This window comes from Haemaphysalis longicornis, unplaced genomic scaffold (genome assembly GCF_048455015.1).
Source record: "Haemaphysalis longicornis isolate Haplotype H1 unplaced genomic scaffold, Haemaphysalis longicornis Haplotype H1 scaffold_4, whole genome shotgun sequence".
In the NCBI taxonomy this organism is placed as follows: Eukaryota; Metazoa; Arthropoda; class Arachnida; order Ixodida; family Ixodidae; genus Haemaphysalis; species Haemaphysalis longicornis.
In genome coordinates, this window is record NW_027526361.1 from 156,401,352 (window position 1) to 156,537,987 (window position 136,636).

At 47.8% G+C, this 136,636-nt stretch overlaps 1 protein-coding gene across 1 annotated transcript; it reads left to right on the top strand.

The window, feature by feature from the left end:
* The first annotated feature begins 20,006 nt into the window (after positions 1 to 20,006).
* Positions 20,007 to 117,022, top strand: LOC144180061 (phospholipid-transporting ATPase ABCA3-like). The gene is made up of 13 exons (XM_077708468.1): positions 20,007 to 20,105; positions 20,183 to 20,339; positions 37,448 to 37,527; positions 52,172 to 52,321; positions 62,638 to 63,049; positions 65,519 to 65,719; positions 82,321 to 82,499; positions 89,019 to 89,144; positions 93,455 to 93,572; positions 103,695 to 103,843; positions 106,339 to 106,488; positions 113,872 to 114,082; positions 116,766 to 117,022. Exons 1-13 carry the CDS (start codon positions 20,007 to 20,009, stop codon positions 117,020 to 117,022), a joined length of 2,289 nt encoding a protein of 762 aa, XP_077564594.1.
* Positions 117,023 to 136,636: the final 19,614 nt, after the last annotated feature.

A 136,636-nucleotide genomic window follows, 5' to 3' on the forward strand; every position in this document is an offset into this window, starting at 1 on the left:
CTGAACCTGCGTCCACCGGCGATGTCCGCGCACGTGGAGATGGGCGCGCGCAGCCTGGCCGCTGACATGGCACATACCCACGTGGGGGATTGGCCAGGAATCTCCTCGTCTTCCTTGGCAACGGGGGGAGATGGGCGCGCGCTGCCTGGCCGCTGACATGGCACATACCCACGTGGGAGATTGGCCAAGAATCGGGCGTGAGAAGGGCTAATGCACCTGCTTAAAGGAGTACTGACACGAATTTCAAAGCTGAGATCCGCTCTAGCAATCAAGTACAACGACAACACAAATAGGTGTCTATGAAAAAATGCATCTTTCTTTCTTTGTAGTTGTGTGTGTGTGTGTGATCTCTCTTTCGCGAACATTACCGAACCGCGAAAATTCAACTCGTGCATTCGCACTTCCACATTCTTCCCCTCGGGGAAATGCGGGGAATTTTTCGCCTGCCCTCGGGAACGATGAGCTGCCTCGCCGGCTGCCTTAGTAGCTTGTCTTTGTCGTAAAGGAGCACTTCACTGATGATCATTCCTCCCTTTCCCGCTCCGCCGTTTTTCCTGGCGCTTTGAAAAGTCTCGTCGCTTCGTTGCAGCCTACGGAATTCATCTGACACCCTACTTTCGCCCGCCTGTTCTCCTCGTGCATTATTCTCTGTGCCCGGACTGCAGCCCCTTTTCGCGCCTACTGGGAAACTGCAAGCCGGAGCGTTCCAGTTTCATCTCCGGCAGCCCCTACCTCGCGCCCCGCCAGCTCGACCTCCACGCGCGCGGTCGCTTCCTCCTCCTCCTCCACCGTTACAAGCCTTTTCATGTCGCACTCATTTCTTCGACTCCCACGCTTCTCGGGAAAGCAAGCAATCTGTTCGTGAAACGAGCTTGTCAGCGCGCAGAGCACTGGCACTGTCTCTCTTATCGCGGCGATCACGCCCGGCACCACTGGAAACTTTGCGCTCACAACTCTCCCCAAAGACGGAAACTAGGCCAATGGTTCCATGCGGTTTAACGAACTCCGCGGGAACGGCGCTCTCGCAGAGGACCGTTAGTTCTGCCCCGTGTCGAGAATCGCGTCAATCTGGCTTTTCAAACCGTCCAAAGTGACTGGCTGTAGCTCACTGTGCGCGCCCTTGAGATCCTCTGTCGCCACCTGCGCCGACAAGCAGTTGTTACCGTTGCTCGGAGCCTGGCTTGGCTGCTTTTTTGTACCATGTGGGCAGCTGGCCTTATGGTGACCGAGTGCTCCGCACGCCAAAAACCCCCGTGGCGCCCGATTTCAACGAAATGTTTCCGGCACCCTGCTTCGGCGGTTCTTTAGCCATTTGTCTTGCCGCACATAGGGGAACAGGGCATCCTTTCCTTCAGCTTTCTTGGATGTGCAGCCTTTCCCCTCCGCTTCCTTAAATGTTTGCAAACGGGACGACAAAGCGGAAGCTTTATCCCATTTGTTCCCTTCCTGCATGGTGATGTAGCGCAGTGCGCCTTCGAAGAGGTTTTTTTTTTTACCTGATCTACTACTAGTAGCTCACCCAGCTCAGCGAATGCATTCACCCCTCTCGCGTCCGGGTAGAAATTGAGGTAGCTCTGAATACGCATGGCAGACGGTCGCCACCCTTCTGTTCCTCTTTTCGTCGTCGTAAGAAACCGCCTGGGGTACTCCTCTGCTGAAAGCTTAAGCTCTTGGTGCACTGTTTCCTTAGGCGTCTCATGAGCTTTGTGTTCCGATGGTGTGATGCGCGTCCACAAAAAATGCACTTTCAAATATTACTGGGAGACAATTTGTCCCCACAATTCCCGTGGTACCGCACACGCTTCCAATATGTTCTCGAAGGACTCAAACCACACAGAAACTTTTGCCTCGGTAGGAAATTTTGGTAGCGCTCCCCCCAGCAGCTTCGAAAAATCACGGAGATCCGCGTGTGCGTCTTATCTTGGCGGCGTAAGCCAACTATCTCTCGCGCATGTTCCGGAAATTCCTTTGGCTTTTTTGACCTCGAACTCAAGTTCGAGAGCTTTACAACGCTGGGACGCCAGCCTTAGCTCTAGCTGCCCCTTCGACATCTCAAGGTCAGATGAACCTCCCCCCTGCTCTCGCTCTACATCCCCGCTCATCATTGAAAGCCTACACTTGTCAGGGTTCAAATGTCCTAAACGCGTGTTCATGAAACACCAAGACTCAATGCGGACAGCAGTGCTCGCACCTGCGTGACAGAAAAAGGGGACTCACCTTCGGATGCGTAGACGCCCGTCGCTTCTCCGTCTTTTTCCCGACGGCTGATATACTGCTGCTCGTCGCTGCACTCTCCGTGCCCCGTCTTCGGTGTCAGTGGTCGCTCCTCCGATGCACTGCTACCCCAGCGGTCCCTCCGATGACAAGTCAGCGATTCCGTCGATCCTGCTGGTCCCCGAAGGCTGTTTCGAGCTCTCCGTCCGTTGTCTGCCCGGGCTCTCGGAAGACGAGGCCTTGCAGATGTGGTTGCAGATGCGGCTCTTACGTGTTCTTCAGTTGTAGCCCTCATTGTCGCCATGCCACGCATATTGTGCCGACTGCGCCAATAAAGGTTGCTCCATTGTTTCTTGCTTCGATGCGCCGGTGTTGTGGTGTGAGGAAGCCTTACGCTTGTCTGCGTTGTTGCCTGTTGGTGTGTCAGTGATGATACGACGACGATCTTTGGTGCAGAGTTTTCAAACTGTATATTTAAGCCAAGTATATGTACACGATATTTACAGACTGAAGTTGACAGGGTAAGAAATAAAGTGGGGTTCCTGATCAGTTAAGACTCGGTGCACGCGGCACCTCCGTCAGAGACGGACCCTGACCTAAGACACCGCCAGGTGGTGAGACCCTCCATAGCCAAACCTGGCTAGCTCGGCAATAGGCCAACCGTGCATAGCACTTTGAAAACCTGAAGATCCAACCCCAAGATCTCGTGTCTCGTGGTTTTAATTTGTCAGTTAGTCTCCACTCCCGATACGCAGTCCAATCAGCATCCCCTGGCGATCTGGTTGGTCGGGTTACCGCGTCCGGGCTTGAAGTGCGGTGGGCAACGCCCCCGCAGCCCTGAAACATTGGTCACCTTCTCTCACCAACCAAAAAAAAGAATATCAAAAGCAAATGAAACAGCTACAACAAACATTCAGAAACCCGCGCAAATACGTGCAAGCCCTAGGGACAAGCTTCTAGGAACGCTGCCTGTGCCACCTGTTCCCACGTTGCTGGTCAAAGATTGGACAGCCACTCCACACCAGCTGGTACCCATAACCATCCATCTTAAGCAAAAGCGGCGCGCCCCCGAGAGTGTCCGCCCTTGACAGGCGATGCCTGGTAATTGGACTGCGCACCAGAATCAACGCGTAGAGAAAACAGGAAACGGCGGCCGCCGCGGGCGTCGCCTCTCCCGAATCCAACCCAAGCCGCTACACGAACACCCTCGCATGCCCTCACACCACGCGTTGACGGTGGAACAAAGGGAGCACTATCCCCTTAAATCGACCTCTGTTTAACCGCGGTTGACAGCTCCAAGCTTCCAGGTCTCCAGCGGCACGCCGGACCGAAAGGTGTTGCAACCGGCCATTCCGGTAAACGAAAACGCAGTGGGCCCACAGCCAGCTGCTGCCAAGCTCCCTGAATGCTTTCAAGCCGCCGTACTACCAGCGTTTTGCTACAGCTGCACCACGCGCGTTACTAACACAGCGCCGAAGCCGCTGCGGGCCGAGACTATGTGTCCCTCACTTTGCTCTTAACAAGTTCGCCGCTATAAAGTCATTCATTCACAATTCAGGAACTGCCGCCCCCTCCGCGTTCGACACATCCTGCGTCGCGGGCGCCTGGAACCCTTAAAGTGCACGAACGTGTGGTCCTTAACAGAAGATCTCAATGAGCTGACGCTGATGTGTTGCCTGTCGTCCAAAAGGTCGTAGACTCACTTGCTCTCCTAACTGAGGGCCGTTTTTTTTATGCTTCCCTTTACAAGGTCTTATCAGCTGTACGTCCTCTTCATCGTCATTCACTTTAGTTTGATTCACTATCTTCTCAATAATATCTCCGGCCATGCTGTCTTCTTGGATACCAGAAATCTTAAACCCTGGTAACTCTTTTTCATCTCTTCAACCGTCAGTTCCCACATTTCAATATCCTAATTTATGTTTGTTCAAGTTTCTGAAGTGCGTTTTGGATGTCGACGAGAAAACCACTCCTCAAATTGGCGTCACTCAGACCCGCGCGAGAGAGTGTATTTTGCAGACAATGCTTTTTGTACTTCGGCTGGCTTATGGTTCTCTGAAGTGATGAGTAGAGCTTCCCTTGGCAGGTCTGATTTTGGTAGGATGAGAGTTCGTGTTTTTTTGCTCCGTCTGTGAGTACGGCATTGAAGCATCTCTCACTCCTCACGGAACAACTGAATAAAAAGCCTCATTCAGCCCCTCAGAGTACTTCACCGTTGAGTTGGGTGTTATCGTTTTATTTATTTATTAAGAGTGCCCCTAAAGGCCCTCTAGGCGAGGGTATTACATGGGGGGAAGGGGGCAATACAACATTATACAAAAATACTGACAAAAATGCAAGACCCAATATAACCAGTAGTTAGCTGCAACGAAGGGAAGAAACAATAAATACACCCTTCATCCATACCGCCTTGCACAGTCGTTAAACCAGATAAATTGGGAAGGAAAATAGCTCGCAAGACGTCAAGAATTTGCTTGACACTTTTTCGTCCATAATATTGGCTGAAAAATAAAATATAACAACGTGAAAACATAGAAGAGAGAACATAACAATTGGCAGCGTATGCAGAAATAGCCTGCGGCAAGATCAATAAAAATGTGGGCAAGCTACTACTACAATTTGTGCAATAGGTAAAAACTACCAAAAAAATTCTAGTTAGTGACCATAGTGTGCAAGAGCTGCAAGAATTTATTGGAATCTTTTTCGATGGCAACATGTGCTGGTAAGTAATTTCACTCAACAATGGGGCACGGTATGAATGATAGTGCGATACGAAGAGAATGTCATTGTGGGCGTTTAACTTTACTCAGGTGATGGCGTTGTGTAAAAAGAGCAGAGGGGCTATCAAAAAAAACTTTCACACAGTGATGGGTGGTTATAAAGCTTGCAAAAAAGCGATAAACGAGCATGTTTCCGGCGAAGGGCCAAATTAACTATTTCAGCAGAGTTTTTGAAGTTAGTGATGCTGGAAAAGGAAGAATAATCAGAGTAAATAAACGAATCAGCACGGTTTTGCACGGATTAAATATTTGATACGATGTCGGCTTAATGAGGGTCCCAAATGGCGCTAGAATACTCTATTTTAAGGCGAATTTAAGTGGCGAAAGCAGCCTTTTTTAACTGTGATTGAGCCTGTTTTAACTTACGTTTTAGCAACCCAAGAGAATGATTAGTGCTTGCAAGAGTAAGTTCGACGTGATGCTGCCATGTTAGATCCTGCTGAAAGGGAAGGCCAAGGTACTTGTAAGAAGATATGAACTCAAGTGGCGCATTATTGAAGGAGGTAATAAGAGGGAATACGGCTAGTAGAGTTAGTAAACGACAAAAATTTTAGAAAAGTTAAGGGACATAAGCCAGGTTTAACACAAAAAATAATTTTGTCCATACCAGATTGCAAGGTTGAACTGTCCGACCCAGAGGAAATGATACGCTATATTACGCAGTCATCTGCAAACCGTCTAACTTGAGAAGATAGAGTTGGGAAGATCATTAACGAAGACAAGGAAAAGGAGAGGACAAAGGACGCTTCCCTCGGGGACAACAGAAGTTACCGGAACACAGGAAGAATTTACATTCGTATCGAAGGTGAATGGAGACCTGGAGGGTAGGACAGGTTTAATCCATCTAAGAACGTCTGGGTTAAGATTAAGTTGTACTAGTTTTAGAAAAAATCTGTGGTGAGGAACGCGATCGAAGGTTTAGTGAAATCCAGTAAAACCGCGTCGCCATCCGTGGATTTTGAAGATCGTAAACACAACCGGGAAGTTGGGTGACGCAGTAGTAACCCTTACGAAATCCGTGCTGACAATTAGAAATGATGCCATTTTTTTCAGATAGTTTGGCTTGGCTGTGTATAACATGCTCCATGAGTGTACAGATAGTATTAGTTAGGGAAATGGGCCTGTGAGTCAGCGGAGAGAAGCAGTCACTGGATTTGAAGACAGGGATAACCTTATCTCTTAGAGAGTCTTGAGGTACAGTTCTACTAGACAACGATTGTAGATACAGAGCGTTTAATACGAAACTGATGCTCATGACATGGCTGTAAGGATTTTATTATTAAGGCCAATATTGTCGGGTGTTGCAGAAATTTTCAGTTTCTGCAGAAGGCACAAAATACCGGCTTCACTGATAGTAATCTGTGGCATTGTTGTAGTGTATCAACAATTTAAAATGGGAGTTGATGAAACATCCTCTCTTGTAAAAACACCTTAAAATAATATTCATTGGAAAAGGAAGATCCACCAACAGGCGTGATTGTCTCGCCTAGGGGGCGGACACCAGAACGCCTGCTTAAAAAATCCTGATTCAGCAGCTCAGTGCATCCGGAGTCAGGGTCTGAAGCACCGTTGTTATCGTTTAAGCTGATGTCTGGATTACGTTTAGGGTTTACAACGCTCCAGAACCTGCTGGGGTTAATTGCAAAGATTGATGATAAATCATTACTACAAAATGACGGCGGGTAGATTTTAGTAGTGATTGATACTCTTTGTCACATATTTTTTATGTAGTCTAAGAGTGCAAATTATTATTTTTGGAGGCCTGCTGATATAAAGCTTTCTTTACTGTTCAAACGTCGGAGCTGCTGCGGAAACCAAGGAAATGTGCTTCGACTTCTCATAGTTAGTACGGGTATAAAATTGTCAGTTAGACCAAGAAGTTGATCTTGAAGGTGCGAGCGCTCATAATACAGGGACGAAAGTAAAAAAAATAAAGACGACACGGCGCTTTCTACTGTTCTTTCTACTTTCGTAACTGTATTGTGAGCGCTTCCACCTTCAAGATGAACAGCTACCAACTAGCCCAACTGTCCGTTCTACTGCAAGAAGTTGACTTTTTAACAGCAGCCAGTTTTCTTTAATCGTACTTTGAAGATGCCCATCAATGAATTGCTCATAGAAAGAAGATTGTCACGTGAACGGATGGTGGGGTGGTCTTTACCAGCTCGGAGCAATGGACACAGGGGAGCCGTTGACGTGTTTAACAACCTACATTTAATGCACACACACAAAACAACCCTCAGGCAAAGCACTCAATATTCAAACTACACACAAAGGATAAACACTCGAACCTCTACAATCTTAAAATACAACTTACATGCAAACTCCTAACTTAACAGCTCAATATACAATTCAAATCAAAACTCAAAAGTATCTACAATAAAGTTCTGCACAATTCGTCCCACTCAACTTACTCTATCACCCTCTAGGTGATCTCTCTAAACCACAACTCCCTTTTTGTGTCCTATGACTGCGTCCGTATTGGACTGGCCTACCCCGGTCGTCGGCGCTGACGTGTCGTACCCTTGCGTCGCCGTGACTCGGTGGTAGCCTTCCTTGTCTCGCTTCTTCGGTGCCGGCGTTCGATGCGCGTGGTCACTCCTTGGATGGCGTGGGCTCCGCGCATCCTCACTTCTTTCCTGTGTGGCTACCACCTGGCAGCCGCTCTCGCTGGAGGTCCTTGATTCCAGCGTTCGACGCGCGTGGTCATCCCTTCGGCGGCGTGCTTCCTCGGTGGCTACCCCCTGGTAGCCGCTGCCGTTGGAGGTTCCAGGTAGGCTCGGCCCGAACGTAGCCTTTCGGTGCCGTCGAGACGAACGTCGACGGAGCATGGACGTTGGCCGCTGGTGCCCGACCAATGCCGCTGGGGCCACGAAGACACAGGTTCGTGGTGCACCTACGATGACGGTGCCGATGCGCAGTCGGCCCGCTCCCGCCCAGACTCGGATGGCGTGGTCGCTCCCCCCTGGCTCGTTCGTTGAAGCGCACGTGCTCCGGCCGCCTCCTGGTTTCTTCGGTTCCTTGCCTGCCGTTGTCTTGCCTATTCTTTCTCTTTGTGCGCCCCGCTTTTATACCCTCTGGGTTCTCCCGTAGCGCACTCTCATTGGCTCTTCACCTCTTCTATGCCCTTATGCAACCATCTTGCCACTTGTCCCATGCGCGGCCTTCCCTGATTGGCCGACCAGTGCGCTGCCACCTTTGCCCATAATTCATCGGTGCGTGGGCGCTGGCTCTTGCTGATTGGCGCGCTCCTAGCGCGCACTTCAAATGGCCGTTCCTTAGTTCTTTTTCCTTGTTTTCCGGTGTTTACATGCATCCCCTCTCGGGGGGGGGGGGGGGGGGGGGGGCGGGTGCCCTGACACATGACAATTACCCTCGCTTTAAGAGTTTTTTTTTTTTCAAAAAACTGCTTCATGATATCCTCCGAGGTCCTCTTGTTCTACAATTGGTGCTCACTTCTCATGAGTCCACTGTTTACAACCACTGATTACTTCCCACAACACACTTCACCTCGCCTTCACTTTTTGCACACTTCTGTGTAGTTCTCTTGTACAAAACACACAGACATGGTTCGCACAACGTTCCCGTTTTATCGTCAATGCGTCAATTTCTCAACCCCCGACATACTCATACTCTTCCCTTACATATCACTGCAATCAAGCACTTCAATAATTTCTTATTCGACAACACTATTTCTCAATCTGCACCAAATGTTTTTCCTCCTGACACTCCTCAATTCATTCTTTGCCACTACTAGTTCTACATCGTCAGTTCCTACACTTGCACTAACCTGCTCATACAGTCTGCTCTACCAGCACCACAATCAAATACTTCAATAAATCTCACATTGGACACTACTACGTTTCAATCCTAACTTCGTCACTGACTCATTCATATCTCTATTAATACTTCGACACCAATCTTGCCCTTTCACTATACTACAAATTTATGCTGTTACTATACACAACTTATTCATAACCACTATAGGTCCTATTCCTTTCCAAGTCAACTCCGTGTTTTCCATCAAGTTTACCTTCATCTATACCTTCTATACCTTCATCTTCCTTCATCTTCACCTTCTTACCTTCATCTTCACCTTCTTCCGCCTGAACCACTCAGCAACTTTCGCTACACAATCAGATCGGCTATGACAACCGACTTTGGTCACACCACTCGCGTGCCGGTCGCGCGAAGCCTGGCCTAATGGTTGCCTTGGGCACCCAAGCCTGGCGAGTTCAACTCCAACCGTGCTGCAGAGCGCGTTTCTTTGACGCCTTCCAGCTCGCAAGGCTGTTGGCGCGTCACATCTCCGTCGAGAGCTATCCTTCTCGTGCTCACTCTTCGTATTCATATAGCTTACTCTTATCTTGGTCTTTCTTCTACTCCTCTTTCTAGCTTCACCTGGCATCCGGGCCATTGTTCCCATTAGCCTCACTTTCTTGGTATGGCTACGCTGACGCAGTCCAGCCCGCCTGCGCCTCACGCACTCTTCCTCCCATTTCTCCGAAAGCTTCCTGTAGGATTCATGCTCTTTCTCGCTGATGTCAGTGCGAGATTGCTTACTGGGGGCTCGCACACTCTTCTTGTCTGCGCCAACTTTCTCCTGCACTACAACCCTGCCTGGCTCCTTTTTCCGCGTGCTTTGGTCGACTTCCAAGCTTTCGGTTTCAGAGATTGGTCACGCTTGTTCGGGAAACTCGGCACCTGGCTCTGCACCGTCGACCTCTGTAACAAGCTCAAACCCTGCTTGGACGACTTGACTGTCTAAAGATTCTGCGGGGCCCTTTTCAGCGACAATGGTAGCATCCGTACCAATGGACGTTTCTGACGGCACACAGCTAAATCCGTCTTGCCATCCGCCATTCGTACCAGTTCCCGGAGTGGCAGGTACCTCGGACTCAACTAGTGATCTTTGAGACACCTTTAAATCAAATGAGTCAAAGGCGCCAGGAGTATATAACCGGCCTCTGCCTGGTGATTTCTCAGCGCGTTAATTTCCTCTCGGAAGGCATGCAACGGTGCACAACTCGAGTTGTTTACCTGCTCGCACTTGGAACGCGTCTCCTCCCTCCACGGCGGTATTTTGCGCGAGCCCTTCTTTTATTTTTTCATTGATTTCCTCGCCGTGTGCCAAGCGCGTACTTTCAACGCCACGTGCTTTTTGGCCGGGCGTAGTTTCAAAGAGCTCATCTCTTGGAGTCTGTCCTGCGATTCTGCCATATCTTGCCCGTTCACCTCCTCGCGCTTCAAACACGCCTTTCTCCTTAGCGGTCTGTCTGATGGAACCATCCTTTTCTTTTTGTTCGTTTTTACTGGCTGCCTCATGGTGTTCTGCGACCTGCGTTCTATCAAGTGCACGTGCTCCTTCGCCATCACTGATCTGCGTGCTTTCTTTCTCACGTGCCTCGTGGAGGTCAGCGACCCACCTGCCTTCAGTCTCACGTGCGGCGCGTTCACCGATCTTTTCGCGTTCCTTTTCCGCAAGGCGCCGTGTGAATTCCGCATACTCTCGTTCCAACTCTAAAGTTTTAATTTTCAATTCTCCTTTTTCAGCTTCCAACCTTCTTTCCTCCGCCTCAAGCCTTTCCCTTGCTTTTCGCGATTCTTCTATCTTTGCATCTAATCTCTCGTGCACGTTACGGTTCTCTTCATCGTCCAATTTGAGAAACTGCTGTTTCTTCAAACCTCGCGTCTGAACGAACATCAACAACTTTCCAAAATCCATTCTCGAAACTGGTAAGACACGTGACTGGGCCCGATTGAAATATCCCGTATAAGGACAAATCAATCCTGGCAGGCTCGCCAATTATTTGTCACGTGAACGGATGGTGGGGTGGTCTTTACCAGCTCGGAGCAATGGACACAGGGGAGCCGTTGACGTGTTTAACAACTTACATTTATTGCACACAAAAAAACCCTCAGGCAAAGCACTCAATATTTAAACTACACACAAACGATAAACACTCGAACCTCTACAACCCCAAAATACATCTCACATGCATACCCCTCACTTAACAGCTCAATATACAATTCAAATCAAAACGCAAAGTCTCTACAATAAAGTTCTGCACAATTCGTCCCACTCAACTTATTCTATCACCCTCTAGGTGATCTCTCTAAACCAGAACTCCCTAGTTGTGTCTTATGACTGCGTCCGTATTGGACTGGCCTACCCCGGTCGTCGGCGCTGACGTGTCGCGCCCTTGCGTGGCCGTGACTCGGTGGTAGCCTTCCTCGTCTCGCTTCTCCGGTGCCGGCGTTCGATGCGCGTGGTCACTCCTTCAACTGCGTGGGCTCCGCGCGTCCTCACTCCTTTCCTGTGTGGCTACCCCCTGGTAGCCGCTCTCGCTGGAGGTCCTTGATGCCGGCATTCGACGCGCACGGTCATCCCTTCGGCGGTGTGCTTCCTCGGTGGCTACCCCCTGGTAGCCGCTGCCGCTGGACGTTCCAGGCAGGCTCGGCCCGAACGTGCCTTTCGGGGCCGTCGATACGAACGTCGATGGAGCGTGGACGTTGGCCGCTGGTGCCCGACCGATGCCGCTGGGGCCACGAAGACACAGGTTCGTGGTGCACCTAGGATGACGGTGCCAATGCGAAGTCGGCCCGCTCCCGCCTAGGCTCGGATGGCGTGGTCGATGGCGTGATCGATGGCCTGGCCCCGTCCCCCTAGCTCGTTCGTTGAAGCGCACGTGCTCCGGCCGCCTCCTGGTTTCTTCGGTTCTTTGCCTCTTGTTGTCTTGCCTCTTCTTCTTCTTTCTCGTTGTGCGCCCCGCTTTTATACCCTCTGGGATCTCCCGTGGCGCACTCTCATTGCCTCTTCGCCTCTTCTATGCCCTTATAGGGCCATCTCGCCACTTGTCCCATGTGAGGCCTTCCCTGATTGGCCGACCAGTGCGCTGCCATCTTTGCCCACAATTCCTCGGTGCGTCGGCGCTGGCGCTTGCTGATTGGCGCGCTCCTGGCGCGCACTTCAAATGGCCGTTCCTTTGTTCTTTTTCCTCGTTTTCCGGGGTTTACATGCATTCCCTCTCGGGGGGGTGCCCTGACACATGACAAAGATAATGCTAAGTTCATACCATCATAGTTGCCTTGGTTTTAGCACCTTATAGTTTTGTTAGTCGACATTATTTCTACCACTGCGCAGATCACGTTTCCAGTAGTAATGACATGATCGGAAACACCATTAAAAGATTTTATTTTTGAGCGAGCATCGGGCTCGTTCGTCAAATTAAAATCAAGAATATTAGAAGGTGTTGCCGAGCAGCGTTGAGAGAAGTTGATAAGAAGAGTTAGAGAAAACTCTAGACAAGTCTGCAAAAAAGTGTCGGCCTCTGTATCATTGTGTGAAACGGTTAGATCCCACCAGATATAGCAGGAAAATTGAAATCACTAAAAATGAGGAGTGTGACATTAGAAAAACGGGTTTAAATATCGCTTATAACACGGAAAAATTCGCTCGGGAACAAGGAGCCCATATAAGGAGGACGGTAAAAGACGGCAATATTACCATCATTAACAGGGGACTTGAAGGAAACAAACACGCATTCAAGAAAAGTGCATATTGCGATAGGGGTCACAACAAGATTGCCTTTGATGGCAATGAGTACGCCTCCGCCCCTTCGGTGGCGCCGATCGCAGCGACAGAAGTTATATTATGATGCGCAATCATAAATATTTTTGTCACTGACAGTGTCATTGAGCCAAGTCTCAGTTAATATTACAAATAGTGCTGATGAAGAATCGATAAGTGGAGAAAGGGGGCGGTTTTGGAAAGGGCACTTGAAATGTTTGTGAGCAAGAATGGAAGAGGTTGGGCAACGGAACGTGTTACACGTGGCAAAGAACCATTAGTAACTGCAGGGAGGAAACGACGTCATTCCGTGGTGTCCCTTACGGGGGAAACCATCACGGGTGCATTATCACTAGCATTTATTCTAACAGCACAATCATTAAGTGCCCCACATGTTAACATGAATATTTTCTAAAAGCTTAGTAAAAACCATGCGGCAGCGGTCTCCCTCTTTAGCTACGGCTTTCTTGAATCCAGCCGGCGTGATTTATCCCGAAGGGGCAGGGAATAATCACGCGTGATGCTGAATTTTTTGTGTTTTGTTTGGATCCTTTGTTTTCAAGCGTTTTGATTTTTCTATCATTAAAGATTTTGGCTATGATAGGTCTCTTTTTGTCTTGTGCGAAACGGCCAAGTCGGCGAGCTCAGGCTACTGAATCAACTCTACGCGCAACTTTGACGAGCAAAAGTCTTAACAACTCGTTCGGTTGTATGCCATGCTTCAGATGGTTCCTCATCGTCAAAACCAAAGAAAAGAATATTGGAGCGCCTAGATAGATTCTCTATGTCGTCTATTTTATGCTGTAAGGTAGAAAAATGTGTTTCATGGACTGTTGGGGTTGCGCCACTAGCATCAGTTCGCATGTTAGATTCAATAGTCGTTACCCGAGTTTTAAGCTGCTCCACATCGTTTCAAATGGCGATATGTTGGAGTAAGATCTTATTTACGCATTCGAGGAGTGTAGCGTAGCTGTGTTCTAGACGTGCGTCAAATCCGATGTTTAGTTTTTCTTCTTTGGGTTTGGTAATTGGTCCAGGGTTTTTCTAGAAGTCACCATCAAGTAACAAAAGGCCACTGAGGTACGACGCTGTTCTCCGAAAAACATGCAAGCACTCCGACAAAGAACTTCACAACGCCGGGAACGGCAGAACAACAATAAATCTATCATCGCTACGGAAACAAGGCGTTGCATATCTTGCACGAACCTGCACGAATATCAGTAGATGATTCATGGATCCGTCCGACGTGGTCCCACCGTGCCCCTGAGCCTTTTGTCGATGTAGCCGGCTTTATCCTCGAGCTACGGTAGCGCCTCTATCCCACTCCGCGCCGACAGTGTTACCATGCCACGTGGAAAAAGCTTGATCATGATGCCATGCCCAGATCCCGGCAGGAGCTCTGCGTTTGGAGCATTCCAGGGTGGTTCCTGATTGACGATAGTGAGTAGCGTGACCTGTACGAATAAGAGTAGAGGGTTGCCGCCACAAGGAAAATAGGCTTCAGTATGCAAGTATATTAGGAAATGGTTTCCGAAAGAGGTTTTAGTTTGTGGTTGTCACCACACTCTGCCAACAGTTCTAGTGTGGCCTTCTTTGCCTTGTCGTCCCTCTCTATGATCCTTGACATCAGCATTCGTTGTTCTTTGTTTTTACAGCACTCTGCATCAACGGAGGAAAGTCCTCTTCAGAAACCCTACTGAAGCTCATTTTTGCTTCGTCTTTTTTCCTTGCTTCGGCATATTTTTGTCTTGTGCAGTTGTCGTAAACAGAGCCCCTTTCGGGGGAGTTACTCCATTGTCGGTGAAGTACCTGTGGTGTGCTCACATCTGTAGTGAAGTGGCAATCAGCACCGGTCTCTGTCATCACTTGTGTTGTCATCTCGAACTTTCTGTTTTCTTTTCTCTGATGTCAGTACGTTTTTTCATATTTTTCGTACTTTTCTTGCTTTTCTTCATTTTCTTTGTACTCTTCATTTCCTTACTAAGTTCCGGTACATTGTTGGGTACGATTTCGGTGATTCCAGTTTCTCCTCCGTTTCCCCCTTTATATTATTTCTTTTTGGTGGATAAACCTGCTTTCAAGGACTGGCAATTGCGTGTCACCACCCCGCGTCACTCCATCTTAGTCACCCTCCTGATTATATCAATGGATCAGTAACTTTTTGATCGATCTTGCGCTGGATTTCGTGCACCGCTTTTCCAAAGAATCCCTTTTGTTGGACGCCCCATTGGCCGCCGAACCAAGCTCGAGAAGAATCTGTACACGCTGAAGTGGCTGTCTGCTGTTGCGCACTGTGGGCGAGATCGATTGTGCGCAGCAATTCGCCCAAAGTTGATGTCGGGCAGCGCAGCGAGAAACCGGATACCATTTCTCGGGGGAAGGAATAAAGACGGCGCGAACTAACCGTCGCCACTCTTCACCGCAATTCGCCGGGTTAGCGGGGTTGCCCCACGTTTAATGAAAAAAGATAGGCTGGTCTGTTTGTGCAGGAGGTTGGATCTTCTGTACCAAGATGTCATGAAGTGCCGGATACCTTTGGACACGTGTAGTGATGATTTTGAGCGTGATAAACATAGGCATTAATTCACAAACTCTTGAAAAAAAGCAGCAAATGTGGAGTGCTTCAAATGAAAGTGTTTGGGCTCGTTTGTTCATACTAATACAAAAACAGCTCTCAATACGGGAGACAAAGAAAAAGGCCACACATACATAGTGCTGTTTGCCCTATCTGCCTGTTGCCTCTTTTTTGTGTCCCATCTTGAGCGCGGTTTTTGTATGGAGTGCTTCCACACTGCTCATCCCACTGGCGGCTGAGCAGTCAATTGCTGCACTGCCAGTTGCTGTCTCAGTAACGCGCTAACCTTCGCAACCCTTTTTTTCGCAGGCAAGCAACACTTATCCGCACGCAGCCAGGGCCATGTCCTTGTGCAGGAACACGTACCTTGTGGTCAAGCGCCGGCTGTACTTGCAGACAGTGCGTCGGCACCCGTTCTTCTTTGCCGCAGAGGTTCTGTTCGTGCTGACTTCCTTCGGCTTCGTGCTCATGTATGACCACGTCGACCCGAGAACGTGAAGAAGCTCAACAGGGACCAGAACGTGACACCAGTTAAGGAGGAACCGAAATTTTCTACCGCTCCTCACACTACAAGGATTGTTGTGTACGGCCCGAACAGCTCCTACACCAGGCAGCTCATAAAAGAGATTGATGGTAATGGCCCACTTTACTGTTCCTACACATTTAGGTGTCACAGAAAAGGTCTGTTCTGTCTGCTTTAATATTCACAGCCCAAAAAGTAGACAACTGACCTAGTAAATGGCCGCAAACAAGCGTTGAAATAGGCGTTTTTGGGGTCCTTTACACTGTCCGCCGTCTGTGTTTTCGGTCTGTGAGAATTATGGAGTACCAACTGACAGGGACCATCACTCTCTCTTGCGCCTTTAGGAAGAAGTGAAATATCAAGCGGAGTGATCGATGTGCGTGCATGTGCCTGTGCGCGATACACAGGCGAGAAATCTGTAGCCCCAGCCGAATAGCTGTAGGGAACAAGTACAAAACCAGAGAACAAGATGCCTATTTCTGTGGTAATGAGTACAAAAATAAAACGGACCTGTCCCCATTATTCGCGCTATACGGAAGAGCAATAGCGCTTACATACAAACAGTATGCTCCTATATTTCTATAATGAGAGTCGTTTTCTCTTTCGGTAACTTTCCAACAAATTCTGTCCATAGCGCTGGTGAAGTTGACGTGACTCAGTAAATGTGATAATCGGGAAAAGTGACAAAAAATTATGCATGCTCTGAGAAATTTGTACCCCCTGGGAAGAATAGTTATCTACCGCGCCGTTCTACCCAAGTATTCGTGCATTTTTATAGAACCCTTCAGGCGCCCATGCAATGTCTTCATCGGCAGTGAATGACCGATTAGCAGAATTGTCTCAGATTTCTTGCCGCTGGCGAACTACATTTCTAAAAAAACCAGGAAACGTGCGCAACTCAAGATCTGCACGTGATTGGACAGCAAAGCCAAGCAAGAGCACAAAAAAAAAACACTGTTGTCTGGGACAATGGCCAAAAGTGCACGATAAAAAACTCATGCTTGTTGTTCTTTGCAGTTTAGCATACGTCCCAGGCATTTTTTTAATTAAACGTGTGAGAAATACATTTGCGCCCTGGTCGAGAAACAAGGGGCTGACCGTCATAAAGTACGCGCGTAATCTGCTGGAACGACCGAAGAGTGGCGGTTTAAATGTTACGCGTTGTAAAGGCGACAGATAGTTATCAACTATATGTGCCGCCTCTATACGTTCAATGTTTATGAAGTTGGTTGAGAAGCCAACGACTAGTACATTTATTCTCGACAGTTCCCCAAAAACACAAGCAACAGCTAAGCTCTGTAGCCATACTCTTTCAGGAGCTGCCAACGTATAGACAGCGGACAGGAATTCGTAGTTGTCTAACACAATATGGTGGGCAAACTACTTATGAAAAGGTGTCAAACTCAGAGTTTTGCTACGCATTGTTATTGAATTTATTACGCTTTGACACTGTCAAAGCTAGAGTGGAGATCATTTATGCGATCATTTTTCTCCCGTTAACTTAGGTCATCTGACAGCTGAATGTATCTCTGAATTGTTATACCTCAATGGTGAACTAGATCTGACAAGTGAATGGAAGCTGGCGCAATCGTGCTCACGTTTGTGGGAATCTCAAGGATAAATATTTGACAGCAACTCCTCTCGATTTAGTTTAACGAAGCTGGTGCCGGAAGTTTCTCCTGCCGTTCAAGCACAACTTTAAGGGCTCTGTGTAGCGTAAACGCAGGTGTCGGCGGCGCTTCAAACATGAGGGAAAATTTATATGGCGCCGCCTTGCGGGGCTCACTGAAGCTCCCGAATTGGTAAGGAACTGCCCCAACATGTTTCGTGCGAGCGAAGGGGCCGCTAAGGTTTCACTCCTACAGGGAGAAGCTCGATTAATTTAACGCGCCTACGCTTAACAGGCGATGAGGCACGCCGTAGTCAATGGCTCTGGTAGAATTCGGACCACCGGGGTATCTCTAACGATTGTCGAAACCTCGAACGCACGGGAGTTTTAGCTTTATGTCTCTATCAAAACAGCCGCCTCCGCGGCTGCGAAGAAACCGCGTCCTTGGGCACAGTAGCGCGATCAATACCACTGCGGCACAGAAAGTAACATCCTGCGAGATCTGTATTAAAGAATTCTTTGTGCCGCCACTACATAGTGCGCAGTAGGCCGCTTTTGCAGTTTTAAAGGCGTTGTGAAGGCAAAACACAGCTTGGTTAGGTTTCATAAACTGGCTTGTGGTAACTTACCGAGTTTTATTTTAGCCACGAAAAATGTTGTTTAACTGAGAAAACGCAGGAAATATTAAAAGAAAACTTTCCAAAAGGAGCGACAGGTCACTTCCTCCCTGTGTAGTACGTCACATGGGCCAGAGAAACAAATTATACCAGCGTGTTAACCGCAACTGATCCTTGGTGACACGATCGAGCAAGAGTACAGACCCTTTTCAATCTCCCGTTCATGTTTCTTGGCAATGGATCCGTTCGGGGCTCGTTAATCGCAAAAGAGTTCTGGTACTTCATCGAGCGACAGCCAGAAAGTGGCAGAGGAGTAGGCACTTCTGCAACTGTTCCCCCAAATATTTCCTTTTTTTGTTCGAAGTTTGTATAAAACTATTATCATTGTCATAAGCACAAAGCCGTCTTTTGTCTGAAGCAAACGCATTTTGTCTTACGGAATTTTTGAGGTGAAGGCCTTATATCACAGCACACGCGGAAAGAGACTGTTCTCGCCGTAGTTCTAATGTTCTGTTGTGGAAGTGGAGTGACAAAAGAAAATATTTAAACATAGCCTTCCAAAACCGGTAGTAAAACGTTCTGGCCAGTACCGCCATGCCGCAAGATTGGGTCGGCCCCTTTTCCCGAATCTTACGTACCCCACAAATGAGAAACTTTTCGGATGTTCATGGCAAGCCACCTGTTAGGTTTCACTCGTAAGACATGCTATCAAGAGCACAAAAGTTAGAGATACACAGTTGCACATGCATGATCTACACTAATCGGAGACAAAACACACGAAGAACATGAAATGAGACGTCCGCAGCGCTGACTTCAATATGAATGGGTAATAACATAAAAATGGTTATAAATGAGCAAAACATCGCCACTGAAATGAAGAAAACAACAAACGAAACGCAGCATTTGCTTAATTCTTTAGCCGCTCCCGTCGTGCGACCACACGTGCTTCGTTTACATCTCCTTTGCGGTAAGACAGAGAGAAGCTACACTAATAGAATCGCTACCTGAACGTACAATCTTCTGTGCTTTAATTACTTCCTATTTCGCCTGATTCGACCTCCTGCCAAAAACGTATCGAAGAATTGCACGTGCCCCATTGGTTACTGTGTAGGTGCACAGGGCGGCATCTCTATCGCTGATCACAAAGGAGATTGCATACTTGAACGAAGCACGTGTGGGTGCCCAGCGACACCGACGCATGGATTAATGGCACTGCGCTATATACTCGTACTTTTCTGTAATATATCTTTCGGACTTTTTAACGTGTACACATGGGTTTCCCTGTAACTATACATTCAGATGGAAGTCAGCGCTGTGCATGTACCCTTTTTTGTTCTCGTGGGCTTTTTTCTCTTTCGGTAGGCAGCGCCTAATTACAAACCCAAAATCGCCGTTATGCTCAACGATTGCGGGTTAACGGACCTGTATTACGGCCATTCTCCATGTAAAATCCCTTTGTGCAGCTTTTTTTAGGCTCATCGCAGTTCTTTTAAAAGTGATTAATCCGAAGTTATTGAGCCGAATTCAATGATTATTCGCCCAGCTACTACTTTAAAAAGCTTGCCGTGTGCATACTTTCAAGGTAATAACTCTGCTTTAACACGTTACAAGGCCATCGAAACTATCCAATTAAGATGTATGAAGAGTAACTACGGAAGACGGTTTACACAAATAGTCTTTATAGTTCTGAAATACGTTTTTACCATGTATAAATTTAAGCAGATACCTTGGTTCGTGTGAAGTATTGCATTTGCGCTATGGTTTTACAAGGTTCCTGCGCTGCTTATTTTTGAGCTGGAGAGCTTGAGATGGGTGCTCGTAATTGGGCCAATGGTTAGCGAGCCATTGTAATGAACGAGTGCTTGTGATGCTTTAGGCTTCTATTGATAGGATGAAAAACCATAGGGCCAACGTTTAAGAGCGTAAACATGACAGTCCCATTAACGTTCTGCACTGCAAGGGTTCGTGGAGAATTTTAAAAGACCCCAAGACTTGGAAGGTTGAACAGCAAGCGCAGTTATATCCTGTTTTTTCTATAGCGTGGAATGTCAACACAAACTTCTACATGCAGATCAACGGCCGTATTCATCCACCAAAACATTCATTGCGGGGCCCACCATGGAGGAAGTCGCCGAGGTGTGCCACCAGATGCTTCGTGAAGCACAGGACAAGTTCTATTCCACCGAACTTATCTGTGTCTATTTCTCGGGACAAAAGGTGAGATACCGCTCGGTCGGCTATCCGGAAACATCGGAGAACCGAACAGATGTCCCTGTTTACAACTCTCCACCCAGGCCGATAATGCCAGCCTGTCCTACACCCTCGCCTATAACGTGCCTCGAAAGGTTTTTTTCCCGACCGAGGCCCACTTGGACGTCGTTTCGTATCTCGCCAAGTACCGTGACGACTCAGCTGAAGCGAGTGCCTACAGTGTCCAGCTAGGAGTGATCGGTAAGCGGGATAGGAGCATACTATAGACTAAAGATGTTCGCAGTTAGGAAGTCTGAGTGTCGACGGTTTTTCGCAAGCTTGTTCCAAGCGTGATGTTCGTTAGGCTAAAAAGCACCCTTTATAAGTACCACTGGCGCTATGTGCAACGCTTGCGAAGTGCGAGAAAGGATATTTTTCCCGCGCTCGTTTTGAGCGTTGTGAACGAGCACGCCCAGCGCTCACGCTTAGCACCCGGGACTGGCGACCTTCCTAAAGCATAGTGGAGGTGAAAAAGATGATTTGTACTCAACTTGATGCGGAATTCTCCAGTTGTGTGTAAAACGCCTGCCTGAGCACCGGAAATATATTAAAAGGAAAGCCGAAAAGGGCAATGTTTGCAGTCTCGTGTTAATGGGTTTGGTGGCTGCTCCATGCTACCCAGCGCATAAATACGACCTAAATAAATACAGCACAAATAAACAAATAAAAACCATTTTAAGAAAGCATTCTGACACGCGTCCTACGCACACCCGGAGAATGCCGCATTAAGTAAGTTTGAAACCCCTATTTCACATTCCCTAAGCGCAAACAAGTTGGGCATTTACGGTTCAGCAAGGTTCACGTGTGATTGCGGCCTTATCTCTTCTTTACATACGGCCCGAACTTAGCAGATTTACCAGAATAAAGGGTTTACCATTGCCTCCTAACTTCGGTTAAGGTAAAACCAAGTGCCGTTGAAGTCGATGCAACGCATACATTCATAAAGCATTTTGCAAGTGCACCGAGCGGAGACTATGGTTTTAAGCCTTTGATGTGCATTTTTACGTCGCCACTACACATATGTTTGTCATGAAATTGCGAGGAAGTCTGTAAACAATGCTGCGAAGGTACAAATTTTGAATACGACCTGAGGGACAACGCAGAATAAGAAATTTTGACGAATTTTCAATTTGAGGGAACGATTTTATTAGAACAGCTTCTATGAATGTTACCTTGTGCAGAAATCCGAGAAAAAAAACAAGATGACTAAAAAAGGCTCCCAATAAACTATTCATGACACTTTAAGCAGCACGTAAACTCTGCTATACCCTTTAATTTAAACAAAGTGTACGTTTCTGAACAAATCGCTCGGCATTTTTCGCGCTTATGGCATTTTGGTTTTTTTTCTTTATTGCAATATTTCAGTACAAAACAAACACAATCAAACAAAAAACTGCAATGATAAAACTGCTGGTCATCATCTTGCCAGCTAAAAAACCAATAAAATTGTTTGAGGTTGGTCAGTGTTTCCATCACAGGAACCCACTCTGGAGGCTGAGGCTGAGCCCTCCACACTTCAATATTCATACGCATCGAATCACCGAAATATTCTCTTGACCATTTAGCGTCAACGTTCCTATGGCGTATGGCCATGCGGGATTTCCAAATCGCATGTAGGGCCAAGACCATCACGCGGTCGTAAGGTAGTTCGTCACTCTCAATCGGTAAAAACCTAATGCCGTGAGCGTCCAGGGGGAAATCATTTTTGGGGGTCCGCTGAAGCACGTCCCAAAGACGACCCCGTCCCAGCAGTCCAAAAACACGTGTTCTACAGTCTCGGGTTTTCTGAACGGGTAGCAGTCCACCCCACCCGGCAAAAACCTTCCCTTTTCCTCCTGGCACGTTTTCACATCAAGTACGCCCGAGTAAAGTTTAAAGAAAAACATATTAACCCATGGGCCACTCGCCATACGTATCACACGCTTAAGCACATCCTGTCCTGGCCCTACACGGTACAACGATCAATACAATGGAACAGGAAGTACCGAATCAACGAGGTCATTATACAATCTTTTACGCGTCACACTAGATAAGTACTCTAGTGTGAAGCGTACACGCAAAAACATGGTGGCGTGTACCACCTCACGGAAGTAGCCTTTCGTTGCGCCAAAAGAAAAAGAAGCTGACGTTACAACAAAATCAGGAAGCGCTATGGCCAACTTCACCTGACACACAGTGCGCAAAAAGGGGTCCTTCACATCCCAAAGAAACAAAAAACGGGTTACCTCTTGACGCAAAAACAGATACGATGATGACAGGCCACGAAGACGCACGCGCCGAAACAGGTTCATACGGCTGGTTCTCTCCCATGACGACTCCCAAATCAACACAGCAAAAACTCGGTGCAAGGCCTGTACATGTGCCCGCGAAAAATGCAACACCTGTAGAACGTACCACAGTTTGCTAATTAAAAACACATTACACACTGAGGCCCTCGCAAATATTGAAAGTCCGCTACCCTTTCATTTCTCGGCCTTTTCGCGCAATTCGACTGTTTGACTGCGCCAATAAGGGTCCGTGTCTACATAGTTCTCGAGAGGCACTCCCAAGTACTTCACCGGTGTCATCTGCCAGCTGATACACCCGAAAACACTAGGCGTACTGTCCCACTGGCCATGCCAGAAGCCTAGATATTTCTGCCAATTAAGACCACTGGCATTGTACTTACAAAAAATTTTCAAGGTGTTTACAGCAATGCTCATGCTTCTATCAACAAAAAAGAGAGCAATGTCGTCAGCGTAGGCTAACACCCGCACATTGCACGACTGAAGTTTAAACCCTTTCACGTCTTCGCTCCTGATTACACTTAAACAAAAGGCTTTAATGTACAAAGAAAAAAGCAACGGAGACAATGGGCAACCCTGAAGAACGGCACGTTGAACAGGAACGAGTGCGGCGATCGTTTTGTAATAACAAGCCTAGTAGAACACCCAGTGTACACCATGCGCACACCATTAAGAATAACAGAACCAACATTCACGTGTTCCAACATATTTAACAAAAGTTCGTGCGACACCTGATCGAAGGCTTTAGCCATGTCTACCTGGAGCATTGCCAAAGTCCCTTGCATGGCGTCACAACACTCGAGAACACTTCGGGCAGTATGAAAATTTGTAACTATCGACCGCCCTTTGATCCCGCACGTTTGATGTGGCCCTACCACGTCCTTAATGGCAGTCTGTAAGCGGCTAGCCAATATTTTCCTTGAAACCTTATAGTCGACATTTGTAAGACTAATAGGACGATACCCAGGGATCTGCCTGAGTTTCGCAACCTCCTCCGATTTCGGTGTAAACAGTGTGCGACACGAGAAAAGAAGGTGACAGCACACCTTTGTGGTACGCCTCAGAGTAAACTTTACATAAAACCGGGCTTATGTCACCCTTAAACGCCTTGTAGAAAGCGGCGCTCAGGCCATCAGGGCGCGGCGTCTTCCCTAGGCTCAACTCGTCGATAGCGCCGCGTATCTCTTCTACTGTAATATCTCTTTCGAGAAGCGCCTTAACTTCGTCGTCTAAGCACGGTAACAAAGACGTAAACTCTTCTCTAAACTTGACGGCATCGACAGGATGACAAGAAAACAAATTTTTATAAAACTCACAAAAACAACGCTCTATATTAGCCTGGTCACTATAAACCACACCTTAGGCTTCAATTACCACTATCGCGTTTCTGCGAGCATACTTTTTTTCCGCGCTGAACGCTCTTTTAGTCGGCGCTTCCCCGTGCAAAAAACGTTCAGCTCTTGCACGCACAAGCGCACCCTCATACTTCTCTTTATCTATTACTTCGAGCTGCGCTTTTAATCCTCTAATGTCATCCTTCAACGCCCCGGGCGATTCACAATCTTCCTTAACGTAAACGTCAAGGCTACTTCGTAACCAGGCTTCTCTTTGCTTCTCGTCGTATTTGATTGCTAATGATCTTTCAATGGCCCTTAACTTAACTTCTTGTTTGAAGAACTCCGAATTGAGCCTAAATTAACGTTCCCTTCTTCACCGAAAAACGTCCGTGCGCATGCGTTAACGGTCTCAGTGAAATGTTCATCCTGCAGCAGCTTGTTATTAAGCTTCCAAAGCCCACAACAGAACGCGTTGTCTGGTTTCGCAATTCTTCCAACGGTTACCGTCACAATGCAGTGATCGCTGAAGGAAACGGAGGAGACTCGGTAGCTATCACACTCCGGCAGAATCTCTGAGGAAACATACACTCTGTCGAGACGCGCATGACTGCTGCCCTGGAAGTGTGTATAGCGAACGGTACCGCGACTGCGAAGGCTATCGCCCACATCTTCCAGCGCAAATTAAACGACGATATCAGTTAAAACTATCGTACTCGCATCGCTGAACCTTGTCGAGCTACTTTTGTCTTGCGCGGAACATACGCAATTAAAGTCGCCAAGTAAAATAAAAAGCCTCTCCGTAACGCAAAACCCGCGAACATCCTCAAAAAAACCTTTCCTTTCCACTGCATTGTGGGCGCGTACACGCAGATCAAGCGCCATTCGTTTGACGATAAAACAAAATCGCACACAACAAAACGCCCACTCTCGGACGTAGTCACGGTCTCTACAGTTGCCCCCAAACCCCTTCGTACCAACAGGGCAACGCCCGCAGACATCCCGACCGCGTGAGCAACGCACACGTCATACCTCGACGCAAACGGGCGCACCATACGATCTGTCTGCTCCTCTCTCTCAACCTTCGTTTCTTGTATCGCCACTATATCCAGGTCCTGTTCGGTCAATAAACGCTACAACGTATTCTGCCGTCTCCTGTCAGCAAGCCCCCTGATGTTAAGCGTGGCAATACGGATTGGCGTGTTTAAATACACCAGGTTAAGAGAGAAAACAAACAGACCCCAACACATTTACGCTGGCACATTTGAAAAAGAACCACAAAAAACGAAATACCGTAAAACGACTAAAACACCCCGCGCAAGAAAATAACGGATCCAATTTGAGCCCGTTGAGAGAGCTTCACTTGACGCTCGTACATACAAAACACCCCAAACCTCCGCCCTGGCACGAAGGAAGAACTCTGACATCCAGCACACCCCCTCAAAAAACACGCGCAATGACCGCAACCAAAACCCTTCGACAACCGACACAGAACCACAAACCCACGTAATACAACTAACGAGCTTAAGCCCATCACTACAACACGACCTGCACTTTCTTTACTTTTCAACGACACACAAAGACAATTTAAAAATAATTTTAGCAGTCCGAAAGCGGAGGCAAGGATGGCGTTCTTACGAATTCTTTGTTGCCGTGGGTCCTCTGTCCTAGGGCGTGTTAAGCTACTGCTTGAAGCTCAAGCGCCGCGACGTAGGTCCCACACTCACCGACCCCACCGCTACGGAGCCGCCCCCCCCCACCTCCGCGTTGCCCGACATTGTGTTAATGCGGGCGCTTGGCCACAGACTGGTCCTAGTCGCCAGTGTTCAAGTCGACGCCCTGTTGGGGGGAGGTAGTTTCCAACGCCGGAAACTGACCCGCCACGCTCACCGGGCTCTCACCATCGCCGTCGTACGTCAGCTGGTCTCCTTCGTTGGCCCTTTGCGCAGGTAGCACTACGACGGCGACTGACTCCTTCACCTCAGCGCTCTTTTCAGGCGGCGCGTCCTCCGTCACCGGGTCTCCGCCGCCCCCTGCTGTAGCCGCGTCCGCCTCCTCCTCGTCCATGATGTTCTCCCTTCGGTCCACATCCCTCACCGGTCCGGCCACCTTCGCGTACGTCCGCATTCAATCGTTGGCTTCATGACCGAAGCGGCGGCAGAGAGTGCAGCGCGGCACCTTGCAGTCGCGCCTCATGTGCCCCGTGCCACAGCAGCGAAGGCATTGCGGGGCCCTGCCTGGCACGACAACGAGCGCCTGCTCACCTGCGACACGGAGCTGGTGGGGCATGTCCTCAGACCTCACGCCCGCGTTGAGCTTGAGGATCACGGACCGCGTCGTCCAGCCCTTGTCATGGACACCTCGTACACGCCAGCGCTCCCGTGAAACGTCGCTGACCCTCCCGTAGGGAGCCAGCGCAACTCGAACGTCCTCCTCGGTCACGTTGTGAAGCCGCCAGTGGAGCTTCAGCCGCAGGTCCTGATTGACAGGGTCGATGACGAGGCAGTGTCGACATTTGACGTGAAGCTCCTTTTTTTCGAAGATCTTTTTGACGCCTTGCTCCGACTTGAACGTCACCGCCCATACATGACTCATTTCAAACGCCCCCAGGGCAAGCACCTGAGGGAGCAATTCCAGCCGAGCCAAAGTATCGCGGAATTCTTCAACGTGATACGGGAGGGCACGCATGTCACCGTGCAAAAAAACGGTATTAAAAATGATACGTCCTGTAGGCAATATCGGCAACGAAACTTGGATAACTATCGTCCTGAGCAAACGTCCTGTTTCCGCGGCCAACATTGGCCGCATTAACCGCTCCTGAGGAGCCCTGCATCCTGCGTCCGTTCACTGCGGTGGCCGGAAGGAGAATCCGCCAATGGAATTTCGTCGATGCCGTCACTTGGAACTGCTACATGAACGTATTCTAGCAACTGCCGAACAAAAATAGATATAAAACGCCCTTCGCGTACAAACACACACACATGCACATGCACGCACACGCACACGCACGCACAAGTGCACGTGCGCACAACGTTTTTTCCAGCGACATGCCCAGTTGCAGCTTTACGATTTTTGTGGGTTCGCCCGCCTACCAGTTGCTTCACGTCGCCCCATACAGTGCACAACGGCAAAAAGCCCGAACTTCAGCCGCTATGTGTTGCGCAAACGCGGACATTTTATCGTCGCCTTGACGCGGAAGTTAGGAAGATTGCGAAACAGTTTTCAATGCTTCATGATGGGCGCGTCGGCTGCGTACATTTACGGTACGCAATATTTTTCCTCATTTTTCCTCATCCTGTCTAGGACGGAAACAGCAGGCGGCGCCATCACAGGCGGTGTTGCGCCTCCTCCCCAGAGAATGGCCACCGACGCAAACTGCGAGTGCGGCAGCGAAATTTACCGCGAATCAGTTAAAAATGCCGAGCGCAAGACCTGACGCCGAAAGACAGGAATGACTCAGAGCCGATACAACAAGAAACGCACTCTTTCCGTGTTTCTCCTCATCTTTCCCGGTCGACCGAATGACCCGTGTCGAACAGACGCTACATAGATGACTGGGCCCGACACTGATGCGAATTTCTGAGGTTAAGAAATATCTACCCAGTACACTAAAAAAGTCGTTGTTCGGTAAATAGTTCGGTATTAATTTGCTTACCTGGATATCTACGGGGGCCGTGCGTGAGAGTGTGCTGCCCACTGCAAGAAGACCATCCTGTCGGAAAGATGGAGTGCACACTGAAGAGCATCTTGACGCGTTAGAAATTACGGCAGTCATAGTCGGAGCTCTCGCAACTGCAGTGCGGCGCACCACGCGCACCAGTCGATGTCACATTAATCATAACTGTATTTTTCCCCACCACGTTTGCACCACAAGAAAACTAGCTTGGACTCCGCACTGTACACACCTGAATGGCAGGCAGGCACGACTCAGCAAGTGCCTTCTTCCGCCAATGTCTCCAACGGCCCCAGCTCCGTTTTGCTGCCAAAATCACTTAAGCAAGCGCCACCATTCAATGCCCTCACATGAAAAAAAAATCTACAGCAGCATGCATCAACACATCGCCTGGCACCCTCGGCAATATGTATCGAGGTGTGTATATGCGTGATGAAAGAGGTGCACGATCGGTGGTGCGGGATTTTCGTTATCGTGAGTTTTGCAGTTTGCAGGCAAGCAATCCTGCATCATGCCCAATAAAGCGATGTGGGTTGGGTGGACCCGCTTCACCACTGCGTGAAAGTAAACGACTATATTGAGTGACGTGGGGCTCAAAACGAAGTTTACGAATCCGATTAGCGTATTTCACGCGTACTACCCGTGAACAATTTTCACAGCGAAGCATTTGTCATGTGTCAAGGTCGCCCCATTAGAGGGGATGTATCAAAACCTCAGAAAAAAAGGAAAAAATAAACAAAGAACCGGAATAGTGAAGTGCGCGCCAGAAGCGCAAAAATCAGCGGACGCCAGTGCCGAAACCACAAGGCATCATGGGCAAAAATGGCAGTGCACTGGTCATCCAATCAGACAACGCCACGCAGGAGACCAGAGGCGTGATGGCCATATATGGACATTGGAAAGGCAAGGAACCAATGAGAGTGCGCCACGAGATTGTCCGGAGGGCATAAAAGCGGGCCGCACAAGGAGAAGAGGGGAGGCAAGACACTGTTAAGCAAAAAACCAGGAGGTGTAGGAGCACGTGAGATTCAAGGAACGACCCGGGGGGACGCGGCCAAGCTACCTAATATGCCTACCAAGCCTGAGCAGGAGTGGACCAACTTCACATTGGCAGCGGCATCCTAGGCGCACCACAAGCATGTGTCTTCTTGGCCCCAGCGGCGGCGGTCGGGCACCTGCGGCGAACGTCCACGCTCCGTCGACCTTCATCTCGACGGCCCCAAAGCACTACGTTCGTGCCGAGCCTACCTGATACCTGCAAGGGCAGAGGCTACAATTGAGTAGCCACCGAGGAAACAATTCGGCACGCGAGAAGCCCACACCGTCCAAGGAGTGACCGTGAGCATCGAACGCCAGCACCGAAGCGAGACAATGGCGGCTACCACCGAGTCGCGGCCACGCAAGGCTGCCACACGTGAGCGCCGACGACCGGGGCAGGCCAGTCCATCAGGGACGCAGTCTTAGGACACAACTAGGGAGCTGTGGCGTTAGAGAGATCACCTAGAAGGTGATGGATCTAGGGTATTTCAACTAATGGTGTGGGACTTTATTGTAGAAACTTTTGGATAGTGATTTGAATTTTATTTTAAGATATTTAGTACCAGGTTTGATTGCTCATAGTTCGTCTGCAGTTGGTTGCTGGAGTGCTTTGCTTTAGGGTTTTCCCAAGGGTGCATTAAATGCGTGTTGTGTCAAACACGTCAACAGCTTTCCTGCGTCCACCTTTCTTAGCTGGTTTAGACAACCTAACCATCCGTTCACTTGACAGCAGTATATCTTGAACAACCTGCCCCCTCGCACCGTTTCAATTCCGTTGGAGCGGCTTTACTCGGTTCCGCTACGGCACTCATCCTCACCACCAATGCCTCTCTCAGAAGTTGAGCACTCGGTTGATAGCGGCAGTAGCGCTGTTAGAGCCGTTACAAAAGCAATGTGCCCGGTAGGATAGCTTCGTGAGCCCATTAATATACCTTAGCATGAGAGGCTTTCCGCCGGACATTTTCGCCCGTGTTTTTGCGCCTATACACGCTCCCATTACCTGTTGCCGAGTCATGTGTGCAGGGGAAGGGGTTGGAAACAGGGAGCATGCACGCACAGGCTTCACGCCGCACCGATGACATGCCCGTTGGGCTGGTGGTAGATATAAGCGTGGAAGTCAAGCAGATCAATGCTGGCTGTGAGCGTACCTTTAGAGTCGAGCGCGTTTGGTTTCGGTTAGTGTGTTACACAGCCACTAATGTGCCAACTCGTACGAGTCAGCGTGCCGCGATGCCTCGGGCTCTGTCCAACACTCCTCGGCTGTGTAGCGAAGCCTTAACTACCTGCGCCTTTCTCGCAGGCCTCGCTGTCGGTGGCTCAAGCTTTCAGCCGACGGATTAAAACAAGCTGCTACACGTCTGTATCGCTGGTGCCTCGCTAACGGCGTCACTCAAACTTCAGCGTTGGCAGACGAGGCATGCTTCAATTTGTCCAAAGGACGTGGAAGCCGCTGCGGGGACCTTCTCTCTCGAACCACTCACGAACTCGGGAACGAGCGTTGTGTGTGTCAGTGCCGTTCGTGTCGTGTGCACAATCTAGAGGGAACGGTGGTTTTGACGGTTAGTGCTTTGCATATAAATAAGACCCCGCAAGCGCTGTAGTTCATTCCTGTTTGAGCAGTGAATCAATTCTGCCACTCTGCTCGAGTCAGGTACTCTAACCTCGCCCGTCGGGCATTCCTCTTGCCTTGTTTCGGCCCATCTCTCGCAATGAAGTAAACAAGTGAAGTTTGGCTTCAGCTTCTGGTCTTCTCCGAAGTAGAAACATTGGCTGGCCGCTCACTTCATCACGAATGTCGGAGGCGACGGAGCTCGGCTCGGGTACGGCTTCCCGTACGCAACACTACTGTGGTGGTCGGGATTCTTAACGTGACCCCCGGTCCACACTGGGCCTGACGAGGTCGAGGCAGAGACACTTGAAAGCTTTTACATGAAATTTATTAGGACCAACTGGATCTATCTCTCTTACGGCTCGGTGTCGCTGGGCTACTTCGGCGTGATGTGGCACGGGCTTGCAGGAAAGGCCTGTGTTTTCGTAGCGGTCACGCCGCGTTGGCTCGGGCTCCTAACAAGAGGTGGCATGGGCAGATATAAGGCTTCTCCGTATCGGGCCCCGATGAAGGGCCCAACGTGACGAGGCTGCTTTGAATGGGTTTCGTAACATGGCTGAACATCGGTTGGCTTAAGTGTGGAGACGGGTGGTCTTACGTCACGCTCGAGCGATGGCTAGACTCCGGAGTTTTAAGCTCCGTTTCCTTCTGCCACGGCTTCTTGCGTCTCGTCCGCTCCCCAGGTGCCCTGCCGTCAGACATCCCACCCGAGTGATGGCTAGGCTCCGGGGCCCGAAGCCCCCCTGTGTTCGGCCTAACGCATCTCGCGATTCGTCTCGTCCGCCGGCGGATCGCTGTCCGTTAACCTCTCGGGATCTGCCTTCGCCTCGATCTGACTCACCCTCCGGTTGGCTTTATTTTTTACTACCCTTCGTCGTTCTTCCACTGCTCCCACGCCGTCAATGACCGCTGCCTCGTTGTGTCTTGTCTCCGGCGGGGGCATAATGAGCAACTTACTCACAAAAGGACTTCTTCCTATCGGGGGGACGGTTCGAGTGGCCTCTCCAAGAGGGTACTAATGTGCCCTTTGCCCTGTTATTCTTTGGCGCTTCCCAACGCGCTCACCGTACCGCCGCTTCTCGAAATTCCTATTGCTGGCCCGGTGACGCCGTCAAGCGTGGGGCGCTGGACCGATTGACGGAAGGGTCCCGTCGCCTATCCTTAGAAGTTCAAAGCACACACGCGCAAACATATACATGCCCCTGTACAAGATTAGAACCAGTGATAATCTCTTTTAGCACCGGTTCCCGGGATTAGTGGGGCTGCGGGGGGACAGCGTACCAGTTTGGTGCCATGCACAGTTCATTGAGGCCAACCGCCTGCCGAAGAGTTTTCGGCGAAAACGACCGATCACATCTGTTCCTCCATAAAAAAATGTTCACCGAACTTTAACACTTGACTCTGTTCACACACACCCACACACATGCCGACAGCCTGCTTGGAAACGCATCTCGCGAATGTCATGCTTGCCTCTCACGAGCATCGAGCCAGGGAAGAAGTCCAAAAGGATTCATCCATGTTTATACCACCCGAGTGCAAATGTTGGGGTTGTTCACACTACGTACAGTTTTCAAATGAACAAACAAGCAAAGAATAAAAATTAATTTACTTGTTCACAAGTGCAAAGGCACGGTGGAAAAACAAAACAGAAGAAATCGACCTTACTGCTGAAACGCTCCTTGGATTTTTAACTGTGTCTCACAGCCGTTTCCGTCGAGCCCCCACTCAGACTCTCCTCAGCTCTTTGACTGCGTTTCATAGTCGTTTCCTTCGAGCCCCGGCTCAAACTCTTATTGGTGCCTTGACTGCACCTTATAGTCTTGTTCTGCCTCATCCTTCTTCGTCTCTCCATTTCATTCGAGCTCTTCCAAACTACGGCACTGGCTCACTAGATATAAGTGCACCCCATATTTCTTTATCTCACGCTCCAACCTTTCTTTCTCTCTTAGCCATTCGACTTCCGCGCCTCCCTATGCGGTGCTATCTCCCTCTGTATGAATTGAAACAGCTTATTTCTATCCAGTCCGAAAACTGATAGATGAACGGTGCCGTATAACTCCTGACGGCGCTCTTCATTTGGGGCTCAATTTAGGGGTTAGCCGAGCCTTTTTTGGCACGCACTCTGGGCAAACGCGGTCCCCTACTCTAAATTGAGCTGCCCTAGTTCTGCTGTGATGCAGCCTTTGGCGAACACTCACGGCCAAAGGGCTGTAGACTCGATTGGTATTCTTCCATGTTGGAACCGAGTCAGTGCCTCAACCTCCTCTCGCTGGGGGCATAATCCAGCTTTTGCCCATTGATTTAGGCGTGATCCCCACTTGTGACACCAAGATGGTGGTCGGGATTCTTAACGTCACCCTGGATCTACACTGGGCTCGAGAAGATGGAAGCACAGACACATGGAAGTTTTTACATGGAATTTATTAGGGTCAACTGGCTCGGCCTCGCTTACGGCTCGGTGTCGCGGGGTTGCTTCGGAATGATGCGGCACGGGCTTGCAGGAGGGCTTGATGTTCGTCGCGGTGGCTCGGGCTCGAACGAAGGGGCGATAAGGCTGCTTTGACTCGGTCTCGTATGATGGTGTACGTAGGATGGCTTAGGTGTGAGGACGGGTGGTCAGACGTCGCACTCGAGTGATAGCTAGACTCCGGACCCAGCGTCTCGTATCGTCCACTCCCTAGGTCGCTCTCCCGTCAGGTGTCGCACCCGAACGATGTCTAGACTCGGGGTCCGATGCCCCCCTGTCGTCGGCCTAACGCATCTCGCGACTAGCCTCGTCCACCCCCAGACCGCTATTCCTCGATCTCTCTGGACCTGACCACCTAGATCTGACTTTCCTCGCCCTCCGGTCGGCCTCCTCGTTTAATACCTTTGGTCATTCTTCCACTCCTCCTCCCACGCAGTCAATGACCGCTGTCCGCTCGTGTACAGCGGGGCATAATGATCTACTTAGTTTGTCACAAAAGAGGTTCTAATAGGAGGGGTTCGAGCGGCGTCTCCAAGACGATACCAAGGTGCCCTTTGTATTGTGAGCCATTGGCGCTTCCTAACGCGCTCACCTCGCTGCCGCTTCTCGAAATTCCCATTGCTGGCCGTGTGACGCCGTGCCCGTGTGGCGCCCTCGACCGTTTTTCGAAAGGGTCCCGTCGCCGATGTCCCGTCCCCGATCTTTAGAATATCAATGCACACCTACGCACACACATGCACAGCCCTGTACAAGATTAGAACCAGCGATAGAAGTGGTACGATGATGCCGTACCAGTATGGTGCCTTGCACCGGTTATTGAGGCTAACCGCCTGCCCAAATCTTGTCGTCGAACACGAGCCGTCACACTGCTACGCGGAAGGGAAACTAACGGTCAAATGTTTGCCCCTAGAGTACAGCTCAAAGCCTGCCATGTTTTAATGGACGTATTTTGTTAGCTCGGAGGAAGAACACAAGGAATTGAAGAAGCGTCTGCCGGAACAGATGAGCAAATTTGCGAGAAAAAATTGTCATCGCCACCGCCATTGCCGCTGCAAGTTCCAGTTCGTAGAGTAGCTACGTATTCTTCTGGATGAAGGCTGGAACGCCGACGGGGCCCAAGATCTCTTGTTCGTACTGAAGATCTTTCCCACTCTCATCTGCGACAGTAGCTTTGCCTTCTAAACACACAAAAAATTAGCAGTGCCTTAGCCCGGCTATTCCAGGAGCTAAGGTACAGCAATCCGGTGCGGTGACGTCCGGCCCAGTGCGGTCCGGCCTAGTCCAGTCAGGTCCAGTTCATTCCAGTCCAGTCATTGCGCCTCGGGGATGCGCAGCACGGTTCTCCAAGAGCCATGCGAAATGGCCATCAAGCGGCTCCGGTGCAGCATCAGACTTTGCTACTGCGCAACGGAGGCGCACAGGTGGGCGCGCGCTGGCGCCAGTGCCTCTGCCACGGTAATGACATCCTCTGGAATGCGCAGACGGGCGAATGTGCAGACCCAATTCTCTACACACCCGTACTCCAATCGGATTGGATTTCCAATACAATCCAAATACAATCCAAGGACCTTCATGGCCCACGCGAAACTTCTGAACCTCGCCTGAAGCTTACACTGCAATAAGCGGTTGCCGGTTTATTCGTACAAAGGTTGTGAGTGAACGAAAGAATGGGGGCTTTGCAAGCCAGCTATATATTTTGTACGCTCACTGATGACATTTCCGTTGTGCTGGAGGGAGGCTTAAACTTGTACGTCAACAGCCCTAATGCTACCTGTCCGGTGTCCTCCGTGGTCGAGCGGATTGAGCTGGTGGGTTGCTACTAGCTGCCTAAGAAGCCGGAAGGAAAACGATATCCCATCTTTTTTGCTAAAATCAATATGGAGTCCTTCCAAGTTTTGTCAGGCGTATTGGTTAGGAAGCATGCTCAATCACAAATTGCGAACTTGTTTTGCTTCGTTCATTACGTGGACGGCGTTCACCGTCGCCGGTGCTTCTTTACAGAGTGGAAGGGCGCTGATTTTATTCTTAAGGCGTGCACTCCCAACGCTTTCCCTCACACTTCGAGATTTTTCGTGCGACAGACAGAGAACACTCGGGCTAAACAGTTCCATGGTTAAAAAAAATTTTTCCTCAGTAAATTTGTATAGGCTGGGACATTTGCTGTGAATACTGGTCACAGCGAAGTCGGGTATAGCGAATAGTAGGTGCAACGAAACAAATGCGTTTTTTTATTCCCATGTAAAGATTTATGCTGCTTGTACCCAATACCAATGAAGGAATTATATCAGCTCTATCCAATATCGCGAGGATGTTTATAAGGGAACTAAAGAAAATCGAGTTATTTAGATAACATTTATTAGCGGTGGAGTGCAGTTGTTGGCTTCTTATAGAGCACTATAAAATAAAGTAAAGAAACAAAAGACCAGACGACTGTGGACAGGCTGCTATAACCGCCAACCTCCGCAGCGGAGTGTGTTTTTTGCGCATAACGCAAGTGGGTGCGCTCCCACGCCGCACAATAAGGAGGCTAAGATGGTGCACCGACAAGGGGAATTTAGTGAGGAAGAGGCTACGACTGCTGGTTTCTGCCACTAGCAGTCGCCTGCCAAACCACTGTGACCGAATTCATTGAGTGCGCTATCTAACTCGCTCGGAAGTGCGCGTAGAGATACCTCGAACCCCGTTTACAAACAACCTGAACTGAACCGCTGGTTCCCAAACTTTGCGCATCATTTTTTTTTCATACCACATGAAAAAAAAAATAAAAATAGCCATTGTAACAACAGATATATACATGCTATCTATATTATTACAACCACATTTTGTGGTGCTACCTCCCCCTAAGAGCCACCGTACCGCTGTAGTATGGGTAATGCGAGTGTTTGCTCGAGAATTACGATAGCAAGATTGACAGGTAAAAAGCTGTCCTTCTAAGTGATCAAATAGCAGTCTCAATATACGTACAGGTACGCGCAGAAGTATACGGAGCACGGGAGCGGTGGCTGAACTGCATCGCTGCGCCGCTTACGTGCGCCGTCGGGAACCACAGAGCGCCGGTCAGAGTTTGTTCGCACTGCCTCCGACGCCCTATCCGATATGTTTAATCGCCGCTCTGCTGGCGTGTCATGCTGGGTGAGCCGGTCTTCAAAAGTCAGCGCTGGGTTATAGAGGGGCGCTGGTTTCATTGCCGCTCTCAGGCATCAGCGGTGACCGAATCCGCTGCCCATGAAATGGACGAAGCTGCGCGCGCCCGTAAACGTGCCTTGTTGCGCGCTGAAAAGGGCGGCATAAAATTTTAGGCCGCTGCGGTGTGGCATAGCATGTCATTGCGATATAATTAATCGCCATGTACAATATAGATAGCACACTCACAGACATTTTGGTTGTCCTGAAAAGAAACGCCGCGTTTGAAAAATTTCTTCTTTAATTTTCGGTTTGTCTCAAGTTATTGCTGCTGGTCAGTCGAGGTCTGTTCTGAAGAAAAAGAAATACAAAAATGTCTATGCAGTTGAAATTCTTTATTGGAGGACACCGTAAAGTAAAGGTACAATCGTTGCCTGCTTTTACAGCGGGCCTCATATGGCGCATATTTTGTTTTCGGATTACAACTAACGTTGTTATTTTTAACGAGCCCTTATATTAGTTAGGAAAGTGTTGCAGATTTAAATTAAACTCCATATCGAATTGAAAGATGGCTTCACCGCGTTATCTCAATGTCTTGCAAAAAAGCCCCTTCAAGGCCCCAAAATGACCGATGACGAGTGTAGTCGTCATGACCGATGGCGACAATACTCTTAATCGGTTTATCTGGTACAAAATCTTGTGAGGGCTATCCTCGTCCACGGGAGCGAAAAGCTTAATGCGACAACAAAATATGCACCATTAGAGGCCCGCTGTAATTGCAGGCAACGATTGTACCTATTTTTTACGATGTTCTCTAATACAGAAGTTGGAGAGCATGGACATTTTTATTTCCCTTTCTCTAGAACAGACCTGGACTGACGGGCAGCAATAACTTGGGACACACCCAAAATAAAGAAGAAATCTCGTAAGTGAGATCGTTTTTTCCGAACAACAAAAACTTCTGTGAATGGGCTTTCTATATTGTTTCTTTTCCGGGCTTTCAATTATGTCGCAATGGCACGCTATGCCAAACCGCAGCGGCCTACACTTTTATGCCACCTTTTACAACGCGCAACAAGGCACGTTCTCTGGCGCGCGCAGCCTCGTCCAGCTCATGAGCAGTGGATTCGAGCGCCGCTGATGCCTGAGAGCGGCAATGCAAACAGCGCCCCTCTATAGCCCAGCGCTACCTTCTGAAGGCCGGGTCGCCCAGCATGAAACGCGTCAGAGCGGCGAATAAGCATAATAGATATGGCGTTGGGTGCAGTGCAACAACACGCTTTGACCGGCGCTCCGTGATTCCCGTCAGCGCCCATATGCGGCGCTGCGATGCAGTTTGGCAACCGCTCCCATGCTCCGTTTACTTCTGCGCGGACGTCTACTTTTGTTCATCCTGTCTGCTTTATTATGGTGCGCGTGCTGGCGAACACTGCAAACACCTTGGCTTAAAGGATTTTAAGGAATGGTCTCCAGCAAGCTTGCTGACTTCTGTCCGACCTAAAACTAAGCGTTCATTCTAAAATGTCTTTGACCCTGACCTAAATGAAGTGGAACCCACTCCAAATGTATGCCAAGCTTGTGTCCAGTAGCGTATGTTTAGGGTGCATGCTAAGGAGCTGGGCAATTACTTCTGTGGGCTGCCACATCAGCGCAAAGTACAGAGAACAAAGTTGTGGCTCTTTACTGAAGTCTGTTCGAAAACAACAGTCCGAATTGGTTCATATAGATTTTAAGAATTACGCGCTCACCGCTCACCGCTCATTGCTATTTCTATTTACAGACCGTGTCGTATCGGCACAAAAGATCATCGACTCGGCCTACATGAAGCTGCACTCGAAGAATGAGTCCATGCCTTACCAGGTGTGTGTGCGGTATGTATTCGTGGTTGAAAATTTTCCTCGTGTGTTTCTTCGCTGGAGAAGTCACGGAAAGATAGTAGCCTTGTGCCACCGCTGCCACGTAAATACCTCCTTTCTCTTTCCCCGTCCGCCCACCTGTTACGCCTTTTCACTCCCGTGTCACTCCTCCGACTATAAACACGGTGATGGTTCGCTCCAGTGAATCAATGTTGCAGAGGTCTGCTGCTCGCTAACCATATACTGGGACCTTTTGTTACTGTGGGAGAACTGAATGCCGCTAAGAGGCTCGAACCACGGGCGTAGCGATTTTTTCTATTTTGGGGTCAAAACATTGTTTTCAATGCATAATTTTTCTGTGACATCCTGGAAAAAAGCAGCCTTGTATATTTCTTAAGAGAACACTGCAAATACAACTTTCGTGTTGATCTTCTGCATAATGTTTCCTTCTTTCGGGACAGTGTTGAGAAGTACAGAGAATGGTACTGGATTTAGTGGTTTTGGAAATTTTTTTATGTAAACCTTGCGTGGAAGTATTCGTTTAAATTTTGGCCGTAAGGCTGAAATCTCGGCTATACTGTGTTGAGCACGAACGATGTTCAGTGTAGTCAAAGCCGAACGGCTGTGCACGATGAGCAGTGGCTGCGCAATCGGAAGCGCAAGTTCTGGGTCAACAACCAGCATTGACGACGACAACGACGACCGTCAGTCTTCAGCATCGCTAGCGACGAGTGCACTAGATAAAGCCGGCTCTTTGTTGAATCTGCTGCGTCTCCGCTGATATTTCGGCTTTGAACAACACACCACATTAAAATTGGTGGAGTTTGCTGCAGTCCTCACGTCTGTACCCTGGAGCTCCGCAAGAGGACGCTCTCCACAGCCATGGCCCCTCGTGAGGCTGAGGTATAGCCTGCCCCTACTCCGACGCTTAGCATCTGCGTCTGTTCGGTTAGTCAGTGGGATCCACCTTTCTTCAATGGCAGATATGAGCAAGGTGTGGAGGGCTGGGTTGCCTTATACGACTGAGTAAGCAGCCACCCCAACGGGGGCGACAAGATAAAGCTCAACAACGTGTCATTTTCCCTTGACTGGTGTCCCGGAACTCTGGTTCGGCAACCAAGGAAAGGCCCGGATATTCAGATGTGCTTGGCATTCAAATCAAAGTTTTCCGAAGTTATCGGCCTCTCTGCAGGGCGAATACATCGCGCGGAGCAGCGTTTGCTTGAACAGGCAGAGCATCCAGGTGAGAATCTCACCAGCTATGCTGAATATTTTCCGGATTTCTGCAAGGGGGTGTCATAAACGTGTATCAGAGTTACGATGAACGGAGGAAAAAGCGAGCTCTGACACAGCGATCATTTGCGCAAGAGTGGTAATTGTAGATCATAACTGCTGAGGCCGACGACATCACCTTGTCAGCGCGCATGCAGCAATTAATCCGTAAAGAAGTTGCCCGCGAGCTTTCTTTGGTCTCTTATACACCAATGCCTGATGCCAGTCTTGCCTCTTTCCTTAGAAGTGCTATAAAGCAGCAAATGACAGACGTTCTCCCCTGCTCTCGCCAACACGCTCCTGTGGCCGCTTCTTTGATCGGTGCCAACATCGCGCCGCCGACAGCTGCTCCTCTGTCATATGTGACCACCGCACCTCTGCCCGTTGCCGAGCCCCTGACGTACGCAGAAACCGTCACAAAGCCCGTCGTACAAGGTATGCGAAGCCCGCCAATCATCCAGGTTATGCCGGGACACTATGCTAGGGCGCTGGACGACCTCAGTACTCAGGGGTTTTGCCGGTTCTGTCCATGCTGAAGAGACATCCGCTGGAAAAGGCCTAAAGCTTCCCCTCTCACCAACGTTGGCCCACGCAGGGCAACCACCCCATCTGCTTTGATTGCAAAATGTCCGGACATATAGCACGTTACTGCCACCGCGAGACCACGACGGCTTCCCAGCAGTATTCATGGAACTCCCCGTATGTTCTGCCGCCGCCGACTCAACATGCGCCACGTAGTTTTCCGCCAACGTGCTACGCTGCCGATTTTTCTGATACCACCAACTGTCACTCGCAATCTCCAAGACGCCGCTTGTTGTCACCAATGCTCCAACGTCCCTCAACTCATGAAGTGGAAAACTAGATACCGTAGTTCCGGAGACAAGAATCGTCCAATCATCAAGAGTGGTCATCGCCGCACTGTCGGGAGCCTAATTTTTCAGTCACGAACGTCATCGACTTATTCATAGAGGGCGTCCCCACCTACGCACTGGTCGATACTGGAGCCACAATTTCAGTCATCACCTTTGTCGCCGTTTAAAGAAGATTATGACAACTCATTCTGGTCTTTCATTACGTACTGCTACAGCGCATCCCGTTGAATCCGCGGGTTGGGCATGGCTCGAGTGCTCATCCAAGACTCTCTACATTATCGAGTTCATAGCTCTATCTTCTTGCTCTCGCGACGTCATCTTGGGGTGAGGTTTCCTTTCTAGCAACACGAGGAAATGCATACGCCGAGCCACAGAACAACAAACATATTTTGAACAAGTTAGGAGCTGATGGGCCTGGCTCAACGCTCGGAGTTTATCGAGCACTGACCACTTGCGCCACAATGCACAGCAGAGCGGGAAGCCCAGCCCGCAACGAGTACGTTGGCGATGGTTTCACTATAAATGTCTGGAAGAGAGAACGCCTCGGGCAAAAGCGTGAACCGATCCACGCAAGTTAGTCGGTATGTGTTCGCTTATGAAGGAGGCCAGAGCCCCAAAATGACTACGTGGAACCTTTTGAAACGCTCAGTTGGTGCCGTAAATGAGAGGAAAGTGGCCTGGCTGTACCGGTTAACCCTCGACTGCTGGCATACGAGACAGCAGCACGTCCACTCGCATACGTCCTCCTTGAAGCCGAAACTGTGCGTCAGCAGGTGTTGCGTGGCTCGTATTCCAGGGTGGGATAGTTCATCGAAGGCATCAAAGACACTGCGTCGGAAATTTGCCGGGGCGAGTGGACGCGGGTTGGGCGTGGAAACATCGCAAAGCACGGGGCAGCACAGGATGGAATAGGTAGTTCACGAAGGTGCAGCTCCCCGGAATTTTCGCGAAGCGCTATTATGTGGGCGTTATCTTGCTGCGCTGGTGCGAGTGTGGTGAAGTCAATGTCAGAACTAGCTAGAGATTAGCGGCGACACGTGAAAGCGCGAACTCCAGCCCTTCCACGTGCCGTATGTCCGTTGCGATTTCCCGGAGGCCGCAGGGGGCACCCGCCAGTGCGGGCGTGGAAATAACAGCTCCCGCTTCTGTAAATGTCTTTGTTCGGAAATTTGTGGTTCCTGTGGCTAAATTGTGCATCAATCGACGCCGCTTCTTCTGAGGATTACGCTGATACCGGACTTTTCTCGGTGAGTGGTCCATTGGCCGAACTGTTCGAACTTTTCTGTCGGACCACGCCGCGAGTCTGCTAACCCTAACGGGCTAGACCACGCCGGCGGCTAGGAACCGGTAGGCTCACGCCTAACCCGGTGATGTAAGGCACGATGCCTGAAGTTGAGATGGTCGAGGGAGAAGAAATCTCCCGCGAAGAAGCGAATAGCCCTATATGGACAGCAGCGGTGTTCAGAAGTAAGAAGGTGCGCGCGGAGGCCATGCCGGGCAGTGTACCGCACGAAGGCGTGAAGGGTGGACGCCGCACGGCTGCCCCGAAGGCGTTGCTAAGCGCCTCGCAGCCGCATCGAGGCTCCCTCGCCTGCCGAGGGACATATACGCATCATCGTCAGGCCGAGGGACTGCCTAGACATTAAAAAAGTCAGTCACATTCGGCTCGCACAAGCTCTGACCATGGCCCCGGCGGAGACCGAGGGTGACATCGTCTGCCCTAACGTCGCTTGGAGCATTCTCGTCGTTTCAACGCCGAAGAAGAGAAACGCGCAGGTCTACGCAGGGATCCAGCAGATTCGGCTAGGCGAAGGATCGTAAAAGGTGGCTGCTTACATAGCGGCCCCTGCAACACCTGCAAGGGTGTCATTCGTGGAGTAGACGCAGATATCAGTGACGCTCAGCTCCAGTCAATGATCGTCAACCAACGGAATCAGAAGGCTCTAGAGGCTAAGCGAATCAAGACCACACTACGGTAGTAGTACTCTTCGACGGCATGAAGGTGCCAAACTACGTAATGTGTGGTGTCAGCATGCTGTGCTGCACGTTCTACAGGCGAAACACTGACGTGTAGTATACCATTATGGGGGCCTCGGCCACAGGGCCGACGTGTACCCCAATCTCAGAAAGAAGGTGCGCAGGGGGTGTGAACTCGTTTCCCCTACTGAGGACCACCCATGTTCGCTGAAATGTGCTCTTTGTGGGGACCCGCACCCCATGGCGGCCAGACTGTCAAAGAATGCTTTGAAGTTCCCTACGTCGTCCGACGCAGAAGACGGCGCGGGAAGTGCGCCAGGAAGATTCAGCAACAGCTGGCCCAGGAGGGCCGCTCACGTGACACCAGCGTGTCAAGTGTTCACGGGCGGGGGCGCTCCATCACGCCAGCTGGCCATCGGCTCAGGCTCTCCAGGAGGCGCTCCCGCTTTCGGGGGCGCTCTCGTTCCCAGGGGCGGATCCAGAATGGACCTACTTGGGCGGATCGAGCCAAGCCGAAGCCAGAGGCACCACCAGAGCAAACGCAGGTAGCATTGCTAGAGCATAGGGAAGAAGACCGCAGGGCAGCTAAAGTCGTCCAAGAGAATGCCCGCTTAAAATCGGAGCTCTAGAAAATAAGGGCTGACTTTGAGTCTTTCCGAAAGTTGCAGTCTCCGCAGGTGGAACAGCAGAAGCCTCCTTGTGAGTCTTTCCGAAAGTTGCAGTCTCCGCAGGTGGAACAGCAGAAGCCCAGAGCTCAAGCGCGCTCGGGTAAACGAAGGACCCCGGCCTCGCAAGGGGAATGGGACTCAATGGAAACCGAGTCCGGTAACAAAGAATTAGAAAGCATCCAGCAGTCGATTCAACAGCCGGTGGCAAGCACCCCATCACTCCTTAAAAGAATGTCTGCACTGGAGAGCACACAGGTGGCGTTGGCTTCACGGGGCACGCCATGGAAAGGCCCGAGCAGGGTGCAGTCACCTGCAGGCGCGGTCGCCGCAAACGCTCCCAGGGAGTGGATAAACCAGGATAACACCCATGGCGGGCAATGTTAGCGAGTTGATCGTGTCGCAGTGGAACTGTGCCAGTTTTAGGAGGAGCAGGGCTCCTCTGCAGCAGTTTGTCGCATCACAGGAGGTCAAACCTCACGTAATTCTACTACAGGAATCTCGGAGAGGCGCTGTCCTTGACAGGCTACCGGGTCATCTCGGAGCGCGAGGAGAGAAACCGAGGTATGGCAACCTTGGTTGGGAGGAAATGCTCTTACCTGGTACATAAATTACAGATGGGCAAAACCAGGGCAGAGGTGAATATGGTACAAATCATACCCAACAACTGGCTCAGGAATAGTGTATTTATTTTAAATATATACAGCTCGCCGGCGGACCACCGGCAGACATTTGCGTCGAGTTTGGCAAAGGCGGTTGCGTTGGCAAAGGGTTCCCCACTCGTGGTGGCAGGCGATTTTAACGCTCCTGACGATGCTTGGGGCTACACCAGGCAATCCGCTAAGGGTGTTAACCTGCTACAGGCGGTCACGGTCTACTATTTTCAACTTCTCACGGGCCCGCATTACCAAACGCGCACGGGATCGTCGGTCCAATGCGATACAACTCCGGATTTGGCGTTCGTCAAGAACGCCACTGGTGCCAAGTGGCAGAATTTGCAGGAAAATCTAGGCAGCGATCATTTTGTTATCTCAATCATCTTAGAAGTAAATGCGGCTCCACCCAAGGAGTTTGAAGTAACTAACTGGAATGCCTTCTGGAAATCGCGGAAAGAGGAACTGGAGGAGTATGACTGCCTTGACAGCCTCTTCTTAAGGCTCAAGGAGGATGCCAGAGCTGCGACCAGGGTTGTCAAAACGGATCTGAAGGTGAAAAGGATGGACGCGCATCTTGAGCACTTCTTAGAGGCTAAACATTCCCTCTATGCCCGTTTGAAGACGCAGAGACATAATCGCAGGCTTCGAAAGCGGATCGCGAAGCTTAATCGAGAGATTGAGGCTTAATCTGGGAAACGGAACTCGTCCCCGAATCCTGGAACACCGCCTCGGTGGTCCTCAACCCAAAACCGGGCAAGCCGCTTGCGCTCGAGAATTTGAGGCCGCTCTCACTCGCGTCCTGCGTGGGCAAGGTGGCCGAGCACGCGATTCACAATCGGGTGTCGCGGTACATGGAAGAAAAAGAACTGTTTCCCCACAACATGGTGAGCTTTAGGCCTGCATTGTTCACGCAGGATGTAATGCTCCTAATCAAACGTCAAATCACAGATGACTATACAAGGCACATTGGGGGTGTCCTAGCCCTGGGTCTCACCAAAGCGTTTGACCACATTTCACACAAGTTCATACTCGGGGCCGTTTCGGACATAGGACTGGGTCATCGTTTCCACGCATATGCGAGCTCCTTCCTTAAGGACCACAAAGCTACAATTAAAATTGATGAGATTAAATCCGGGCACTGTACCTTTGGCGCGAGGGGCACCCCACAAGGTGCTGTTATCTCTCTTCTCATGTTTAATGTCGTCATGAAGGGCCTCTCGGAGCGCCTTGCCACCGTGCACGGCACCAACCATAGACATGGTCGATCTCGTGGCGAATATCGCCGCGAGATCGACATGTAGGTGGCGACAGTGTCGCGCTGCTAGTGTGGATGCTCCGCTGAGCGGCCCGTAAGAATGCACACTGTTGTCGCCCTTGGTGCCTTTTTTCCCGCCGTATGTGCGCACGAAAGCCGCAAACAAGAGTGGTATGCTGTAGTTCGGTTTCACAACGTTCAATGCATAGCATTGATTGATTGTAAGGTTTAACGCGCCGACGCAGCGCAGACGACGAGGCGCGCCGTACTAGAGGGCTCCGGATGAATTTTGAACACCTGGTGTTCTTTAACGTGCGCTGAAATCTCGAACCCACGGGCGGTTTTGCTCTTCGCCTCCATTAGAAAAGCAGCCACCGTGGCCGGGAATCGAACCCGCGACCTCGTGCTCAGCAGCGCAACGCCTTAGCCACTCAGCCACCACAGCGGGTCAATGCATACCATGGAAAGGGCAGTAAGTTTTCATTACTACGCCAAAAAAAACGGCGACCATCGGGCATCTCAGAATGGCCGCGTAATAGTGACAATGAACTTGTGCGCCGTGGCTGGTAGCAAGCTCGATATTTCCAGACTATGGCTTTGAGCCTTTAATAAAAGCATAAGAAGAAACAAATCATGAAGCCTCGATCTCTGAAATTCAGTTTACAACGGCAATCTCAATCGCTTTCACTGGTCGCATGACGCATTCTTGCATATGTTGGATGCCCTGAAATGATAACACCACCTACCTGCCCCGACATTCTTTCTAAGAGCTTACGATATTTTTTGCGTGTTCGAAAAGCAACATAAAATTACTGAATTTTGATCAGCGCAGAGATATAAATATAACCGATGTAACGGGTCGTTTAAATGAAATTTCAGTGACTCTGAAGGAAGGTTTGATGAATAACGGTGTCGGATCACTTATTTAAGGCTTTCGTCGCAAGTGAACTTGCGCATTGAATATTCAACGCACGCAGTACAGCAACATCTCATGTTTAGCTAGGTCTTCGCAAAGTGACAAGCAGGTTTACAGTGTGCAAACCAAGCTTCTGAGACCTCACAGTGAGCACAAATTTTCTGTTACGGCTGCTCTGTTGATCATTTGCGTTCCTTTTAAAATCTAACAGGTGCCTGCAACAGCGAGGTGTATTTGCATTCTTGCCTATAATGTCGCTTACGACCCGTAAAGCTGGCAAAAGAAGTTGCGCTATTGCAGATGTAGTAAAACATTTGCTTTTTATTTCTCGCTGCGAATTAGCGCAACGGGTTCCCAGTAACTGCTTTGTTTTGTAAACTGAACATCGCCTTTGTCTTGGCAACTAATTCTTGAGGTTTGGTTAAAAAGGATGCAAGAATAAAAGGTTTCTGTGCATTTCGTTTTTCTGGGGGAGGGGGTGCCAACGTTGCAAGAGCAGCGAGAAGATAAAGCATGTAACGCGAAAAGCCAAACGTTGGTAATCAGTATTACTCACAATCGAAAGTACTCTTGGCGTGGTGTTCCGTAGCGGTGAAAAAGCACTCCTTCAACACGTATTTTCAGAACTGATTAATGCCCCTTTGGTCCGAGATGGTCCAGGAATTGTGGCTCGCCTTTTTCAAAATTGTATTGAAAGCAAGCATTGTGGGAAAAAATTAAAAAAAAAGAAAACCACCAGTGAGCCATGGCACATACCACACATGTGGGCAAAACCTGCATTATATTACGCGATTTTTCCTCTTTCTTTAAACTTAGGTCTACCTTGAGAGGTAAGACGTGACGATATTAGGCATTTGGTTATGCTGAGTGAGACACATTTCTGCACAATTTGATTCATGTCGGGATTTGAAAATGGTATATATGAAAATGACACACGAAATGCCACATGACAGACGCAAACTCACAACTGCTTAATCTACCGATAACTCCCCCCTAAATACTCTTGCACATCCATAGAAACGTATTTTAAATATTATGCAAAATTAGCAGCTCGTTAAACAACGACTGTCCAAAAATGGTATTTATTTTAGGAAAGGTACGGAAGAACACGATCACACAGGCGCTTGCGGGTGTAAATTACGTCCCCGGTAATGTATGGGCGATAGCGCACGGGGCGTGGGCAGTGTAATTGTTTTTGTTTGTTTCTTCTTTCTATAAGAAAACAGCGTAATTTTACGAGGGTGTGGCAAATGCACGGGTATGCACAGGTCTTGTCGCATCTTACCCGTTTCGCGTACTAAACTTTTATCCTTTAAATATTCACCACGCCACCTTCAAAAAGCACCCTTCGACCTTCCCGAAACGGCAGACGGCTGCACTCAACAATAAGAAAAGTGCAATGTGTGGAAGGAATGTTTATAGCACGTTTCACACTCAAGCGGTGACAACGGCGAAGATGTTTCGTGGAATTAAACCAGCGCATTAACCCGCAACATCCGCTGAATATTGCGTTTCTAGAAGAAATGAGCAAGCAGAGGTAACTATGTCATTGCTTACTGTCCAACGAGTACACTAATTGGTGGTTTTGTCGTGTGCAGCACGCGTCTTGCGCCGCGCGAAACGTGAACAAGCAGACTACCCGAGAGCGCCATCCACACTAGGAGCGATTCGTCCCGCCGCCGCCAGGGGCCGACTGTGTTCGCGCTCGGGGCGAATAGGCCTCCTGCGCTGCCCAGGGGGCGCTGCGCAAGCTGCTTTCAGGCAGTACTTCCGGGTAGTACAAAGCTGCTCGGGTCCATAGCATCCCGTGTTGACAGAAGCAAAATGAGCCCGATGCTCCCGATTGTTTTGCGACATGGTCACCAGCTCATCCCCGACGAGTCCGATCTCTGCTGGCGATCAACTTGGCATTATGGGAAAAAGCTTTGCACCGCTAAATACGTTAACAGCGCCGACGAAAGTGCCGCGACGGTGACGGCGCTCTGCCACTCGCTGGTTCACCAATCGATGGTCGCACGAAGTGAAATTTGAAGTGAAACTTGTAGTTTAAACAATTTACTACTCTCGGTGACAAGGACTTTTCAACAGCAGCCGAACAAATAAGAAGAGTGACGCAATGGGCGATGATGGTGCTTTAAAAGCCAGCGAGTCCAGCGGACCGCTGTCTCGTCTGCTGCGGTGCGCCGCTCTTTTGCGTACCTGTGCACTATGCGTGCACTTTCATTAAATAGTGCTCGTTTCCGTCGCCGTTACGAATACATGGTGCAGCGTTAGCTTGCCGTTTTGTTGCGTGTCTCAGTGACAAAAATCAGCGAGCGTAAGAAGCGTAAAATCTGTTTTGCGATTCCGCAATTAGTGGCCGTAAAACGAAGTGGTCGGGCGAACCGAGAGCCAGCTCGCTTTCCTCATTTGCGCTCACTTTACTTAATTACGCTCTTGCATCATATATTCCCAGTTCGCACTTAAAAGACTAGAATCAGGGTCAGCAACGTTTTGAATTTTAGGGCCGAGTTGCATGCAGCCGACACGGCGGAGGGCTGGACGCAAATCGGGTGGGAGGGAGAGGGGGGCTTTTAATGCAAAGCCAAAAAATTCAGCCAATCGCCAGTAACATTTGACAATCATCTTGCGAAGTTTTAAGATAGGGGACAATTTAAATGGAATCGACCATTTTTCTGTTCTTGTCTCGCTGTCTAGCTCCATTTGAGGACAAAACTGGCGTGTCGACATTCAGAATGTTACCGACGAAGATAACAGTCAGTGATGATCGCATGTAAATATTCGGGGCCGCCCGCCGTGCATGCGGCTGTGTTATGTTATGTTACGCAAATATAAAAGTACACCTTTCCTCAGGCAGCGGGCGTGCGATTTGATGATTGTTTGCGTCGTTTAATAGCGCTTAATTTGTTTATTTGACGCAATGCCTCACTTACTCGCTACTGTACATTTACCCTGCTGTTCGTAAATGGTACGGCGTAAAACGTTACGGAAGAATCATTTAGTTTGCGAGAATGCAAAACAAACTTTCCACTCGTTTTCATGGCGGTGCAGGCCTGCTGAGTCGGTTGCGCAATTTTCGGGTTCGCTTGCATGCTCCCGATGAAGCAAACTTTTGCAGTCACGTCAGGCTCTAGGATGAGCAGCGTTCCGTTTGTGCTACTCGTGAACTTCCCACTGTCGACCGCGCAAGACGAAAGAACGGTAATGGTAGTCAGAAAGTTGGACCACCCGACCTCGCGATACGGTCCCACGCCCAGACGACCGCGACAGTTCGCTGAAAAGAAAGCCGATAAATCAGCTTGTTTGAGCTCATGTTATTTTGTTTAGCCTCTACAACTACTTTAAGGGCTATTTCATACAGTATGCAGTCATTTAAACGCGCCACAAAGATATTAAACTAAGTACAACCAAGTTTCACTCTGCCTAGTAATTGGAAACGCGTGTAGGGCGGCGAGGGTCGTCTGCTTTTCTACTACCCATTAGGGTCTTCCACTAGGGGCGCTGCATGTCTCAAATCTCCAGCGGAGGAGGCCTATACGCGGACGACATCACCGTGTGATGTATGGGCGGGTCTGACGGCGGAGCGGAGCAGGCGTCCGGAGCGCCTTGGACATTACAGAAGACTTTTTAGCTGGAAAGCTCAGTCTTTCACCGGCAAAGTCTGAGCTTTTGCTTTACAGGCCAATTCGGAGAGGAGTTAGGGGTCTTACTTCTTTGGAGCGAGTCCCTATCACCTTGCACACACGGGACGGCCGAACAACACTTCGGGTCGATTCTATCAGGGTAATCGTACTTCTGTTATAATCCAAGGGTCGTAATACCTCCCAGCACCTCCCAGACAAAGAGCATGATCAGGCTTATTCTCAGGGTCTTGAACCGCAAAGGAGGGTTGAGCGAGAGCAACCTGCTTCGGCTGTATCATGCGTTTCTCATGAGCCACATCAATTATGTCACCTCGGCGCTCGAGTAGACAAAATCTGAAGCCATAATCAAAACGTTCATGCATAGGAGCATTAAGCGTGTGCTAGGTTTGCCTGTCAGCACCAGCACGGAATAGCTCATGCAACTGGGCATTTCCAACACCCTTTAAGAGGTAACAGTGGTTCAACAGACGGCCCAGGTGGTTCGCCCCCCGTCGTCACGGTGCGGCAGGCGCATCCTGGAAACAAATGGCTGTGGTCCAATGACAGTAAATGAATGTAGAGTGTCGATTTCAGCGTCCGCAAGGGATACATTTAGGGTAAACCCCTTTCCAAAAAATGTACATCCACAATACAATGTAGGGTGCCACACGTCTCGGGCTTGATCTCTATTGAACTCTGTCGCGAGTAGTCCTGAGCTCGCGATGTTTGTAGACGCAGCTCACTACGGCCGCTCGGTTTGCTTTGTTATGGTCGCCGTAGACCACCGAGGCGGGATGCTCAACTCTGCCTCCGTCAGGAAGGTCGCCGTGGCGGTGGCTGAGCAGGACGCCATGGCCTTGGCCATGAAGGACCCACTCCGTCCGAATATCTTTACAGACTCGCGGGCTACGGTTCGAGCTTTTGCCTCGGGATCGATCTCGCGGGAGGCTGCGGCAATACTTGGTCGTGAGGGGGCCACTGGACATCACACAATCAAAGGATTCCCGGCCCATATGGGGACCAACGTCCATCCCTACGTTCCCAACGCCAACCAGTTGGCCCATGACCGTGCGCGAGGATTATCTGAGCGCGGCAGTCCCAGCCGATCGTTTCGCGGGGTGGGGGACGCCGGGATGTTCAGGGATCCCCTTCTAACATTTCACGAGGTCATAAGTCACTATCTTTTCTCTCGGAGGATCTACCCACCCACACATCCAACGCTTACTCGGTTTCAGTCGTCGGTCTTGAGAATGCTCCATACAGGGTCCTTCCCTTCGCGGGGCAGGTTTAGCCAACCAGACGTTGCCCACAAAATGTTGCAGGACAGTTCCGACTGCAGCGTCAGATGCATCATTCATTAGGCAAAGCGGAACTCCCGGTCTAGAATGGACGAGAAGGGTTGCTCGGGACTGCTTTGTCTTGACATTCTCGAATGCGGTTAGTGCTTCTGGAGACCACGTCAGTGAAGATGATTTTGGTTTGTTTCTCGTGAGCCTGTCTGTCAGCCGCCAGAGGAGGCCAGCGCAGTTCCTGATGAAACGGCGGTAAAAATGTAGGAGGCCAAGAAACCCGCGGAGATTGCGCACCGAAGATGGCTGCGCCACGCTTGTATACGATGTGCTATAGAAGTCAAGGAGCGAATGTTGTTCTTGTCTACACGGTGGCCGATCAGTCTAGTTCGATTGGACTGAACAAGCACTTGGCTCTATTGCCGATAAGGCCGAATTCGGCAAGCCGACTGAAGTGTTGGGGAAGGTTCACAATGTGTTGTTCTGCGTCGCTACTGAACACCACAAAGTCGTAGATTTAAGCGAAGCAGAAAGGTGTCAATGAACGGTTGGAAAGTTTGTGCAGGTATTCAAAACGTCCGAATGGCGTCATGATTGCCGTCTTCGAAATATCCGTTGGCTCCACAGGAATCTGATGGTAGGCCTACACAAGGTCGACCTTAGAGAAAACCTTCGCCCCATGACGTGGTGCTCAGGAGTCTGCGATGTGCGGAAGCGGGTAAAGATCGGGAACAATGGCGTTGTTAAGCTACCGGTAGATTCCGCAGGGATGCCAGTCTCCAGGTGGCGGCTTCAGCACCATGAACAGCGGGGGATGCGTAAGGGCTTGACGGCAGAACGATTCCGAATTCAAGCACGTGTTCGAACTCGCTACGTGCGATCTTTTAGCGATCAGGCGGTAAGCGACGATCTCGACCGTGAATGGGTGGGCCAGTAGTGACAATGTGGGGAGTGACTTCATGTCGGACAGAGAGGAGAAAGTTGGCAGGTCGCAGAAAGAACGGGAATTCCTCAAGAAGATTGTCGGAAACCGAATTAGACGAGGTGCTCGCCACAGCCAAGAGTGGTTCCTTCGATGCTATACCAAGACCAGAGGTGCGTTGCAGCATCAATGAGGCGCTTGCGGTGCATATCAATTAACAAGTTCTACTGACGCACAAAGACTGCGCCCATAATGGGCTAGGCGACATCAGCGGCCAGAAAGTTCCATCGAAATGTTCTTCAGAAGCCAATGCTGAGGGGCAGCGATTGCTCTCTGTAGGTGGCGATCGGAGTCTTGTTGTCAGCTTGTAAACCGCTTGCGGCTCGCCTGCTCTTGCGGAACACGGCTGAAGACGGCAAGACACTGACTTCCGCGCCAGTGTCGATGAGAAAACGCAGCCCAGTGGTTTTAGCCCTCACAAAAAAAAGCGGCTTTCAACTGACACCACTCGCCGCCTCTAGTGGTGCGCCGGGGAGTTTCCTTAAAAGTGCAACGTGCTGTACACTTCCGGGCTGCTTTTCCAAAGTTGCGATGATACCAGCTTACGGCTTTCCTTGAAGGAGACGGCGAACGGTGGTGTAGCCAGATTCTTTTGTAATATTTATTTCCCGAACGCATTACCCCAGTACACCGCAAATTTTAATTGCAAAGCTGTGCGTTTTTATTGCGAGGAACATTCTGGAGCACACATAGAAGTATCAAATATTGACAGAAACATGTATTTTTATTCAGTTGTAATTGCTACAAAATTGACTGGCCTTACATCTCAGCAGCTCGTGGCACCAATGCGGCTTCCCCGTTTTTGCTCCAATTCGAACCGAATCTCCACCGTCTACCGAACATGTTGACACAAAACCAATTGCGAGGCTTGTTCTACAATACCTTACCATCAGTTTCATGTAGTGAACGAATGATATAGTATTGTGACTTTTCTGTTTTGCCAATACCAGTGTTGAAACCGAAAGAAGGATAGAATGGACGGGGATCATAAACAGTTCTTATACTGCACGACGTCTGCAATAGGTACTCTTAGCCGGGCGTGTTTTTTTCAAAAGGGAAACGTGCCGTATGGCCCGCACTACCCTATTTCTGGTCTTTTTTGTTTTACTAATGGCGACGCTTTAATTTCCACTTCTAATAGGTGCTGCACCGCGAGATGCCCATGGCGCCTCCGTTTCTGGATGTCAAGGCCTACCGAAATGCCTTCTTCTTCGCGCTTTCCATCGCCTTCTGCCTGCCACTCATCTTCCGGCTTGGTGATGTCACCAGTGAAATAAGCTCAGGCCTGCTTGTAAGCGCCCATACTGAACAAGATCATTTTTCTAGCGGTAAAATCTTCTTTATTGTCACCTAGCGTGATGCGGCATATGTTTCTCTGGATGTAAGATGCACAAAGAAGCAATACATACTTTCCCTACTTGGCGTTCATCGCAATTCCCGTTCGCTCACAATGAAAGTGTTCCGCAGCTCAAATACGCGGAAAATACGCAGCTCAAATACATGGTTACAATATTTTATCACGCTTAGAATTTCATGTTGGCATTTAATTTGCAGTGACAACGCCATGGCCCGCGTCTGCACATGGATTATTTCCTGACGGGGAATTAATTAAGGATGGGAAGAAAATTATAGCGGGGGAAGGGGGAGACTTGCAGAATATCAAGACAGGTTGGGAGGGGCGCCTCTGGGAAGGCAATCACGCACTGTGAAAGCGTTGGATTGGAACGTCTTCGAGGGGACTTGAATTCACACGCGTGGCTATACAAAAGGCGAAATCAGAATTTTGGGCAGCCGTTACCTGGGATTCACGGTGGCGGCGTCCTTAACGCAGCAGTGTCGGCCACGGTCAGGCTGGAGCCGCGGACGCCGTCGCGGTAGCCCAGCCCTGGGTTGGCAGAAAGAAGGCGGAGAGGAGCGTATTTCGAAGGGTAAGAAAGCGGAACCTAGCCTTCCTGACGTCCTAGCTCGGGGCCAGACCACTTCGTGATACAAGCGCAGACGCCGAAACAATTCGGCATGTGAGATTAGGGATTCACATTTATGCCGTTTTGTACTAGTTAGTTCAGTAAGTCTGAGAATTGCGATAAAGCAGAGGAAACATTCATAACCGCTATTCTTCAGAACCAGTTGCTCCTTTGGCCTTTTGAAATACCACTTAAAATACAAGCGAATTGGTAGTCACCAATTGAGAAAACGGAGCCCCAGTCCTGGCAAACTGTGCGCAAAAGGTAGCGTTTCTCTAGAGCCAGGTGTGTCTACGAGGCCTCTACATTTTTTCCCACCCTCCTTACCCATTCTTAGCGCATCTATGCTGTACCACCACTTAATTCCGTCGGGTCCGGGTTACTCCGGAGGTGCTGTCGAACAAGTCAACCAAGCTGTGTGAAGGAAACGCGCAATGCACGCGAAGCTGCGCCAAAACAGGATCACAACAGCCGTCGTTAAAGTAGACGAAAAAGACAGCGAAACGGTTCCCGCCGTCGCGCACGCCTCCGCGAAGTGAACGCTGGGAATGAACGGAGTGAACGCGCGTGTTCCTCCCACCATTTACACTGTACTCCGTGAGTGAAAACCACGTTGCCCTCTCCAGCCACGTTAGGAGTGTCTTATCCCGCACGCCGTGAAGGAACTGTTGTCTGGTAGAGGTAGAAAGCTTTCCTTTAAAATAAACCACAACAACTGCATGCCAACACATACTTGTTTAAAATAGTACTAACGTTTTTCCTGAAGAAACAAAATAAAATGTTTCACGGAACCTAAGCCGAAACAGGTTTGAAGAACTGTCAAAACGTATTTCACAATAACTGCATGCCAAACCATGTGCTTGTAGCAAGTAAAAAACTTTTTCCTAAAGAAACAAAATAACATGCTGCACGGAACTGAAACTGAAAGAGGTTCAATAACTCCCGAAAAACCAACCACAATAAAAGCCGGCGAACACATGGGCTTGTTGTAAAAGCATTAAATTTTTTTTAAAGAAACAAGGCCTTTTATTGCACGGAACCTAAACCAGAAAAGGTTTGAATAACTCTGCAGAAATAAACCGTAACTGCATGCCAACACGACTTGTTGCAAATTGTACATTACTTTTTTCTAACGAAAAAAATATCATTGACAAAAACGCAAGTATGTAGGAGTGTGCTTTAAAATCATGCACATCATAGAGTCAAACCACAGGACTTTGCCCCCATTGACCTTGAATTGTATTATTTACCCATTTCAGGCTTTCAAAATTAACTACTGCTTAGTAACCGGATAAACGGTGAAACGTACGTTTATTGGAACCTGTCTATGCTATGCAAGCGCAAACAGAAGTTTGACGGTTTCTATGCAGTGTGACTTAATAAAATGGGGATATGAAGATTTCAGCTCCGAGGAAACATTAACGCGGAATTGTACATCCCATTTGGTCTCGGAGTCGACTAACTTTCCTGTGTCAAGGGCATTGAAAAAAGATTTACTAAAACACCCGGAAAAGCGAACAATGAAAGGAAACTTCAACGGCACGCCAAGAACGAATCAATCAACGAACGCCAGGATGGAGCACCATGGAAATATGACCACAAATGGTAGCGAGCCGGGCAGCCAATCCGAGGACGCCGTGGTGGAGACTAGTGGCGTGGCTACCAAATATAGAAACATAAGGGAGGCAGCAAATCAGTGTGTGTCACGACTAAGCCCAGAAAGTTTAGAAGACAAGAGCACAATCAGTTGGAAAAGGCAAGAAACCCGGAGGCGGAAGGAGCACATGAGGTTCGAAGAACGAGCCAAGGGGACACGGCCGGGCCACCCACTATGCCTATTATGCCTGGGCTGAAGCCGGCCGACCTTGCATCGGCTCTGGCGTCCTAATCGCCCACCAACCTGCGTCTTGTTAGCCCCAGCGGCAGAAGTCTGGTACCAATTGCACAGCGCCTACCCCCCGTCGACTTTTGCGGACATGGCCCCCAAAGGGTACGTCTGTGATCCACCTGGGTACCTTTCGCGGCGGCGGCTACCACGAGGGTTGGCACCGAGGAAAGAAATTGCCGCGTATCTGCTCCTTTCGTTGCAAATGTCGTCAAAAGACAATAGTCTTTGTAGACATTTGCAAAGAAAATGCTTTTCCACTCATCTCTCATGCTGTTCCTGTAACGTCGCACTCATCCCAAGGGAAACACACTAAAGGTTTGCCCAAGGCGATTTGAATTTACCGCGTTCCACTGTTACATGCCGAGTTCCTCAATGCCAGCGCTGCAGTACGGCAGAATTGCGCGTAATCGTGGCGGCCAACTTCAAGGTTTGCAGAACCGAGTGGCCGTGCTCCACGTGCGTTCCAAGCAGTATGTGGAACATAGCTAGTGGAACCTTTCGTTGATGTTGCCGCGTGATTTTTTATATGCCGCCTTGAGGGGTGCGCGGAACACCAGGCGGCGCTTTACTGCACTATACGTAGAATATGATTTGCTATAGAAAAACCAAGACTCCCAGAAATATTTAATAAAGGAAGACTGTAAATATCCCTTGTGTACTAATTTCCTGTGTTATGTTTGCGTAACGTCTTGTTGTTGTTCAACAAAGTTGACAAGTATGGACATATAAACCGCGCTTAAAGGAGCACTGACACCAATTTCCGGCGTTAATATTATTGCACAGTTCCCTTCCTTCACTGAACAGAATACCCTGGCTGAAATATGAGCGGCCTGCCACGCGAAGAACATAGTTTTAATTGGATCTCGTTTATCGCGCTGACGGAGCAGCGCGCGGAGCGGCACTCCGGAAATGGACATCAGCGTGACATCATCCAGTGAAAGCCAAAAGAAGGGAAGCGGCAGCGCTCGTCAAAAACTCGTGACGTCACTTCATGCGCGCGGCCCCACGAGCGGCGAGCGGGCGCAACACCCTCTCAAGCGGGTGCCGGTTACGTCCGCACAACGTGGTGAGGTCAGTCAGGGATACTGTCATATGCGCCGTTCAGGATGAAAGCACGGGAATTTGATACAAACGATGTTCAGGCCGTTCAGTGTAATTAACTATCTCGCGCTGAAGTATTTGAAGTGCTGTTTCAGGTTCGTCAGGCCATTAGGCATCGATAAAAGCAATAAAAGCGTAACATAAAATCATCGTGTCAGTGCTCCTTTAAGCGTTTACATTTGGCGGTGAGTATATAAGACTATTGCGCAATATCTGTTTCACTTTGAACGGGTGGCTGAATCGAGTCATAGACATACAGACATACGCACAGACCCAAATTTCTGGGTTGAAGTAGCTCAAGAAATACTATCGTCTTTATAACTTCGGGACGCGCGGTGGCTCCGCCGTAGACAGAACCACCGCGCGCAGCGACGGCGCCACCAAGACGAGACAACTGCCACTACCACTGCGTCGTTGGCATGCAAAAGAGACGCCACATCAGCGCCGTCGACCGGGGCAGGCCAGTCCAGGAGGGACACGCCATATAGGGCAAATCGGGACTAGTTTTTGTATGCACAGTACCTACAACATGATTTCGAATTAGATGCTTAGGTCGTGTTGGTTTTCAGCGTGTAGGAACTTCATTGCAAGACGTTTTGGTTTGATTTAAATTGCTCTTGTTTATTATAAATTAAGGGATGTATTTGGATTGGTTTTGGCTGTTTAATTTTTGTGGTTTTGTCTTGGTTTGCTTTAGACTGTTCTTGGTTATAGTAAATTAAGGGATGTAGTTGGATTGAGTTTGGCTGTTTAATTTTTTGTGCCTTGCGTTAGTGTTTGTCAAGTAGAAAAATTACGCCCACCTCCCCTCGCGGGAACCCTGGTGTGATGCGGCGCTCAGGGGGGTTCAAGCGCAAGCGGAGAGCAACCGTCGACCGAAAGGCCGCCAGAGAGCGGCACCAGTTATATGTGCAGCGCACCCGACGGAGAGGAGACCGCGGAGAGAGAGAGTACTCCACATGCGCAGCACCGCACGCAGCGCCGCCCACCGGCGGAGTGAGAGCGCGCTGGGCCGCACACCCGCAGATGTTGAGAGAGAGTGTTCGCTCCCACCTGGGCACGCGCCGGCGCCAGAGCGTCTGCCACGGCTATGACGCAAGACAATCCACTTTAATCCAGTCCAATCCAAATACAATCCAATCGAAGCCTAGCCAAGCCAAGCCAAGCCAAGCCAATCCAATCCAATCCAATCGAATCCAATCCAATGCCCCTCACGAGAGAGTGTTCGCTATCGGAGAGGAGAGGGGGTGAGCGAAGGAGAGTGCGGCCGCCGACGACGACGACGGACGCACGCAGGAAGAACAGGGCCGCCGACAAGAGATGCTCTCAGCGTCGCATCTAATAAATGCGTCTTTAACCCGCCAACGGCTCTACCGCGTCCTTTTCTGTAAGCTAGTCGAGACAGCCAACCGCCCCACATGACAAAAGCGAAGGGCCATCCTTGAGGCAGGATTCATGTATTCCTATGAAATCTATTTCTATCTGGCTATAGAAATTCCCTAATCTCATGCGCTGGGTATTCCCATCCCATCCTGAATATCTGGGAGAATGAATTTGGAATGGATTTCGAATGGATTTGTGTAGCTCAAGAGACTTGAATAAGGAACGGGCGAAGGCTGTGTTAGATCAATTTTCGAATGAGGAAAACGAGAGGCTTGAGAAGGAAAAGGCATTGAAGCTTTAAAAACACGGGGCTTGGAAAGAAAGGCGTGTAGTTGATAAGGAGAAGAATGTCTTGGAAATGATCTTACGCTTTGCAGAGGCAAGTGAACAGAGTTCCCGCGCCCAGCTGGATACTACCTTGTGAGGGGAGGCAATGCTGCGTTCAGGTAGTGCATGTCCTACGGAGCTGTTGGCCTCTGTTTGATGAAAAGGTGATGATTTGGATGCATATTTGCATCGCTTTGAAGGCAGCCTTAGGGTACGGGTGGAAGAGGAGGGAGGAGGCCACAGCCCGGAGTATGTGGTTGCCGCAGCACTTAATGTGTTTGGTAGGATGCCCGCAGATGAGTCGATAGACTATGCCACATTGAAATTATTTCGGCCGCAGAGGTTCCGCTGACTGCTGAGGGTTCTAACGAAAAGTTTCGATCTTCGAAACCCGAAGATGACGAGACTGACTAGCAGTTTCCTGCACGTCCTTCGAACTTTTTTCACCGATGGATATAGCTGTCTGGGACGGACAAATCGTTCAAGGGCCATAGAGAGCTCATGCTTGCGAACAGTTCTTCGGGTCCGAGCTGAAGGTATTCGTAAAAAAAGACACAGAGCGCTGCCGGAAACCTCGAAGGTTGCGGACACGTTCTTGAAGGCACAGGGGCTAAGGAACGTTTCTAAAACGAAACAGGATCCGACGAAGTCGATCGACGAACAGAAGCACACTGTGAAGAGTGCCGGGTCTCGAGTGCCATAAACATTTTCCTGTAGGGCCGGGCAGAGCATAAGGCAGCACAGTGCATGGTGAAAACCCATTGGGGTGCCCCGCCACTTGTATGTGAAATGTGTCGTCAGAAATGGCTCCGCACGGAGGATTGTGGGTCGCGAACCCTAGACCAAGTGGGTTGCATGATATGAGCCAACGTGAATCCTTCGAAAGAGCATCAAGCATAAAGATGAGGAGTAGCAGGTAGACGTCGCCGGAGACAATAACAAGAGTATGCCCATGGAGGTAGCACCAAGAATTGTTGTCGCATATGAGGAGATTAGCGGTAAACGGTGTCAGCAATACGAGATGGCGGTTCTACAGCAGTGCTCTTTGGAGGAGTAAGGGAAAATGATTTAACTGTAAATAAACCTGTTATTGTCATGGCGGATAATTCGAAAAGGTCACTTGCAGAGGCAATAATTGGAGTACACACCCCGTACTACCAGAGAAAATTTAGCGGCCAGTGTATTGAGGATATAGTGTATGATATAATCTGAGAAAATATCCCTGGTGTAAGGAAAGTAGACAATCAAGGTCGCATTTGGAGGCGGCTATTAAAGTTGGGCGAAATAGGAGTGGACCGGCCTGCTACACAGCCCTTCGATGAGACAGGAGATTCGACAGTGGGAGTAAAAGCAGCAGTGCACGCAATGAAGAAATCTGAGGAAGAAAGAGGCAGGACAACAGTACAGGCCACAGTGCCGTGAGGGTTGAGGGTAACACTTGAAGATGTGTCGTATCAGCCAAAGAAAGATGTCTCATTGAAAGAGTGGTTTCGAAAGGGGGAGATGGAGGTTAGACGAACGTGAAACCTGATGGTATACCAGTTTCAGAAAGTGGATGAAGTTTTCATTCGCCTTTTCACCTTTGGCAGGTGCCGACAGATGAATCAGGTAGTAGTTCAAAATGGTCTCCAAGGTTCCGTTGTAACACATGGGCATGGACATAGCAGGAAATATGTGGCATTGAGCAGACTTTGTGGGATGACTTTCGCGCATTTGAGGATCAATGGTGAAACAAAAAGGCGATATAGCCCAATCAACCAGCTGAACAAGACATCGTGCACCTATAGGGGGCGTGTGCGTAAACAAATCAAAATGCGGCGCCAGCCCCTATCCAATTTTAGAGACAATGTGGCCGAATGGGGTGTTTGTAGAAAAATGAAGATGAAGTAAGAAACTAAACAAGCATGTTGAAATAAGAGCCGACTTGGCTGGCATCAGAATTTAAAGAGACAAAGGACGCATTGGATGCACAGTTGTAAATCAGCTTGTTGCATTGGTGTACTCATTCAGGAGGGAAACCGTCGAGTGTTTTTTAATGATGTGTTGGAAGTGGATCGTGCGAGTAGATATCTGTGAAGGGTGAAGTGTTTGGTGCGTTCAGAGAAGCGACGTGCGAAGTTAAAAGTCTCACCTGGGAAGTGAGCATTGGCGGTGAACGGTGGACTTATGAGAAGTGAGAAATGGTGGTGGAAGAAGAGGACATCGGCGACCAAGAGCAAGCAATTTTTAACTCTGAGAGCAGGGGGTATAGTCGTGTGTTAAGGACAATCCCATGAGAGGGGCGGACAAACACCTGGAAAAGAAACTAAAGAAAAAATGGAACCGCGCGCCAAACAATGAATGCTACGACGGAGGCTCACGGCATTACGACCAAAAATGGGGGCGAGCTGAGGATCCAGTTCGGGAGCGCCGCGCATAGAGATACATCGAAATATAGAAACATAGGATAGAGAAATATAGAAACAATTGAAGCAAATACAGACAGCCAATGAGAGTTTACCGCGATTGAGCCCAGAGGGGTTACAGGCGAACACCACAACGAGAAGGCAAAGAACTAGGAGGTGAAGTATCATGTGATCCTCCAGATACGAGCAAGGGTGACGCGCCAGTCCCCCGACTATACCTAGCATGCCTCGGCTGGAGCGGGTGGACAATGCATCGGCTCCGGCGTCGTAGTCGTACCAGTAACCTGCGTATTGGTGGTTCAAGCGGTGACGGTGGGCAACTGGTTGGCCAGCATCCACGCTCCTCCGAATTTTTCGATGACGGCCCCGAAAGGCTAAGTACATGATCATATTGAGTACCTCCGGCGGCGGAGGCTACCACGAGGGTAGCCACCGGGGTACTGCTTCAGCACGCGAGGTGCTAAGGCCATCCACACAACAACCGTGCGCATCCACGCCGGTGCCAGCGGTTACCACGAGGTTAGCCACCGAGGAACCCCTTGGTGGCGCGCGGTTCCAACGCCGTTCATAAACCGAGCACCCGCAGTGAGGCTGGCACCAACGCGACACGACTAAGGCTATCACTGTGTCGCGGCCACTCCGCGGGGACGCCACGTCTGCGCCTACGACCGCCGTAGGCCAGTTCATTAGGGACGCGTCATATACGACAAGTCGGTACGCGTTGTTGTAGAGGCAGTACGTACGACATGATGATTTATTAATGGAGTTTTACCTAATGTTGGTTTTGACTTTGCAGTAATTTTTTGTAGAAACGTTTGGTTTGGTTTAGATTCCTTTTTGTTATGGTCAATTAACGGGTGTATTTGCATTAGTTTTAGGCTGTTTAATTCCTTTGCGGTTTAAGTTATGGTTTTTAGACTGTTTAGTGAATGTGCCTCTGTTAAACCCGCCAAACACTCTTCCGCGTCCATTTCTCTAAGCTGGTCGACAAAGCCTACCATCCCACGTGACACGAAAATCCCCATTTTTTATTGACTCGCTAAGGGTCCGGCTACGGCGATGTCAGCCGTCAGAGCCTAAAGGCCGATTTACCCATTGTCACTGGCATGGACTTTCACTAACCCACCTACATGTTTCTCGAACTAAAGGGCATGCGCTCAGGCATTCTGATTCTATAAGAGCTTTTGCAACTCCTTTTTTGTCAACTTGAATAGGACGAACTCGGTTTTCGTTGGACTTGCCTGGCACGCCCTATATTGGGATCGTTCGGAATTTATTCGTTTTTGTGGATCATTCTTCTGAATTCATGGTCTATGGACTATCGTAAGACATAGAGCACCTTCGGCGAGGCTGGTGATCATTCCTCACCAACATATTCCAATCGCACAAAATTTTACTTGAAGCGTATGGCAGCAGGGAAATTCTGATGTTGGGTACCGATTAACACCTCTTCGGCTGTTTATAAGATGCAACGCATCGCATGCTCACCCCTCTGTCCTTCCTGCGTCTGTTCGCCGTTGTCCGCACAGCTGCGCTTCTCCTCCTCTCCTCTCTTTGATAGCGAACACTCTCTCCCAAACACCTGCGGGTTGGCGCAGCGCGCTCTCACTCCGTTGCTAGGCGCCGGTGGGCGGCGCTGTGCTCGGCGCTGCGTGCGCTGCGCATGTGCAGTACTCTTTCTTTCCGCGCTCTCTTCTCCTTCGGGTGATGTGAATATAAAGCGGCATTCCGTGCTCCGACGGTCCCAGTCGCCGGTCGTCCGCATTACGCTAGCACTCTCTCGCAGTACTCGACGATTGCTTGATGCAATCATCGAGCCCCTAACTGTGCACTTTACGAACCACAAGGCACTCATTCTCGTCTGCAGTAAAGACCGTACCTGAGCATACGTGTACTGCATGTGCATTGCATGGTGAAAATTGCAAATACGCCCACCTCCCCTTCGCGTGAGAATCCCTGCTGTAAGCGTAATCAATCCGATGGAAAACGCCAATGGAACCCCCCATGAGATGCGTTGCATCACACCAGGGTTCCCGCGAGAGGAGGTGGGCGGAATATTTGCGTTTCGTTTTACCCAGAGATCATACAACTTCCTTCCTAAACTATGTTATATTTTCGCCAAACGTAAAAAAATGAAGCCCGGATGTTTAAACAACTGTTTGTGAAGTTATACCCCGATTACCTCAAAAATAAAAACTCCTGAAGATGACTTCTTTAGCTTAAACGTTACGCTACCAGCTAATTCCAAGACATCCCCTGCGCAAATTTTGAGCACCGCCAACGAATATAAAAGGGAAGCTAACTTTCGTGCTGCCAGATAATACGGCTCGTCAACAGATTAGATGGATCATACTGTTCTTCGAAAGAAGTATTCAGAGGACGGGGCAGCGCAGTTCTTTATTTCTCTTTTTTCCATATTTCGTACAATGAGCCTGTGCAACTGCCGGTGGTATTTTTCTCGGTGTGATATTGGCCACGTTGGATTAAGGAGTGTCTTGCTGCTGCACGTATATATTTTATCTTGCACTCTTTATTCCAGGAGCACCAGCACCTCATGGGTCTATCCCTGTTGCAGTTCTGGCTGGGGCATTTCATGGCGGCGCTTATACTGGGCCTCGTTGAAGGTGGCTTGGTACTTTGCGTCACCTACTTCAGCGTCAAAGACTTCGCAGCCCCAAAGGAGCACACGACAGCGTCTACCGATTACAATAGGCGGGTCAGGCACCATGCCCCCTTTATACATGGGATGAATGAGCCGTGGTCAGGCCTCCAGGGACTCGACTACCGTGGTGACGAAGGCAAAGTGCCCGAATACGAGCGCGTTAGCCGCGATTTTCTGGACGTTCCATACCTCGGCCACCTGGACGCATCTCTCGTAGTGGTCGCCTTCTTCCTATTCCACGTGTGCCACACGTTGCTTGGGCTGCTGATCGCCTGCGTCATGCCTTTAGGTAAGAGCGCAGTTCCAGAGGTCGGCGGAATCACTCATGAATCCACTCACTCAGACTCATTTAGACTTAATCTTACGCGTGAGTCTGAGTGAGTGTGGGGCTAGTGTGGCATGCTGAGTTTGAGCTTGAATGAGCTTTACCAGAGTGAGCCCGAGTGAGTATGAGTACGCCTGAGACCGAGTGAGCTCTCAGCCCATTCTGACTTCTGAGTTCATTTTTGGTTTGATTGCATTTTTAGTTTGAAAAGTTCTGAGTACATTTAGAGTTTCAGTACATTTTTTTTCTCTTATGGCATTTTGAGTTTTGAGTCCATGTTAAATTCTGAGTACGTTTTGAGTGCTGCGTACATATGCTCACTTCCGACAGCGGGACTCTCCATATCAATGATTACACTGTTCAGGATTTTGTACCGCTGCCTATCATGTTAAAGCGAAGCTTTCGTTGTCTAACTGATGGCGGCTGTTACGCAAAAGCGCCCCGAAGGATAGCCAACTTTTTCCCACGATGATGATGAATAATCACGGGTGAGGTGAAAAAGAAACAAATGCTTTCCGTGGCCAGAATTCAACCTGCGTTCCTTGCACTGTCAAGCCGGCGTATATCCCATTGCTCGATTTCGCCATGGCCGAAGCGGTTCGGATTGGGAAAGGGGTGCATGGTGCATAGACGACAACGAAAGAATCCGTCACGAGAAAGCATTGCATTCAAACATCATCGTTGTTAGACAGAGGAGTGCAGGACTTTTTTGGGGGTTTACCACGGGGAAGCTGCACCTGCGCTATGAGGCGCGCCGTAGGGTAAGGCTCCAAAATAGTTTTTAATACCTGGTGATCTTTGAGCTTGCCCAAAAATTTCGACACATGGGCGAAGCCAGAGTGACACTTACAATTAGCGGGATACTCAGAAACATTCACGGAACACACTGTATGTGAATGGTGCCGGTCCTCAAAAGGGAAAGATGGTATCGGCAGTCACAAAACCAAATGAAACAGTTGTAAACTCGGCTTATCTAAACACGAAATTCCCCACCCAGAATGAAGATGCACGCATCGCCCCCTTCCAACCACAGGGAAATATTGTCAATAATTTGCACGAGGCCTGCACACATTCATACAGGACAACGTCTTCAAACTCACTCATCGAATTCCTTCTGTAGACCCACCGGAAAGAGTGCTCATAATCGGGACGCCGGAACACACTGGTTCAAAGGGAAAGGACGCCGCCGATGCCACAGCCCGAGCCCTTCCTACTCGGGCCATCTTGGTAGCAACTACCGTCCATGGATATATTAGAGTTGTAGTTACCTCTGAACATTTAACCATACTAGGGCTCAATGGGACAACTATTTAACTTATCCTCTAGAGGTTAAATGCCTACCTAAAGAAGAAGAGTACACTATCAGAAGACTACAGACAGACACACTACCCACACTGGCGAAAGTACAGTTCCAGTGCCCCAGGCTGTATTCCCTTTTTCCCCTATATTCGACGCTATATTCTTCTATATTGCCAGGAGAGGCTGCACCTTACATGGTATGGACATGCCAGTATACACCAACAATACACCAAATCACGAACACATCAAAGGAGCAGTGGGAGGCCATCCCTCGCAATGGTGTCCCTCCCTACCAGGCATGGCTCGCAGAGACAGCCTCAGCGGCGTTAGGGGCCAGTGGAATTCTGAGATGAAGATCGCCACCTTCTTTTCTCTGTGTTTCTTCTAAATAGATATATTTTCAATCAAAAATCGCCATACTTTAAAATGGCATTATAATCAGCCGTATTCGACGAGCCATCGTTAATGCGCAGCAGCGCCTTGAACCCTTATAAAGTATCAGAAATCAACATCCTTGAATCAGTACAAAAAATAATGTTTCATTTGCTGCTGTTTTGACTTAAGCCTTTCGCCATCAACCCACATTGCTACACTTCAATTACAACCCCTGTCCGAACGCACTGATCGCGACTGTGTTAAACATTTGGATATCCTTACGATCACACTGCGCTACTTATTGGGTAACTATTTGCCTCCTGATAACAGGAAATCCACTCAATCTACTCGAAACAGCCGCACATTTAACCTTGCAACATTTCGAACCCATACTTTGAAAAATAAAATTTGGTACCGAATGAATTTAAATCCTTACATTCCAAAAAATCGTAAAATATGAATTGGTTATGATGTGGGAATTTTTGTATCAGTTTCTTTGGATTTTTTGTGTTTTATTCCTTGCTACGTCTAATGATCTCGGAAAAATACAGAGGTTTTTTGTGTTGTGAAGTTTTACTCTGTTGATGTGTAAAAAAAAGGGTTTTCGGGAGTTTCGTGCATATACCCACTTTTATGATAGCCGATTAGGCTAGAGAATGTAGAAATAAATTAATAACACTCCTACTAGGCGGCTGCTCTAAATACCTGAATGGCTTAGCCATCCTGCTCATTCCTTGTTGTCCGAATACATTATCACAGGTCGCTGGGCCGTGCTTCTCGGATTCGGCGTCTTTCTGCTCCTGCCGTGTTACGACCGGGCAAGCTTCAGTTTTTTCGATCCAATTCGCCTCAGCAGCTACCTGGGAGAAGACAGAATAACCAAGCTTCGACGCTGCATATACCCTAATGCGGCCATGGATACCGTCATGAAGATAATTGGCATCTTCAACGACTTCGAATGTGAGCGATAATCGCGCGCTCTCTTACCTCTGCCTAATAAATAACGGAGTGCTGTTAACGAAATGTGAAATTATTGGGTTGGCCTGAGAAGCTTATTCTATTTGTTAGTACTCGTTGAAAACCATGACTGCTGGACATTTGTTCAATCGTAAAAGCGGGGAAAAGCTAGAACTTCGCTCAGCACAGGCCCCCTGATCCTATCTGTGCTAGCCTAACGTGGGGGCTCTCACCAATCCCGCGTCGCATGGAAGACAATGAAGGCTACCTGAAAAGGTGTCCACGAATTATACTTTTCTTATATTGTCTTTGTTACGACAGAAGAGAGTGCGCTGCTGCACAAAGGAGCACCCACAGAAACCTCTGTAAAAAACCTGCATGTTTTTTGGCTCCGAAGTTTTGTTACTGGAGAGAGAAAGAGAGAGGGAGGGGGATAACAACTTTTTTGAGCCAAGCAAAACTAAGGCAAATACGAGTGAATAGAGAGCCTCCCTTTTCACGGGACCCGTATGCTTGTAAAGCCACCTGCTCCCTGTGTATCAGGACGAACTGTTCGTCCTTCTAAGGTGGGGCCGGTTGCTAAGGTGTCCTATCGCTCGTTACGCGGAGTGGGAAGTTATTGGGTACATTTTACTAGCGCAAAATACGGACCACACGACCAAGAAAAACACAGGACGAACGGTAGACATCAACTGGGTTTATTAGAAAATACACATTATGACAGCGGCGCACGCACAGGGGAAGAAAGAGAGCGAGAGAGAGAAAAGGACACTTATTAATCAACACGTGGGCGGGTTAATCGTTGCTGCAGGAACTTCAGTTCTTTAGTGGACAATGCCACAGAAGGGGGTGCTGATACACTCGTCGCCTTCTTGATGGATAGAATATGTCTCATAAATTTCACGTTCGCGTTGGGAGCGTGCCCTGCGAAGGACCTGTGTTTTTTCGAATGCTGGAGTACATTTGCACCTGCGACAATGGTCGGCCAAGTTCCCCCCTCACATTTCAGCCAACACTGCGGACCGATGCTCTCTAAGCCTGCCATTGAGCCATCGCCCCGTCTGACCAGTGTACCATTTACGGTAGTCCAGCGGAATGCGATAAACTACACCAGTACTGCATAGCACAAAGTGCGTGGCGTGCTTCTTCGAGCACTCAGGTCCTTTCGTTTCACTGTTCACCTTCCGGCACATTTTACCAACTTGTGGGGAGCCGAAAACACATCGGGCACTCCGCGGTTTCCCGCCACCTTTTTGAGACAATGCGAGAGCTGGTGGATGTAAGAGACCACCGCTGGTCTCAATCTTCTGTGGCATGGTCCACTAAAGAACGGAGGTTCCTGCAGCTAAGATTCACCCGCCCACGTGTTGATTAATAGGTGTCTATTTCTCTCGCTCTCTTTTCTCCCCTGCGCGTGTGCCTGTGTCATAAACCCAGTACATGTCTAGCGTTCGTCTTATGTTTTTCTTACTCGTGTGGTCCATCTTTTGTGCTAGTAAACTGTACCCATCATCGTCTAACCAACAAGCCAAACTTTCCGTCCTTAGGAGTGGGAAGGGCTGGGTAACGAGTTGTTGGGTAAGGGGAGGTTGGTAAGAGGTGGGGGGTTGGTAACGATAGTTGGGAAAGGGGTGGGGGATGGTCCTGATGAAATAGCACTCTCCAACGACGTGCCGCAACTTGCGCAACTGCCCACAGAAGCGACACTATGTCTTGTATCCCTCGGGGCACATATTGCTTTGGAGATAGGGGTGCGGGAAGGAAGAAGTTCTCGGACGAACTGGTGGTGACTTTGTTGCCCTCCAGCCCGGAGTGAGCCGGTGTTAATATCAGTTCGACTTCCGGCTCGGAAATACGTCGTTTGCTTCCCTTGATTATTCTGAGTGCCGTCAGAGACACCGGCCCTTTTCTATAGTTGCCATACGATTTCTGGAGTCATTGTTTATTTTGCTCACTTGAGACAGCGTGAGCGTCACCGGTATTGCCGCCTCTTCCACTTCCGGGAACGCCGTTTTGACAGAGGCGCACGTCACGAGCGCATCTTGCGTCATGACCGATATGGTGGCTTGTGTCAAAACCTTGGGTAGAGCGGCGTCCGTGTAGATGGTGACCCCCGCTGTGTCGTCTTGTTCTTTCTCTTGTAGCGTTTCGATCCGGACCTTGACCCAGGCCGCTCTGTACCCGTCATCACGGCCCGGTCTCATGTTCCGGGGTAGGGGCTTGCTTTCGATTTTCTGTGCAAAAAGTTTGGGTAAACTTCCCGTTTCCTTGAGGTCGGCCCAGGTTTGCCTGTACCATTCGGCGCGGCGAGGTTTGGGTGAGCCGCACTCTCCGGGTAGACAGGTGGGCTTCAACCAAATCTTCCACCGTATTGTGTTTGGCCATGCCGAGCAGCTTCTCAGTGAACGAGCGGCACGGGATACCCTGCGCTATCTTCGTTGCATTGCATATGACCGTGTTCAGTTGATGTCTGTCTTTCTTCAGTAGCTGTAGGTATCGCACCGCGTATACGATGGGCGACGTCACGAAGGTCTGGACTAGCGTGAGTGCGTCGTCTTCCTTCAGTGCTCTTTGCTCGTTTGTGACCCTTGAGTATATGTTCGTGATCTTGTCCGTGGTGGTCTTCATCTTTCACATCGCCGTTGCTACCTTGCCGTGGTTCTTGAAGATCATTCCCAGGATTCAAGCTTGCGTGATCGGCGTAATGCCTTGTTCGTCGATAGTAATATGCAGCTTCTGTTTCCCTCCTTTTTTGGTTCGCGGCTTTATGATTAGGAGCTCTGACTTTTTCCGCGTGCAGAAGAGGCCGCATGTCTTTGCATAGTCGTGTACGGTCTCAGAGCAGCATGCATCCAACTTAAGGAAGGACATTGCTGCTGTGTCCGTGTTGTTAGTGCGATACAACTCTGAAGAAAGCATTTGGTATGTCCGCTCACCAGAGGTAAAGAAGGGCAGGTTAATACGGTCAGAACGTGGCAAGTAACCGGTAATGGCAGTGATATATAAATACAAGTTTGAAGTTTCAAGTTTCAAGTTTCCAGTTTATTCACTTTCCAATTGTAGAAAGTGAAGCAGGAGCTAAGGGCTACAGCCTGACAGAGGCTCTTGCTTCACGGGGCAGTCCAGCAGTAGAGAAATCAACACAATAACATTCAATTTTATGCACACAATTATATACTCGAAACTTGAGTAGGGTGAGGAGAGTGGGGATCAATACATATATTCACAGGCTCTCTCGTAATGCTGTAGAATCATTAAATACAAAAAATTGTTTCTAGCTAGCAAACACACAAATTATTGTTGAAAGTACATCATGTATACACACAGTAAACATATCGTCACGGGCCTTGGCAGATTGGCAATACAAGTGTTAAGCTATGGCCAACCTCTCCTTCAGGAATATGCGCCACTGCCAAGCTGGTACACAGCCTTGGGAGACGACGACGACGGTGCTTGCCTTGCGGACGTGCGCGCTGTTCCGGGGACATTCGATTTGCTTTGCCCACCAGCTTGTATTTGACTGTAATACATTTTATTACGAGCAGCGCATTCATTGCCACGTCACCTCTTGTGGTAGAGGTGCAACTTCCCTACCTCTGTGTAGCCAGTCTTGGCACAACACGGAGCTTCGGTCAGGACGTCACACCCATCGCGGGACGATGCCACCAACCCGTGAGCCTGCATCCCCCAACCCGATAGTGATTGTCTCCCCACCTCGCGACCCTGGGTTTTAAGCGACCCCAAACCTTCCACCGCCGGCGGCGGCGGCGGCGTCGGCGGGGGCGGCGGCGTCCGCAGTCCTCCTCTCTATATAAAAAAAACAGCATCCGGCGCCAGGTTTCGATCCGAGGACTTTGCGGCCGCAGCGCGACGCTCTACCGACTAAGCCACGGACGCGACGCTGATGTCAGTGTTAGTAACGCGCCTTATATCTTTAACGCATTCAAACTACGTCGTCAGCGGCGTGCGTTGGCGACTCAGCGGCGTTATAGCTGCTTGATAACCGCGTGGTGTACACGTGATACTACAAACCCGATGGAAGAGATGGAAGAGAAGGCGGCGAGGCGGTGGGCTGCGGGGGCCGAGCGCAAGCGCCGCAAGCGGGCCGACAACCGTGCATTCGCACTTTCCAATTCTCCCCCTCGGGGAAATGCGGGGGAATTTTTTCTGTGGTGCTGACGATGAGGACATTGATCAATGGCTCAGCATGTACGAGCGCGTCAGTACCCACAACCGGCGGAATGACACTTTCATGTTGGCAAATTTATCCTTAAATCTGAAAAAAAAAACCCGCTCTGGTGTGGTTCCAAACCAACGAATCCAGGCTGACCAGTTGGGATCAGTGCAAGCAGGAACTGCCCGATTTGTTCGATAACTCCGTGGCGCGCCAGCTTCCCGCAAAGAAAGACCTCTCCTCTCGCGTCCAATCATCCACCGAGTCGTACGTGGCTTACATTCTGGACGTTTTGGCGCTCTGCTCAAAAGTAGACTCCAGCATGCCTGAGTCTGACAAGGTTGGGCACGTCTTTAAGGGTATTGCGGACGACGCTTTTAATTTGCTGATTTGCAAAGAGTGCTCCTCCGTTGAGCCCGTCTTGAAGGAATGTCGCCGGTTTGAAGAAGCAAAGTGTCATCGCGTAGCGCACTCGTTCACCCGCCTCCCCCACACCGCGGCAACATCGTCGTGTGCGGATGCGGCAACGCCACCCCACCCATCGCCGACCGATGACCTGCCGACTCATACCGACCCTCTGACGACGATAGTACGCCGCGAAATAGAGGCCATGGTTCCGGCTATCGCTCAATACGGCCATGCCCGAAATGCCCCGACTGTTGCACTCATCCAGGCAGTCGTGCGTGAAGAAGTTGCCAACCTGGGAATTCATCCTGTGTGTTCTCTGACGTGCTCGCATGCTCCTGCAAGCTCCTCCACTCCCTTCGCACGGAGCGGAATGCCCAGCCGTTACGACGCTCCACCCCGTTACCGCCGTCCCAGCCCTACCGAATGGCGTGCCGCTGACAACCGGCCAATTTGCTTCAATTGTTCGCGCGTCGGGCTTGTGTCTCGCTACTGCCGTTACCGCTGGTCGTCGCCGCCGCAGCCAAGGTTTCCTGATACAAGCTATTCCAGCGACTGGACCCACCAATTCATGCCTGGTTACCAGCAGCGTGACGTTTCCGGCAGTTCCCTGACCACCCGTTTTGGCCGTTCCCCGTCCCCACAACGCCGCCAGTCTCGTTCACCTCGACCCCGCCGCCCCTCCCCGCCTGCTTCTTACGCCGTTACCTCCCCGGGAAACTAGCTCATGCAGCTCCCGGAGGTGATGCTGCATTTCCGACCTGGCCCAAAAATCCTCTCTTCACTAATACGACGAAACACAATCTCTTGGAAATTGATATTGATGGTATTCGTGTGGACGCCCTGATAGACACTGGTGCGAACATTTGAGTTATGAGCTCGCCCCTTCGCTGCCGCCTGCACAAAGTTATGACGCCTGCTCCCTCCAGCATTGTACGAGTCGCCGACGGCCGGACACCCACCGTAGCAGGTCTCTGCACAGCTCTCGAGTTGACATCGCAGGACGCAAAATACCAGTTCAATTCACCGTCTTGGCCGCATGCCCTCATGACATTATTCTGGGCCTCGACTTTCTTACTGACCACGCCGCCCTCATAGACTGCGCCTCCGGCATCCTCCGTCTTGACCTGCCGATTGGTCCTTTTGCCGACACTGAACCTTATCACCGTCTATGCTCTGCCGAACACCTACGATTAGCTCCAAAAGCCATAACCTACGTTCCTTTGTCCCCGTGCCCACCCGTCCCGTACGGCGAGTACATGGTTTCCCCTCTTACTGACGTTCTCCTACAGCACAACGTGGCGCTTTCTCATACAGTCGTCACGGTCGCACAAGATCAAATAAGTTTGCCGTTCTTGAATATTGGTCATTCCTACCAAGTTCTTCCACAGGGAATAACACTGGCCAGTGTTTGTCCGCTCGATGGATGCCAGCTCTCTTCTGTGTCCCCTGATGTCCCTCCAAGTGCTCCCGACGGTCCGAAAGATCATCCACCGACGTCCGATGACTTAACAAAGATGATGTCGTCGGACCTTTCCGTCTCACAAGCTCGCCAACTGCACGAGCTACTGGCATCCTACCGGGACATCTTTGATTTGGGCGACCGTCCGTTAGGCCAGACGTCGGAGGTAACGCATCACATCAACACTGGCGATGCGGTCCCTATACACCGGCGACCATATCGGGTGTCTCAAACGGAACGGGCAATCATCCAAACCGAGGTAGAGAAAATGCGGAACAAGGACGTCACTGAACCTTCTTCAAGTCCGTGGGCATCACCAGTCGTCTTGGTGAAAAATAAAGATGGTTCGTGGCGCTTCTGCGTTGACTACCGGCATTTGAATAAAATCACTAAGAAGGACGTTTACCCGCTCCCTCGAATAGATGATGCCCTCGATTGCCTTCATGGTGCGTCCTATTTCTCGTCGATCGACCTAATCTGGCTATTGGCAGATTGCTGTTGACGCCATGGATCGCGAAAAGACCGCTTTCGTTTTGTACGGCTTGTACCAATTCAAGGTCATGCCGTTCGGTCTTTGTAATGCACCTGTGACCTTCGAAAGAATGATCGACTCACTATTGCGCGGTTTCAAGTGGTCGACGTGCATCTGCTACTAGGATGACGTCATCGTGTTTGCCCCACATTCGAGACACATCTTCAACGTCTGTCGGACATCCTTGCGGTCTTCCGCCGTGCCGGCTCCAGCTGAACGCGTCCAAATGCCATTTCGGCGGCCAACAACTTAAGATCCTGGGACATGTAGTGGACGCTGCTAGTGTGGGACCTGACCCTGACAAGGTGCGCGCCGTCAAAGAGTTTCCTGTCCCTCGATCTGCGAAGGACGTTCGCAGCTTTGTTGGCCTATGCTCTTACTTCCGCCGCTTCATCGAGAACTTCGCTGACATAGCCCGCCCGCTCACGGATCTTCTGAAGACCGATACCTCGTTCTCGTTGGGCTCGGCACAAGCCACGGCTTTTTCCTCGCTCATTAACAGTCTGACCTGTTGTCCGATTTTGGCCCATTTCGATGATACGGCTCCGACAGAAGTTCGTACTCATGCAAGTGGGCATGGCATAGGCGCTGTCTTGATCCAGCAACTGGCAGGTGGCACCAGAGTGATAGCGTATGCCAGTCGCCTTTTGAACCCCGCCGAACGCAACTATTCTATCACTGAGCGTGAATGCCTCGCACTTGTATGGGCTGTCAGCAAGTTCCGTCCGTACTTGTACGGCAAAACATTCGCTGTAGTTACGGATCACCATGCGTTATGCTGGTATTCCATTCTGAAGGACCCCACCGGACGACTTGATCGTTTGGCATTACGGCTACAGGAATACGACTATTCGGTCGTCTACAAGTTTGGTCGCATGCACAGGGACGCGGACTGCCTGTCTCGTTACCCTGTTGACCCTCCTGACCCTCGAGACAATGATGGCGACCCCGGCGTATTCGCTCTGTCGGACTTGCTCAACATTGCAGACCATCAGCGCCGTGATCCGTCGCTTTACAAGATCATCCAACGCCTTAGCTCGAAGCCGGCCGACCCTTCTACGCGTGACTTTATGCTTCGTGATGGCATCTTGTTCCGCCGAAACTTTCGCGAGGACGGGCTGAGCATCTCCGCTCTGACGTCCTCCGCGAGCTTCACGACGCGCCCACAGCTGGTCACCTTGGCGTGGCTCGGACTTACGACCGCGTGCGTCGGCGCTTTTACTGGCCGGGCCTATACCGGTCCGTGAGGCGATACGTCACGGCTTGTGATCTATGCCAACGCCGAAAAACACCTCGTTTGCTTCCAGCCGGCACCCTCCAACCAATTGACGTTCCCACAGAACCATTCTTCCGTGTAGGAGTGGACCTTCTCGCCGCTTTCCCCTTGTCCCGGTCGGTGAATAAGTGGATTGCTGTCGCCACGGATTCTGCTACGCGTTACGCTATCACGCGTGCCCTCCCCACCAGCTGTGCCACAGACGTAGCCGACTTCCTCCTACGTGATGTAATCTTGCACCACGGGGCCCCTCGTCAACTGCTTACGGATCGTGGGCGGTACTTCTTGTCCCAAGTTATTGATGACCTCCTCCGTTCCTGCCGTATGAAGCACAATCTTACAACCGCCTATCATCCGCAAACAAACGGACTCACTGAACGCTTCAACAAGACGCTCACGGATATGCTGGCCATGTACGTGTCCGCCGACCACCGCGACTGGGACGTACCACTACCCTACGTTGCGTTTGCTTATAATTCTTCTCGCCTCGGCGCTGCCGGCTACTCCCCTTTCTTTCTTCTCTTTGGGCGAGAGCCTGCTTTACCATTCGACACCGTGTTGCCTAACTCGGGGACATTCACAACCGAATACGCACGAGACGCGGTAGCGCACGCTGATTTGGCCCGACAGGTTGCCCGCGCCAGGATATCGACTGCACAAACAGCCCAGAAAGACCTCTATGACCAGCACCATCGCGATTTGCACTTCGCCCATGGCTTTTTGGTACTCCTGTGGACCCCATCGCGCCACGTCAGCCTGTCTGAAAAACTGCTTTGTTGTTTCACGGGCCCTTGCCGCATCCTACGCATGGTAAGTCCCGTGACCTACGAAATCGGATCCCTCATGCCTTCGCCGTAATCTCATTCAACGTCGCAACTTGTGCACGTCTCCCGTCTGAAGCCGTACCACTCCCGGGATCCAGGCTGCCTCTAACCTTGTTCCGTTGTTTGCACCGGGTCGGTGCTCTCGCCGCTGGAGGTTATGTCACGGGCCTTGGCAGATTGGCAATCCAAGTGTTAAGCTATGGCCAACCTCTCCTTCAGGGATATGCGCCACTGCCAAGCTGGTACACAGCTTGGGGAGACGACGACGACGCTGCTTGCCTTGCGGACGTGCGCGCTGTGCGCTGTTCCGGGGACATTCGATCTGTTTTGCCCACCGGCATGTATTTGATTGTAATACATTTTATTACGAGCAGTGCATTCATTGCCACGTCACAATATAATAAATGGAATAATACATTTAGACATCAAAAAAGCAATAACAGGCAGGTTAAGAGTATTCAATACAAAGTTCTAGAAGCATTTTTTTAATGAATTTGTTAGACAAGTGTCTGCTACAATCATAGTTTTCCTCAATTTTATTTGAGAGCCATGGAATCTGGAAATTAGTATGTTGTTTGCCATAATTAGTACGGATCTGTGGTGTTTTTCTAAGTCTACCACGCAGGCAGTACAGACTTGCTGGCTGAGGTGTATAGGAGTTATAAAGTTTATTATTTCTGATGTACTGTAGCAATTTGTAATATATACTTGACTTTAAGCAAACCGTGTTTGGAAAATAAATCATGGGTTCTTAAATCCTGAATCTTTCGTGGTAATTTTCAAAACTTCTGAGTACCTTTTTTTGCAATATAATAAGTCTATAGTAATAATGAGCGGTCGTGGTACCCCATACCGAAGAACAGTATGATAGCTTAGAATAAAATACGGTATAGTACCGCAACTTTTTAAACCACAGGTGGATAAGAGATGCGAATTTAAAGAGGCAACCAACAGTTTTAGTTAGCTCAGAACACAATTTTTCTACATGTGTATTCCAGGATAGGTCAGTCCTAAACCAAATACCTAAGAATTTCTGGGTTTCTACTTGGTTTATTTTACAGTTTCTGAACAGTATCGTTAAATTGGTATTTGTTGAAATATTAACTGGCGGAAATATTATATATTAAGTTTTACTGACATTTATTTGAAGGTTATTCATATGCAGCCAATTTGACAGAATATCCATGTATTTGTTAACGTTTATTTCCGGGTCAGGAAGTGATTTTAAGGAGAAGAACATATTAGTATCATCGGCATACATTACTAACTTTGGGGAGTTAGGTATTACCGACAAGTCATTAACATATAAGTTAAATAGCAATGGGCCAGGTATTGAACCTTGGGGAACGCCGCTTTCTATTACGTTTAGTTGATGTTGCGGTATGTATTGACACATAATGGTGTCTATTACGTAGATAGTTTCTTAAAAGGTTTAATGCAATTCCACGTATTCCATAGTTGTGTAGTTTTTGTAGTAGGACTTCATGGTTTACTGATTCTAACGCTTTGCGCAGGTGTAAAAAGATACCAAGTGTGTAAAGCTTTTGCTCTATATTGCTAATAATTTCGTGTTTTGTCATCAATAGTGCCTGTTTGGTGGATTTGTTTTTCCGGAAACCGTACTGCGCATCACTTAAAACTTTGTATTTGTCCACAAACTAAGCCAGTCTAACACTTATAACACGCTCAAACAGTTTAGCCAATACTGGCAACACGGAAATTGGTCTGAAATTATTTATAGTCGTGTCCCTTACACATTTGTGAACCGGGTATACTTTTGCTATTTTAAGGCCGCCTGGAAATACACCAGTTTCTAACATAAAATTGATAATGCTAGCCAAAGGCTGGGAATTTATATCTGCAACGTATTTATTTTGAAACGGCCTCAACAAATCCCATCCGGCAGCTGCAGTGTTATTTAAACTGTTTATTATTTGCTGTACCTCTTCCATATTATTGGGGAACCATACTAAAGAATTCGCTACATTAGGTTTTGGCAAGATTATTTCTTCAAATTGGCAACCAGTAACCGGGGTGTATTTTCCAGTAGATAAAAAATGTGCGTTCAAAGCAAATGCTGCTTGTTTGTCAGTCAAATGTCCTTCTGTAGAGGATATTTGAACGATACTAGCCTCAAAATTCCTGTTAGAAAGATTGTTAACTTCCTGCTAGACTTTTTTGGGGTCATTTGAAATTCTGGAAAACAGTTTTTCGTAGTGCTGCTACTTAGATTTCTTTATTTCTTTAGTAAGCTTGTTTTAAATACTGGTCAAACAATGTGCCGGTAAAAAACAATTATCTCTGCAAACAAAGTTACCTGAAAGATATTTTATTCACTCGAATACCACTCAGAAAAAAAGTTGAAGAATAGAGAAATATGACACGCACAAGAAATAATCAGCTGAACACAGTTGCTGTAGCAACCTCACTGAAAAGAAAGACCGTGAAGGAAAACCGTATTCTTGCGGGATTAAGGGTGGCAGAAGAGATGGATAATTAAGATCTGATGGCATCATTAGTAACAGTCCTGGGTTTGTAATTTTTGTTTCACTAATCGAGAAGCACGACGGCTTTGTGCACACCATTGTAGCCTGCGTTTTTACTCCCGAAGAAGATTTTGCGAAATTCCGGGGTAGATATTTTCTCAGTGAGACTGAGGGAAACCCATTCCCTTAGTGTATTTAATTAAAACAATTTTGTAACCATTTTATAAACTGAATTTAGGATCATAAAGCGCATTTAGGGGACGGGTTAGGGAGCTTTGTTTTCAAGAAAGACGGTCTTACATGAGCCACATAAAAGGTAAACATTTGTCTGTCTGTCTCTCACTCGATGCAGCCGCCGGCAAAATTTAAAAGAATTTTTCAGCAAGACGATAATATAGGCAAACAATTGATCCATCTTTGTATACATTGTTCAGAAAAACGGTGCACCCTTAATAAATTGGTACCCTCCCCCTCTGTGAAGAAGGATGCCCTGCAAAGCTGGACGCAGTCCACGGAGTGCACAAAACAACACAAGTTTATCGCAATTGGCGATGGAGCATACTTCCTAGCCAATTAGCTGATTGACCCTCTGAAGGATCCAATCTTTGTTCTTGAAGATAAACATGGAACTGCCTGTGTCCCTCCAGCATCGTACGCATCCTACTGTTTGTGTAGGGCAGGGTTCAGACCCCGCAACTGTCTTGATAACTTGTCGTAATAACATAACAATGACGTCATTTCACGTGTCAGCCGACCCAACAGCGTGACATAATTTTTACGTCCATAGTTCACGATACGGCGTTTTCTTCGGTAGCTTTAACATAGCCTAACACACAAATGAATTCGCTAAACCACTAAGGACTCTGGACATGTCCCAATAGGCCGTTTAACGTCCGCGTTGAAACCTTAACGAAAATGCCATCCATTATTACGGGCATGGAACATATAAGTTCGCGTGCATGCTTTAACTATTCTCCACTAAAACCTGCGCACGCATAACCCGGAGGCACGGTTTAAAATTATTAGGTGTTGACACTCGCCGGCCGCCGCGGCGGAGAACGCGGCCCGATCGTGTTCGTCCTTAGTACATGCGCTGACCGCAGCGGCGCGCGGGGGCTGCGAATGAGGGGCCTGTAGAGTTCCTGTATATCGCGTAGCGCAAGAGTTCCGCGTCTGATTGCCACGTGCCGCGCGTCCCGTTCCGACAGGAAAGCCCGCGTTAAGTGGTGCGCATAAGACCCGTATGCAGTCAGTTCTGCTGAACTGAGCTTCGCTGGTTGAATAAGCTGAGGAAGCGGTGGCCGCTCAACTGATAAGCAGGCGACCCTCCGAATATCATGCGCCAGTTTTTGTGCGCGCCGCTCCTGGCCACTCCTCCTCGCCACTGCCGCTGGCGCGGCCGCCTGGCTGCAGCTCCTACATGCTAGACGGGTGGCTTTCCCGCACGACTGGAACTCAATACGGCGGATGGACGCGGAACTCGGCTCCCCTAGGGGAGCTATATACAGGAACTCCAGGGGCCGCGTATCGCTTGCGGAGTAACGGGCGGAGCTGCGGTGAATGCGCGGCGTGCTTGACGTTCAGTGTCATTCACGCTGCGTTTCGGTGTTTTCTGCTGCCAGAGTGAGTAGTAGACATGATTCAGCTTCCACGTTGTGTTTGTCACTGATCACTGTGGTACCAGCCGCAGTGAGCGTTTTGGAACTCAGTCGGTACAGCAAGGCGACGCAGTGCGCGGATATCGCGGCCCATGCGCTTTGCGATGGCAAATCGCCGCGAAGGGCACTTGTAATGCTTTGTGTTTTCTCCAGCAAGAAAGGCGACTTGTTAAAAATATGTGTTACACATAACGGCTATTTTGGCTTTCGTGGAACAAAAATAATTTTTTTATCCTTATGCTGAATGTATACATGGGTAATCAGCGGCATAGACAGAGCAATGCTATTAACACAGCGAATTGTTGTATTAAAGTGTAAAAACAAGGATAACGAGAATGTTGGTTTGTTCAGAGGTATGGTTCTTATAGGTATCCGTATTTTTGTGCAGATATTACGTCGACGAAACAAATAACACAGACATTACTAAAGCAGAAAAACGAGAACTGTTTCGCCGCAGGATATATTCTTTTTATTTTTTACCTGTGTGCGTATAGCAACCCCCGAAAATAATTTCTGGATACGCCACTGTGGGAAATATTAGACACCGCAATGCAAGGCGTCAAATTAAAACCAAATTGGATTATTCAAATCGTACAGAACACGGGCACCAGTTGCATTCTTTCGCTGATACCGCGGTCAGTGTTACACTTATGTTGTTCGACTGAGCTCCCTGATCAGTAAAACATCAAATAATCAAACCTCTGGAGGTCACAATGTCCCCGGACGAAATAATTGAGACTTCCCCAAATTTTGACAAAAAAAACCGTGCATAGATAAGGACAAAGAAAGAAAACAGAAACGTGAGCTCTTGTATTTTCCTTTATTTTCTCTTGTCTACATGCAGTTTTTTGTCAAAATGTGCTGAAGAACCAGTTCAGTTAGCCCAAGTTCCAAATTTATTAGAAATAATTGAGGCTACCGATGCCGGTATCTTCCATGTGTTTTCAGAGAAGCATTTACACATGCACACCACACGCCGTATGCCATGGCAGTGATGCGGTTAAGTTTATACAGCCATCGCGGGCCCAGTTTTTACGCGCTGCACATTCTGGTTTAAAATAATACGTTTATAAAGCTGTCTAATTTTCCCTGACCCTACTAAGGTAGGTTAAGAATTTTTTAGTCCACGATGTTGTCTTACCACGCCGACTGCAATTATTCCAAACTGACATCCGCCAATCCCAGTTTAGAGTCGCTTCGGTATTTTATATCTGGGCGTGCACGCCTGTGTTTCAGTGAGATATACAAGCACTCAACACCGTCGGTACCGTCGTGAAAGCCAAGCTTGATAGAGAAACGCCTGGAAAATTTACAATACAAAGGGATACAAAGCTTGGAATACAAAGCTGGGACCCGAGCCTCGCGCTCGTGGCCCGAGCGCTACATCGCAACAGCCCCAGCAGATGGCGAGACAGCTGCACTGATGCGGCAAAATTAAACTTTTTAAACGTTTAATTGGTGTACCAATACAGGTATGCAATAGTGTGAGAACTAGATGGATAAGACAGGAAAGTCAGTTAAGTGGGAGAGGCGGCAGACGACTATCATCATTCGACATTTGCAGCGACGCAAGCTGAGTGCCGCGAAATTTTCTAACTCCCTGAGTTGAACGCCAATATTTCGGACCCACAAAGCACGTATGAGAGATGTATTTCCGAAAAAAAAACGAAGTTTGCTCGGGTAGTGGTCATTCATAACAGCGGTTCACTTAAAGATTTATATAATTATAGACCTATCTCCGTACTCTGTTTTTAAAAAATAGCCGAGAACATCATGCGAAGAAGAATCACTGCGTTTTTGACCGCGAATAACATATTAGCCGAAGAACAATACGGCCTCCGAAAAAACAAATCTGCAGAAACGTCGTACCTAAGAATAAAAAAAAAATCGCTCCAAAATATAGAGGAGAAAAAAATAACACTTGGCGTATTCCTTGATCTGGAAATATCTTTTGATTGTGTCCAACATAACGTTCTTTTTCAAAAACCTCTTCTCTATGGGATACGTGGTGTCGCATTAGAATTATTAAAAAGCTACCTTACGAACTGAACTCAGTTGACGTCAATAAATGGGGTCATTTGTAAGACGCAGTACATAAAATACGGAGTTCCACAGGGATTCATCCTTGGGCCTATCTTGTTCTGGCTATATATAAACGACATTGTACACAGCAAAGGTCACACAACTAGGGTATTATATGCAGACGAGAGCAACGTGTTTTTTTCAGGCCTAAATGTTCACGATTTGTTTGGGCAGGCCAACACCTGGTTAGACCGTTCATTCTCATGGCTAATAGCAAATACACTACAACTGAACGGAAGCAAAACAAACTACATGCTTTTCAAATCAAAAGGAAAACAAACACCGATTGGATTACATCTGCAATTTCAGGGTGCCGAAAAAAAACACACATCAACAATTAGATTTCTGGGGGTGTATTCCACGAAAATCTATCATGTTTACCACATATTGATGCATATAAAGTAGATGTTTCCCGCGCCGTAGGCATAATGATTAAGCTCAGGTATTATTTCCCGCCAAGTTTAGAACGCGTAATATATCATGCTCTTATACACTCCCGCTTGAATTAATGTTCATTAGTGTGGTCAACCGCAACCAAAACAACTTTAGATCTCCTAAAGGCACTTCAAAATCGAGCTTTCTGTGTAATAGGAAATATTGAACTCATTGAGGACATTACGCTGTGCTACACCGAATACAGAATTCTTGATGTCCAGAAAACACTGACGTATAAATTGTTCATGAAAATATTGCGACAATACAGCTCGGACAGCCTGTTTCTACCTAAATAGCAAATAAAAGAAAGCCCGTATGAGTTGCGAAAAACTTTTTTATCGAAGCCAAGGTCCAAAACGAACTATGGTGAACAAAACTGTCTCACAAATTACCCGGTGTGTTGAACGAACATCCGGCGATATTGGAAGTCTTAATTTCAGGAACAACGACGTCACAATACAAGAAATTCATTAAACAGCTACTCCTTTCTTTAGGATAGATATGACGTTATCATTGTAACTGTAAGCGAAATTTTATTTTGTAACACCACGCGCTGCTCACGATGTTTTGCATTTTTTTCTGTTTTTGTATTTTACTTTGTTTCTTCTGTACCCCATAATTATAAACAGCTTGGTACAAAAATTGAAATCCCGTGCAGTTGTTCGAGTGTGGGCAAGTGTCTCCTTTTCCTTGTAAATTATTCTTGTATGTTTTATTGCTTTGTCGTACCGTCTGCTGCTGAGAGTGGCATGGCCTCCGTCAGGCAACTGGTTTGCCTTTAGCCACGTCCCCCAAGGCAATGTTTTGCAATATTGTTTTGAATAAACTTATGAATGAAAATGAATGAATATATATTGCGAGTTGCACACGTTTTCGCACAAAGTGAAAGGGCGAAATTCGGTCGCAGAGATTTCTGCAATATCGAGCCGCTGCGTTCCGGCGGCTACTAGAACTACAGCGGTTATCGGCTAAAGCCAAAGCTCCCTCAGCTGCATTAAGAAGTGAACTAGCAACAATCTTCTTCAGAGCGCACCGAAGGGCAAGGCGTTTCCGTTGTACTGATACGTTAAACCGCATTACCGTATTCTAAAATTCATGTGATTCGTACATAACAGTTTGGTATAAGCTGCGGCACCTCTTCTCGTAGCATTGCGGTGGTTATGTAAAATGTGCAAGATTCATTGCCTAGACAGAGCTGTTTCACCACAGGCCAGCCCACACGAAGACTCACTATCTGGTGACGTTCCCTAACCTCGGTGCCCTGGTGCAGTGAACGCGGGATGGAACGTGGTTGCGCAACAGGCGCTTGGGTGCGATAACGTGACCATCCTGGAAGTGTGGGGCGTCATGGGGGCTACGGCGCTGGCAGCCGTTGTCCTCATCTGGTACCTGTCCCACGTGCTGCCATGGACATCGGCCACTCCTCAGAGTCCCCTGTTCCCACTGCTGGTCAGTATGCCATTGCTATAAAATGGGTCAGGCTTAACGCATGTAAATGTAGTTATTACAACTAGAAGATCTCTTTGGCTCCGGTTTCTCAGAGGCGGTGCACACAGTGTTTTATGAAAGTTAGGTCACAGCTGCCACACTTGCCCCCCGGTGGCGGCGCACCATTTAGGGCGCGAGGAATGACCAGGTGCCGGCAAACCAGCAGTCAACCCTTAGCATAAGCATGTGGTTCCGCAGCGGCGAGGTTCCCAAGGGGGATCAGCTGCGACCCATCTCTGCAAGGGATCACGTGGCATGACGCCACCAGTGCCCTACTTGCGCCTCCGACGGTCACGTTTATTTTGACGCTATCAATGATTGGTTGTAGGCTTTCAGGCGCCGACGCAACGCCGGTGATGAGGCGCGCCGTAGTGGAGTGCTCCGGAATAATTTTGACCACCTGGGGATCTTTAATCTGCGTCGAAATCTCCTACACACCAGAGCTTTTGCTTTTCGTCTCGAACCTGCGTCCTCGAACCCGCGTCCTCGTGCTCATCAGACGCTATGAATGACATTACGCGAAGTGATGTAGCAAAGCTGTCGCTGTAACATGCGCTGAGGTAGAACCGATCATTCTGTACTATGCAAGGGCGTAGCCAAGGCGTGTTTCGGTGTAAAAACACCCTATGAAATTTTATGAGCGCCACCTGCCGCGTTCGTTTTCTCTTTCGCCCTTTTTTCCACCTATGCCCTTTAGACACCACAGCGATATACTGTAATTTAAAAAGAAAAGAAGGGTGTAGGTTTATTAAAGTCGAAAAAACGCCTAAAATTTGTTTGGAATGGCGGAAATTCTCAATTTCATTTTTTGGAATGTGGGACGATAATATCCACCCAAAATGATTCTGGCTGTGCCAATAATTCTAGGACGTTTGAGTAACGTAGCCCTTTACGCTCCGCGCCCTATAACGTGGCTGCTCAGAGTCTTGAGACAGATAGGTCCTGGGAGTGCCGCTCGATCGGATTATTTGGCCGCCTTTGAAAGCGGGAACACAGTTGTTTTGCTATTGTATTTTTTAAATTACCAGCCCGACCAGGCGACTCGTAGCACCCAGTGCATGAGTTTCTGGCATGTCTCCGGTTTTTCCTGTTACTTTCCGAGTTGTCAGCTGTCCTTTAGCCGTTTCTCAGATTCTGTATGAAAGTTTGTGTGGCTGTTGGCGCAGAGCGTATAAGGTTTTTTTTCGATACCCGTATCGGGCGGCTTGATTAGCCATCGTCAAGGGAGGAATGAAAGTACGGCAATCATGATTTGGTTGGCATTGGAAAAGGTGAAGCAACGCTTACTTCTATGTATTCATTCACCAGAGAAGATACGTTTTACCAAGCTATCGTTGTATCCACAGTACAAAAAGGGAACCCATTTTATGAGATCTCAGAGTGGGGATGGTAGAAGCCAGAGGGAATCGGTTACCGCGACTGTTCTTGCCGTCAGTTTTTCTTAGTATCACGGCCAGAGCTCCTCTAGGCCTGGTGACAGGAATGAGGGGGAAATATTCCCGCGGGTATTCACGCAGCGAATTGAACACGGCCCAACTCTTCGCATGGGAGTATTGGGATGACAATGTGATAGAGTGTGTGCACCAGAACTCTGCGCAGTGAGAATGTGTCGGTAGGAGGCGCCCACATGTGGCCTGCTTCGGGCAATCGTGGGAACGAGGGTATTGGTAGTGACCTGCGGAGGAGGAGGTTACTCTCGGGGTTGTCCTAGTGTGCAAGAAGCTGACGTCGGAATATCAAGAGGTTTGCGTGTATGAACGTACAAGGTGGGCCTACGTGGAGCAGCAGGCTGCATTGCCAGATTAGGAAGATGCTTGAACCCCAGCTTTTTACCAAAGTTTCACCAGATTTGACAGGCTCTAAAATACGCCCGTTTTAACGTATTTCCTGCTCTTGTATTTCTGTGCACGACATTCTTGATAACTCAGCCTTGAACATGGTGTTCTTGTTGCTTATTATAGCAAGCCAACCTATCACGGAAAGGGACTTGATCACTTTTATAATAGGAAAAAAACTGTAGTGGTGAATTTATTAAATTGGCCAATAAATTACCATTATACGTTTGAGACGACTGAAATAAAATATCCTATATTATCCGTCATAATGCCTTTTCATGGAGAACTTACCCAAAATTGGATGGCAAAAACGCCCGTGTATACGAGATTTCGGCGCACGTTAAAGATCCCCAGGTGGTCAAAATTAATCCGGAGCCCTCCATTACGGCGCCCCTCATCGCCTGCGTTGCGTCGGTGCGTTAAACCCTACAATCAAATCAAAATTGGATGGGCATGTTTTCACTAAAAGTTGCTTCGCTCTTTGAGGCTTTCGCATATATTCATATTCAAATAAGAGCTGGTATGGTGCACGCTTCTCTGAAGTTATTTCTTCATAATCTGACACTTTGCTGATTTTTGCGCAATCAACATGCCATACAAAATATTTGTAGCTCGCAAGATTAGTCAGAAATTAGTTAGAGAGGCAATGCTAGTATTACGGCCGGTATAAAATATTTCCGCCGAAGGTATTTCGAGATTGGATGAATTATATTGCCAGACTGGAGTTTTCATTTCTATCAACTAGTTGTGAAGCCCGAAATACTTGTCAAGCACCCTAGAATACACGTGAAGTTCAATGCTGTGAGAAGCTCTTGGGGTTTAGGACAGGAAAAAGCTTCAATTCAGGAAAAGGAAACCATTAATAAACGCAGTAACACACTTCTCACCCTTTTTCGCCAGGCAACTGTATGGGTTCCTCATTCCGTGACTATAAACGCAGTAACACACTTCTCACCCTTTTTCGCCAGGCAACTGTATGGGTTCCTCATTCCGTGACTAACATAAAGAAAATAATAAAGATACAAAGGAAGGCCATCAGGTGCATACATAATAAATTTAAACGGGGTGATTCACCCACTACCCTCCTAGCTGTTTCTGGGCTTCCCACGATCGAAACACGTGAGAAGCAGGCACGTTTGAAATTCCCTTATAAACTATACATAATTATTAAATAATGGACGTTTCAAAATATGCTGAATATCCTCAAACATGAACTACCCGGCAGAAACATGGAAATACCTAATTATAATATCAATGTAACATTGATGGGTTTGAATACTCTTTTTTTTCAGTTGCCATCCATGAATTGAATTTTCTTAACACATTTCACGACTAATGCCGAGTAATTGTGCGATTTTTGATCAACAGTTGAAAACGACGTCCGGTAGCATCTTTGATATGTCGTTGCTTTCTGTGACATGAAAACCAGCGTGCACTTCTACTTGGTGTAGATAGGCGTAATTATAGTGAATTAGGTTAAATTACCATTGTTACTATTTTCATGAAAATTAGCATTTACTTGTAGCCCTTTGTGTATTGTGCGCCTAATTGCTTTTGTTTCCGAACTTCAAAGTTTCTGATTTTCATTTTTACCAATTAATTAGCTATTTACGACCCTGAAATCGTTAAGTGTTGTTTGTAAATGTATATTGTAGTGCCAACCTGCTATGTTCTCTTTGGAGAATGGCAGTAAATAAATTGTAAATAAAAATGGCAGCATCTCCACTCTGTGGATGATGGCGAGGTTGCGGAGTACGGTGACTCGAAATGACATCCAAGTTTTGCCCCGCGTCACATCAGATTTGCGCCACGACCGTCATTTGATTGGAACCGCGAGTTGCACCTTGATTATTCCCTAAATGAAAGTGCAACTCACGGCTAAAATAGTTTCGCTTGATTTTTTCTTGATAGTGGTGTGTGCACGGATGGACGCGGGTGGACATGGGAGGTCCTAAGGTACTCCGCACCATTACAGGCGAGGGATTAAGCCGTTTCACTCTCGGGCACTAAATCACGGTCGCACCCCAATGGGCAAGACGACTAGCACTAATTCTGTCTGGTGTACCAGACACAGGTTGGAATCCTGCCGGTGCCTGTGTGATTTTTTGCGATTGTAAATGCGATGCGCGCGCATGGGCATTGTGCCGTCTGAAGGTACTCCGCACCTAACAAATAAAGTGTAATGTTTGTTGTTGTAATAATGGCACCTCAGCACCAGCAATCCTTAAATGTACTACATTTTCATCGGTATTCACGCGTGAATACGCGTGAACAATTGGCCACTGTCCCTCGCAATGTCTCTTCTATGTCTGAAATATTAATTGCTGACTCTGGAATATAATTTCGCCTCATAAATTTCAAGATTTTATCTTCTTCAGACAATTCTGGCCTCAATAAGACAACCATAAAATCTGGAACCAAGCATTTTTCCACTATTGTCGGTGTTGTTTTCGAAGTCGCTATCAATAGGCGTAATACCCCGATATTAAATAGCGGCCCAGGTTATACCACCGCTCAAGTAAAGTGATCGTTCCTCACCCATTATCTATCGACCCATATCTTTATAACGCACGATTATAAATTTTTCGCGCCTATTATACAATTACAAATTATTCAATACCTAGAACGTAACCTGATATTAAGGCATCAGCACGATTTTCGCAGAAGCTATTCCTGCGACACACCACTTACTGGCTTAATTTACGACATAAAGTCACCGATAGAAGCCGGAGTGGAAGCAGATGCCATGTTCCTAGATTTTTCAAAAACATTTTACATTGCCCCTCAATATCGGCTTTTTCACAATCTTACTGAAGGGAAAATTGACCGTTTTTTTGCCTCATGGTAACAGAACGTCTTTCTAATAGGTTGCAATTTACAACAGTTTACAATCACGACTCATCTCTAGTCCCCGTAACATCTGGTGTACCACAGGGAAGCGTTGTTGTGCCTCTACTTTTTCTAATTTATACTAATGATATACCAGATGCCGTTAAGTTTATTATCAGGCTATTTGCAGACGACTACGTTATATATCGTAATATTTATTCTAACTGGGATCATCGCATTCTCCAATCTGACTTAAAGTCTGGAAACGCATGATATTTCTTGGCAAAATAAAATTGTCTTTTGCTAATCAAGCACCCCACCTATGAAAATCTTACATCTTAAACAACAATCGTGTGGAACTGGTTTCTTCCTGCAAATACCTCGGCGTTCACCTACCCAGTAATTTGACGTGGGATGATTACATTAACCATATTCTTGCATCTGCAAACCGCTGTCTTGGCTTTCTGAAACCTAACCTCAAACATGCTTCTGCGCGTTCACGGAACTTAGCATAGACAACACTAATACGTCCTAAAATAGAGTAGGCTTCAGGCATATGGAATCTTCATGAACCATACCTAAAAACTGATTTGGAAGCCCTGCAAAACAGTGCTGCACGCTTTAACTTTTTAAATTATACACATTACACCAGTGTAACAGCATCAAAAATCGCACTGAGATTGAAGACTTAAGTCATATTCTTTGTGCGTCTCCTTTGACACTATCTCACAAACTCTACTATCATGTGTCTCTTCATAATGATTTTACGTGTGAACATTCTGCCGTCATCCCGCGTCGTGATCATCCACACAAAGTCGAACCCGTCAGGTGTCATTCCCTCGCGTCTGCTCCATCATTCAAACCTCGCATCAAAACAATCTCTTTAAATTTACTAATGCTCTAAACAGAAACACACAAACCTAACACCATTTCACTGCGTGATTTGTAAAAGTATGTTTTGACTTCCTTTTTATTGTTTATATTACTTTCCACACGCTAGTAAACATCCGTGTGACGTTGTGCTAATTTTTAACATAGTGCTCCCAGACCTTTCTTTGTTCCTATTTGTGACTGTGTGTTCTCTGCGAGTGTTTCTTTTTTTACGGTATGCACTGCCATTTATTTTACCCTTCTTGTGTTGTGTTTTGTTTTAATTACATTTTCATTTATTGTATTACCATTGTGATGTGATGCACACCCGATGTAACACCCTTCGATGAAGGGCATTTATGGTTATTTTGCAATAAATAAATACATAAATAAATTGTAACAAACTGCTGCCGTGATTAACCCCCTAGCGACGCGGGTATCTAGGCTCTGGCTTGATGGCTGGCCGCCTGATTAGGACCTATGCCGGAACAGGCTGGAGTCCGCAGCACCGCCACTGGTTAGGTAGATGGTTAAGTTTGATGGATTTGGAGGGCAGGTAAACAGGCGACATAGTAAGAAATATTTCGTAGCTCATGTGCCGGGACAAATAGAATCAGATGCGGAGTTGTTCACCAGACCAGGGCAAGGGATACAGCGACATCCTCCGCAGGTACTTTAGGTGTGGTCGTGTCAGTGGCCGGAATAAGTGGAAAAGTATAGAAAATTCGATTTCCTTGATGACAGATGTAATCATAGGAGAGCATTGGGCCACGTCCACATCTTGCCACACTTATTCAAAGGACGCAAAGTGTAAGGACAGGAAAACTTGGGAAGGGCACTTTTCTTGATGATTTCCGTGGGCCAGGTGAGTTTTCTCATAGATACCTCATTCTTTGCTGATCGTGCTTCCCCTCTCAGCTGTTGAATTTTTTACTTTCTTGAACAGCCCTGGTACTGGATGCCATGGCGGGTTCAGCTGAGCAAGGATGAGACAGCGACTGCGCTGAACGCCGAGCGCTTCGAGCCTCCGCCAGATGCTCCAGCCGTTATAGAGTGTCGAGGACTGAAAAAGGTGAGCCGCTGTGGCCACATGGTCGTAGTATCTTTATACGTTCGCATTGCATCACTAAAAAAAGCTTTGCATTTCCAAGCGTCAGGCCTTGTTGCGAAAACAGGGGAAACTACAATTCATCGTATTGTAATGAATTTTTGAAAACCCAAATTCTTTCGAGAGGTTAAGAGGCACATGCAGACATGCACCCGTACAGACACACGCAGACGAGGGAACGTGCGTGCGTGCATGCGTGTGCAATTTTATGTTAGCAGTAAGCGATGGCACAGAAATGTTGCTGCAATCAAAGCATATTAGGGCGAACTTTCGCTTATCGCTCATCTAAAATACAAGCTCAGAAGCAGCAACAAAGGTACGCGCCCAATCGAGAGTTGGCGTATCTAACGCCGCAGCGTTTGCTCATCGTGCATTTTCGCGGTCCGTGCTCTGCTTCACAAGACTTCACAATTACACCGATGACATGCGCGATGGATCCTGAAGAATTTAGGCGAGTGAGGCGCAGGCTGCGCTCTGTCATCAATTAAGATGTCGGCGCGCAAAATAAAGCCAGAAGGTACAAAAGGATTCAATTCAATTCAATTCATTTTTTTTCTAGATAGATCTGATATTCACAGCGTGACTGAGGTCCAGGAGTCAACACATAGTGTGACAAACGATGCTAGACGAAAAAAAATACAGTATTACCAGAAATTCGTACCTGATGAACAATCGATTCTCTAACTGTCAATTCACAGAGGGATACGGAAGGAAAAGCATGCAAGTACAATAAATTTCATCATATCATCATACAATACTTCAACAAAGTATTAGATACAACCTCAGGAATTTACACAGCCTATAACGGAGTTTTGTACAATAGTTATTACATGAGCCAGCCACTAAGGACAAGGTACATATACACTAGTGTAATTAGGAATCAAATCAGAGAATAGTTCAAATTTGAGCGCCAGAATACAAAAGTACAAAAGAAAAAAAACGGAGACATTACAAAAAATAATAAACTGAAGAAACACCCATCATTCAAGTACCATTGTAAGTACTAAATGCAAAAAATAATTTCAACATTCCTTCAATAAAAAATGTTGCAGCTGTTGATATTTATTTAAAATGATAGGAAGGCTGCGCTGCAATGGTGGCAATTTGTAGTTAGTACGAAAACGAGGGATGCGCCAGCTGTCAGTGTGGCGGGTGTTTAGTATATGATTTGAACTTTCTAGCTGCGCGGTGGATATTAAAACGTTTTTTGACGCAGTGCAAGAAAACAAAATACGAGGCATTTCGCTCGCAGTGGGGCCTGCGACCGCCGCACAGTGGGCCTGCTCGCATATAAAGTAGCGGTCGTACCAATGAATGCTCATTGTACCGGTCGTTACCTATATTACCGGCGAGCAAAGATAATTGCGGGCTAAGTCTTGACCTTTGTCATAGCTGTCCAAACTTCAGCGCACACGTGCAAACCACACTGCTGTCATATCTGCCTAATCGAGTAACGTTGTTTATTTTTGAGTACTTTCGTTCGTTTGAACGCACGCAAACATTTTCGAGTTTAGCTTTACTTCGTGTAGCTTCCTCATTACGCGAAGGTTGTCTATGGGCGCGCAAACTTTCACAGGGAAACCTCGAATTCTTAAGGACCGGCTGAAACAGGGCTTTTCTGTGCGTGGAATCGCCATCGTTGTTGTGGAAAAACCTTACGTTTTTTCAGAGAAGGGAGCACTAATTAACGACAACCTCCTCAGCTGCTGAAGCATTTTCGCCATATCTGGAGCGCCACGCGTGTAGGAGCTCCATCGAGGTGGCTTGAAAGCCCAAGAAACGGCAAACGTTGGTATGACAGCCGTCCCCGGTCAATGCTTGCGGCCAGAAGCACAGTTAATTTCGGGATATTTTTTTGATCCACTGCACCCGTACCGGAGGAACGGAACCAGGTGAAAGCAAATGGCCTCTACCGCGCACCAGCCCCGCTTGCTCAGCTGTACGCAACCGATATCAGCGTACGATATGTTCACTAAAAGTACTACGCAAAAATGTTGCCGGACCTTTCAGCATACTCTTTCCCGAAACCGTTTCTTTCGGCTTGTTTCGTCGTCCTAAGCCAGATCTAACCTACAACATAGGCATCGGACTCACTGAAGCTACTTTTTTAGAGTCACTACTCATGCAGCTACTACACTGCCTCTGCAGAAGCTGAAAACCAACCAAGACTCCAGGAAACATTTTTGTTGGATGCTCGTTTTTTAGTTATAATTGCTATGCGCGGTCTTCCATTTGCAATTGCGCGCTCGCCTAGTGTTTCCCCCGGATTTGCTTTTTACTTTTTAAGCGCTACCTGAAACTGTGCCCCCCAAGTGCTTCTTCCTGTTTATCTTTTCTGATTCATGCTACAGAACAAAACACTCTGAATATATTTTTGGATTTCAATCTTTGGGATTGTCACCCTTTCCTTATTTGGGTGCTCTGCTAGAAGATGCGGGGAGTCGACTCAAGCGAGCTAACAACCCCACCGAATCTACAGGGCACAGGTGACGAAGGGGGTGGCCGTCTGATGTGCGGCTTTCGCCGACCAGAGCGGTAAGAATGCATCAGAGCCTCGAACCAACAACAAAAGAAAGACTTACATTTGGACAGGCAAAACACTATACAAGCACGAAGACATGTAACGTAACCGAGGCGTCACTTATAACGAATGCAAATGCGGGAAACACTTCAAAATTAGGGACAATTATTCAATCAGGAGTGTTAACAAATAGATATTACAAAAGAGAACAGTTTACTAAAAAGACAACGAACAGGTCGATGCATATTGGAGACAGAGTCCCACAATATTCACCGACGGGGCAGGACGATGCACCGCTGTCGAAGGCGATACGGCTACCTATCAAGCGTGGCTTCATCGTAGGCCAGGCCGTCCGAGACGATCCCCGTGATCCGAGTTCCGGGGGTACTTTGGAGTCCTCTAGGGCGCGGGTCGCCAATGGTGTGGTGCACAAACTGGCAGAAACCGTTGTCACATCAGGACGTCCAAAAGTAGTGAACCTGCTTCGGCGTGAGTCTTTTTATAACCGCGCCAGCGCGGAGAGAGAGGGCACAACACCCAACGCGCCAGCCACTGACGAGCGCACAACTTCCCTCTTTCTCCCTTCTAGAATCATCGACGTGCCTTAGCCCTGGCAAAGCCTCACTAGCCCCTTCGAAAGAACTCGAAGCTTCCGTGAAAGTTGAGCGGCGGAGCGGTATTTTCTTGCCGCCGAGCCGGCGAATGCTCGCGTTAGCGCCGCTTCGTTCAAGAGAGTTCCAGTGTTTTCTTGGGGCGAATAGAATTGATCTGAATGAATCGGACGACTGTAACGAGATTTATGCGCTGTTCAATAACATGAAAAATTTATACGGTACTTTCAGGCGTCGTACGATCGAGTTTGTGACAGGGATGTACGCGCGCTATAAAATTTAAGGAACGCTATGAAACGCGTTAGCGAAGGGTTAACAGCTGTGAAGACTTTCTTGCGAACGATAGCTGGGAGGGTGGGCGCTCTGTGGGCACTCTGTGGACGCTATCCGGGTGAGTGCATTTGCGAGCTTAGCCACATAACAATTTCGTGTTAGAGGCATCTCATCTGAGCAAACCGTGGAGACCACGGAAGGTGTGCTCTGCCCCAATGGGAGTTGCCAAAGACTGCCCACAACGAACCGAGGAAAATCCCGGGCCATTTTGACTAACGTGAAGAGCGGGGAGGGGTGAGGCATGCAGTGTATGTGTTCAAGGCGCCTTGAAGAGTTTGACCACGCAGATGGAACTGTTGGAGTGTAGAGGCATACATCTTTGCTGAAAATGTCTGGTTTCTTTGAAGCACGAAGCCTTCCAGAGCGAGGGATTGGAACATGAGCGTCCCACGGTGCTCTTCTAGTCCGCGTTTTTGCCCAATGAAGCGAAACGCTGTAGCGCGAGCCATTGGAACGCGAGTGTGCCGGTTGTGGCCTGCTTCGGTCGGTTCTCACATGTGCGCTCCAGTGCAGATGCTAGGGAAAGACTGGCCATAAGCCCTTCCGACCACTTATAGGGATGCCTGCATCGATTGGACATTTTCCAAGAATGTTCCGGCAGCTTCGAGTACCTGAACACCGATTATCGTGGCGACCACAAAGCCATTGTGACTATCGATACTAAGAGTCAGCGAATGATTCACAGAAGTTTAAGTAGCGCTGTGGTTCAAAGACCGAAGGTTTTGTACATCTTTGTTTACAGCTCCGCTGGTCGATAACATTACAGGGCGAAATTGCAGTGGACTTTTTGTTGTGCTTACTTTGCGCAGTATTTCGGGAACTTTGCTGCGCTAAGTGGCGTCGACATGACTATTCACCGACACCAGGTCACCGTCCTGCTCGGCCACAACGGAGCTGGAAAGACGACGCTGTTCAGCATAATGACGGGTAAGATGCTTCCCAGGGTGCTTCATTTTTGCCTGTGTTTTTATTTGCACGAGAAAGAAATTTCTGCAGAAAAAAAAACATTCACAATATGTTTCAAATATAAAGTTAAATATGACCCAATATATGGCGTGGCAAATCGCAGCCTTCTCAAAAATGACTACTAAACCTCTTGAAGAAAATATGCTTTCTCAATAAGAACGGATAATGTAGGCAACTAATAGTGCAATGTGATTCATGTGTAAAGGTGCTACAAGTGGTTAGTTTAGTCTAACCCTTACTAGAAAAATAAGATGCATCTTTGAAGTTACCACACGAATTTATGTTCAGAAGGAAAGAATCGCAATTAGCAAGTGTCTGAGTGTTACCTAAAACGTAGGTAATGATAGCAAGTCTCTTCAGCCCAACTACCACTCGGTGGAACAAAAAGTGCTCTTAGGTTTATGTGTTTTCCTAACTCAGGAGTGAAATTCGGTTCCTTAAATTTATTGAATATTTGGTACTATGTGTAGAGGAAGAAGTTAAAGGACCGGAGTTGAAGGTCATCTTCCTGGATTGATTGGTTGCATCCCGTCTCCCTTCTCTTTGAGCGCAAAGGTGTTAAATATACACACAAATGACTTTTGTGGAGTAGGTGTCGTCAAGCTCATAAGCAGTTAAGCATTTTGTATACTGGGGTAACCGCAAGGAATGTCTAAATAAACGGAGGGAAAGAATTTTTTATGTTCCACTAAAATTTCCGTAGGCCAAAAGTGGGCAACGCATAGTCTCTAAACGTGATACTACATAACTTGTCCTAATAACTCCGTCGTTCTCAATGCGGGATTCAAAACCCGCATAAAGGGATAGGAAAGTACCCAGAATATTGCTGTTTTGGGCGGGGACAATTTTTTTTAATATTTCTTTATTTTACGTGCATGTAAAAGTGTGTTGCCCCACGGCGCACTGCCATGGTTCTAAGCATTTCTCTTGGCGGGACACGTGTGGCGATTAGGTATAAACATTAGGACTACGAACGTTCTAGTGCGCTATCAGCGAACCCTGTTTCGGGTTACAGGGCTTTAAGTGATGCACTTTTGTTTGGGATAAAAAAATCGCTTGCCTTTCCCCTCGACATTTGGTTCGGAACTACGCGCACAGTTTTTATTTTGTACGTGCCTAAGGCGTTAATTTTCATCCACTCCGCTACTTCGCGCAGCAAGTGGGGTTGAAGTCTCGCACTGTGCAACCCCGAACAACCACGGCATAAAGGAACTCTGCAGCCTTCTGTTTGATGAGCTCCTCTACAGGCAGGGCTTAGCTTGAAGATTACATATTGCGCGAACCATGTATTCTATTTGTATACTCGTGTTTTATATTTACTATCCGCCTGCGCCCGGTTGTGTTAGGTTTCAAGAAGAGTGCATGAATCCTTTGGATACCTTTGAGTGAGTTTTTGGCCCTAAGGTCACTAGCCTAGAATATCCTTCTTTAATCCTCAGAGTTCTCATTGCAATTCCATGTTTCGAGAAACAACCGCGACGAAAGATAAATGCTGGCTGTGCTGCCGCAGTGGTATTTCATTCGCCGACTCTCACCTGCGCACGTCCGTTTGTTGACTGGTGCCATGCCACATGGGTATTCTTTGAGTTGTTATGGGAGCACAAGTTTGCTCCAGTAAACTTTTTTTTCCTTCAAGACACCTGCGTTGTTTTTGGCAGCGTGATATATAGTGGAGGAGCTGAGCACATGCATCATAAACCCTCTGCCAGCCGCCAAGCAAACCCAACCTGTACCAGCCGTTGACAGCAAAGCCTCCCACCCTAGTTCCGTCTAATTACTGAGAAGGTGATAAAGGAAGACGTCGCGACCAGCACCATGGTAAACCAAGCCAATCCCCCCGTTGTCGTCTAGCAACATCGGGAACCCACATCATTCAGACGGTATTCTGTCGAAGACACCGAAGAGCGGCCCGGGAAGTTGGAGCGCGTCCACATTTTCAACCGGTCAGGTGACGAAGAAAACCTGACGAAATTGTTTTTTCCTCTAGGAATCGGCTTGAACGGGGACTTGGTTTGGCTTTAAAACCGCGACCGCTCGCTGACATCATGAACCACCCTAAAAACGGAATATTTGAAAACGTTCACAACTGTCTTTCGTAAGGATTGATCTGCGCTGTTGTTGCAGATGCGACACCAACACGCGAACGAAGGCATGTTAGTGTGCGTTGACGACATGAATTTGCAATTCTGGCTAGGTGACACCGAAATTCCATAGGAGAAGTTGCCCTTTGTGGTGATAGACGTTAAAGATCACTTCGCTGGACTCCTTCGAAACCTCCGACAGCCATTCATGAATTCTCAACATGCGCTCGAGGCAGAACGATCGACCCCTTAACCCGTTTTTGGCAATCTCCACCAGCGACCCAGGATTCGCAAAGGACTATTTACGGGAACAAATCCGCGCCATAATTCGCGAAGAACTGCGAAACGTTTTACCAACAACGCCCAACCCTAAGTTGCCTCCCTGACCGACACAACCTGAGAAGGTTCAACATGCACTGGGAACGTCTAAGGCCTCAGAAACACCCCTTGAGCCACAAGCTATGGCCTCCGCCGAATATGATTGTCGACCCCGCCCAGCTACAACACGTCATCAGGAGGCCCTGCTGTACCGCTGTATGCTGTCGCCGCCCCGCCCATAGTAACACAAAACAAGACGTCCAGGAAGAGGGACGTATGGCGAACCCCCGACAATCGTCCGCTGTTCTACCACAGCCGAAAGGCGGACCGCAACTACCGTCGCTGCCCCTACACGTGGCTCGGTTCGCACGGTTCATCGTCGATGTACCTGGCCCTCTACAAGGCCACACCAACCGGGGTCCAGCACGCTTCAACCGTTCGCCGTCGCCCTGCGCATACCTATCGCCACGCCATCGAAACAGCGCAGGCTTCACGTGCGGGAGACGCTTCAGCACGCGTAGGACAAAATATAAGCAGCAACGTCTGGGGCTGAACTTGCTCAATTCTTCCATTATATAAAAAAATAATTCAATATCACCTGTTACTACTTTATTCTTTGTTCTATATATCACACCTTTTGTTTTATTTGTATTAGCTTTAAGACGCCGTCTATGCACCAGTCACGTAAATATTCCAAAAATTGGTTTCCACACTACGATATCTCGGATGTTGTGTTTCCTGTGGCAAGTATTGTCATATCATCAGCGTAAGCTACTAAACGAAACGGAAGAGGGTTATAAAAATGTAATCTAAATATACCAAAAACAAGATTGGCCCTAAAATACTGCCCTGTGGTACACCAGGCAACATTGACTCGACATCAGACACAGTTTCATTAAAACACACCACTTGCTTACGGTACTTCAGGTACGACTGCACTAAAGCAAGACTGATTCCCTTAACGCCATAAAGACTGGGTTTTTGAAAAAGTAGCGAGTGGTCGATAAAATCAAATGCCGTGGATAGATTAACTTATATACCCAGCACAATAGTTTTTCTTCAAAAGCGTCGATTATGATCTTTTTTTGCTTAGTTAATGCCATTTCTGCGAATCGCTGTTTTCTAAATCGACACTGACAATGGGAAAGAGGAAAATGCTTGCATAAAAAGTTAGTCAATCTGTAATGAATGATTTTTTCTAGGGCTTTAGGTAGTAGTGGTAGGATAGATACCGGTCTATAATTGGAAAAGTCAGAGACAGAACCACTTTTATGTATTGCAACAACCTTTGCAATTAGCATTTGCTTCGGGACGACACCGAGGTTGTAAATATATGTCAATATCGGGGCCAATAGGTCTATTACAAATTTAAACAGTTGAATTTGAAAATCATCGTTATCCTTAGATTTACTTGGTCGAAGATTTGAAAACATGGATATAACTTCTAATGCAGTAGTGGGTAACATTAAGTTTTTCGGACGCTTGGTGCCATACAGGCATAAGGAATAATTTGTGCTGGAGACAGCGATTGTGCAATAGTGATAAAAAACCGTTTAAGCTGGTTGGAAAGCTTTTTCCCGCAGAGGACCTTCCCGTCTTTTTCAATGGAAACAGTACCACTGTGTTGCCGGCAGTTAAGCAAGCAATTTAGTTTGTCCCCTTTGATCTGGCGCGTTGTTGCTGAGAGTACGATCAAAAAGATGACTAAAATATTCAGGTTTTGCCATCTTTAGTTCTCGGTTTAACTGATTGCGGTATTTTTTATACGTGCGTAGTTTTTCAAGATTTCGTGTTTTAATTAACTGTGCGAATAGCTTGTCTTTTGATTTGATTTTGCAGGATATTTCTACTGTTACCCATGGTTATCTTGCGTGCACGGAAACATTTTCTGTTCTATTTCTTATTTCTAGTTTCTATGTTCTACATTGTATTTTTTATTGTGCGCGATGACAGTACTATACGGACGATGAAGTGGGAAACGTTGATTTCGGGACAGGAAACACCTTCAACAAAGAGGAGAGGTTCCAACAGTATCTCTAGAATCTCCTGCCACCATGTTCGTCTCTATGCCAGAGAGCGGCGATTTTCATATCCCAGTTCGTACTTCTTGTGCCACCCAGTTTTCAGTGTTCAGTGTTTCAGCGTTCCTCTGAAACAAGAACGAAAGCACGTTCCTCATTCCTTGCCAATTTTGAAACGAGCTCCCGTTACAAGTTTTTTTATTGCGGAAGGAACGCGTTCCAGTTCCACTTCCAACATTGGAACATCTCGTTACGTTACGTCATATCTCATTTTTAGAATTAAAATAATCTGTCGGATTCCTGAGGCGAAATAAAGTGAGAAATTTTAAACTCACACGGAGCTACGTATCGTATAGGAATGTGAACACCGCCAGCAGCAGTTTATTTGGAGATAAAAAGAATCCAAAGAAACGCTCCCAGACGATTTTTTTCAGAGAGCACGGGACAAACTCCAGGCATGTCAAACTGCGATTTTGGTGCTCGTCTATTATAGGTGCAACACAGATGGCACTTCCCACTTCGGTCTTACTAATGCGCAGTAAGGTTACTGGGCTTCAAATATGCGAATAGAAAGTTGTAAACATGCAGAAATGTAATTAAATGTCTTGCATTAGAAACCGCATGGAAAGGAACAGTACATAGGCCTTCAATGAACGCTGATTTAATATTACAGTTTATTTAAAATACCTTACAGGCCCCTTTGCAGGAAGTTTAGTACGGGGGTTACAAAATTGAAGCTTTGCGGATCATACAGCACAAATGTACGAGTAATGAAACACAGCAGAACAAGTATTGACTGTGAGGTTTGCAATTCAAATTTGTTGGAAGACGATAAGAAGAAAAAAAAATCCCACAGCGTAGTTACACACGACATCTACGGACAAGAATTACAAAGTATGCCGAACACAATTGGGGTAGTAGATAAAGGAAACAACCAAAGATAGCCAAATATGTGGACTTGACGCCCACATCTGTTACTGGGTTAGAAATACGCATAAGGGAAAATCAAAAAAAAAGAAAACGCGGAGTGTAATCGCGCGCGTAAAAAAAACATGCACACTATAAAAATCATAGTCGGACACAAATTGCGGCCTTATAAAAAACAGAAACAACAAAAAATAAAGAAAAAGAAATGAGAAAACAAGAAAACGCGTTCCGTGGTACAGAAATGACAAATTCCTTGCTTCTGATTGATTAATTGTAGGGCTTAACACGCGGGCGCAACGACAGCGATGAGGCGCGTCGTAGTGGAGGGCTCCGGATTAATTTAAACCACCTGGGGATCTCTATTGTGCGCCAAAATTTCGTACACACGGGCATTTTTATTTTAAGCCTCTATCAGAAAAGCGGCCGCCGCAGCCAGGAATCGAACCCGCGTCCTCATGCACAGCAGCACAACGCCTTAGCCACTGAGCCACCGTGGCGGGTGATTCCTTGCTTCTACAAGGAGAAAGAAAGTTGGAAACAAAGTTACAGGATATGGCAGAAGAGAAAAAAATGCACATTAAATGAAAAAATTATGAAAACAATTATTTGGGAAAAATCCCCAAATGCATAGTCGCAACTAAGTAGAGTCTCTCTTTTGAACCCAGCAAGAGTTGCACCTCGATCTTGGAGCCAGACAGGCGAACCTGTTTTTAGATGCGAAGGAGTTTATGGTCGAGCCAGTTCCCTGCGCCGTTGTGTGGGCGCCGTTGTGCAGCGTCTACACCCCCCCTGCGCATGTCTGCACAGGCACCGCTGATGATGATTGTGGCAGGATGCCCGTAGGGATTGGCCAACCAAAGAATCCATCACGAGATAGCTTCGCGTTCAACCACCGTCGTCATCTTCCCGTAGGGGAACCCTGAGTAGTATGCGAGCCATTCCTCCTCTCCTCTCTGACGCTCCTCTCCTCTCCAGGATTGCGCAACTAATCGCAGCACCTGCGGCTCCGCATCCGAAAATGCAAAGCTGCTTAGGGTTAGAGATGCGACGGTAGCCGCTACATACTCCGCTGGGGGCGCCAATGTACCTCCGCAGTTTAAATGACGCACGCGCGCGTTCCGCCTCCACCACCCCCCCCCCCCCCCCGCAATTGTCCTCCCTCAACGCCGCGATCGAACTGAAAACTAATGGAAACTTGAGTCGACCCCACGACTGCTTTGTATACTACTCAGGGTTCCCCTACGGGAAGTTGGTGAAATTATTTTCGTCAACTTTTCCTTGGCCATGTTGAAAAGCCGTTCCACGGAAGCGCTTGAGGCTACTGATGGGTTGTAGTTGAAGAAAAGGTTGTTCAGTGCCTCGAAGTTCTTCATCTGCGACAGCGGGTAGTCAACTGGTACCAGCAGCTACCGCGACAGCTTGTCCTGTGAAGATCGGCTGGTAGGGTTTGCTGCCCACAGGAAACGAAATCTTCGAGCGGGGATGAGGTGGCAAATTCTGCGCTGGATGGCTCGGTCACTGCAGCCAACTCCGTGTTTATATCGTTGGTAGCCTTTTCTCGCACAGAATGACGCCTTTTCCAGAAATTTTTCTGTAACAACAGATGTTCCTGTTCCGACTGCCCCCCATCCTAACTACCCTCCCATGTTTCCTATTACTATTGACTACGTTGGTGTAGAGAGTATAATCAAGTCTTTAAAGGCTTCCTCGTCTCCTGGGTGTGATACGATTAGTCCGAAATTTTTGAAAAACACAAGCTCTTATTGTTCAATCATACTAACAAAGATATTCGAACAATCGCTTCATGAAGGCTGTCTCCCCATCGACTTTAAGATTGGAAAGATAACTGCACTGTTTAAAACGGGTAACAAACATTCACCATCTAACTACCGGCCCATCTCGCTAACCAGCATACCCTGTAAAATATTAGAACACATTATATATTCCAACCTGGCAGGTTTTCTCGAATCTAACTCGTTTTTTTCTAAGTGCCAACACGGTTTTAGGAAATATTATTCATGCGAAACTCAGCTTGCATCTTTCACCCATGGACTAAACACCATTCTTGATCGTTCATCTATCGCTGATTGCATTTTTTTAGACTTTTCGAAAGCGCTTGATAAAGTATGTCACAAGTTGTTACTTCACAAACTACAAAATCTTAATCTTGATCGCAAACTTTTATTTTGGCTTGAATGTTTTCTTTTTAACCGCTCTCAGTTTGTTTTAGCTAATGATAACGTCTCACCCCGAACGAACGTCTTTTCTGGAGTCCCTCAAGGATCTTCAAGCCCTTGGATCAAGGATCTTGAAAGCCCTTCAATCCGATCTTAACGCTATTTCAGTGTGGTGCAAAACATGATTAATGGACCCTAACACTAGCAAATGCAAGTTTCTTCGCGTATCTAGAACTAACCATTTATTGCCCACTTACTATCTGAACGATGCTCCTTTGGAATCTGTCAGCACTTACAAATATCTCGGAATACATATTACTAACGACCTCACTTGGTCCTTGCATACAGCGTACGTAATTAATAACGCTAATCGCATGCTCGGGTACGTACGTCGAAATTTCTCACAGGCTCCCTCAACACTAAAACTGACTGTTTACAAAACGCTTATACGTTCCAAACTGGAATATGCTGCATCAGTTTGGGATCCTAACTTAGAAAATCTAACACACTCACTTGAAATGGTCCAAAATAACTCTGTTCGTTTTATACTTTCTAACTACAACCGGACTGCTAGTATAAGCACTATGAAATCCAGCCTCAGGTTACCTTCTTTATCATCTCGTAGAAAAATCCTTCGCCTTTGTCTTTTTCATAAGCTTTTTCATCACAGCCATCTACGCGACGAACTCATTCTGCCTCCTCGGTACATTTCAGCTCGCATAAATCATGTCCATAAAGTCGGCTTGCCGTCCTGCAGAACTAACTCCTTTTCCCAGTCATTCATACCACGTACATCACAAGAATGGAACCACCTACCCGCACTGACGGCAACAATTTCTGACCACCAACTTTTTAAAACTGCTTTAGCTAACATTGTATAATGGGAAGCATTGAAGTACATTGTATTTTCCTGGTTTTGTTCTGTTTATTGTTTTTTTTCTGCTGTGTTTTATAATATGTTTGTAACTATTGTAACCCACTCCCCTCTCTTATGCCTCTGGCCCTGAGGGTACCTAAATAAAATAAATAAATAAACTGTCTGAGATTCATGATAGCTTAAAAATTGGGATTAAGTAACTGGCGACAACGAGCTCGCGCTTTCTTTTTAGGGGTCTAAACCTGTAATTCCGAACAATTCCCGGTAACCCGGTGAACGTGCAATCCCAGTGACCGTTTGAATGACCTCACAGCGATAGCAACTCCCTCGGCAACACCGCACCCGCAGCTCGCGCGTCTAATGCGGTAATTACCCCTGGTAGTGTACGGTGGTTTCATGGTACCTGCAGCGCCGCTCGGATTTAGAAACCTTTCCCCGACAGGGGACAAATCTATCGGCCAGACGCGCATCATGTCCTTCCTAGACAAACGATGCAAGGTGAAAATAATTCTCGCGGCTGCGCTTTCACCCGTCGAACGCTGCGTTAACTCAACTGGCATGAAAACAAGCACAAGCTGCGGCCCACTGCGTAGTCATTCTTCTGCCTTTTACCTTCGAGGCAGCACGCTCCGCTGAAGGGCGGGGAAATTGCCGAAGAGAAAAACAGCATTGACTTGTGGATTTTCATACTCGCACCTTCGCATCAAAAACAGCCAATTTCTAGGCATGTGGCGTTTGCCCAAGAAATGCCGTTCCTGCCGTTCCTCCGAAAACGTAATGAGTTACCGTTACAGTTCCACCGACCCTTAATAGACAGGGGGCGTTCCTTCGTACCTCCAAAAAGGAACTAGTTCCAGGAACGCCGTTACTTGGAATGCCGTTATGTACAACACTGGTGCCAGCATTGTTCTGAAATGCGGACTCCCATACGACACGCCACTGCCTGTCTCGAAGAGCAAATGAATCATTTTTCCTGCATGATTTCCGATCCCAAATAAGAAAATTTTCAGCTTCCTGGCAGAACATGGTGAAGAGTACCTACCCCTAATATGCTCTACTGTTGCCTTTCGTGCAAGCACTGCAAAGTATAACCATCAGTGCCGAGATTGACATTCGCGTCAAGAACTCACTACAGTGTGGAAAAACGGTGGACGGGTCTGGTTTCATACCGCCAAGAATGCTAAGCTCACTCGCAGCGCCAATATCTCTGTGAAGACATTCAGGATGCAACGCCACCCTTCACTTAGGTGACTGGTTGATTTCTTGAAAGCTTCAGCTCTTTTCTGCTGACGATCATGCTGGGGTGCTCTATGAGAACAGCAATGTTGCATCCTAAGCCCTTATAGTATCCGTATTCTACAGCTGATGTGTCGTATGTGTGTAGTAACCGTGCGGAGTGGGTTCAAAGAACAGTTTCTTCCCTTACCAGGGCTTCACTTATTTGTAGTCATTAGTGTTCGTGTTTGATCTTTACGTCGAAGAATTTAATTTAGAATAACAAAGCACTGGCTATGGTACCAAACGTGTAACGTGCGAAAGAACTCTATATTGCATCTTAATAAATTGTAAACGAGACTTTCCACCGAAATACATTGCTACCAGCGCCTTTGAAAGTATTGTCTCCCAATTCAAAGGTGTTCTTTCCAACCACTAATATTAGCACGTCCTGTTTTGTTGCACAGGGCTCTATACACCCAGCGGAGGGAAAGTCACCGTGGCCGGCTACGGCGTGCACACCGATGCTGCGCGCGGAATGGTGGGCTACTGCCCACAGGTGGACGTTTTTTTCGATGACCTCACCGTCCAAGAGCATGTCGTGTACTACGCGGGCGTGAGTTGTGTTGGATTTCACAGCAATGACGAAGACAACTCCGTCCTCACCAGTAACCTGAAGTTGTTTGCCACCGAATGGTTACAAACAAATACCGAGCCGAATAAGCGATCGAACAAGTAAAAAGTATCGTTTTGTGTCAATGGTAGCCAAAAACTGCGCCCTTGGATCACTGTTGACTACAGCGCCGCGGGCTGGCATAGAAGTGGTTGCTACACTCGCCGACTCGTGTGTTGAAATCATAATCAGTAGTTCTGTGTAACTTCTGCGCCACCAAAATTATCGCGTTCCCATTGTGTGATCTTCGCCGTCCCGGTTTTATAGCAGCTGGCGAACTTTCATTCGCCATATCTGCAAGCGGCACCGTACGATCGCAGGTTTTATTGGATGTCGCATAAATGAACTTCGGTTGCATACCAGCACAAAAGACAGTAGATTCCGCCTCTCCATCTTCTCGTGAATGATGAAGACTAAATAATGAAGTTCTGTTGATTCTCGAGCCGAGAAGAAGATCTAGAGTCGCTCCGATAACCGACGTCCGATGCTTGAAGCAGGTGATGGATGAGGACTGCCTTTATTGTTGGATATAAGGCTTACTTACACTACTTGCATTCTCCAAGTATTTAAATCAGGAAAAAATGACGCTTACATTGTCACTCTGCCCGCAGCAGCCTGTTCGGCTAAGCTCGATACTGAACTAGATCCGTCTCGACCGCCCTCGGACAAAACCTAACACTTCGGTTTTGATCCCAAAAACCATACCTCCAAAATGGGCGTTCAAGACAGAGCGAAAACACCTTTCAAAATGATTAATACGAACTATTGATTGGCCACAAGAACCAACCAATCGTACACATGTCCTCACGTGTGGTCACGAGACCCAACACTACCTCTCATGCACTCAAAGTACGTTTTCCACGCACGTTATTGCAACCGACAAGCCAATACAAGGCATCTGCCACCTAAAGTGACTGACCGCGCCGAGTAGACACACAATTACGTTGAGCGGGGGCTTCAGCCAAAAGGTCAGAGGCGAACGCTTAGAGCCGTCTTCGCGCGGCTAACATCTTACAGTGTCCTCGCCTTCCCGCCCTGCCTTTGTCACCGCGCGGACCGGCACAATGAGGGAGTCGTGGCTAATCCCTTTCCCAGACTAAGGGACGCCGCTGCCCGCTGCGTGTCTGGCGGGAAGAGCTGCTCGAAACCTAGGAGAGCATCATCAAGGCGAAATACCCATAAACGAACAGCACTTACGCCGGCTTTGCAAATCCTCAACGACCACTCCGCGCGCCTTTTCGACACTAAGAGACGGCATCCTTTCACTTCCCGTCGGGTCGTCCAGCTTGTCCAATGACTGAGCCACTTCCAAATCTCGGCGAGCCATAATAGCTTCATGCGGGATGTCCGAGAGGGGACCCCGCGCCTGAGCCGTTTTCACCTCTCTGCACTCATTCCCAAGGTCGAGGTGACCGCATACCAACGCAACAAAGGCACCCGAGGAAGCACCCCCCGTCTTTTACCACACAAAAAGAATAAACCCAAAGCATGCACTCGGCGGCCCCCAACTTCGCGTCCCTGCGGTTGCATGAAAGGAACGCAGCTTGGCACCTACAAGCCGAGCCGACGCCGATACGTGAGCCACCGGCGGCTTTCATTATTTAATTGAGGAGCCTGAACTTAAGACGTCAAGCGGAATAATTAGGTACTTGTCTAATTGGGTTTAGTCTTCAGTAAATGCCCCTAAGAGACTTTTATGATGGCCCACTTGCAATGTTCACCTCACCTCTAGTCGGCTGAGGCCATCAATGCGGCGTAGCGTTTGGGACGCGCTCCAAATGCAGTTCAGGATACCGTACGTTGAATTCAGCCCGAAATTGGCGCATATTTTATTTTACAGCACTTATTTTACCTTTGTTATTGCGCGGTCGGCCATGTCTTCACCGATGTCTTGCTGTGGATGCTTTACTCGCTAAAGCACTCCAATGTAAAAAGAAAACATTTGTTTCGGTCTTTTTATATTTGTCCCTCTTTTCATGAGGCGCCACGACTTGGTAGGATTGTCGGAGACGGTGCTGAGGTGTGTTCTGCGAATAAAAAGGCGTCTACCGGCTTTTGTCTACGGTTCCAATACAGGAATAACTACAGTTTCTGCATAGCTTTGAGGATTTAAATTCTAAATCTTGCTATATTTTATCGATTATGACGTTTTCTCGGCGACGGGGATAACAGCAGTGATGAAGCTTCTAGTAGCTGCTGATGGCAGACGGCGCTAAAGGTGCGTTCAATAAAGTTGCTATATTACATATACCGACGCTGACGGCGATGAAAATAGCGACCACGAAGATCGTGTTCGTCGCGATACCTTGCAAATAAAGCTGTCCAATGAGTATTGTCGCGGGACTTCTCACCGCGAACAGTGCTGCTACTTTTCAAAATGCCTTTAACAAATTGGCGACAGGTTTAATTATGGTGAAACCCTCTCCTTTGTTTTTCAGCTGAGAGGCGTCGACAATCCTATAAGAAAGGCGAACAAGATAATGCACACTCTCAGGCTCAAGGACAAAGCTGAAAGTTTGCCTCACCAGCTGTCGGGTGGATACAAACGGAAGCTCAGCGTAGCTATAGCTCTTGTGTCATCACCAAAGGTATGGTGGCTTTGATAAATCCTTGCATGCACTTGGCGATTTTCCGTATCTCTATGATACATTTTAAATTCAAATTCGAGCTTTACGCGTGAAGCTGATTCGCAGAATAGAGGGTAAAAAGCGAGCACTATTCTATGATGGATCACGGGCTTGTGAATTTTGATCACCTAAGAGCATTAAAGCAGCTACAATACCTTGAAAGAGAAACGTTCTTTTTAGCAACCGTCTGAAGGACAGCTGGTTCTGCCGGCATATATTTATCATGCACTCTGCCTGCCGTACAACGCCTTACTCTTTGAACCGATCCATGGCATCAGGTGTATTTGATACGTTTCTGTCGCACATAGAGCTTATATGTCTTCGGAAGGATAAAAATAATGGTTCAATTGTCCTAAATTGGCGACCCTCTTTAGTTGCCAGCTTGGCGCATTTGGCACTTTTCCCAGCCTTCATAAAACGGTCTAAAATGGCCACAGTGAATACTGAGGGTTGCGGAATTAGACCTTGAAAAATCTGAGTAAAACAGTGGCAATTCTTTAAGTATTTCAAAAACGCGGGATGCACTCAAATTATGTCTTATAAGTTTTCGGACTCCGTAAAAACATAGTAAAAATTGTTCTATTCATTTATAAAATTTCCAGAACGAACGCCATATGGGGAAAGATGGACCAAAAGAATCCAGTTAGTGACAACAGGCAGCTTGTTCGCTATATTGGTGCCTGCCTAAGGTGAAAGAGAAGCAAAATTTTAGCGTTAATAGTAGAATAAAGCCATGGAGGCTACCCAGTTTGTTCTGCACACATTGAATGGTAGGATAAAGTGACTGCTATATTTAACCCGCTCCTTGCTGCGATGCTCATATGCCCTGCCGATGGGGCGAAGCCCGTAATCACTTGATGTGCGTCGGAGGTGTCTTGTGCTCTGGCCTTTCTGTAAGGTGAGCTTGCAGTTACCATGCCTTCCTAACAACTTTCCCCCGGCTTTCGGGGAGATTATCTACGAAGTTAGGGTCCTGATGCTAATCCTACGTCTGCCCCACCATTGGCGCCCCCGGGGCGCTTGTTGGTAATTATAATATTCCCAACCATAAAATTAACTGCGCAGAGAAGCAGAACACAAGACCAGGACACAAACACGGGCGGTGAAAAATCAGTGAGACACATTAAAACTACAAACGTCTGTTTCATAGTGCCGATCATTTGCCACGGCCCTCGTTGCAAGCTTTATGAGGATGGTTTTTGGCGACAGAGAGCGCTCTGGAGGACATTGTTGGCGAATTTCTGGTGCGTTACCGCATCAACGGCTCATGAATAAACGCGAAGCTGTTAGTACGTATGAAATGGGGGAAAAATAATAAATGCTGAGGTAAGACTGTCTATGGACAAAAACATGCCGATATTGTCACGTAGTCAAAGACGACGCAGTGGGCTTCAAAGAAAACGAGTTTATTGGAGCGAACTTGAGCTCCTCTAACAACAAATAGAATACAAAGGCGGCGAGACAGCAGTCAAGAAAGTTACGTGCGTAGGCGAGTGCGGAGAGTCGTGGGCCGTGGCGTATGCTCTGCAGGCTTTTATCTTTCTACGCGAGTGTTTCTCGAACCGTCGATTTACATCCAGAACATGGTAGATCAAAGAAGATTATTTTGGGCTAGTGATGTTAGAGCGAAACAGTCTGCTTATCTCAATGAAATAGCCCTTGCGTCATAAGAATAGAAGACACACTTCGCTTGGGACACAGATAAGCGAGCCGGGCGTAGCCGGCCAGTAAAAACAAACAATAAACAAACCCATACATGGTTCGCGGCATTACCCCCCTCTAAGTGCGCATCGACCCGATGTTAAAACAAAAATACAGTCCCAACAAACAACTACAAAAAAGTCCGTCATCTTGCATAGTAAGGCTTCAAGCGAATCACGTGGACGACTTCGGGTGGCATGTGTCGTCGTAATGTTCCCGAATCACCATCGGGGATCACCTCGTAGTTAAGTTGCCCTACACGTCGTAGAATCTGCTATGGTCCGAAATACAGTCGTAGAAGCTTCTCACTGAGTCCGCGTCATAGGATGGGAGTCCAAACGCAAACACGATTCCTTAGGTGGTACTCGGAGTCTCGGCGTCTCGGCGTCGGAGGTTGTACTGCCCGGCATCCACCAGCTGCTGGTCCGTTGTACGAACTCGAGCGAGCTGGCGGGCCTCCTCCGCACACTGAAGGTATCTTTGGACGTCGGGGTTGAGGTCGTCGTCTTCTATATGCGGAAGAGGGCGTCCAGCATCGTAGTCGGCCGTCTTCCGTAGACAGGCTCGAACGGCGTCATCTGCGTAGTTTCCTGGATAACCATGTTGTACGCAAACGTGACATACGGGAGAACTTCGTCCCAAGTCTTATGTTCAACTTCATCGTACATTGACAGCATGTCCGCGATTGCCTTTTTCAGATGTTCTGTTAGTCCATTCGTTTGGGCGTGGTACGCCGTCGTTTTTTTCCTTGCATCAGCTCCACAGTAAAGGCCGTTCTGCGGTCCGTGATTAGGGCTTCCGGGGCTCCATGTCGCAGCATAACTTGGATTGTGAAGAACTTTGCGACAAATTGTGCAGTCCCTCTCGGAAGAGCGGCGGTATCTGCGTACCCTGTCATGTAGTCGGTCGCTACGACAATCCTCTTGTTCCAGGATCGGGATGTAGGAAACGGGCCCAGAAGGTCCATTCAAATCTGTTGGAAGGCCCTTGATGGGACGGCGATCGGCTGCAGAAGTCCGGCGGGTCTCGTCGGTGGCGTGTTTCGTCGATGGCAGTAACGACAGCTCCGGACGTAGTGGGTGACGTCGGATGTAAGGCGGGGCCAGTAGTACTTCGCCTTGATTTTTTCTATTGTGCGGGCTGTGCCGCGATGTCCGGAAGACGGGTCGTCGTGGCACGCTTCCAAAATTTCGTCACGAAGGTCTGCGGGGATGACGAGAAGATAATTGGTTCTCTTTCCGGGGCCCAAATTCTTCACGAGAACTGAGTTTTTCAGGCTGAATGCTGGTAGGCTGCGTTTGAAGGTCCTAGGCACGGCGGCGTTGCATCCTTCCAGGTAGTCGATTATGACGCGTAAGTAGTGGTAGGCACGCTGCTGGGCGGCGAATTCGCTCTCTGTCACGATTCCGAAGAACGGGCTGTCTTTATCAGAGTCTTGTGTTGGTGGGTCGACGGGAGTGCGGGACACGCAGTCTGCGTCGGAGTGTTTCCTGCCGGATTTATAAACGATTGTAACGTCGAACTCTTGATTGCGCAAGCTCCACCACCCAAGCCGTCCCGAGGGGTCCTGCAAACTGGCGATCCGACACAGCGCATGCTGATCTGTCACAACCTCATAGAGTCTACCATAAACTTATGGGCGAAATTTGGAAATCGTCCATATAATAGCTAGGCACTCTTTTTCAGACGCTGATTAGTTTTTCTCCTCCTTCGACAGACCACGGCTGGCAACGGGGTTACGTTTTCACGACAGCTATGTTTATGGACGAGGACGGCAGCCAATCCTATATTACTGGCGTCCGTATGCATTTCCGTTTCGGCGTCTTCATCGAAATGAGCGAGCACGGGCGGCCTTTGCAGGTGTTTTTGCATCTCACAGAATACCTTTTCTTGGTCGCTTTCTCAGCTAAAAGGGGTGCTATCTTTCGTCAAGCCTGTGAGTGGCTCGGCAATGCGTGCGAAGTTGCGAAGAATCGCCGGTAGTATGCGAACAGTTCGAGAAATCTTCGCCCGCCCTTCTTGTCTTTCGGCCATGGGAAGTTCGCAATGGCTGACGTTTTTGCCTGGTCAGGTAAGCCTTCCGCGGGGTTGACGACGTGGCCCAAACACGTCAGCTCCTCGTACGGGAAACGGCACTTTTCGGGCTTCAGCGTTAACCCCGACGTACGAATGGCCTCGAGTACAGACTCCAACCTTGCAAGGTGCTCTTCGAAGGTACCAGCGAATACCACAACGTCATCGAGGTATACGAGGCAGGTGTGCCACTTCAGACTGCTAGCACAGTATCCAGGAATCTTTTAAACGTTGCTGCTTCCGTGAACAGCAAAAAGGGCATCACCTTAAACTCGGGAGCGCGTGCAAATTCGGCAACCGCGAATACGTCACTTGCTTCTTGGGTTTCTTCGAGGAACGCAATTGCAGCGCCCATGTTTAAATGGGGGTACTCGACGGTGAAATTGGTGACCAAAACGTGAGATTGGCGTTGCCTCGACCGCACAATGACTCTTGCGGCCGCGGCACGGGGGGCTAGAAGCAGCCTTTGGTCACTCTCAACGACAGCGTCGACGTCAGGAACGGCATCTTCACAGTAGACGCTGATCATCAAGCTTGCGCGGGTGGCAGGATGACATGATCGTCGCCGATCCTTATAGCTGCACGGTGTTCGGGGTTCAGTTCCACCGTCATGCAGTGATCGGAGGAAAATGTTATAGACTTGGCCTGTAGGTCAATTAGTGCACCATTGTCCGCCAAAAAGTCAATTCTGAGAATTACCTTCCGGGAGCAGTTAGGCAAAATGACGAACGCCGAAGGTAAGTTGTGCCGTCTATGGTAACGCACGATGTGCACGTTACACTTGGCGTCACGAGGTTGCCTCTGCTGTGCGCATGTGCGGACCGTCCCATCTGGCCGTAACTTTCTTCAGCTTAGACACGAATGATCCGCTCATTACAGAGTAGTAGGCTCCCGTGTCTATGAGGGCCACTAAATCAAAGCCGTCGATGGACAGCTGAACGTCGGACGCCGCCGTCCTGGAGTTCCGGGTGCATCGTAGCGTTGTAATTTTGCTCGTACGTGTTGACGGTATGCGTCGTCGTCGATTTCGTCGTATTCGCAGCAGCAGATGCGGTCATGCCGGGTACGCGTCGCGCCGTTTTTCTGTCGTCGTGTTCGGAATTCACGTTAGGGTTAAATCGGGTGGTCGGGCTGAGGGCATGGTCTTTAGCGAGTCGCTGCGTCATTGCAGGGTTTTTATTTTTCTGCGGTCGTGCAACTTTACCTCCACAAGTTGTTGCTTTTAGTTTCCCCCGCGTTGGCTGGGAGACTTTCCACGGGAGAAGTCAGCATGCAGTGCTACGGCGGTTAGGCAACTGGTACGGTTAGGGCGACGGTGAACGGTTGAATCGGGCTGGTCCTCGGTTGGAGTTGGACAGGTATTCGTTGGTCTCAATAGGACGCTGGTGGGGTCGGAGGCGTGTTGCGTCGATGGAGAATCGTCGTCAACTGAGACTCTTGTAATGGCGGCGATGGTAGCTGTGGTCGGCCTCTCCACAGTAGTAGCACAGCGGGCGATTATCGGGTGTTCGCCACACGTCGGTCTTCCTCGGCGTGTGGTTTTTGGCTGCAGGGGGTCGTGCGGACGACAGTGGACGGCGGTACGGTGGGGCTTCTTGGCGACGGTTTGGAGCAGGTCGGGGTCGACATTCAGCCGCGGAGTAGGTCTTGGCTTGTGGTTCGCGGGATGCTTCCGACGGCATAGAAATCCCTAGTGTGGGTTCGACTTCTTCTCGGGTCACGTCGGTAAAATAGGCGATCTGGGGTTGCGGCGTGTTTGGGAAAAGCCTCCTCAGTTCTTCGCCAACGACGGCGCCGATCGTTTCCCGCAAGTCTTCCGTCGCGAATACAGGGGCGTTGACGGGGTTCGCCAAAAATGCGTTCAGTTGTAGATCGTATTGCCTGGAACGCATGTCTAGGGTCCTCTCGATCATCAAAGCCTCGGTCACAAAACTCAGCCACGGTTTTTGGCAGGTTGCGAATGAGTCCAGCGAAGAGCTCTTGTTTAACTCCCCGCATCAGAAAGCGCACCTTCCTCTCTTCTGCCATTTCGGGGTCAGCTCGTCGGAACAGCATCTAATCTCAACGAAGACCACAACACCTTCATTAAGGTGTTAGATTCCCGTCTGCAACAACAGCTCAGCTCGTTCTTTCTGTACGACAGTTGTGAATGTTTCAAAAATTCCGCTTTGAACAAGCTCCATGATGTTAGCGAGCTCTCGTGATTTTCAAACCAGACTTGCGCCGAGTATCCGAGGTAGAAAAACACGTGACTCAGAGTTTCTTCATCATCCCATCGGTTGAAACTCTTCTGGGTCTTCACAAGAGGATCCTTGGAATAATGGGGGCTCCCGAGGTTGCAGCAGAACGATGGGGGGATTGGCTTGGTTGACCATGGTGCTGGTTGCGACGTCTTCTTTCTTCGCTTTCTCCGGTAGTAGACCGAGCTCGGGTGGTAGACCTTTCAGGCGGAGGCTGGCTCTTGTTGGACTGGCTGGGTGGCTTCCAGAGGTGTTATTGAGCATGAAGGGTGCGTACACAGCAAATACACCAGATGTCACGTAGTCAAAGACGACACAGTTGTCTTTAAAGAAAACGAGTTTATTGGAGCGAAGTTGTTCTCCCCTAACAACTCATGGAATACACAGGCGGCCAGACAGCAGTTAAGAAAGTGACATTCGTAGGCGAGCTTCGAGAGTCGGATGCTGCGGCGTCTGCTCTGCAGGCTTTTATCTTTCTGCGCGAGTGTTTCTGGAACCGTCGATTTACTTCCAGAACATTGTAGATCAAAGAAGATTATTCTGGGGTAGTGACGTTGGGGCAAAACAGCCTGTTTATCTGAATGCGATAGCCCGTTGCGGCATACAAATTGAAGACGCGCTTCGCTTGGGAGACAGATAACACAGCCGGGCGTGACCAGACAGTAAAAACAAACAATAAATAAACAAACCCATATATGATTCGCGGTAACATCCACGACCTCATGAGTAAAATTGTGGTTTTGGAAGGCAGAAAAAAACATGAAATTAGCTTACTGCAAAGAGTGGGATGTTGTTCAGGTAGGTGATGCGCCAGCCGCGAACGCGGACCACATTTTGTCTCCCGCCTATTCCAGTTGAACTAGAGCTTTAGACTGCGGCCACATGGTATGATAAATAATTAGACATGTTACACTACCCACAAAATCAGGTATCGACAAATTTAGTTCGCTGTATATATAAGGAAAATAAATTTATTTATTCATTTATTTAAAATACCTTACAGGCGCTAACAGCGCTCTGAGTATGGCGGGTTACAAGTAAAAGACTGCACAATCAATAGGAATTGTATAAGGCGCTCACAAAGGGAGTTAAGAAAATGAGACATAAAATCAGCAGCAAATGCTCATCTAGACCAGCGTAAAGTACAAGACAAACTAGAGCTATATCTTGCACTAACCGAGAACAACGTCCTTCAAATTCAAACTAAGGCTGGCAAATAGCTAATATTTTTCAAAAAATAATGGGCGCAATATTAACCAGAGGTTTAAATGTGGTTGACGAAATAGAGCTTCAACGCTACCGGTCAACTCGTATGCCCCTCTTATATCAGCTGCTGATTCTCGACGAGCCGACGTCAGGCATGGACCCCGAGATAAGGGAGAGCTTCTGGAAGATCATCAACCACCTGCGAGGCAAGGTGACCATCCTCCTCTCAACGCACGACATGGAGGAAGCGGACGCCGTCGGGGATAGGATCATCGTCATGCACAGCGGCCGGGTCATCTGCAGCGGCTCACCGACCTTTCTGAAGAACGCGTGCGGTGAGCCTTCGCCTCGTGTCTCATGGGGCACTAGGTGTGCATCTTCGGAAAAGCAGGCCCGTTCAATACGGGGCGAATTTCCCTGCAAATTAGCTGTTCCGGAGGCGCTCGGGCCGCGAAAGGATCTACGTCCGTTGCTGCGGCAAAGTATCATGGGCTTGAAGCAGCCGATCTTTCTTGTAGGCTAAACGCGAGGAGACCCAGGACGAGACAAGACATGCGTCGATGACGAGTGCTAACTTACAACAAAGTTTGGTTGGAGAAGCAAATGAATATATACCCCCCTCCCCAAACAGTTAAACAATACGTATGAACCATCCAAAGATTACACACTTGCTATGCCCGAGCATTCTATGGACTCAGGAATTTCAACTCTTTATCACACAGTCCGCGGGAGGGGGTGCTCACACATTCTGGCTCCACTCTACGAATCTTTTCCGTTTCGATGATCGCGCTTGAGCGCAATTTTTTTGTCCCGATCACAAATTTTTTTTTTGAAAATCCGGCTTACAACAAAACGTGTGCAGTGCATTGCGAGGAAACTGTCGCGACCATGGATGACGTTGCATGCGTGTTCCCAGAGCCTATCATTTAAACAGCGACTGGTCTGTCGTACATCGTACATACCGATTATCACGAGAGAGAGGGATCTGGTACACCACATTTTCTTCACACGTAAAGTAGAAATTTTTGTGCTTCTTCCTCAGTTTACTTCCTCCTCAGTTTACTTTTAAACATCCTCCAGTTTACTTTTGTAACAAAAGATTTCCTTTTGAATAAGGTGGCCATTTTTTCGGGGCAGAATGCACTACTTTTACACTGGCACGTGTAAATGTAGTGTCCGAACTACGGACTACTAAAAGTAGTGTAAAAGTTGTGCAAGCACGCTACGAACGCCTCCTGCGTTTTGACATTTTGATGCGGCAACAAAAATTTATCTTTCTTGCCGATCCAGTGGCTCCGCAACAGTGAATTCACAGAGAAATTCGCACCATATTGAGTAAGGAACTGAATATTCAGACGGGCCTTGATAATATACAACTTTTTTCAATACCAACATAACTTGCCTCTGGTAACTCCCACAGCTACATTTTAGCCTGGAATGATGTTTCGTAACCAAAAACACGCAATAAACTTGCAATAACATTTGCGCTACCGGGACGTAATGTTGGCCCGATGGACGTAATATAGCGAAGCACTAAAACCGCACCACGAAAAGCATAACTGCTTGTTAAACTTGGAGTGATATTATCAAGCGGAACTAAAGGCCTCACTAAAATCGTCCAATCATGTTTCCTGGGAGTGGATTCGATCGCAGAGGCAAGATTTTGGGATGCCACAGAAAAGCCGACGGCCGTGTGCTTTTTTTTAATGCCTCGTTAATTTTTTATGTTTGGGACAAAGTAGCCGTTTTGACTAACTAAACTTGTTTTTCGTCTGCATGGCCCCGTTGAGCTCATCGGAACTTTGATACACGGAGCTCTTTATACGAAATGCCTGCAAAATTGTTTAAACAGGTACACATTATTCCGCCATCTCACATAATTTAAATCAGGTAGGCTAGAAGTCAAAAGTTCCTAGCTCATGAGGCCTGTGGCAGTATTGTGCCATCATATATAAAGAATACTGAATTGACTTTTAAACATTTACCTAGTTGGTCCTATACATTTATATTTTATTTGGGGCGAAGCTCCGGCTATTTTAAGCAGGAATCTCCACATTGCCCACTTCAGGAACACTGCTTACCGTACCTATGCCTCAGTTCTAACCCTTCTAAGTCTTGTTACAAGGATTACAAGTAAGGATAATGTACACAGTGTTTGGCGAAAGTTTGCCTAGCGTTTCGCTTCCGGCCACCTAGTTTTTCTGCAGCATCTTTGGATTCATCCTTGATGTAGCACTGAAGGACACGCGTAGACAGGCCAGCCGGCGCGCGATCAGCGGCAAAACTGAGGTACCAAGCTGGGGAGGAGCAGCTGCTACAGCCTCGCCTACTGACGTCGTTTGCTTGCACTGAATGCACGCACTGAAGGGCCAGCCACGCTGAGCGATCAAACGCAGAAGAAGTGGTGGTTTCAGCCTGGCCGAGTCGCGTGGTGCTGCACCGGGAAGGCTCCCAGTAGGCGAAGTTATAAGAAGGAAAGGAGCAGCTTGCACGACGGTGGCTGAAGGTTACTTGGGACTTGATGATTGACCTTGAAATACGTAGCATGGTGTAGCTTCCATTAAAAAAAGGACCTGTTGCTACATCGGCTAGCTTTGGCGTGATTGAAGTATATGCTCGGTGTACATAGGTTTCCTAGAAATACGTATCACGGCCAAACGACAAACATTACGTGACTTCCGGAACTGGCTATTGTGCCTGGACTAGCGAGCGAGCGAGGCACCTCTGCTAACGGTTCCTTTTGCGATTGGCATTGCTGCGCGCAGCCTAATTAGGGTGAAATGCCTGCGAGGCCTCGTCTCCTCTTTCATTAGCTCCACGCCAGATTACTATTCAGAAACCAAAACACGCATGGGGGTTACAATGTTGCGCAATAAAAGCAATTTTATCGCAATAGATATCGCAACCGCATCACCAACATTGTCCGTCACAAAAAGAGTAACTAATTTTTATCCCCTTTTCAGCGCTTAAAATCCCAAAGATTTCCTACATTCTCCCTTTTTTATACCCAACCTGCAGGAGTGGGCTACAAGCTGACCATCGGAAAAGCTGCGACGGGCTTCAAACTCGACCAAGTTCTAGACATCCTGCGCAGGCCCGCACCCCTGGCTGTGGTCGAGAGAGAACGCGATCACGATGTGACCTTTGCGCTGCACACCTTCAACTGCGATGGTTTCGAGGATATGTTCCGGACGTTGGAATCCTACGCCCCCATGCTGGGTGTCACAGGCATTAGCGTGGCGGTCGCCACGATGAATGACGCATACGTCCTGTGAGTTGGAATTCATTGATTGATTGAGTGATTGATTGATTGATTGATTGATTGATTGATTGATTGATTGATTGATTGATTGATTGATTGCGGGTCTTAATGCGCCGCAGTACACCTGGGCTCTGAGGCGCGCCGTTGTGGAAGGCTGCGGAATAATTTTGACCGTCCGGGAATCTTCAACGTGCGCCTGAATCTCGACACAAGGGCAGCTTTGGTTTTCGCCTACATCAGATTTGCGACTTGGGATTTTTACCATATTTTCTTTTTATTTGGTCTGTCAAAAAGCTTTCGTTGTCGTAAACTTGTGTATCTTTATAAACGCTTGACCCATTGCTTAGGAAACCCTGCAATACTTTCGATAAGCGCTTTCACTCTTTCCTTCGAGTCTGGAATTACTACGAAAGCTATATTTATCGCCATCACGGGGCGGCACTGCGTGGTTTGTTTGGAGCACGAGATAGGCTTTCCATTTCTGCTTTGTTTTTTTTTTGCTTTTTTTAAAGCTGCTATCGAAAAGCGTTCGTTGCTGCTGCTGAAGGAGAACCGGCCAACAGCGGCTATTTTGCCTTAATGACGTAATTAGAGCATTCAAAGAACGTCTAGACCGTGAAAGAGAGAAAAATCTTTTGAGTGAGTTTAAATTTATCTGATGGGCATGGAGCAGTGATTTTAGGCTAAGTTACTTTGTGATTATTACAACCGCGCAAGGGACGAGACGAGAAAAGCTGACAAGGACGGGCGCTGACTGACGACTAAATTTTATTGGAAGAAACAACGAAATATCTATGAAAAAGCTGAAACACAAGTAAAACAAGAAAGGCAAACAAAGTTTACAATTAGATTATTAAACAGAGGTGCAACCCAAATAACGTATATCTTTTGCATGCAGCTGATTTACGGCATGCTTACACATGAGTCCTCCGTTTTACGGATTGTTAACGTCTCCAAAACTTCATGTTTCCGTTTATCTGGGTATCTGGTTACAATCGAGGAGTGGTCAAGCTTAGGCTAGCAGCCATGTTTTCCGCAATGATTGGCGAGGTTGCTCCCTTGCAATGCTTTCAGCGAATCAGTATGCTCACGTAGGCGATCGTTATGCTATGCCCCGTCTGCCTACGTAGGATTTCCCGCAGGACAGTGGGACATTGTACACCACAGAGAGACTGTATTCCGTGTAGAGGCATTTCCGCTTAACGTTGCAACGTTCCAAGCTACGGTCATCGTTGTTTACCTTTCTGAAGAGTTTGGGAAGCCTATTGAGGCCGGAAAAAAGCCACTCTGACGATAGCCTTCCTTCCAGTTTTCACAAGCTTGTGTGACACCCTGTACAATTATGGGGTGACACCAACTCTTTCTTTTTGTATGTTGCGGGGTTTTCTCTGCCCTGCCTTCCCGGATTTCCTTCGGAAAGACTCCTGCGAGGTGTTTAACCAACTGCTCGGTGAAGCCCAACTCTTTCAGTTGTGAGCCTTGTGCTTTGAAGGTTTCTGATATGAGGTGGTGGCAACTTCGGTGAAGGGCATTACGCAAGGTGCTTTGGGTGATTCCTCGCTTAACCACTTTTGAGCGAGCCGATACTTGCACAGGGTGTCACACAAGCTTCTCAAATTTCGAAGAAGGACCGGCGTCATAGTGGTTTTTTCCGTCCTCAATAAGCTTTCCAAACTCTTCAGAAAGGTCAACAACGATGACCGTAGCTTGGGACGTTACAACGTCAAGCGTAAATGTCCCTACACAGAATGCTGTCTTTCTGTGGTGAAGCACGTCCCACTGTCCGGCGGGAAGTCCTACGTACAGCAAACAGGGCGTTGCATCAACGATCGCCTACGTGAGCATGCTGATTCGCTGAAGACTTTCCAAGTGAGCAACCTCGCTAGTTATTGCGGAAAATGGCTGCTAGCGTAAGCTTGACCACTCCTCAATTATAACCAGATACCCAGATGAACGGAAACATCAAGTGTTGGAGACGTTTACAATTCATAAAATGGAGGACTCGTGCGTAAGCATGGCGAAAATCTCGCTGCATGCAAAATTGATAAGTTATTTTGGGCGGCGCGGCTGCGGAGGGTGACACCTCTGTTTCATAATCTTGTTGTAACCTCTGCTTGCCTTTTTTGTTTTTCTTGTGCTCTTGCTTTTTTATATATATTCTGTTATTTCTTACAAGAAATTGTAGTCGTCGGTCAGCCCCCGTCCTGGTCAGCTTTGCTCGTCGTGTCCCCTGCGCTGTATAAATCATGGATCCTTACCGACTCCCCGAGCTTCGCCCTCTTGTTGAATACGCAACTTTGCGACCCCCTATTCTCAGTACTGGGTGTGTTGGGTGACTACGTCCTGCGAGCATTTAAGCTTTCAAAAAAATTGAGAAAAGTGTGGCAGGGTACCTCTAAGAAATTTAGGTGATACTGTAATGGCACGTCGTGGATAACTAACAATTTGAGACTAAAAAATAGTCGACTCTGACGACACCTAACATGTTCTTATACGTTGGGCATGTGATTACTCGAATGACCATTTGGACACCCCAGAGTGCTTTTTAATACACACCGATGAATTGCGTAGCAGCGGAAAGCTCTTCTGTTTGCAAATGCTAACCAAGCGCTGTTGAAGGTTCGCCTATGCTTCCGAGCCATCTCCTGACGACAGGCAGCCGACGACAGTTTTTCTGCTCCAGGGATGGCGTAAGGCTTTCGCGTTAAAATGAGGAACCAGCAGTCATTTTTTCTGTCTGGTTTCTGCTATATGCTTTTGTCGAACTGGCTATCTGGTTTAAGCTGTATAATGTTGTGAAAGTAAACGGTTAGTATAAAAACGCTTTCACGGTAACCTGGGCATCATCGTGAGTTTTTGTGACCCATCCGCGGTGCAATGGCGCCACGTGCGCTTACAGTACTGGCAGAGGAAACATGTGAGGGCATCATCAAGATGGTGACTGAGTGCTTTGAGACGAAATAAAGTCCACTGGCCACAATGGCAAGGAGGACGTGTTCTAAAACATTAACGTGAGCTGCGAGGGGATGTTCTTCGAGGGCAAGTGGACGACTCGCATAACCACAGCTGACACTGCCACAGCACTGTCCCGCCTTTCAAAGCTGCAGCACAAACGCCAGGCGATACATTGATAATGCCTCTTTGCCGTCAGTTAAAGAGCCAAGGCAAATATAGCCGTGCCGGTTTAACACGAGGTGGGTATGCTCGGCAGAGTGAGTGATGGCGTTACCTTAGCGAGGCCCAAAGGAGGTCACGCGTTGAATCACGTGACTCAGACATGGTGGCAAGGCCACGTCGAAGGAGTCACAATATCGCTGGTACAACGCAGTAGCAGCGAAGGGTCGCAATGACATGTCTGTCTTTCAAACCGGCCGCTGAAAAAAATTTCGGCTGCTTAGGTTGATTGTTTCAGAATGATGCTGTGGAACACGAGATCGCAGATTGTTTGAGGTTGATGCAGTCAAAAGGCACGATCGTGTGAAGGTGGTCTGGTATGCTTTAAACAAACCATTTTCTCAAGGTGGCAACAAGGGACCACGAGCGCTACCTAATCTCGTGAAATGGCGCTGCTGTGTTACGATGTCTCTTTATTACACGTCATAGATGTAATCCGTACAGAGACGCCTGTACGTCTTGACGGTGTGTTATACAATACTCCGACACAGTCGTAATTGATTAGTTGTGTTTTCCGAATTGATATGATTTAGTACATGTCACACCTCGAATGAGAATTGAAGCGTGAATCAATGTCATTTAAAAGCTTCGTTCTCTTGCCAAAATGGGATAACGAAGGTAATTGGTAAGCTAGGCCACTGTTTTTACAGGGCGATTAGGACAGCGTTAATTTTTGCGCTTAGAAAGACTGTTGTCCTGGTGTATGTGGCAAAACAATAAATAACGCGAAGAAAGCGATGTAGAAAATAAATGCCTTAGTGGGTTCAAAAGGTGTTTCCCTTTATAGCCGTATTTGTCAGATTCTTGACTAGTGAATATGCGAAGAAAGAAAATTTGGAGTCACATATTACGTTGCACAAATCTGAATGAAAGGATGCTAGTGTGGAAACTATAAATTGAAACAATGAAACATCCGTGCAGTTACAACGTTTTAGAAAGAGCCAGAAACTCAACCGTAGAAAACATACTCAGACGGTGAGATTTGCAATGCTATGGATTTGTAAGACATCAAACTTCCAGATAAAGCCGCGGCACATCCATGGGACTGCACGCGCCAAACTGCTGTAACTTTATTTCTACTATTCAGCGATAATTCTTGATTTATTAACAATTTAATGGGAACACAACAGAAAGTTTAAACACAAGAACTTTTATGTTCACAGGACTCGAGGGATTGATGCACAATATCCATTGCACAAACCCCCAATTTTTACATTACAGTGTGCTGTACGTTACGCGAAATGAGCCTGCTTGTGTGCATATTTAGTTGAGCGGCACTCGTAATAATTTCCTGGTGTTCCAATGCACCCTTCACAAATTATGTTTTAAGGAACCATTTGTTTTTTCACCCTCTTGCCTAATTGCTGAGTCATTACCACATATATTTACTCGGTATAACTGTGCAAATCTTACTTGAAGATTTTTGGTCGCAGTAACACTTATCTTGCACAACGAATACAATTCTCACCGCTCGAATTTTTTTCGCATTTAGCCTGCATTTATCTCTCGCTCCGCGTCCAAAGGCAAAAAAAACAAGCGCAAAGGAGTGCGCTCAAGGGATTGTAGACTTGTTCGCAGTGGAAGAGATGATGCAGTCAAACGTCTTCAAAAACGTACCAGCTTAATCTGTATTCGCGGCTTGAACGTAGTTGCGAAGATTCCCCCTAGCGAAGATTCCACCTAGCCACCTTTGAACCCTATGTATCGGCGGCCCTCTTAAGCCGTAGCCGCTGATTGCACATAGAACAGTCGGTGCGTTCGATTTTCTTTATTTTTCTACACGCGTAGGCAAAAAATCAGCAAAATCCTATGGGCGCAGATGTTACATGCTGGAGCAGTAGCGCCCGGGCGACAGGTGCTTAGAGGTGGCGGCATGAAAACGTGGCCGGTATGATGTATTATTTGCCATACAGCCGTTACCGATATCAGCAACAAACACATGGCCTTCGAAATTAACTTCAGGCAATTCGAAGAAGCTGGTGGTAAGGGTGCGAATTGATGGTCGCTGTCGAATCCAATTCAATCTAGTTCAAAAAGAAAGTGCACAGAATCGCAGCGTGTCCTAGTTGATAAGAGTAGTATTCTGGGCACGTTGGCACTCTAGAATGACACAATATAATTGTGCGAAGGGGAGATACGGACGAGGGGAGGCCATACACACACGGTGCTGTGTGTGCGCGAAAACGTGGGGACACGGGCGAGGTGAGGGGGAACACATAAGTACTATATCCGTGGTTGTGAAGCCTGCAGACGCCGCAAGCTACCCCGAGTTGCAACCTCTAATGTGCCTGCGCGCCCGTTTCACCAGGTTGGCATAGACCTTTACGGACCCTTACCACTCACGCCTTCTACGAAAATGCAGATTATTGTCGCCGTGGACAATCTTGCGCTCTACGCGGAAACTTCCGCGTTTTCCAGCGGTACGGCACGCAACGTGGCCTTGTTCCTCCTTCATCAATTCACCATACGTCATGGTTTTCTTAGGGAGCTTCTCAGCGACAGAGGACTTGTCTTGCTGTCCGAAGTTTTGAATTGCTCTCCTCAATCAATGCAAGGTATTTCAGCGGGCGCGTACTGCCTAACACCCGCCGACAAATGGTTTCACAGAACGATTGAATCACATGCTTGATGACATGCTTCCTATGTACATAGCTTCCGACTAACTTGGACGTGCTGCTTCCCTTCGTTACTTTCTTGTACAATACCGCTGCCCAAACCAACACCAAATTTTCTCCCTTTTTCCATCTGTACGGAAGGGCCGGAAGAGACCGGACTCGTCGGAGATGGGCTGGAGACCATGTCGCAAAACAATAGAGAACATCGAGCTCATTTTGCTTCTGTCAACACGCGATCTTATGGGACACGCGCAGCTTCTTAGTACCATGAAAGTATTGTCGGGAAACCAATTGCGCAGCGCTCCCTGGGCACCGCAGGACGCCTATGAGCCACCGCTGGTGCGTAATCCAGTGGGCAGGCCGGTTGGCCAGCATTCGGTGGGCGTGGCAAAAACACTCACTCAACGGGCAGGCAGTCGCTGGATAGGCGAAGCGCCTTAAAATAGCGCCAGTTTCAGATGAAGCTAGATTGTGATGCGCCCTGTGCACATAAATGTTGTGACGTTGAAAGGGCCACCAATTGTGCTTATCGTACGTTTGGACGGTTGCAACCAGAGATTCAAAAGTGGGCGAGGTTCTAGCGCGCACGATTCAAAACTGCCAAGCAACGCGTAACTTCCCTCGGCCACGCATGGTCGCCGTGTCACAGACGCTCGGATGAGCTGTAGGGTGGCTCGATTCCGGCGTGTCCGTCCTACAGGGTGGCGCCGCCATTTTGACTCACTCGCTGACTGCCGCAGCCGATCAGCGGCCAGTTCTATTTTTGTATCCATGTTTGTGTGTTTAATTTTATGTGCTTATATTTCTATGTGGTTTGTTTTTTACTCATCGATCAATTTTAGGATACACACCGAATGGGTTCCACAGAAGAAAACTGCTCCAGAAGAAGAGGAATCGGAATCAGGTACATTGAGTAGTTTTTTACGTAAATGAAAAAGTTCTGTCTCGGAACTGACGCACCTGGCCACATGGTTTAAATCATGCAACTCACCCGCTAGGCACAGTTTATATAGACCTATAGAAACCAACAAAGTGGCTTCAAGTTACAAATATACGGCAGCAAAGCATCGATTGAAAATGCAGAGATGTTTGTTTTGCGTAAAGTTGAAGTTAAAATTCACGACGCCTTCAGGTACACACTGCTTGATGGCGTTTCGACAATTGTACCGCATCTATGAGAGGACCATGCTAACGCGAGGTGTGATTGTCATTTCAGGGGCGGGGAAGGAAAATCGAGTGTGTGGTTCTGTCTTAGGAGTTTCATTTCGCAATAGAATTTTTGGGAAGTTTCACGCAAATTCTCTTTCCTAAGGTGCTTATCAAAATATTCTGCTTAAGGAGTCATAATGAGAAAATACAAGTTGGTGGTATTCGAAATATTTCGTGTTTTATAGTGCCCCCAGCACTAGCCCGAATGCAAACGATCCATTATTCACTGAGAAATTACTTATTTAAAGTTAAAATTTTAATATTACGCTATAACGTGCATTTTCGTCGTCCGCAATGACATCACAGGGCCGTGATTACCGTTACTTAGCCTAGATGGCGTCAACACACCTTCTCAACGCGTTTTCAGCCTTTGGTTTGTGTACCTGGCTTGTTTTGTTCATGGAGACAGCCGTTTCGTGAAACATGCTGCTTGCTCGACATATACGGTCATGTAAGACATCGTCGCTTGCGTCAATCGGCCAGTGTCGTCTGCTACAACCCCAAAGCCCCGCAGACCTGTGCAGTTAAACAAGCATAGTGCGTGCAGTACCAACAGCAGTACGCATCGGTACTCCTATGTTTACGTGTGCTTTCGTGACTTCCAATGTTTGTCCCACGATTCTTAGAGCTTTAAAAAGAAAATGCCCTAAATTTAAGCACAAATAGCTCGTTTGGCAAGCTTATCAACTCTGCCTAATTTGCGTTTGCTTTTACCGCCCTCCGCAGGTCGCAGAGCTGTCTAGTATGACATCATAGGTTCCCTTGCCGGAAATGAGCTAGTGGGTCGCATGGTCATTCCCTTTTTTCATAATTAGGTAGCTTACTTGAAGGAAGTGTACGTTAAACGTGGTGTCAGTATGAGTCTAACGCGGCAATCTTTGAATCAGCCAAACTGGTGTTTTCTCTAAATGGTTCCTTTAAGGGGCGGTGGCTATTGCACTCATTTTCTCGTTTTCCCACGTTGACGCTAGATTACGCGCCTCCAATACTAAGCCGTAAACAGAAACAAATGGGCATATTTGCGCTAGGGGCGATAAGACTGCGCCACCAATAAAGCTGGTGGTTACACTTAGCTTATTCTTTATTGGGCTAAGTTTGTGCGTTGTTACGCGGTAAAGTTTTCTACGTGCTGTAGCCGTTAGCCCCCCAAAGCACAGAATACTCGGTCATTAAGCTATGTACGATGTGTTATCGCACTCACTATGACCTACATTGCTCATTAGTATTCAGATGATTATATCGTCAGAACAATGAGTATGGAGACATACAGGTTAGTATGAGGTTTGTGTACTCCAAAGGGGCTCTGGGTCTTTAACCCCGGGTACCAGACCAAGGTTGTATAAAGGGCTGAATACTAATGCACGGTGTAGGTCGTAGTGAGCGCGAAAATACGCCTTCCCGCTGTCTCCGCGATGAAGTTCCAAAAGTAGTTGAGGGCGCAGCTTGATGAGCGTTTTCTCAAAGTTTTTGAACTCCGTCTCGGGTATCGGTTATGTTTCTGTGTTCTGGCCTGTGGGACACTAATTAAATTGATTAGCGTTATCGCTTTTCGGACATTTCGCTTCTTTTATCTCGGAAGGAATTCATATCTTTTTACAGCCAAAACTGCACCACTCGTCGCTACAAGCGATAGAGCGATTTACAAAGCGGCGCGTTTCCAAAGTCGTGCTTGTACCAGCTGTACCGCGCCTCTTACATGTGGAAGCATGAGTCCTCTCATAAGCTTCTGCAGCATCGCTGTTGAACGTGCTGTCTATAAACATCCGGCCCTTTGCCGCTGTTGGACACCAAGGAAACAGCTGAGGTCACCGATTTACCCGAGTTTCCTGAACTCGGACCTGTTCATTATCACCATTGTTCAGTAACACTAAAACACTCAAGAAGCATGTCGTTTGTGCCTTTTAAATCGAAGGATGTACCCATTTTGGATCTGCCCTGGTGTTTGAAGAGGCGCCTTCAGTTTTATGAGGTGAACTTTTCACGGCTTTTAAGACTTTGCAACGTGATCAGAAACTTGGTGTAACTGAACCAATTTTGCATATCGGAAGTGTGGTAACCAAAAAGACTCGTCAGAACGAAAAATCTTACAAGATAAACAAAATTAGTTTTCACGTCACTTTGACAAAGTTCAAAAGTTGAATGAACGCCCAAAATGAACGTTTCAGCTTTCAGAGCTAGGAAGAAGTGAACACGCGACAAAAAAAAAAAAAACAGCACATTGAATAAACCTACCCCGTTGCTTTTGCTTATTCAGGGCCAATCATCCGCGTGCTTATGTACTTGTGTATATGCCATGCATGTGTGCCAAGTGGTGCTACAATATGTTTTTAGGCGTACAGATGTCCCGCCGTATTGAGTGCCCAGTTTATTGTCTATGAAAGGAATGAGGAAGCTTAGCTTTGTCCGGCCCGAAGCAGGCGCCGGGTGTTTATTACATGTTCCCGGCGCCTTGGCCAAATCCACATGTGTGCATAAGACGCTATTTTAGTCCCTTTTTCTATTTATCCGGATGCGCTTGCAGATCTTTCTACGAATTACCTGCCTTCGTGGCGATAATAGTTTCAGTTGAAAACATTTCTGCTAACCATACGTCATTTCTTAATGCTTGTGGAATAAATGTGACGCCCTGCTGTTCATATTACAGCTTAAAAAAACAGACATTGTTTCTATTGAGTAAACAAATACCTGCCTTTCTTTTTCGCATCTTTGCCTATATTCGTCCCGAATTCTTCCTCAGGGTTATGACTTGGAGTGATACATATTGAAGTCCGAATTTGATAATTCCTGTGTCGAGGGTGGACTTCAATGTTAGAACTTTATTTGTCTCTGTGTTGACGCCTTCTCACGTGACTATCCCGCCATTACAATTACCTTGAAATTTGGTACTCTAAGGTGCGGCTGTGTTTTATTTGTTATACATATTTTTTTTCCAAAACAGAATCGATGCAGCCAAGCACGGCACAAGCACCGGCGAAAGAAACCACGCCCGCTAAAACTGCTGGTAACATCATCCGTACTTTGCACTTTCTTTCAACTGTACCAAAAGTGTTAAAATGTCACTGATGTCTTTTTCACGTTCAGCGCGAATGCGATACAGTCGAACACGGGTATATCGAATTATTGTCTATATCGAACACATAAATTATCCCTCGAAAATTCTGTATAAAATTATAGAAATTAGTACGTTTATATCGAACGGTATTTTCCCCGACATTGACTATATCGAACGCATCGTGAGCTGGAAGGTGATCTTTGGCAGACGCTTAGCGGGCGACATCGCGCCTTCGCCAGACCCCGACAGGGACAGAAGCCCGAAACGCCAGGAAAATGTCACAGTGAGAGTAAGGGTTGCCCGACTTCGCTTCGACTGCACACGTTCTCCGAAATAAGGAACAGCTCTTTTTTTCGGCTAGCTACGTTCCCAGGCTTGCCGAAAATATTTTTTTCTCTCTCCCTCTGTGTGTGTCATCCCCCGATGTCGCATCGAAAAAGGGAAGAGAAGGAACGAAGGCGCTGGCGGCCTCCTCCTCCCGCTCCTTTCGTAGAATGCTGTTTCTCTCCGAGGTGACCATCGCGAGCGCTTTTTGGAGAACGTTCAGAGAGCCTTTGAATTGTTATCATCAATTCTTGTGTTGCGTGCGCGTTGTTCTTCTTTTGCGTGCGTGTTATTCGTGCATGGTGTGTGAATGTGCAGCGAACGGCTGGAATTTTCGAGTTGTGCAGGCGTCGATACGTGTCTCACGACACGTGCGACTGGGTGAGAGTGAACCGATACGGAAGCAACGGCCGCTACAACTGCAACCCGCGTAGAGAGGCGCAAGAACCTGGACTTTACGACAAAGCTGAAAGCCATTCAGTGGGTTGAGGCGGGGGGGAAAAAGTCGACGGAGTGTCTACCGACGACTTCGTGAACGCTGACAGCAATGTTCAGGCTGTTTCTAGCCTCGGTGACGACAATATCGTAGCTGCGGCCGCAGTTACCCAGGCTGATAAGCTCGCGTGGCGCAGATCGTCCGGACGAGGAGGCGGCTGCGCGATCGTACTCCGCCGGTGAAGTGGCGGCTGCGTTCAGCTTGATTCGCCGTTGTTGCGGCGACATGGAAGGAACCTGGATAGTCTAGAGAAGATGGGGACCAGCGTCTTGAATTGAATTTTATTTCCAGGACGAAAAAGCTGGCCAAGATCAGCGACTTTTTTTTACCAAATAAAGCATCCTGTTGCGTCGTGAGTGTGGAATTATTTGTCATTCTTCAATGCGCAGATCGGTAAATGATCGTCCACCACAGGTGAGGTCTCAGAGCCCATATTTTTTATATCGATTTTTTTATATATCGAACTATTTCGCGATCCCCTTGGAGTTCGATATATCGGTGTTCGACAGTAAACTGTTAAAAGTAAAGTAATTGTGGGCGTGTCCCGTATTCAGTTTCAGTTCGCATTGTTAAGATAACACGTCTATGATAGGTTGTTGAACCTGTCGAAACGAATGCTTTGCAACATTGCTTGAAGGGATGAATTTGATTGCATCTCTTAAGCGGAGGTTGGCGACTGAACTCTAGCGAAGTACACGAAGTATGACACTGAGGCTCAAGTTCCAGCTCATATAAAAGCTTGCGGGGTGGTGTGCAAGGACTATTTTAGCACAATGCTTGCAGCAATGGAGTTGACATTATTTGTTTTAAAAAAGGTTTGCGATTTAACTCTACTGATGAACGACGCTGAGGCCACAGTCCTCATCTCATCTAAACAAGTGGGGGGCGAGAGCAAGGACTATCTTGCCCCACTGCTTAAAGAATTGGAGTTGATTACATTTCTAAACAGAGGTTTGCGACTGAACACTAGCGACGAGCGATGCTGAGGACAAAGTTCCCCTTATTGTAAAAGAATGCGGGGCTGTATGCAAGGACTTATTTTTCCTATTTTTAGAGAAATAAACTTGATTCATCATCATCATCATCATCATCATCTAATCTACGCCCACTGCAGGGCAGAGGCCTCTCTCATTATTCTCCAATTACCTCGGTCCTGTGCCAAGTGTGACCAATTTATCCCCGCAAACTTCTTAATCTCATCTGCTCATCAAAATTTCTGCCGCCCCCTGCAACGCTTGCATTCTCTAGGGATCTACTCTGTTACCCTTAATGACCAGCGGTTTTCTTGCCTTCGGATTACATGCTCTGCCCACGTCCATTTCTTCTTCTTAATCTCTACTAATATGAAAAAGAACTGGAGTTTAATCTCTAAAGTTTATTACTTCTCATAAAAGTGGTTTTCCTAGCGAGAAAGGACGCTGACGCTAAACTTTCCATCTGATGGAAAATGATGTTAGGTTGTGCGCGGCGCCTTTCTGCAAAAGTTTAATCCACCGTTACCTGAGGTTTCACCAAATTTGCCGGACCAATAAGCAGAACGTGCCAGATTCTGTTCCAGCACAATACTCTTAACTACAAAAAATGGCAAAAGATCCAGCTTGAGTTCTTCTGTATTACGATTGGGAAAGGGAAGCCATAGTGACTGGGTCCGCTAAAGGAATGGGCGTGTTGGGGATGGAGTTAAAACCGCTAAAATTCGGGGCAGCTGACGCGACCGTCCCCATCTGTTGCAAAACGCAGTAAAAACGCAGGCACGCGATCGAAACAGCCGCACGTCAAGGTGCGGCAATGGGGGGATTCTATTCGTGAAAAAAGGGGTGCTGCTGAACACCCTTCAAGGGATGAAGATGTCTTTTGAGCATCTATCAGATGATTCTAAATGGTTGAAACAGAATTGAATTAGCACTCAATGATAAATTTGCAGCAAAAAAAGCGTATTTGGGGTGTAATTAATAAACTTATTAGTAAATAATAAACTTAAAATATAAACTTATAATAAAACATTAGGAAACTTATAGTAATATTTTGGTTTTATGTGAAGGTACTTACTATCCTGAAAAATGCTATTGCCATGTTGTGCCTGTTTTTATGGCTAACATGCACGCCATATGCCTTGAAGATAAGTGCGGAATTAGCGTGTAGACGCACTGTCATAGTACTGTTGTTGGTTGTTGAGGTACTTCGAAATTGATTATTATCGCTGTGTGATATTCTAACAGCGCTAATCTTTTTAGAACCACCTAAGCGGGAGAAGTTTGACCTTTGTGTGTGCCTACTTATGACTGAAAGAAGTCTGACATCTTTTCAATGAGTCTCCTCACTAGACAAGGATCTTAATTTCTACGTGCTGATGACGACCGGTTGCCTAAATATTCGGTGGCCAAAACGAGAAGAAAAAGCAATACTAAATGCAGTCACTGAGTACGACCCAAACTGCAAGCAGTCGAGCAAGTGACATGTTTTATAGGAACGCTGCCTCAGGAACGCTGATAAAGAAGGAAAGCTGATCGCTGATAAACTGATTTATACCATCTCGACAAGGGGTGTCTTGAACAGGAAGATTGAGCGGAAGCAACACCTCAGGCCTAACAATGCACACCTAACACCGGTTACGATAATTGGATGTGACAGGGAGAACTGTCAGCGGTAATAGTGATTTGTCACTGTGTTGGCGTGTTATAACACGGAATATCATGAATGTGCAACTGGCTGGAAATTTGCCGTTTTCAAACATGGCTGACAGCATGCGTTCATGAAGTGTACCACCAGCAGCCCAAACGGTGTTGACGCTGCAAGTTTAATGCTATTTATGTATTTTATCCTTAAAACAGGACCTGTGCAGCCAATCGCTGCCAAAATGTCGCAGATACCTCCAGGCAGCGAGACCACAACTTCAGTTCTTCCATTCGCGCAGGCCATTACGGTGGCACCAGCGAAAACTGCAGCTAAAATCATCTGTACCTTGCGCGTTCTTTAAATTGAACAAAAGATAAAGCCATATGACAAGAAATTTTTTCCGTTGAACACAGTTGTGACAAACTGTTAATGGAACTGTGGTGACTGCTAGATAAGTCTATTTCGTAGCATGGTTTGAACACACGTGTATTATTGGATGTTGCTGACCTGCAGACGGCTATGCTGGCTTTTGGCGTAAGGAAATCGAGTTGATTATCTTCGTATCAAGTAAAATACCGTATCAGAAAGAATGAGCATTAGAAGTACTTTAAAAGAATTTGCTAGCAACCAAAGACGCGGTGGAAGCCGCATTTACATAACATACACGGTGCGTTGCCTGTGTTGTGGTGTTTGCATAGCAGTTGAGTCACCCAATACATGCAATAAAGGGGAGATTGAAAAATCATGCTGCCAAATTCTGGTCGGCATATCAAGGTCATGTTTGCCGACGCAAAATGTCTGTGAAAACGCGACGCTGTGCTTGTCCGAGGTGCGATCGCGAACAAGGTAGCTGGAGTTGTTCGGCTAGCTAAAGTAAAACAAAAATGATAAACTTCGGTTGTTTAGGTGGCGGTATGACCTCGCAAATTCGTAGCATGTGACACATCATCTCCTCGTCTGTCGTAAGATGCAGTAAAAGGGGCGTGCACGGGAACAAAAACTGGCGACGAGAACTTAGGCTCTAGAGCTAACTTGTTTTTGAAAGAAGGAGTGTTCAAAAACCTTGGAACGAAGATATATTCCCGCAGAGATGGCTACGACGCCTGCAAAGGTGGTCCCGAATTGGGATTACAAAAGTTCTCCCTTAATTTAAATTGTACCGAGCTGAAAATGTTGCACGAAATGAAGTGATAATTTAGAAAAAGTGTGAAGTTACACTTAACCTAAGGCTAAGAAATGTTTGCACGGACGTCGATGGAAAGATTAAAGAAGCCTTGATTACTTACGTTATGGCTATAGAGACAAAACAGCAGTTCCAAACGTAAGTATAAAAAAGATACCTAATAATTTATGCCTAATGCAGTTGACAGACTATGTGGTGTGCAGTGTAAGGTATAGTATACAACTTCGATGATGGCCTCCCGCAGAGGCAGCGATAGCCGGTCTGAAGAATGCGGTCTGTTTATTTATTTAGTATTTATTTATTGTCCTGAGAGCCCATAATCGTTATTACATAATGGGTTTAAAAACCAACCCAACATTATATCACACTGGAACGTGGAGTGACACACAAAGTACGTCGAATATTCATCACTCTTTCTCGTGTCTTTTTTTTAACATAGCGTGAATCAACGCAAATAAATTAGTAGTGCAACAGGGCTACGTATAAGGTGCAAAACAAAAGCAACGCGTAACATCAAAATCATCCGTAGGCACTTTGGAAAGCACACATACAAAGAAATCGAAACATTCTCAACTTTGTGCAAATTACAAGGTTACGCTGGGCAACAAAAACTGCAAAAAATGCACAATTTACAATACTTTTTTTTTTTCAAAACAGCAGTTCCTAAGCTTACTGGTCAATATTGTGGGGAAACTGAGTGCAACGCGGTATAAACGGAAGATGATTCTCTTAGACGAACGATACTTGGCGGGAGCAAGTTCCATTCATGTATTGATAAAGGCAGGGGGGCGTCCTGATATTTTTTGGTTCTAGCAAAAATCGGTCGTACTTTATGCGGATGATCAGTTTGAGGGGAAATGTGATGATCCGGCATAGTTTTGGATGACCTAAAAGATGACTCAGAGTAGTAAAGAAAGTTAAGAAACGGCAAGTGCGAAAATTTCCCTCTGGTATCCATATAAGGCAGATCAAGAGAACGTTTTAAAGCAGATACGCTTATATCAGAAGAGTGGGAACGCAAGATAAATATTGCAGGTTGTTTCGCACGTCTTCCAGTTAGTTAAAGAAGGTCGTGTTGTGTGGATTCCAGATTAGAGAAGCATATTGTTTTGTGGATCTTATTAAGGAAATGTACGCAGGGAGTTAGGTATAGCTGTTAGCTTGAAAAAGGTGGCGTTTAAGAAATACAAGTTTTGTGAGAGCCCAGTTTGTGATGTAATCAATGTGAGTGGTCTAGCTCAGATCGGTAGAAAAAATATTTACCCACGTATTTAAATAAGGAAACGATTTTATTTCGCCTGTTGCCAACTAAATACTGTTTGGAAGGAGTTTCTAAGGGGGTAGAAGATGTATGTTTGGTTTTTGATACGTTAATCTGCATTCGTCATTTATTGCAACATTGTAATTATTCGGACAAGTCAGCCCGTAGTATAATGACGTCATCAATGATAGTTGTCTATTTATAAAGAACGCAGTCAAGGACCCAGTCATTGAACGCAGTCATTGAACCCAGTCACTCAACGCAGCTAAGGAGTGCTGCCTGCTCCGGAAGTAACCATCATCCCGGATACCTCAGAATCTAAACCAGATATGTTCAACTATGCCAGTTAGGCTCTTAGGTTTACAAACACAACTCCCGCATTAGAAGAGGATCTGGCCAGCCTGGTGTAACACCTTCTATCTTTTGCCAAAGCAAGCTTCAGCTCTCAGTCCCAGGCAGTTGTAAAGCACATGACCAAGGTGGCAGTCAGGCCACTGCTAGATCAGAGGGTGGAGGAGGGCGCTAAGAATCTCTGCGTATGGATACGCCGCCTTCGGAACTAGACCCTGCGTGCGTGTTGACAGAATGTGTGGTGTACAGTTTAACTTAACGTGCAGTAGACGACAAATTGTATGGTGGGCTCACCCAGAGGCAGCGATCAGGCCGGGCTAAGGAATGCTGGCGATTTCAACAATTCATGCCTAACAGCTTTTTTCATTAAAGTAAAGAAGAAAAGCAATAAACTTCAATGCATAATTGTCATAGAATTCTTGAAGTGGCGAAGAGGGCTGTCTCGATCTCAGAGCGCCGGTATTGTTTTAGACCAGCCATAGCCGATTAATGCTTCGGGAAAAGGACTGCCCATGTTCAATTAAAGATCCTCGAGGCTCTTACTTGGAAGTTTGGAAAGCGGGTCCCGGTGAGCAAGTTTCCGGGAAGTTTTTGGTGGTGTGTGCGAAGAAGACGTTAGCTCTTCTAGGGTAACGTTTGATTTTTTCAGCCTGCGTTTGTGGATTATTCTTAACTTCCTTAATTAAGACGTATAACGACGGGCTGTTGCAGACTGTGTTGATTAGGTGTCCGACATTGTGGATGGCTGTTCGGGCCATAATAATGAGGCGGCGGTTCAAACAAGTATCTGAGGACCATGGTATTTAGACGAAGCGAACAAAGCCACCTGTGCGCAATAAAAGATGACCATCGTGCTCAAAACTTTCACCAACCTGAAGGTGCTACAGGTGCTACGCGGCGCAGAGCAGAGCGATGAAGTTCTCGAGGCAACGAAAAGTTGAAGCATAATTTATATACAGTATTTACAAGGGTAAGCAAGCGTTACATTGCTTGCACAAAGGCGACAGCCCCTCTCCACTCGGTGCCTCCGAAAAATGCCCCCGAAGAATGCCGACAATAAGTGCCTCCCGGTGGGTTTTTGTACCCTTGGAAGTCCGTTGTGGTACTGAGAAGTGTGAATCGCTCCAATCAAGACTCTCGCTGCCGAAGTTTGAAATCCAACGAATTGAAGCGAAGCGCTTGCGTCAGCCGAGACGCCACAATGGAGAAAGGGAGGGTGACGCGCACGCCGTCTCCCCGAAGCCGCATTCAGGCGTATGGCTGCATGTCGGATGCCGGTCGTTCACGCGATGCATCGTTCCGCCGAACCCCCGCGACACAAAAGAAGAGGCGACCCTGCGGCTGTGCATGTTTGAGCCTATCGGCCGCGAGTGGTTTGGTCTGGTTTGAACGAGGTGTGAATCGCCCCGCTCTCGGCGCGTCTCCCCGTGCAACAAATTTGGGCCGGGCGCTCTGGCACAACAGAAAATATGCGTGGGTAGGTGTTACACGCCTAATCGCCCGCCTAACGGAATGGCTGCTGTTACTTTCAAATGCTCAAGGGCGTCAGCCAGAGAAAGTACGTCGAACATTTTTAAGCACCCACTTTTTCTTAACTTTTGGAAGGACATATGCAACCACTTATACCCCTCGTTTGCAATCTGTCTCCGCAACTTAGGTTAGTCAATGGCAGCTGCCAGGTCTTTTAACGGCTTTGCTTGTCATTTATGTGCCTTTTTTAACAGCAATGCTATTGAGGAAATAATTAGTGTATGGTGTGCGTAGTTTTAAAAATACCAAGCCTGTCCCTATAGCTCGTGCACACGGGCTTCGAGCGCACGTTGTACAAGCTACGCACCCCCACATAGAAAAATTGAACAATATGGGCGTATGAAAACTCAACTAAATTGGCTAAAACTCAACTTTGTGCCTCTCAATGATCATAGTAACAGCTTCGTCATTCACGTCTTGCACGTGAGTGAAAGCTTCCCTGATTTTTTAATCTCTGCGTGATATTGTCTTTTGCTATATAACCTTAAATAGCCTTTCTGGCTATCGTTTAACCATACTCGCAATGTATTTCTCGCTTTAGTGTTCATATATTATACCAAACAGAATTTGTAAATTATGTCACACGAAGGTTTTACGAATAAAATGCAAGTCTCAAACTGGCAACCTAACGCCGAGAAAAAAATAGGCTCACGCTTACATTTGGAAGGTTAATTATCAGGTTGTGCACAAAGTTTTAAAATTTTACGCGCACCCTACGTTAAAAACAAGGTTGTATCCCGTGTGTTTGTTTTTTTCATACGTCAACACAATTATTCATTCGTTCATGTTACTCAGTTTCCCACAACGACGATACCCCAAGGTTAATGTGCTTGAATAGGCCTCGATATGCCTGGCTGGTTTGTCCAGCCACGTTGTTGTTCTCTCTTAGAGATCAGTACGTGAGTCGTGGATGCTCACTTGCAGCCACTGAAGTTCCGATCGTCGCCCGGGCGAAACCTAAAAGCAGGAAATTCCGTCGTTACACCCTGGTTCCTCGCTGGTGGGTGCAGTTCAAGGCTCTGCTGGGCAAACGCTGCAGATACATGCGTCGCACGAAGATGCTCTTCTTCACCGGTTGGATCCTGCCGGTCGCCATCGCCCTGCTACCTGGCGCAGTCCTGGTTCGACGCGAGGCAGATGATGTGGGTCCCGAAACGTTGCGCATACCCTTGACCGCGCAAGCCCATTACGGGCCACACGTGAGCTCCTTCCTGCGGCACGTGGACCCCACGAATTTCTCAATCAACTACAAGGCGCTCCTAGAGGCCCGCAGCATCTCGATCGACCACCTTAACGGCCCTGGAGAGGAGCTTCTGGAGGCTTTGAAGAAAGAATACTTCAAGTACGGCTCGCATTATGCAATGGGCGCTGTGTTCAACGACACCGAGTGAGTTGCATATGTCTCTGTAATGATACTCGACCGATTGTGATTGTCTGTTGTAGTACAATGTCGATGTACCGCGTCATTACCGTCATCAAATTTATAGTGAGAGAAATTGCGTCCCCTTCCGAGTGGGATAGCGTGTAAGGATTTTTCGGGTCGCACTTGAAGGCACGCGGATCGAGGCGTCGAACTAGTATCCCGTAAGCAGGACAGGTCTCAATCAATATCAATCACTACTGACATAATTGCATCTGGTGTTCCCTTTATAAATATCTGTCCCGGATTTGACTACATAACATTAAGCCGTTGAACGTAGTAATTCTGCACACCAATTGCCATACAGAGTGATAGTTGTGTATTGGAATCCTGAGAGGATCACTGGAAGTCATGTTACAGGTAAGTGGTAATAAAACTCTCCACTATAATTTACTT

Excerpts from the sequence above, each read along its gene's own strand:
- LOC144180061 (XM_077708468.1), top strand. The coding sequence starts at position 20,007 with ATGGAGGAAGTCGCCGAGGTGTGCCACCAGATGCTTCGTGAAGCACAG. Across the intron at positions 63,050-65,518 it reads CGCCTGCGTCATGCCTTTAG|GTCGCTGGGCCGTGCTTCTC; the intron begins GTAAGAGCGCAG and ends ACATTATCACAG. Across the intron at positions 106,489-113,871 it reads CTCTTGTGTCATCACCAAAG|CTGCTGATTCTCGACGAGCC; the intron begins GTATGGTGGCTT and ends CTCTTATATCAG.